The following is a 144,179-nucleotide window of genomic DNA, read 5'->3' on the forward strand; positions in this document are numbered from 1 at the left end:
TGCCTGTGTTCTGGTGGATGAGGTTGGATCTTGTCTTTCTGGTGGGCACATCCACATCTGGTGGTGTGTTTTGGGGTGTCTGTGGCCTTATTATGATTTTAGGCAGCCTCTCTGCTAATGGATGGGGCTGTGTTCCTGTCTTGCTAGTTGTTTGGCAGAGGGTATCCAGCACTGTAGCTTGCTGGTCGTTGAGTGAAGCTGGGTCTTGATGCTGAGATGGAGATCTCTGAGAGATTTTTGCCATTTGGTATTACGTGGAGCTGGGAGGTCTCTTGTGGACCAGTGTCCTGAAGTTGGCTCTCCCACCTCAGAGGCACAGCCCTGATGCCTGGCTGGAGCACCAAGAGCCTTTCATCCACACGGCTCAGAATAAAAGGGAGGAAAAAAATAGAAAGAAAGAAAGAAAGAAAGAGGATAAAATAAAATAAAATAAAGCTATTATAATAAAAAATAAGAAAAAAATTATTAAGAATAAATGTATTCAGAAAAAAAATTTTTTTTAATTTTTAAAAATAGATTTATTAATTTTTATAGTAAAAAATAAGAAAAAAATTTTTAATTTTTTAAAATAAAAAATATGAAAAACTTATTAAATTTTTTTTAATTTCTAAAAATAGAAAATAAGGAAAAAATTATTAAGAAAACATTTATTAGGAAAAAAAATTTTTTTAAGTAAAAAAAAAAAAACAAAAAAAAACGGACGCACCTAACCCTAGGACTAATGGTGAAAGCAAAGCTGTACAGACAAAATCTCACCCAGAAGCATACACATACACACCCACAAAAAAAGGAAAAGGGGAAAAATTAATATATCCTGCTCCCAAAGTCCACTTCTTGAATTTGGGATGATTCGTTGTCTATTCAGGTATTCAACAGATGCAGGCACATCAAGTTGTTTGTGGAGCTTTAATCCGCTGCTTCTGAGGCTGCTGGGAGAGATTTCCCTTTCTCTTCTTTGTTCGCACAGCTCCCGGGGTTCAGCTTTGGATTTGAACCCGCCTCTGCGTGTAGGTCGCCTGAGGGCATCTGTTCCCCGCCCAGACAGAACGGGGTTAAAGGAGCAGCTGCTTCGGGGGCTCTGGCTCACTCAGGCCGGGGGAGGGAGCGGTACGGAGGAGGCGGGGCGAGCCTGCGGCGGCAGAGGCGTCGTGACGTTGCAGCAGCCTGAGGCGCGCCGTGCGTTCTCCTGGTGAAGTTGTTCCTGGATCATGGGAGCCTGGCAGTGGCGAGCTGTACCGGCTCCCGGGAGGGGCTGTGTTGAGAGTGACCTGTGTTCACTCACAGGTTCTTGGTGGCGGCAGCAGCAGCCTTAGCGTCTCCTGCCTGTCTCTGGGGTCCGCGCTGTTAGCCGCGGCTCGCGCCCGTCTCTGGAGCTCATTTAGGCGGCGCTCTGAATCCCCTCTCCTCGCGCACCAGGAAACAAAGAGGTAAGACAAAGTCTCTTGCCTCTTCGGCAGCTGCAGACCTTTTCCCGGACTCCCTCCCGGCTAGCACCGAAGCCCGAGCCTCAGCTCCCAGCCCCGCCCGCCCCGGCGGGGGAGCAGACAAGCCTCTCGGGCTGGTGAGTGCTGCTCGGCACCGAGCCTCCGTGCGGGAGTCTCTCCGATTTGCCCTCCGCACCCCTGTGGCTGTGCTCTCCTCCGTGGCTCCGAAGCTTCCCCCTCTGCCACCCGCAGTCTCCGCCCACGAAGGGGCTTCCTAGTGTGTGGAAACCTTTCCTCCTTCACGGCTCCCTCCCACGGGTGCAGGTCCCGTCCCTATTCTTTTGTCTCTGTTGTTTCTTTTTTCTTTTGCCCTACCCAAGTACGTGGGGATTTTCTTGCGTTTTGGGAGGTCTGACGTCTTCTGCCAGCGTTCAGTGGGTGTTCTGTAGGAGCAGTTCCACGTGTAGATGTATTTCTACTGTATCTGTGGGAAGGAAGGTGATCTCCGCGTCTTACTCTTCTGCCATCTTGCCCCTCCCCCAGCCTAGCCTACTTTAAATGGGCTCAGAACACTTACATTAGCCTACAGTTGGGCAAAATCATCTAATACAAAGCTTATTTTATAATGTTGAATATCTCACATAATTCATTGAATACTGCACTGAGAACGAAAAATGGAATGGTTGTCTGGGTACAGAATGGTTGTTCGCCCTTGTGATGGTGTGACTGATTGGGAGCTGTGTCTCATCGCCACCACTGCCCAGCGTCACGAGAGTATCCAGCAGCATGTCACTAGCCCGGGAAAAGATCAAAATTCAAAACTAGAAGTACAGTTCCTACTAAATGTGTATTGCTCTGTCTCATCTCTACACGTGCTTGAGTCCTTTTATCCTTAATCCTATTTCAAAATCAAATTTATAACCACTGACTGGAAAAGATTCAGAGTCACCTTTCCTTTTACTGTTTAGCATGTAATGTGAGGATTTCATCCCTGATTCAGTTGAAAGTGACTTTTAATAGAAAGAGGAACATCACAGAAATAGACAAAAAGGAGAAACATCTCCACCTACAGGAACTAATGAGCGCTCAGAATGAAACATAAGTTTGATATATGTTTTCCCCAGAGAGAAAGCTCAGAGGCTTAGCTGAGAGGAAGGGGAGGTCCCATGCAGAACATGAGGGGGCTGTCTCACTGGGACCACATTTGTGTATGATGTCTCAAACTATCTAATGCATGGACTGTGGACCTGACTAGAGCTGCCAGCTTATGGGCAGAAAAATCCAAAGGTGAAGGGTAGAGAATAAGAGAGGTGAACAGAGGTAAACAGGTAAACATGATAGGTAAAGCTGAGGGAGAATTATGTGTAGGAACTTACATGAAAAGAAAACCTGATGTGGGAGAGGAGCGATAAAAATTAGTTTCACTTGATAATAAAGAAGAAATGTTCGGGGGCCGTGAAGCTTTGGGTAGAAAAAGAAAATCTATAGAAATTCCTTCTTTGGGCATCTGTCTCTGTGAAACCATGTTCCACTCCAAGATGGGAGAGAAGCATGGCGCTGATATAAGAAAACAGTGCAATGTGGACAGAACATTTCAGAATGTTCAGATGAGTTTGCTACGTGAACATCTTAGATGGAGAGAGAAAAGTCTCAGCTATGGTCCTGGATTAAGTGACTGCTTAGTCTTATAAGCACCATGAGTTTTTCTTCCCCTGCAAGAATGACTATATATGTTGCTTTAGGAGAATAAGATAATGCAAGTCACTCGCCTAGGATTTCACCTGGAAATAGGAAATTCTCGTGAGATTTAAGTTGAGTAAAAGCAGTTGAGTGTAAGAAGGTATCAGTTCAACAAAAAATTCCTGGTAGCACAGAACTTCTCTGAGAGTCTCAAAATATTTATTATCTTTTTTTCCAGTATAAACACAGATAATGAGGGTCTCAGAAGACCTCCCCCATCTGAGATAGGATGTCACAGGACTCCTTGCAGGCTTAGCCACTCTCAAACTGATGGTCCAGGGGCACAGATCTCAGCCTCAGAATCCCTGGGCCCTCTTGCTACCCTCACGAATAGTGGGGGATCTTCTCTCATCTCATCTTCCTGCCCTCCAAGAACTTCTCTCCTTGGTGACTCCAGGGGACAGCCTGAAACAAGAAGAAAAGTGTTTGATTCTACCTGTGACCCAGAAGAATGATAACATTCATTTTAGAGAACAGGAGCAATGGAAGAGATGCAGACTGTAAAAATTTCTTTACATCATCAGACACTTAGAACCATCCTGTCACGACAGGACTTTATGACTCTTGGCCCATAGTCTGGGGAAAACTTGTAACAAGAGATTACTATTTCTCAAGGTGAATATACAAGAAATGGGAAGGAGGAAAGCACAGCTCCAAAACAGTCAGTCCTCAGTGACAGACCGACCTTTTCTTTGTGACTTGTCCTGATTTCTGAAATATCTATGCAGATAATCCCAAACTTTATAATAATTGTTATATAATGGGAGTTGCTACATGAGCTATAAAGAAAGTCAGCCTTCACCAGAAGGCTTACAACTTTTCACCTTACACAGAAAAAAGAAAACAACAGCTTTCTAATCTGCTAATTAAAAAATATTATGGCTGATATTTTCTACACGAGCTCTCATGCTTCTATCTCTAAGGTCCTATGAGTTTCTAAAGAAATCTGGATTAATGTTCTCCCCCATCTAACCCAAGAAACTATATATCTGTAAGGAAGGTCAATCTAGTATATTAGGGGCAATGGCACTCATAATGTAAGAAATGTCACAAAATGTTCATATTCTGGCATTTCACCAGACACTCTATACTTTGGTTCACATGCAGAATTAGTGCAAAAATCATTTGACCGTGCATGGAACTAATATTCAAGTTTGAGAAATATGGTCATAGAAGCACAGCATCAGTGACCGAGAACAGGGGTGGAAGGGAGATGTAACCACAGAAACCGAGATCTAGCCAGCTTCTGTGAGGACACAGAAATGACAGAAATGCCTTGAAAAGGGCAAAGTCGATGTATGAGAGAGATAGGAACCCACTCAGATTTTCTACTCTCAGAAAGGATAGCTGTACTTTCCTTGGTCACTTAGAGAGGCCTAGGTGACAAACCTGTACCCCTCCACGAAGGAGAGACCCACTTCACTCATTGCTGGAAAAGGAACAGTTTCAGACAAAGCCACTAATTTGACTTCTTTGAAATCGTCACTTGGGGAATTGTGTTCTGACTTTGGACTCTAAGGCAGACAAGGGTCTCAAGGACAGTGGCAGAAGTGAAGTGCAACATGAAATAGGGAAATGGAGACATTTATACAGATGATTGTGAGTTACAGTGACTTCATGTGAAGTTTGGGGCAATTGACTTAAACTTTTCCAACTACAACAATAAAGTATATATTCTCATTTATGTAATGGCAGTGTTGGGTTAGACGTTCTGGTTGCTTACAATTAAAACCATGTTCTACTTTATTTTACCTCAGAGAAACCCAATAACCTTTTACAGACCAGGCATTTTAATTTTGTGTGAGGGAAACCTGGTCAGACTATCTGTAGGACATCTGAGGTTCATATTGAAGGAGTGATATGGTTGATTCAGAGAACCGAAGGAGTCCTCTCCCAGTGATGTCACAAGGGAGCCATAGAACAGCACGAAGAAGAAAGGAACGGCCCTTACCTGGAGAGGCAAGTCACCTGACATACACAATCTGCAGGAATTATGGTCAGCAGGTGGTCAGAATGTCCCCTAGAAAAATGGACTTTCGGTCTCCCCAGGGTGTTTGTATGATGATCTATCCCATCGCTTATCCCTATCACAATGACAACTTTATAACAAGTGCCTGGAGAAGAGGCACTTTGTTTTCCACTGTCTAGCATGAAAAAAAAAAAGGTAGCTTAATCACTGAGTCACTTGAGAGAGAACCTTGATAAGAAGAGGAACATCACAAGTATAGATGAGAAAGAGAAACCTTTCCACATACAGGAGTCCCTAAATAATAAACCTATGTTTATTATGAAGTTAATGAGGAGTTAGTGAGAGCTCAGAACCAGACATCTGCTTGAAAAATGTTCTCCCTAGAGAGAAGACTCAGAAGTCTTAGGCTAAACAGAACATGAGGGGGATGTCTCACTGAGACCAGATTTGAGTTTGGGATTCTCAGATATCTAGCATGTGAACTGTGAGAGTAACTAGAGCTGTCAGCTTATGGCCATATGAACCCAAAGGTGAAGGGCAAAGAATACTCACCTGGTCTTCCCAGATGATCCATCTTTATGTCATTGTTTTCTTTATCCTTATGGACAGCATTATGCAGAGAATACCTGCATCTGAGCAAGACTAAGACAAAGCACACTGGGTCAGAGATCATCATCTGGAAACTCCATATATCCCCAGGTTCCACAGGGTTCCTTATATCCTTAAGTCTGGGCATTATGTAGGCTCAGGGAGGGCCCCTGATACTTCCTCATACTCCACAGGTACACCAGGAATGGACTTCTTAGCCCAGTCCTGACCTGTGTTACCCAAGTACTTCTATCACATATAAGATTATAATTCTAAGACCTTTAGCCCTGGGTCATTGAGACCTTGGAGATCAGAGAAGAGTAGACATTTTTCCTCGTGTTCCCTGCATTATAACATATTATATATAACATATATAATATAATATATTATACATATACAATATAACATATATATATAACATATATAATATATAATATAACATATATATAACATATTATATATGTTATATATTATATAAAATATAACATATAATAATAACACCTTCTCCTCACTCCATACACACATTCCCTCATTATAGTTGGCCTGTGTCCTAAAGCCCACCATGGCACTTACATTTCTTTACATGTTGGTCTATCTCAAGTAAAAAGGGAGAAAACATGACAAAGAGAAAAAATACAAAGAGCATAGCAAACAAGGCATAGAGCCAAGGAACACCATTTGGGAATAAACTGGCCCCTGGTACAACTTCTGCCATTGAGATCTGAGGACATGGAATTCTCTGCCCCAGCTCTCTCACCTCCTAGGTGATAAGGGTGATGAAGTCACAGCTTCAGGCACAATAGGAATCATGAAGATCTGGATGGGGATTGGCCAAGCCTCATCCTATAACTGCTAGATAGAAACAAGTAATCTCTGGGAACTTCACTTCCACCACAGCTCCACTGAACCAAAAATATTAGACAATCAGATTAGCTTGCCCAAGGTCAAACAGCTTGTGAGCAGCTGATCTGGCACTGAAAGCTGGCCTGCTGAGTCCCAGTTCCAGGCCCTTTCCAGTGCCCACAGGGCTGCCTGCCTTGCTGCCTTCCCTGGCCTGTGTTCTTGCCTGGCACTGATCTCCTCATTCTCTCCCTCACCCATGCCCAGCTCATTTGTCACCCAGCCTTTCTGTTTCTAGTTTTCATTTTTTCATTCTTTCAAGGAGAACTGTTTCTCTCTCCTGGGTCTGAGGTCAGGGCTCTCCTAGGGCTGGTGGTGAGAGGCTGGCAGGCCTGCTAGCTGGCCGCTCAGTGGTTACTTCCACTGCTGGGGCCCATATTTGGATACCTCAGCACTGACCCCAGATAAGCCACATGCTGCTTTCACCCTGTGCCTCGCTATCCTCAAGCCCACCCTTAAGTAGAGGACTCGCGTTCCTCTGCTTAGCTGGGCAGCAGGGGCTGCTGGGACAGCAACAGTAGACCTAAGAGTTAGAGGAGCCCTGGGTCTCCTGTCTCTGCACTCCCAGGAGAGCCCGTCTCTTACCCTAAAGCTTCCTGATTTAGGGCTCTCTGTGAAGGCCCAAAACGTAATGTGAGCTCCAGCCCCAGGCCCTCTGAGGGTAGATTTTACTACACATATTCAGAATGTCCCTCTCTCTGCATCGGAGCCATATCCATTCACAAAATGAAGAAACTATTTCCCTAGACTTCACAGCCCTAGAGCCAGCCTTATTCAGCAGAACAATGTCTAAATTGAAAAACCAAAAAAACGGACAGATTTCCCCTGCCACAGGGAACACTCTGTCCCACCACCACGCCCCCGTACACACAATGATCTCAATTCCTGGTCTGAACTCAACCTTCTCTAAGGTGACTGACCAGTGCAGACCCACTGACAAGATGCTAATGTGGTTCCACAGTCTTTGCCAGCTCCCAAGACTTCTTGTACCATCTCCAGGAGCCTTCATGCCTCATCTCCATCTGCCATGAGTGTGTGTTTCCTCTCAAGGTCCACAAACCCCCTATTTCTCAATCAGAACAGCAAAGAGAAATCGCTGATACCAGGACACTGCCTAAGAACAAAAAATGTGCCCAGTGCAGGATTGGATAAGAAATATGAGGTCTAAATTCTGCTTCTCATCCAATTGAGGAAATAAAATCCCAGGTGGAAAAGGCAAGGGTCATTATAGACTGTGATCATCGGGGAATACTTTACGGAACATTAGAGAAGAAAAATAACTTTTCAGCAAATGCAACTGAAAGGAAATTACCTGTTGAGAATCAGAATGACTTCCTGATTCTAAGGGGTGTAAACAGGAAACCAAGATGCCTATGTGCCTTTATTGGCTTTATTTTTGGCTGAGTCTCAGATATTATAATTCTCCAAGTTTTTTTTTTTAACTTATCAAGATAAGAACTAAAGTTAGGGGCTTCCCTGGTGGTGCAGTGGTTGAGAATCTGCCTGCCTATGCAGGGGACACAGGTTCAAGCCCTGGTCTGGGAAGATCCCACATGCCGCGGAGCAACTGGGCCCGTGAGCCACAACTACTGAGCCTGCGCGTCTGGAGCCTGTGCTCCGCAACAAGAGAGGCCGCGATAGTGAGAGGCCCGCGCACTGCGATGAGGAGTGGCCCCCGCTCGCCGCAACTAGAGAAAGCCCTCGCACAGAAACGAAGACCCAACACAGCCATAAATAAATAAATTAATTAATTAATTAATTTTTAAAAAAGTATTTAAAAAAAATAAAATTAAAAAAAGAACTAATGTTTAAAAGCTGAAACAAAAAAAAAAGTGTTCAGACTATTTTACTCTTATCATTGCTAAAAACTACACTATAATAAAATCTACATGATTGTGTTGTTTTGTTTTGTGTTGACATCTTCACCCAGAAATGTTCACGTTTTGGGTTAAAACAATACTCATTGACTCCAGCACATCTTTCTCCTCCTAATAAAGCTCTTTCCTCCTTATGCAGAACTCTGTTCAATTTTCTATTCTTTTTCATATAAAGTCTGTTTATAACCCCTTGTGTAGGAAAAAAAAATCAGGAAAAATGCAATTTAAATAATCCTAAGTGAGGAGGCTTTAAAAAAAACAACATAGCATTTGCCTTATTCTTTTAACAAACCGGGGAATTTAAATCTCAAGTTTCATTTAATGATTCAAAATATAAATATAAGTAATTAAGGAGAACAAAGAACAAATAAGAACAAATAAGAACAAAGAACAAATACAGGAACAAAGAGGTTAAAGTAGTATAGGAAATGGTATAGGACATATATGCACTACCAAATGTAAATCAATAGCTAGTGGGATGCAGCCGCATAGCACAGGGAGATCAGCTCGGTGCTTTGTGACCACCTAGAGGGGAGGGATAGGGAGGGTGGGAGGGAGACGCAAGAGGGAGGAGATATGGGGATATATGTATATGTATAGCTGATTCACTTTGTTATAAAGCAGAAACTAACACACCATTGTAAAGCAATTATACTCCAATAAAGATGTTAAAAAATAATAAAAAATAAAAGGTTTTTAAAAAATAGAATCTCTTTACATTTTATTTTCTTTAGAATTTTTTTCCAGATTTGTTGAGATATAATTAACATATAGCATTGTGTAAATTTAAGGTATACAACATAATGCTTTGATACATGTATATATTTTGAAATGATTACAATAAGTTTAGTAAAGGCTTCCACCACCTCACATAATTACCTTTTCTTTCTTCTTGTGTTGAGAACATTTAAGATCTACTGTGTAAGAGTAACTTTCAAGTACATAATATAGTATTGTTAACTATAGTCCATGTTGACATTAAATTCCCAGAACTTATTTATCTTATAGCTGGGGGTTTGTACCCTTTCACCACCATTTCTCCATTCTTCCACTCCCCCAGCCCCTGGGAACCATCATTAACTCTATTTTTAAGAGTTTAACTTTTTTTAGATTCCACAAATAAGAGATATCATAAAGTAGTTGTCTTTCTCTGTCTGGCTTATTTCAATTACCATAATGCCCTCAAGGTCCTTTCATGTTGTCACAAATGGCAGCATTTCCATCTTTTTTATGGCTGAATTATATTCCATTATATACAGGTACATCACATTTTCTTTATCCATTCACCTGTTGATGAACACTTTAATTGTAGTTTCCATATCTTGGCCATTGTGAATAATGCTGCAATTAACATAGGAGTGAAGACATCTCTTTGAGATACTGATTTCATTTCCTTTGGATATATACCCAGAAGTTGGATTGCTGAATCATATGGTGGTTCTATTTTTAATTTTTTGAGGAACCTCTATACTCTTTCCATAATGGCTGCACCAATGTGCATTCCGACCAACAGTGCACAAGGGCTCCCTTTTCTTCTCAGCCTCCACTAAAACTTGTTGTCTCTTGTCTTTTTGATGATAGCCACTCTAGCAAGTGTGAGGTGATGTCTCATTGTGGTTTTGATTTGAATCTCCCTGATGATTAGTGATAGTATCTTTTCATGTACTGTGTTGGCCAAAAAGTTCATTTGGGTTTTTGTAATGTCTTATGGAAAAACCCAGACGAACGTTTTGGCCAACCCAATATCTCTTGGCCAGTTGTATGTCTTCTTTGGAAAAATGACTATTCAAGTCCTTTGCCCATTTTTTAATTGGATTTTTTTTTTTTTGGCTATTAAATTGTATGAGTTTTTAGTATAATTTAGATTCTAACCCCTTATCAGATAGATGATTTGCAAATATTTTCTCCCACTCCATAGGTTGCCTTTTCATTTTGTTGATTGTTTCCTTTGTTGTGCAGAAACATTTTAGTGTCATACAGTTCACTTGTTTATCTTTGCTTTTTGTTGCTTGTGCATTTAGTGTCACATCCAAAAATTGGTGTCAAGACCAGAGTCTATGAGCATTTTCACTATGTTTTCCTCAAGGATTTTTACAGTTTCAGGTCTTATATTTAAGCCTTTAATCCATTTGTAGTTAATTTTAGTATAAGGATATAATAAAGGGGTCCTGTTTTATTCATTTGCTTATGAATATCAAGTTTTACCAACAGCATTTATTGAAGAGACAATTGCTTCCTAATTGAGTGTTCGTGGCACCCTTGTCAAAGATTAGTTGGACACTTGTAAGAGAACAATTTCCAATAGAATGAACATAAATGACCCAACAATAGCATGCCAGTAGCTGTAGAAATTGGTAAGCCACTTTAAAAAATCATTTGTTGAAATCTACAAAATATACACATATTATACCCTATAACCCAGAATATTCCAAAGAGTATATTCCTGAGTATATTCCTAAGAAAAACTTTCATCAATTTTGGGTAATAGTGGCTGATATGAATATCTTTTTATATGTGTTTCAGTAGATAAACTCATTTTTTCTTTCCTATTATATAGCTCTGACACCAGTTCTACTTATAATAGCCAAAAACTAGAAATAATTCAATGTCCAAAATGCAAATAAATAGTGATAGTGACTTGCATTAGAATACTAGATAGCAATTTAAAAAAATACTGCTACATGTAGTAACTTATTTGAATTTCGCAGACATACTATTTTGTAAAAGAAGCCAGGCCAAAAGAAATTCTCACTGTTCAAACTGCTCAACCACAGGAAGAACTAATCTATGGTGATAAAAGGTCGGTACATATAGTGGTAGGCAGGGAAAGCAGGCATGAGAGTGCCTTCTCTGGCATAGAAAATATTCTTTATCTAGCAAATACATATATGGGTATATAGTTATGTATCAGTTCTTTAGCTGTACACTTAACATTTGTGAAATTTACTCTATGTAAGTTTATAACTCCATATAAAAGTAAAATTAATATTGTACTAGCCTTTTAAAATGAGCTGGGGATTTTTTCCCTCTATTTACTGCTGCTTCTATTTTTTAAATTTAAATATTAATTATTGCTTGAGAGTTTGATGAAACTTACCAATAAAACCATCTAGGACTTGAGGACACGGGGAGGGGGAAGGGTAAGCTGGGACAAAGTGAGAGAATGGCATGGACTTATATATACTACCAAATGTAAAATAGATAGCTAGTGGGAAGCAGCCGCATAGCACAGGGAGATCAGCTCAGTGCTTTGTGACCACCTAGAGGGGTGGGATAGGGAGGGTGGGAGGGAGATGCAAGAGGGAGGAGATATGGGGATATATGTATATGTATAGTTGATTCACTTTGTTATAAAGCAGAAACTAACACACCATTGTAAAGCAATTATACTCCAACAAAGATATTAAAAAAAAACAAAAAACCATCTAGGCCTGTGTTTTACTGTCGAATTCAATTTCACAGTTTCTTCCTGTGTTAATAGCAGAATTGTATGTATTCAATAAAATTGTGGACTTAACATATTTCTCTCTCACTTAGGAATGATACTTTTGCTGTGCATACAATTCCAAATTGAATGTTCTTATTCTTTTTAAGATATTACTTTATTGTCTTCTTGTAAGTAATATTGCTACTGATCATTTTAGAGTCAATCTGATTCTTGTTTCTTGGCAGATGATGTGTTCTTTTTTCTGAAAAATTTTACTTTGACATTTTAAAAAATTTTCTATATAGTTTGGGTGTGAATGTTTTTCCTTATCTTATTTCACTGGCAATCTACAAATCCTTTCGAAATGAGACCTTACATATTTTTTAAAATTCTGTGAAATTTATATCTATTGGTTTTTCAAGCTCTTTTCTTCTCTCTAGTTTTATGTTTTTCTTTTTTTTTCTGGGACCCTCTCAAGTCTATGATAATGCTTTTCTCCTGTCCTCTGTATCCCTTACCATTTTAGTTATATTTTCTCTGTCTTTACTTTTTTCTCTTGCCTTCTTGGAAAATGACTCAAAGTGATTTTCCAACTTACCCACTTGCTCTTATCCACATTCATCATACTATTTATTGGTTGATTGTTTTCTTTAACTTTCCAGCTTAGAAGCACTTTTGTACTTGCCTGATATTAGTCATGGACACAGTGAGTAGCTTAGGTTGCTGCCACAGATTTCTGTGGCTATGAAACAAGCGATAAAATGAATTGGGGGAAATGCAAGATCAGAACTTTCCTCTGGTGTCCACATACAGCTTTCTTCCCAGGTTGCAGCCACTCACCAGCCTCTGCCCTGCCCTCCTGTCTCCAAGCACCATTTCAATCTGAGTTCAATGTACACAGGGGATGGTCTCACTCTGATGTGGTTAATTCTTTGGATACTTACTTCCCTTTTAGCTCTGTTATTTCTCCAGAGCTGATTTTGGGAATTAGCAGCCTTTCTCCGTTCAGCGTTTTGTCAGGAATAGGGTATTGTGGCATAAAAAAGAAATTATCCCGTTAAAGAAGAAAGATTTTGAGAGCACAGTACACATATGTGTCTTTTTTGGACCAAACTATACAAGATATGATCAATAAAACATAGAGTTCAAATTTGTAAAATTATAATTACCCTTTTATCTCTATGATTGATCAATGGTGAGTCTTCCAGTTGAGGAAATTCTGTAGATACTGTAGATCTTTCAGAGCAATATAAGATATACAAATTACACCACAAATTTCTGCCAAGTTGAGATCAGCAGGGTCTCTTACATTACTGTTAATCAGATATTACTAAAGGTGCAGGATGTTTTTCTGTTCATCATTAGGCCCGTTTGCAATTATAACCACAGTGGTATGTAACAGGAAGGAAAATTCTGCTGTATCAAAAGAAAAAACAGCAGTTGCTTTTGCATTCCGGAGAAGAGGGTGGGTTGTGGGTAATACTAAAAGTTAACACCCAACGTGTATATTTTATTATAGGAGGTCGGCCAATGCCCAAATATTATGATTGAATGTACATTCCTTATAGCAAGTCTGCTATGTGGACAAGGTAGCTGGGTGAACCTCCTAACTAGACTAATCTGTTTATATGCTAAAGTTCTGCCATGTTCCTGTACAGAAATTCAGGCAGTCCCTGCCAAACCAAAGCACAAAGCTGGCCTAACCTCCAAACAGGCAGAAAGTGCAAATCCTATTTAGTGGGATCAACTTGTGCTCAAAGATACCTTAAATATGAGAATTAGGAAACCAAAAAGCTGGCCAGGCAGTGACTGTTGAAAGGATAAGCCTTTTCTCTGATTTCCTGTCCATGAATCAAGCATACAATCTGAAGTGGACAAAATTCTTCTTCTTTGTCTTTGTTGGAGAAAGGTTGTTTTTTTGGTCTACTCTCCCTATACCTCCCTATACCTCAGGCAGGAGGGTCGATTTCAAAATTACTTATGGGAGGCATTGCAAAACTTATAAGAAAAAGAAATTAGGAAAAGTCAATAAAAGGGAGAGTGTTTAAGCAATGGTGATAGGGTGAAAAACAAAGAGAAATTCCCTCGTGCAGGGGGTATGGGAGAGAACAACGGTGGGATATTAAGATTAGGTCAAATTTGCTAACTATTTACATTTTGCACCAGGCTATAGCCCCTCCTCTCCCTCCTTTAACACTAAACTTTAGTAAATGTTGATTACATTTACTAAAATAAAGCTTTTTTTTTTTGGCTGCGCCTCACGGCTTACAGGATCTCAGTTCCCCGACCAGAGATTGAACCTGAGCCACGGCAGTGAAAGCCCGGAATCCTAACCACTAAGCCACCAGGGAACTCTAAAATAAGCTTTTGATAGTAATATTTTGGAGGAGGAAGAAACAGCAAAATGTCTACACATTAGCTGAGATGAGGCAGAGAGAGGCATAGGGAAAAAAAAAAGGAAGAAAAAAGAGATTGAGATTTTAACAAAAACACACTTTCAGGAAGTAGTAGTTAGACATATGATAGCCCAAACACACTCAAGAACTATTAGAAATACTAGGTAGAGTGTACAAAGCTAATGATTGAAACCACTTTATTTCTTTTCTTTTTTATTTAACATCTTTATTGGAGTATAATTGCTTTACAATGTTGTATCAGTTTCTGCTGTATAACAAAGTAAATCAGCTATATGTATACATATATCCCCATATCTCCTCCCTCTTGCACCTCCCTCCCACCCTCCCTATCCCACCCCTCTAGGTGGTCACAAAGCACTGAGCTGATCTCCCTGTGCTATGCAGCTGCTTCCCACTATCTATTTTACATTTGGTGTTAGTCAAAGGACTTGAGAACTTGAACATGTTATATGTAGACAGTATATTTGTCCTCAGCAGATGTGTGAACTCTAATGACTTTCCCAGGAAGTTCAGAAGATTAGCAAGTCTAATCTTACTCTGTATAATACGTAATCCTACTGATCCTAAGACAGCAGGTGAGAAAGTAAGGACCTCATTCTCTTCCCTTTCCACTGATAGGTACACATTAGGTTGGAATTTGGGGATGAAAAAGTAGACACTTTTTTCTTGTAAGGGCTTATCATTTGACTTTTCTGTACTCCTAGCTTGAATCTAAGGGGTTACTTTATTTCTTCAAAACAAGTAATTCAGAGAAAGTAGAATAGAGAGTAATTTTACAGAGAGAGTACAGCTGCTTATAATAGAACTATTTTCCAAAATGTCATGCACGAGTGTCTTCTAGGATATGAGTTGAAAGGACTATCCACATTCACCACAGTTATAACATGCTGAGAGAACAAGAATGGTCCAACTCCTAATGAATCATCACTAACCCTGGCCCTAATCCAGCTCCCAGCTCTTCTCTTATCCACCAAGAGACTCGTAGTTTCTGATCTTTTCTACAGCCAGAGGAAGTGAGAATAGGGAACGGAAACTTGTTTTCCCAACTAAAATCTAACCATACTCTGGGGTAACTTGAATTGATCTACTTTAAAGGGTCACTGAACTCAAGGACATAAGAAATAATCTTCATTTAAATTAACCAGGTTGCACACATTATATGCTATACCTAGTAACTCAATCATGAAAAGACAAAATTGCATTTGAAAAAAAGTTGAAGCCTAAGAATCTCTGCAACCAAAGCTACAAAGTTAACATAAAAACATTCTGCTTCCAAGCGACTTCTGTACTTTCCTATTTCAATTATGCCTCTGAGAAGTTTTTAGATTTATTTATTTACTAAGAAAGTTTTGCCACACCTACAGCTACCTCCGCGAAATCAAATTCCCGGGTCTATAGGGGGAGGAGGCGCCAAAATTACGTGAGGAGAGATGATGTAATTAGGATAGAACATTTCTGGAATATTCAAGTGCTGTTACTATGAGGTCATCTTGGGAGGAGATGAACCTCAACTCTGGATTCAGCATCTCCCTCAGTTTGACCACAGGTCTCTCACCTAGGGTTTCACTCAGGAGAAGAAAATATATATCTGGATGAAAGTGACTAGGGGATGAATACTATAAAAGTAGTTTGGGTTAAAGTGTCTAGATGTTCACAAAAATTTCTGAACAACAAAGAACTTATATGAAAGGACCAAAGTATTTATTATTGGACAATTTACATAAAAATGGAACACAAGTCAGCATTATCCTATATGGACACAAGCAGTGATATTTTCTGAACCTCAAGTTTGGACCGGAATGTAACAGGAGTTTCAATAGACGTGTATTTGTTCTTCAGATGGAATTCCACTGCTTCCAAATGCAGCATCCTCATTTCCAAGCTCATATTCTTCGGTCAGGAGTTTCTCCTTTCCCAGATCTTCTTTCCTGGAGGAACGTGAAAAAAACCTGCAATAGCAAATTTAGGCCCTGGTTATGATTATGACTCAGACTAAACACAGCCCTCTAGAGGCATCAGAATCAGGGGCAAAGCGAAAACACAGCACTCCTGGCGAATCAGATTGAGATCATTTCTGCACAATATAAAACACATCAGGGGGCTTCCCTGGTGGCGCAGTGGTTGAGAATCTGCCTGCCAATTCAGGGGACACGGGTTCGAGCCCTGGTCTGGGAAGATCCCACATGTCGTGGAGCAACTAGGCCCGTGAGCTACAATTACTGGGGCTGCGCATCTGGAGCCTGTGCTCCGCAACAAGAGAGGCCGCGATAGTGAGAGGCCCGCGCACCGCGATGAAGAGTGGCCCCCGCTTGCCGCAACTGGAGAAAGCCCTTGCACGGAAACGAAGACCCAACACAGCCACAAATAAACAAATAAATAAATTTTTAAAAAACCACACACATCAGGAAAAGCATATTAGATACAAACTTTTTTTTTTAACATCTTTATTGGAGTATAATTGCTTTACAATGGTGTGTTAGTTTCTGCTTTATAACAAAGCGAATCAGTTTTACATATACATATGTTCCCATATCTCTTCCCTCTTGCATCTCCCTCCCTCCCACCCTCCCTATCCCACCCCTCTAGGTGGTCACAAAGCACCGAGCTGATCTCCCTGTGTTATGCGGCTGCTTCCCACTAGCTATCTATTTTACGTTTGGTAGTGTATATATGTCCATGCCACTCTCTCACTTTGTCATGGCTTACCCTTCCCCCTCCCCATATCCTCAAGTCCATTCTCTAGTAGGTCTGTGTCTTTATTCCCATCTTGCCACTAGGTTCTTCATGACTTTTTTTTTTTCTCCTTAGATTCTATATATATGTGTTAGCATACTGTATTTGTTTTTCTCTTTCTGACTTACTTCACTCTGTATGACAGCCTCTAACTCCATCCACCTCACTACAAATAGCTCAATTTCATTTCTTTTTATGGCTGAGTAATATTCCATTGTATATATGTGCCACATCTTCTTTATCTATTCATCTGTTGATGGACACTTCAGTTGCTTCCATGTCCTGGCTATTGTAAATAGAGCTGCAATGAACATTTTGGTACATGACTCTTTTTGAATTATGGTTTTCTCAGGGTATATGCCCAGTAGTGGGATTGCTGGGTCATATGGTAGTTCTATTTTTAGTTTTTTAAGGAACCTCCATACTGTTCTCCATAGTGGCTGTATCAATTTACATTCCCACCAACAGTGCAAGAGTGTTCCCTTTTCTCCACACCCTCTCCAGCATTTATTGTTTCTAGGTTTTTTGATGATGGACATTCTGACTGGTGTGAGATGATATGTCATTGTAGTTTTGATCTGCATTTCTTTAATGGTTAATGATGTTGAGCATTCTTTCATGTGTTTGTTGGCAATCTGTATATCTTCTTTGGAGAAATGTCTATTTAGGTCTTCTGCCCATTTTTGGATTGGGTTGTTTGTTTTTTTCTTATTGAGCTGCATGAGCTGCTTGTAAATTTTGGAGATGAATCCTTTGTCAGTTGCTTCATATGCAAATATTTTCTCCCATTCTGAGGGTTGTCTTTTGGTCTTGTTTATGGTTTCCTTTGCTGTGCAAAAGCTTTTAAGTTTCATTAGGTCCCATTTGTTTATTTTTGCTTTTATTTCCATTTCCCTAGGAGCTGGGTCAAAAAGGATCTTGCTGTGATTTATGTCATAGAGTGTTCTGCCTATGTTTTCCTCTAAGAGTTTTATAGTGTCTGGCCTTACATTTAGGTGTTTAATCCATTTTGAGTTTATTTTTGTGTATGGTGTTAGGGAGTGTTCTAATTTCATTCTTTCACATGTAGCTGTCCAGTTTTCCCAGCACCACTTATTGAAGAGGCTGTCTTATCTCCATTCTATATTCTTGCCTCCTTTATCAAAGATAAGGTGACCATATGTCCATGGGTTTATTGCTGGGCTTTCTATCCTGTTTCATTGATGTATATTTCTATTTTTGTGCTAGTACCATACTGTCTTGATTACTGTAGCTTTGTAGTATAGTCTGAAGTCTGGGATCCTGATTCCTCTAGCTCCATTTTTCTTTCCCAAGATTGCTTTGGCTATTCTGGGTCTTTTGTGTTTCCATGCAAACTGTGAAATTTTTGTTCTACTTCTGTGGAAAATGCCATTGATATTTGACAGGGATTGCATTGAATCTGTAGATGACTTTCAGTAGTATAGTCATTTTCACAATGTTGATTCTTCCAATCCAAGAACATGGTATATCTCTCCATCTATTTCTAACATCTTTACTTTCTTTCATCAGTGTCTTATAGTTTTCTGCATACAGGACTTCTGGCTCCTTAGGTAGGTTTATTCCTAGGTATTTTATTCTTTTTGTTGCAGTGGTAAATGAGAGTGTTTACTGAATTTGTCTCTCAGATTTCATCATCAGTGTATAGGAATGCAAGAGACTTCTGTGCATTAATTTTGCATCCTGCTACATTACCAAATTCACTGATTAGCTCTAGTAGTTTTCTGGTAGCATCTTTAGGATTCTCTATGTATAGTATCATGTCATCTGCAAACAGTGACAGCTTCACTTATTCTTTTCTGATTTGGATTCCTTTTATTTCTTTTTCTTCTCTGATTGCTGTGGTTAAAATTTCCAAAACAATGTTGAAAAATAGTGGTGAGAATGGGCAACCTTGTCTTGTTCCTGATATTAGTGGAAATGGTTTCAGTTTTTCCCCATTGAGAATGATGTTGGCTGTGGGTTTGTCATATATGGCCTTTATTATGTTGAGGTAAGTTCCCTTTATGTCTACTTTCTGGAGAGTTTTTATCATAAATGGGTGTTGAATTTTGTTGAAAGTTTGTTCTGCATCTATTGAGATGATCATATGGTTTTTATCCTTCAATTTGTTAATGTGGTGTATCACATTGATTGATTTGTGTATATTGAAGATTCCTTGCATTCCTGGGATAAACCCCATTTGATCATGGTGTATGATCCTTTTAATGTACTGCTGGATTCTGTTTGCTAGTATTTTGTTGAGGATTTCTGCATCTATGTTCATCAGTGATATTGGTCTGGTGTTTTCTTTTTTTGTAACATCTTTGTCTGATTTTGGTATCAGGGTGATAGTGGCCTTGTAGAATGAGTTTGGGAATGTTCCTCCTTCTGCTATATTTTGGAAGAGTTTGAGAAGGATAGGTGTTAGCTCTTCTCTAAATGTTTGATAGAATTCGCCTGTGAAGCCTCTGGTCCTGGGCTTTTGTTTGTTGGAAGATTTTTAATCACAGTTTCAATTTCAGTGCTTGTGATTGGTCTGTTTATATTTTCTATTTCTTCCTGGTTCCGTCTTAGAAGGTTGTGTTTTTCTAAGAATTTGTCCATTTCTTCCAAGTTGTCCATTTTATTGGCATAGAGTTGCTTGTAGTAATCTCTCATGATCCTTTGTATTTCTGCAGTGTCAGTTGTTACTTCTCCTTTTTCATTTCCAATTCTATTGATCTGAGTCTTCTCCCTTTTCTTGATGAGTCTAGCTAATGGTGTATCAATTTTGTTTATCTTCTCAAAGAACCAGTTTTTAGTTTTATTGATCTTTGCTATTGTTTCCCTCATTTCTTTTACATTTATTTCTGATCTGATCTTTATGATTTCTTTCCTTCTGGTAACTTTGGGATTTTTTGTTGTGCTTTCTCTAATTGCTTTAGGTGTAAAGTTAGGTTGTTTATTTGAGATTTTCCTTGTTTCTTGAGGTAGGATTGTACTGCTGTAAACTTCCCTCAAGAACTGCTTTTGCTGCATCCCATAGGTTTTGGGCTGTCGTGTTCATCGTCATTTGTTTCTAGGTACTTTTTGATTTTCTCTTTAATTTCTTCAGTGATCTCTTGGTTATTTAGTAGCATATTATTTAGCCTCTATGTGTTTGCATGTTTTACAGTTTTTTTCTTGTAATTGATATCTAGTCTCATAGTGTTGTGGTAGGAAAAGATACTTGATAGGGTTTCAATTTTCTTAAATTTACCAAGGCTTGATTTGTGACCCAAGATATGATCTATCCTGGAGAATGTTCCATGAGCACCTGAGAAGTGTATTCTGTTGTTTTTGGATGGATTGTCCTATAAATATCTATTAAGTCCATTTTGTTTAATGTTTCATTTAAAGCTTGTGTTTCCTTATTTATTTTCATTTTGGGTGATTTGTCCATTGGTGAAAGTGGGGTGTTAAAGTCCCCTACTATGGTTGTGTTACTGTCATTTTCCCCTTTATGGCTGTTAGCATTTGCCTTATGTATTGAGGTGCTCCAATGTTGGGTGCGTAGATATTTACAATTGTTATATCTTCTTCTTGGATTGATCCCTTGATCATCATGTAGTGTCCTTTTTTGTCTCTTGTAATAGTCTTTATTTTAAAGTCTATTTTGCCTGATATGAGAATTGCTACTCCAGCTTTCTTTTGATTTCCATTTGCATGGAATATCTTTTCCCATCCCCTCACTTTCAGTCTGTATGTGTCCCTAGGTCTGAAGTGTGTCTCTTGTAGACAGCATATACATGGGTCTTTTTGTATCCATTCAGCCAGTCTATGTCTTTTGGTTGGAGCATTTCATCCATTTACATTTAAGGTAATTATCGATATGTATGTTCCTATTACCATTTTCTTAATTGTTTTGGGTTTGTTATTGTAGGTCTTTTCCTTCTCTTGTGTTTCCTGCCTAGAGAAGTTCCTTTAGCTGGTTTGGTGGTGCTGAATTCTCTTAGCTTTTGCTTGTCTATAAAGGTTTTAATTTCTCCGTCGAATCTGAATGAGGTCCTTGCTGGGTAGAATAATCTTGGTTGTAGGTTTTTCCCTTTCATGACTTTAAATATGTCCTGCTACTCCCTTCTGGCTTGCAGAGTTTCTGCTGAAAGATAAGCTGTTAACCTTCTGAAGATTCCCTTGTATGTTTTTTGTTGCTTTTCCCTTGCTGCTTTTAATATTTTTTCTTAGTATTTAATTTTTGATAGTTTGAGGATTATGTGTCTTGGCATGTTTCTCCTTGGATTTATCCTGTATGGGACTCTCTGCACTTTCTGGACTTGATTGACTATCTCCTTTCCCATATTAGGGAAATTTTCAACTATAATGTCTTCAAATATTTTCTCAGTACCTTTTTTTTTTTTCTCTTCTTCTTCTGGGACCCCTATAATTCAAATGTTGGTGTGTTTAATGTTCTCCCAGAGGTCTCTGAGACTGTCCTCAATTCTTTTCATTCTTTTTTCTTTATTCTGCTCTGCAGTAGTTATTTCCACTCTTTTATTTTCCAGGTCACTTATCAGTCCTTCTGCCTCAGTTATTCTGCTACTGATTCTTTCTAGAGAATTTTTAATTTCATTTATTGTGTTGTTCATCATTGTTTGTTTGCTCTTTAATTCTTCTAGGTCCTTGTTAATCATTTCTTGTATTTTCTCCATTCTATTTCCAAAATTTTGGATCATCTTTACTATCCTTACTCTGAATTCTTTTTCAGGTAGACTGCCTAGTACCTCTTCTTTTGTTTGGCCTGGTGGGTTTTGTTTTTATTATTATTCAAAGAGAAAGTCACAAAAATTATAATCATCCTCATCAGTTCACTCAGTCCCATGTAATTAATTTTTTTTTTTTCATCTTGATCTTTTGGTGGTCTGGTGGGTTTTTACCTTGCTCCTTCATCTGCTGCATACTTCTCTGTCTTCTCATTTTGTTTAACTTACTGTGTTTGGGGTCTCCTTTTTGCTGGCTGCAGGTTCGTAGTTCCCGTTGTTTTTGGTGTCTACCCCCGGTGGGTAAGGTTGCTTCAGTGGCTTGTGTAGGCTTCCTGGTGGAGTGTACTGGTGTCTGTGTTCTGGTGGATGAGGCTCAAACTTGTCTTTCTGGTGGGCAGGACCCCGTCCAGTGGTGTGTTTTGGGGTGTCTGTGACCTTATTTTGATTTTAGGCAGCCTCTCTGCTAATGGGTGGGGTTGTGTTCCTGTCTTGTTTGTTAGTTGTTTGGCATGGGGTGTCCAGCACTGGAGCTTGCTGATCATTGGGTGGAGTTGGGTCTTAGCATTGAGATGGAGATCTCTGGGAGAGTGCTTGCCGATTGATATTATGTGGGGCTGGAAGGTCTCTGGTGGAGCTATGTCCTGAACTCGGCTATCCCACCTCAGAGCCTCAGGCCTGACACCCAGCCGGAGCACAAAGACCCTGTCAGCTACATGGCATAGTCAACTGTGGTAAAAGTCTGACTGGTGTCTTGGATTTTTCTTTGCTGGGTGATTTATCCGAGCCAGGTTCCCTTTGTCAGAAACACAGCAAGCTAAAACGCTGAGACATCCGAGGTTTGCAGCGAAGACAGGGCTTATTCACAAGGCAGCCAAAGAGAAGACAGGAGAATAAATCTCAAATCTGGCTCCCAGAAGACAAGGGGCTGGGGTATTTATGGGATGAAGAATAACACAGCAGAGCTGTCTGAGGCATAGGAATTGTGGGGCGCATGGGGATCTTGGGGAAAGGTGATTTGGGGAAAAGGTGTGGTAGGTGTGGTAATCACCCGTTCTGCGCAGGTGTAACTAAGCTACAGGCCTCTAGTTTCAAAAAACCACAGTGCATCTTAAATTATCAAAATGCTTCACAAATTCCAGTACTGCAATATCTTTTTTGAAATCTCTAACTACCTTTCATGTATGAGACAGCATGAAGATGTAGTCAAAACAGTTGTTCCATTTTTGGATTCAGTAAATATGCTCAATTAATCTATAAGCCTTTTTTTCTTTTTTGGCTGCACTGCACCACTTGCAGGATCTTAGTTCGCCTGCAGGGATTGAACCCAGGCCCCAGCAGTGAAAGAGCAGAGTCCTAACCACTGGACAGCCAGGAAATTCCCTAATCTGTAAGTCTTAATGCAAGCACATCACTCATAAAGTGAAAAATTTAGGTCGCACAATTTGGAGACATACATCCCAAGAACATAGAGTGATTCCTCCCTCCCAAGTAGTCTGACAGCATTAAAGATGACATATGTTAGTGGTGATCCTATCAAACACATGAACTCATCCAAATTTTGAATCTCCAGAAAGGATGGTCGTTGAGGAGCTCAAATTCACCCTTTCCAGGACAGAGACCAAAGATTACAGGAGATCAGCTAACCCCACTCACCTGTCTGAGAGGCCGTCACCCCATTCTCCTTCTCTGGGGGCACTTCCCCCTCACTCCTCGGAGAGGCAGGAGGAGCCCCAGGCACTGGTACCTCTTCAACATCATCATAACCCTCACCAGCGTCATCAGTCCTCTGCTCTGGGGGTTCTAAGGGCAGAAAAGGGGGTCAGATAAAACCACAGTAAAAGGGTTGGCCTGGGAAATACCTAAGATCCCTTCTGACCCAAAGTTTCTGAGCTGCAAAATAGAGGCACCAGTCACTCCTTGTTTCAACAGATTTTTCCTAAGGCCATATTTCATTTTGATGTGCCCATAAACCAAAACAATGACATTCAAAATCTCAATATTTCTTGTTTAAAACTACATATCTCAAAGCAACTTTACACCAATGAGCGTTACTAAAATAGTCCAACAAATTATGCTTTCCAGATATTAATTTTTAAAACAATGTGTGCCTGTTGTGACTGAATGAGTGTGATTCTGGACACAGAGAGCCCAGCCCCAATCTGAGACATGGCAGAACAGCCAGGGAAGGGGGAGGATGGGCCCCATCTGGACCCAAGGGATCCCTCTAATCCCAGTCAAAGGAAGACTGTTCCCTTTGCATCTCGTCTCTATAAGGGAAATTCTCCCTCCCCCCAACACCCAGCCGAGGCAGGTCCACCTCTACTACCTGGAGTGGACTTATAGTCACTATTGCCCTCACCATCCACAGAGTCATATGGCAGTTTGGTCAAAGAGTCATCTGACAGGAACCCTAATGTGGAGAAAAACATCACACAACAAACAGAACGACCCTCCCCACACCCATGGGACCTGTGTGAGGCTGAGAAGAAATGCAGGGACAGGCTTGGCTTCTGCAGTTTAGAGGGAGGCTGGGACCTCACAGGGGCTCTGTAGCGGCCAGCCTGCTGCCTTTGGAGGGGCTGCCTCTGTGAGCCTGGGGCAGATGTGGGGTCTGTGGTTGCTGAGAAGATGGCTCACAGCCAGTGGGGGGCTGACAGCCAGAGGTCCCAGGAGGACAAGGCAGAGGTACCCACCTGGCCTGCCCAGAAGATCCTCCTTCGGTGTCACAAGGTAATCAAGCTCCTCGTACATGGCCTCAGCAAGAGCATCTTCAAAACCGGATACGGCTGAGAAAACCACCAGCAGATCAGAGATTGCCACCCTAGACACCATGAACCCCCAAGCTAACCCTTCATTTCCCCTATGCTCACAGGTGGAAAAACCCTCAGGGCTGCCGGGACCTCCGCAGAGTCTCCCACGCCATGTACCATGCCTGTACCTTCTGCCTTTGTCCGACCCTGAATCCACAGCTCAGCCCCAACTCTTTCTGGTCTCACAGAAGAGGCCATGACTTATGAGTGTTCACACCTCAGTCCTAAGAACCTCTGTGTATTCAGCCCTTAGAGTTTAACGTGAAGCAGATGGAGTTCTGCAGACTAAAGGGGGAAAGAACAAAGACCTGGCCCAAGTTTCCCCTCCTCACACCTGGCCCCATTTCCTGCCTCCACATGCTTTCCGTGGTACCCAGTACCCCCTGCAGCCCACCTCTGCGCTCTGCTCTCCATCTGAGCAGCTGAGTCACCAGGATGACGAGGACCAGGAAGAGAAGGGCCCCCAAGATGAGGCAGAGGATCCCAGGCAGGGAGAAGATGCCAGGGATAGGATATGAGCCTGGTCTGGTCCCTAAGGGTAACAAGGCAAGAGGGTTTGGAGAAGGTCATGGGCACAGAGAAACTTCCTATGCCAACCTTTCCAGGGAGCACTGGACAGTAAAGTCCCAGCCTGAGACACAACTGGACTGACAATGATTGGGCTCCCCTAGGTCTTGCCCTGGGGTAATTCAATACCACTCCAGCCAGTGTGGCCCAAGGGAGAGCTGGGGATTATTAGGGAGCGTCCCTGCTGAGGACCCAGCCTCTGAGTACCCAGCTTACAATTGCATCCCTTCCCCTTGGGCTTCATGAGACCAGAGCATCACACAAGTCCTGGGACTGGCACCTAGCTGATGAGGAGCAACACGCAAGGGCAGGTAGGAAAACGCTAGATTCTGCAACACAAGAACCAGCCTCCCTTGGGCCTAGGGCATGAGAAACTTCTGGCACCCTGAACCAAGGCACGGGATGTTTCCCAAGGAAAATGCTCTGGTTCCTCCCCACCAGCCAGTGGCTTCTCAGGATCTTTCCTCTCCTGAGTTGGCTAATTCTGCCAGAGAGTCCACAGAACAGGTCCCAAGACTCTGAATATTCTCCCCTACCCAGGGATTGTAGCACAGTACCTGCTGTAGTGGGGGGTAATGTTGTTCTTCCACCTAAAGAGAAAAACAGGAGTTTGGAGCACAGGAATTGGCCAGAATGCATGGGAGCCCATTTCTCCCTCCTGAGCCCTGAAATCACCCCTCAGTCACCACAGCATCAGTGCTGAATCTTCCCAGCTCCCCCTTCCTAGATCATAGCTACAGTACCTGGATGCTTTCTGAATACAAAAATTCCCCAGCCCAGCCCACTGCTCCAGCACTGCCCCAGCTCAACCAGCGTGGAACCCAAGCCCCTCCACTGACCCGAGCACCTCACTCCAGCATCCTCCTCGTGCTTGCAGTCGTTCTGCCCCCAGGGCTCCGCAGCACAGTCCCACAAGGAGGACTCCCGGCCCCCGCACCGCACCTCGTCCAGCCAGATGCTCCCATTTCCGGGGCCAAATGCTGCGTCCCTCACGGCTTCCAGGGCATGGCCACAGCCCAGCTGCTGACACACCACCTCGGCCTCTGCCAGGCTCCAGGAGTCATCACACACTGTGCCCCAGGAGCCACTGTGCCAGACCTCCACCCGCCCTGAGCACACGGTGTCTCCTCCCCTGAGCTGGAGCTTCTCTTTGTCTGAAAAGACAGCAGCCCCTCCTGTTACTGCCCCTGGTGGGAAGGAAGGAGCCCCTGGGAGCCACAGGGGAGGAGGGAGGGGCTGACGTACCTGTGCAGGGGGCAGCAGTTGGACAGCTCTTAGGTCTCCTTCCTGCAGAAACAAACAATGGGAAGTGCTGAATCAGGGACAGCTGGGGGTGGTCTTGTCCCCACGCAAAATTATCTAAGGTCCTTGGCTCAGTCCAAATGACAAGTGAAAACACATGCTTCATAATCTAATGGGATGAGGCATTCACTGGATCTTATCACCAGCTGAAATAACTTTACGTTTTTGCCTGTTTATCACTCTCCACATCCCACAACAAATACATACACAGACATCTACAAATACACACAAACACACACACAAACACACTCCTGAATGAAAGCTCCACTAGAGGAAAGACCCTGCATATACTACTCATCTTTTGGCTATTAAGACAGTACCTTGCACATTGTATGCATTCATTCAACAAGGATGTATGGAGAACTTTCTCTGAATACTATGATAAGGGCTTGATATTTAATGAGTGAATGAATAGATGAATAAAACCCAGTGAAATACAATTTTTTTGAATTCTTGCTAATTAGTAAAACAATAAAGCATATACAAATTAATATTAATGATTTACGGTAATAGAGAAGAGATATTTCAAAAATAATAAGTCCAGAATCACAGAAGTAATTTGTATTCAATATTACATTTATACTTTTTAAAAGGAAATTATAAAACAGATTCTAAACTTTTCTTATCCATTTTTCAGTATGACATATGGACAAGCAAAGAGATTACTATAAGAAGAGGACATTTTTTTAAAGGAATAGAACAAGTAGAATTTAGAGAAAGATAAGTAGAAAAACAGCTGGGTAGTAAGTGTCCAGGAGGCACAAATAAATATACTGAGAAAAACTATATTAAGAGGACGCAGAGATAAAAAACACAGAACCAAAAAACAAAAGCACATAAAAGTATTGAAGACAAAGAAAATAGACATACACGCCAAGACACATCTTAATCAAACTATCAAAAATTAAATACAAAGAAAAAATATTAAAAGCAGCAAAGGAAAAGCAACAGATAACATACAAGGGAATTCCCAGAAGGTTAACAGCTGATCTTTCAGCAGAAACTCTGCAAGCCAGAAGGGAGTGGCAGGACATATTTAAAGTGATAAAAGGGAAAAACATACAACCAAGATTACTCTACCCAGCAAGGATCTCATTCAGATTCGACAGAGAAATTAAAAGCTTCACAGACAAGCAAAAGCTAAGAGAATTCAGCACCACCAAACCAGCTTTACAACAAATGCTAAAGAAACTTCTCTAGGCAGCAAGTACAAGAGAAGGAAAAGGCCTACAATAACAAACCCACAACAATTAAGAAAATGGTAATAGGAACATAAATATTGATAACTACCTTAAATGTAAATGGATTAAATGCTCCAACCAAAGGACATAGTCGGGCTGAATGGATACAAAGAAAAGACCCATATATATGCTGTGTACAAGACACCCACTTCAGACATAGGGACACATACAGACTGAAAGTGAGGGGATGGAAAAAGATAGTCCATTCAAATGGAAATCAGAAGAAAGTTGGAGTAGCAATTCTTGTATCAGACAAAATAGACTTTAAAATAAAGACTATTACAAGAGACAAAGAAGGACATTACATAACGATCAAGGGATCAAACCAAGAAGAAAATCTAACAATTTTAAATATATATGCACCCAACATAGGAGCACAATACATAAGGCAAATGCTAACAGCTATAAAAGGGGAAATTGACAGTAACACAATCATAGTAGGGGGCTTTAACACCCCACTTTCACCAATGGACAGATCACCCAAAATGAAAATAAATAAGGAAACACAAGCTTTAAGTGATACATTAAACAAGATGGACTTAATTGATATTTATAGGACATTCCATCCAAAAACAACAGAATACACTTTCTTCTCAAGTGCTCATGGAACATTCTCCAGGATAGATCATATCTTGGGTCACAAATCAAGCTTTGGTAAATTTAAGAAAATTGAAGTCGTATCAAGTATCTTTTCCGACCACAATGCTATAAGACTAGATATCAATTACAGGAAAAAATCTGTAAAAAATACAATCACATGGAGGCTAAAAAATACATTACTAAATAACCAAGAGATCACTGTAGAAATCAAAGAGGAAAGCAAAAAATACCTGGAAACAAATGACAATGAACACACGATGACCCAAAACCTATGGGATGCAGCAAAAGCAGTTCTAAGAGGGAAGTTTATAGCAATACAGTCCTACCTCAAGAAACAAGAAACATCTCAAATAAACAACCTAACCTTACCCCTAAAGCAATTAGAGAAAGAAGAACAAAAAAACCCGAAGTTACCAGAAGGAAAGAAATCATAAAGATCAGATCAGAAATAAATGTAAAAGAAATGAGGGAAACAATAGCAAAGATCAATAAAACTAAAAACTGTTTCTTAGAGAAGATAAACAAAATTGATACACCATTAGCCAGACTCATCAAGAAAAAAAGGGAGAAGACTCAAATCAATAGAATTAGAAATGAAAAAGGAGAAGTAACAACTGACACTGCAGAAATACAAAGGATCATGAGAGATTACTACAAGCAACTATATGCCAATAAAATGGACAACCTGGAAGAAGTGGGCAAATTCTTAGAAAAGCACAACCTTCCGAGACGGAACCACGAAGAAATAGAAAATATAAACAGACCAATCACAAGCACTGAAATTGAGACTGTGATTAAATATCTTCCAAAGAAAAATAGCCCAGGACCAGAAGACTTCACAGGTGAATTCTATCAAATACTTACAGAAGAGCTAACACCTATCCTTCTCAAACTCTTCCAAAATATAGCAGATGGAGAAACACTCCCAAACTCATTCTATGAGGCCACCATCACCCTGATACCAAAACCAGACAAAGATGTCACAAAGGAAGAAAACTACAGGCCAATATCACTGATGAACATAGATGCAAAAATCCTCAACAAAACACTAGCAAACAGAATCCAACAGTAAATTAAAAGGATCATACACCATGATCAAATGGGGTTTATCCCAGGAATGCAAGGATTCTTCAATATATACAAATCAATCAATGTGATACACCATATTAACAAATTGAAGGATAAAAACCATATGATCATCTCAATAGATACAGAAAAAGCTTTCGACAAAATTCATCACCCATTTATGATAAAAACCCTCCAGAAAGTAGGCACAGAGGGAACTTACCACAACATAATAAAGGCCATATATGACAAACCCACAGCCAACATCATTCTCAATGGTGAAAAACTGAAACCATTTCCTCTAAGATCAGGAACAAGACAAGGTTGTCCACTCTCACCACTATTATCAACATAGTTTTGGAAGTTTTAGCCACAGCAATCAGAGAAAAAAAGAAATAAAAGGAACCCAAACTGGAAAAGAAGAAGTAAAACTGTCACTGCAGATGACATGATACTATACATAGAGAATCCTAAAGATGCTGCCAGAAAACTACTAGAGCTAATCAATGAATTTGGTAAAGTAGCAGGATACAAAATAATGCACAGAAATCTTGCATTCTTATACACTTATGATGAAAAGTCTGAAAGAGAAATTAAGGAAACACTCCCATGACCATTGCAACAAAAAGAATAAAATACCTAGGAATAAACCTACCTAGGGAGATGAAAGAAGTGTATGCAGAAAACAATAAGACACTGATGAAAGAAATTAAATATGATACAAACAGATGGAGAGACATACTATGTTCTTGGATTGGAAAAATCAATATTGTGAAAATGACTATACTACCCAAAGCAATCTACAGATTCAATATAATCCCTATCAAACTACCAATGGCATTTTTCACAGACCTAGAACAAAAAATTTCACCATTTTTATGGAAACACAAAAGACCCTGAACAGCCAAAGCAATCTTGAGAAAGAAAAACAGATCTGGAGGAATCAGGTTCCCTGACTTCAGACTGTACTACAAAGCTACAGTAATCAAGGCAATATGGTACTGGCACAAAAAACAGAAATATAAATCAATAGAACAGGATAGAAAGCCCAGAGGTAAACCCACACACATATGGTCAGCTTATCTTTGATAAAGGAGGCAAGAATATAGAATGGAGAAAAGACAGCATCTTCAATAAGTGGTGCTGGGAAAACTGGACAGCTACATGTAAAAGAATGAAATTTTAAAACTCCCTAGCACCATACACAAAAAAAACCTCAAAATGGATTAAAGACCTAAATATAAGGCCAGACACTATGAAACTCTTAGAGGAAAACATAGGCAGAACACTCTATGACATAAATCACAGCAAGTTCCTTTTTGACCCACCTCCTAGAGAAATGGAAATAAAAGCAAAAATAAACAAATGGGACCTAATGAAACTTAAAAGCTTTTGCACAGCAAAGGAAACCACAAACAAGACCAAAAGACAACCCTCAGAATGGGAGAAAATATTTGCAAGTAAAGCAACTGACAAAGGATTAATCTCCAAAATTTACAAGCAGCTCATGCAGCTCAATATCAAAAAAACAGACAACCCAGTCCAAAAATGGGCAGAAGACCTAAACAGACATTTCTCCAAAGAAGATATACAGATTGCCAACAAACACATGAAAGAATGCTCCACATCATTAATCATTAGAGAAATGCAGATCAAAACTACAATGAGATATCATCTCACACTGGTCAGAATGGCCATCATCAAAAAATCTAGAAACAATAAATGCTGGAGAGGGTGTGGAGAAAAGGGAACACTCTTGCACTGTTGGTGGGAATGTAAATTGATACAGCCACTATGGAGAACAGTATGGAGGTTCCTTGAAAAACTAAAAATAGAATTACCATATGACCCAGCAATCCCGTTACTGGGCATATACCCTGAGAAAACCATAATTCAAAGAGTCATGTACCACAGTGTTCATTGCAGCTCTATTTACAATAGCCAGGACATGGAAGCAACCTAAGTGTCCATTGACAGATGAATGGATAAAGAAGATGTGGCACATATATACAATGGAATATTACTCAGCCAAAAAAAAGAAGTGAAATTGAGTTATTTATAGTGAGGTAGATGGATCTAGAGACTGTCATACAGAGTAAAATAAGTCAGAAAGAGAAAAACAAATACCGTATGCTAACACATATATATGGAATCTAAAAAAAAGAAAAATAAAAAGAAATGGTTCTGAAGAACCTAGGTACAGGACAGAAATAAAGACACAGACGTAGAGAATGGACTTGAGGACACGGGGAGGGGGAAGGGTACGCTGGGACGAAGTGAGAGAGTGGCATGGACTTATATACACTACCAAATGTAAAATAGATAGCTAGTGGAAAGCAGCCGCATAGCACAGGGAGATCAGCTCGGTGCTTTGTGACCACCTAGAGGGGTGAGATAGGGAGGTTGGGAGGGAGACACAAGAGGGAGGAGATATGGGGATATATGTATATGTATAGCTGATTTGCTTTATTATAAAGCAGAAACTAACACACCATTGTAAAGCAATTATACTCCAATAAAGATGTTAAAAAAAAGAAAACATAAATTCAAAACAATGCAAGAAAACAGACATATACACAGTATTTGTCATAAAATATCAGAATTGGTATATCCTTTCTGTATTATACTATCAAACCTCCTACCCTAAGTAGTAAGACATCACTAAAAATGATGTAAGGAACTCTTTTGTATGGTTGCTCATGTTCAGGATTGGAGAACTCACTACTTCTCAATCCACTGTGTTTGATCATAGAAAGTTATCATCAAAATAAGGTCTTATTGTTTAATATCCCTTCAACCTTCCACAGGAACCAGAAAAAGATGTGGAGAGAGGCAAGGAAGGGAGTGAGCTTCTGCCTTTGCAATATCTATTGTCACACTCCCCCTCGGCTGTGGATTTCAGGCAACTCCTAGCACATCATCCGGGGTATACCAGAATGGTGTGTGCATGCGCGCGTGTGTGTGTGTGAGTGTGTATGAAATAGTGGGGGGGAAACAAAGGGGAATGAAAAAAAAAAAGGGTGAATGAAGGGAAGATCCTGTGAAACTGCAAAAGAAGGAAGTAAGGAAAGGATGGAGGGAAGGAAGGAAGTTGAAAGGAACCAGGAGTAAAGCGACTGTCATCCTTATTTCAGACTTCAAATGTTTTAGGATGAGACTTGTGAGCTCTTACAGTTTATTGGTCTTGGAGTTTCTCTATGATTTGGCTTTAGTTTAATAGTCAAGTTATTGAAAAATCCCAGCATTTTCTATCTAGATATGAAGACAATTGGAAATAATTAGTCCTAGAAAGTAATTTGACAATATCTATTAAAATTTGTGTGTGATTATCTATGTACATACAAATGTATATGTGTGATATATATATATATATACCCTTTTATCTAATAATGTCAACATTGGGAGTAATCCTAAGTAATAAACTCAGCAATATATAGAGATACATGTACAAAATGCTTACCACAAAATTGTTTGTCGAGGGGAAAAAAATTTAAAACAATTGACCTACCAGTAAACAGGCAAATGGTAATATGAACTGGAGTACCAACCTCTCATTAATGAAATATTATGCCATTGTTTTACAAAAGAGTTAGAGCTACCTGAAGGAATATCCATGATATATTATTAAGTGATAAAAAGCAAATTTAATGATAATGTGTATGATAGAATCCCAATCTTGTAAAAATAAATAACAATACACCATCAACATAAACTCTTTTATGGGTATATGTGTTTGGATATAAATATGATAATGGAGGAATGTGAAAAATAGCATATATCAGTCCATTAATCTTGTTTACATCAGGAGGATATGAGTGGACAAGAGGCCATGGGATGTGATTCATTTATCTTTTTACATTTTATATGTCTTCTCTGTTTACAGTAAGTAAGTAATGTCTTTGTAATGTAGATGAAAGAGAAGGGAACTGGTCTTTCTCTAGGCATAAAACAAACCAGTGGAAAGGACACAATTTCCCTAGTGCCAAGCATGCTACAAGTCCAGCAGTAGCAAATGTGGCTGATTCAGGGCAGAGACACAGAGACAGGCAAAAGGAGACATGAGGGAAGGAGGGCTGGCCATCCTTTGTGCCTCCAGTGTCTTTGACCTGGTAGTATTGTTCTTTCCCCGGGGTATCATCACAGGGGTGAGATTCCCCTACACTGCTTGTACTGAGGGCGAACCCAAACCTGCCTCCCTGAAATCTCCATCCATCATCAGTGTCCTGCCCCCTGGAGCAGCTCTGGTGAATCTCCTCCCTCTTCCACGGGAAAGTCCTTCAAAGTCTGAGGTCAACAATTAGGCTGCATCTACTCTGGCATTTCTGCTAATTAGCCTGATTATAGACTCCCTGTGACATGGTTTCCAGTTGTTTTTGCACTTGGAACACATGCACCTAATCTCCGTGGTATTTTTCACATAAACTGCTGTCAGCCCAGATTTCTTTACTTTTTCCTTTGAAACAATATTGGAACATGTGGATTAAATCATCTTGATCCAAAATTCATTTTGTAGACTCAGTTTAAACTCATCACTTAGATCTGAAAGTACAAAATCTCACTAACAACGACCTACAAGGTTGGCACAGACACACAGAAACAGACAGTAAGTCACCTGCACACGAGATATAGGCTTCCTCCTTTGGAAAGCATGAACCGTATTTCCAAGGGTCAGAAGGACATTGCCAGAGAGAGGTATCAGTTTTCCGACAGTAGATTTCATCTACCCACCGGGGTCTAGAACCTTCCCTAAGAGGAACAGAAGAGTTGAGAGTTCCACTGTCTCCACAGCCAAGCTGACTGCAGATGATGGACAAGGTGATGTCTCTCATGGGGCTGCGGCAGACACTGCCCCAGGTCCCGTTGTAGAAAACTTCCAGCCACCCAGCACACTCCTGGTCCTCGCTCACCATCCTGAGGGCCAGGAACTCTAAAATTGAAAGGGAGGAAACAGGACACAGTAAGCACCCCACTCAGTGCTCTGGGTTTTCCTCTCTTCCCAGAAGTAGTGAACAGTCATCCCTGACCCAGCTGAGGAAATACCCACCAGGTGACAAGACTGAAATCTTTCTCCTTTTTTGTCTATTTGTGTCTGTCTTTCTATTTCTACCACAATGATGTAGTGGATATGAACAGAGAGGAAGACCAACCTGGGCACCTGCAGCAGGGAGGGAGCTGAATCCTGCTTCCTGAAAAAACCTCTAAGACAGTATGTGAAAGGGACATGGAAGTGATAGACAGAATAATGGACCCCAGAGACGTCCACATCCTAATCTCTGAATACCTTATATTTCAAAAGGGACTTTATAGAAATTATTAAGACTAGGACCTTGGGATGGTGAGATTAACCTGCAATATTATGAATTAACAAAGTAAATCCAATCTAATCACATCCTAAGACCCACTATCCGTAAAACTGGAATACTCTTCCTGACTGGTTAGAAGGAGATGAGACATGGAAGAATGGTCAGAAGAGGGAATGTTGTCTGAAGAATAAGGGAGCTCCAAGCCAAGGAACGCAGGCCACCTTTAGAAATTAGAAAAGGCTGGGGAAAAGGAATCCTCCCCAGAGCCTCCAGGAAGAATGCAGCCCTGTGGACACCTGGATGTTAGCCCTCTGAGACCCTTGTCAGACTTCTAACATACAGAATTGTAAAATAATAAATTCGTGTTTTTGTAACTACTCAATATGTGGTTTCATTACAATAGCAACAGGATCTCGAGATTTTACTACCAAAGGTAACGGAAGAGTGAGCCCTGCTTTCAAGTGGAAACTGTAAGAAACAGCTCTGCCAGGAGCTATTGCTGAGAAGAAAGGACCAGAACCTCAGCAGCTGCAGGAGGAAGTGAAAGAACCTCTTCTTCACATCTGCTGGAAGGACAGGCTCCGTGGGAGGAAATTCCTGCTCTGGCCCTTTCAGGAACTCTTCCTCAGTGCTCAGACCCCCGTCCTCCAGGGTCCCCACCCCTCCTCCAGCCTGGGGACAATGTGCAGCGCAGACCTGAGCAGATGACCCCCGCATCCTCCTTGTGTCTGCAGTCGTGCCGCCCCCAGCCCCGGGAAGGGCACCTCCACACGTGGGACTCCTTTCCTGTGCAGTTCAGGTCGTCCAGCCAGATGGGCCCTGATCCCGCCCCGAAGCGAGCCGACACCGTGGCGTTGAGGGCTTCTCCACAGCCCAGCTGCCTGCACACCACGTGGGCATCGTTCAGGTCCCAGCCGTCATCACAGACGGTGCCCCAGGAGCCCTGGTGAAAGATCTCCACTCTCCCGGCGCAGCGACCGCCCCCGGCCACCAGGCGGAGCTGTCTGCTGTCTGAGGAGAGAGGAATGGGACAATGGGGCATTGACACAGGGACTAAGAAGGGTCTTCTGGTCTAGTGGGACCCCTCACCTGAGCAGTTGGCAGCAGCGCTCTCCTCTGGGGCTTCAGAGCCTGCTGCTTCAGGCACGGAGTCGTTGCACTGGGGCAGCACCTGGGTCTGGTTTCCTGCAGAAACAGTAATGATCAGAAGGTTGGTAGGGTTGGTGGTTTTTCAACATATCCACAGAATCTTTGACATTACCTCCACTGAGAAGTGAGGTCTATGCCTCCTTCCTTTGAATATCTGCTGACCTTCGTGAGTTCCAAGAAAGCAAGAGAAGGAAGTAAAGGTAGCACTGCTTGACTTTCAGCACTAGGTCTGAAAAGTCTTGCAGCCTCCTGTGAAATCATAGGCAAGTCTACCCTCTTGAGACTCTCGTCCTGCAGAGACTGTCATGTGCAGGTCTCTGGTCACTCAGTTCAACCCAGCTGAACTTCCACCTTGCCAGGCTTGTTCATGAACCATCCTGGATCCCCAACTCAGTTGGATCCTCAGATGACTTCAGCCCAAGCTGATATCTGACCGCAACCTGATGAGACCCCAAGACAGAACTGCCAATCTGAGCACTTCCCAAATTCCAGCAAATCACGGGCAAAAATAAAAAGGAGTTTTAAGGGAAATTTTGTTCTGCAGCAATAGTAACCAAACACTTATACTCACCATATTACTAAGTATTTACTGAAGACAAATGAAGTGTTTGTCTTCAAAAGGACTTGTATATGCATATAACATAGCATCTGTATCCATAATGGCTCAAATTTGGGATGCCACCTAAAACATGTGACATTGCTTTTGGAACAAAGTAAGAGGCAGAAGCTAAAAGGGGTGGAGGAGCTTATTAGCAGAAGCCTAATGGGCTTGGGCAATGCAGTCAATGAGGACTTAAAGCAAGTGAGGAAAATGTGATTGGGAGCTGGAGAAAAAACACGCAGTCATCTGTGTTATGCAAACTAAAAAGGTTGCTCTAAGTGACTAGATTTTGAAATAATTTGTTATGCAGCAGCAGTAACCAGAAACCACCTTCTATCAGCCTCAGTAACTGATAGAGCAAACCAGCAAAACCAGTCAGTAAATATTTTGAATATTTGAATGGTATCGCTTAACAAACATGCATCTCAAAACCACAGAACACACCTTATTCCGAGGGCTGATGGGTCTTTTACCAAGGCTGATCATGTTATACAAAAATGCGATCCAAAATTTTTCAAAGGGTTAAAATCATTAAAAATATGGTGTTTTACTGAAGTAGAATTAAGCTAAAAACAAAAGACAAATAGTAAACCATCTGTAGTGAGGTATAATTTTCATGCAATAAAATACACTTATTTTGAATATGTTTTCATAAGTTTTGACAATTGTCTGTGCCAGTGTACCTACTACCACAATTAAAATTCAGAATATATAAATTACCCCAAAAGTTCCTATATGCTTTTTGCAACCAATAAAAGCCCCACTAACCCAGACCCAGGATCTGTCTTCTATAACAATAGATTAGTTGTGTTTTTCTAGAATTTAATAAAATCATATAAAATATAATCCTTTTTTACATGGCTTCTTTCACTCAGCATGCTTTGAGATTTATCTGTGTAGTTGGATTTATGAGTAGTTTATTCTTTCTATTGTTAAAGGTTTACAGTGTATGAATATGCCATAATTTGTTTTCCATTCTTTTGCTAAAGAAAATTGGAGTGGTTTATAACTTTTTGCTCTTTTAAATAAAGATGCTATGACTTTGCTTGCCTAAAGTTTTTGTGGACAAATCTTTTCATTCCTCTTGTGTAACAGAAATTTTGGGTGACATGGTAAGTGTATGTCTACCTTTAAAAACTTGATTTTTCCGGAAGAGTTGTCTTCTTTCACATTATTATCAGTGTATGAGGGTTCTAGTGAATCAATATCCTTCCCCAAACTTGGAATTGTCAGTCTCTTTAACTCTAGCCATTCTAGCTTGTGAATTTATATCTCCTATACTTTAATTTGAATTTCCTTAATAACTAATGATATTGAGTATCTTTTCATTTACTTATTGGCCATTTGTATATCATATTTGGGGAACTGTCTTTCTTAATCTTTTGCCCATGTTTAAACTGGGTATTTCTTTTCTTATTTTTCTGTTATAAATTCTTCTCTTATTCTGGATACAAGTCCTTTGTTAGATATACGTATTGCAATTAATTTCTCCCTATCAGTTGAGTACCTTTTCATTTGCTTAATGTTTTCTTTCAAAAAGCAAATGTTTTAATTTTGATGAAAATCACTTCTCATTTTTTTAATGGTTAATGCCTTATGTGCCTTAGGAAACGTTTGCCTACTCCAGGGTCATGATAATTTTTCTTAGTTTTCTTCTTCAAGTTTTATAATTAAATTTTACATGAGATTGATCATTTATTTGAGATATTTTGATGGATTGAGGTGTTTTCTGCAGGGTGAGGTTGGGGGGAATGGGGCTTATGGTGTGAAGTAAGGATTGTGGTTCACTTTTTTCCCATGCAGATATTCAGTTAGCCAATCATTTTTTGAAGAGATTATATTTTCCCCTTTGAAATATCTTTATGCCTTTGCAGAAAATCAACTTATTATACATGGGTTTGGATCTATTACTGAACTTTATTACGTTCCATTGATCTATTAATCTATCCTTATTCAATGTCCACGTTGCTTTGGCTACTTTGTAGGGAACTTGAAGTTAGGTTACTTACATTTTTGTCCTTCTTTTTCAAAATTGTTTTGTCCATTCCATTTCCTTTCCATTTAAATATATAATTTATAATTGGCTTAGAAAGTTGTATAAAAATATTGCTGAGATTTTGATTAGGATTAGATTGATTGTGTTGATCAAGTGAAGAGAATTGACAACTCTATTGAGTTTTCTAATCCATTAACATGGTATATATATATATATATATATATATATATATATATATATATATATATATATATATATTTTTAGATGTTCTGTGACTTTCAATGTAAAGGCCTTTAAATATTTTGTTTAGTTTCTTCCTACATAGTTAACAGTCTTGATACTATAATAAATGGAATTTTTCCAATTTTTCCCTAGTTTTTGCTAGTAAAGAAATATCACTTATATTTGGTTTATGCCTCATTGATCATTAGAAAGACAATCTGCATACATGGACAAACCATATGTAAGTCATCAATCTGCAACCCTAAACAATGTGAACAAGCTGGTCCTGGATGTTACCAGTAGAGTTTCAAATTTTAAACAGCACATTATAATCATTTAGTTATTCCACTTTATTCAATATTTTTTCTGCTACTTTTATGATTCTTTCTTTGTCTTTGATTTTTACAGTTTAATTATAGTGTTTCTGGGAGAAGGTCTTTTTGCATCCAGATAATAAGGTGATCTATTAGCTTCATCAATGTGAATTTTCAAGCCTCTCCCCAAGTTTGAAAAGTTCACAGCTATTATTCATTTAAATAAACTTTCTCTCAGCATCTCCCTCTCTTCTCATAGAACCTTAATTACTCTAATATTTGTGTGTTAGTTGGAGACCCATAGATCACATAGGATATCTTTGTTCCTTTTTACTTATTCCTTTGGTTCTCCACTGACTGGTTATTTCAAAGATTGGATCCAGTAGTCACTGAATCTATCTTGAATTTGATCTACTCTGTTAGAGATGCTCTCTATTGTATTTTTTTTCATTTCATTTATTAAATTCTTCAGCAGAATTTCTGTTTGGTTCTTTTTATAACTTCTCTTTGTTAAATTTCTCATTTTGTTCATCTATTGTTTTCCTGATTTCATCGAATTGTCTTTCTGTGTTTTCTTGTATCTCATTCAGTTTCCTCAGAAGAGCTATGTTGGATCCTTTATAAGCTAGATCACAAAATTCCATGTCATCAACATGTGTCTTTGTCAGTTTTGGAAGGTTATTTTGACCCTTTGGTGATGACTACTTTCCTTGATTCTTCAAGTTCCTCGCAATTTTGCATTGCTGCTTTTGCTTTAGATGTAGCAGACACCCCATCAAATCTTTACTAATTACATTCAGGTGGTATATACTCTTCTCTGACCTTGTATAGACTCACTTGCTCCACATTTCTTGCTCCTTCTTGCAGCAGAAATCTTAAGCTTTTATGTCTCCTCTGGTTCTTACAACTCACCAGGCTGCTGGAAACCACTCTTCTGTTTTGCAGCATGTTGTGCTACAGCTCAAGTCTGTGGTTACCCCCTTGCCCACAGACCCTAGTCTGTTTTTTTGAGATCACTCCATTTACTGGAGTTTGCTTTCACCTCCACACTTGGGAACACACAAAAGCAGCTGTCAGGAGAGTGGCAGTAAGTGTGAGTTTAGTACTCAGGGAATTGGAGGTGCCCACAGGCCCAGGGAGGGAGATCTTTGGGTGACATTCTCCCAGAGGATTATGAATGGGCTTCCTGCTGAAGCCCTGAGCACAGTCAGCAGGAATTGCATCCCTTTTATGCCCTTTGACTTTCTTAATGATCTTTCATATCTCCTCTCTCCCCGCAGTCATGGAGGTCTGGCCCCAGAACTCTGGGTGCTGCTGGAGAGAAACTGGCTTCTCCAGCAGTACTGAGTGGACACTAGCTCACTGCTCTCCTTTTCCCCCATGGGAGACGCACCACTGGCTAGTTCAGTTTTATGCTGTGTCACCTTGGGGTGAGGGGCAGCACTAACAAAATTCTTTAATCCTCTCCAATCATTCAAACTTTTTTTTTTTTTTTTTTGGCTCCAACAGAGTACTGAAATCTCCTCTCAGGAATCCTGGACTTCTAACAATTTTCGTAAGTGTCTGACCAAATCAGCACTTGCCAACTTTCTCCAGGTTTTCCTTGACCATGGCTCAGGGGGCTGGGACAGGTTCGCTAGCTCCTGTTGGGTTCGCAGTCTGTACCAATGTCTATCTGCCTATTACTGGATGCCCAGGTGGGTGATCATCTTCCTGGTCCCTTGGTATAGGATATTGGATCCCACAACTTTCACAGAGGCACTTTTGATCATTAGTTGTTAAAAAGAGAGACAAAAAGGAGGGACATCTTACACCACCATGATGCTGGTGTCACTCCCCCTTTGCCAAGACTTTTAAACATTTAGCTAAAGTGGAGAAATTCTTTGAAAAGCACCAGTTGAAGTGACACAAGAACAAATAGAAAATCTGAAAAATCCTGATTTGTTAAAAATATTGAATTTGTAATTAAACTTTTCTACTATAACAACAAAACCAAATAAAAAGCAAACAACTTCAGATTCTGATGTATTTCAAATAAACAGTTAATAATATTGTGTGAAATTAAAATTTCCTGCATTTGAATGAATGTCTTTGCACTTAAGAAATACATGCTGAGATACCTAGTAAAGGAATCTGATGGGTATAGTAATTCTCACATGGTTCAGTGGGGAAAAACACTGACTGAGGTGTATACTTACTGCTTATACATTGTTCTCTATGATTATACTCAAATACCTATGTTTATTCTAAAAAATATTATTCTCCTTAATGCTTCTTGCCCTGCTCTGCAAAATGAACAATGACAAAAACGATATTTCACCATGCAATATCTAACTTTTGAGGTCAATTTTCCCTCAGTCTCTGCTCTTGGGGACGTTTCACTCAAGGAGCATCCTGAGTACCAGTTAGCCCTTCCCTCTCTCTTACCTGAGCAGATCACAGAGGCCGTGTTTCCATGGGTACAGTCAGGAACACCCAGGGCAGTCACAGGGCAATTCCACAAGAAAGGCTCAGCCCCCAAGCAGTGAAATCGGGCTTCCCAGATTTGATCACCTCCTTCTGCTCCTTTTGGAATGGAGATGGCAACTCCACAGCCGAGCTGACGACAGACAACATTGGCATTGGCCCTAGTCCAGTGGGAAGCACAGAGCGCTCTCCATCTTCCAGAAATATTCATCTCCACTTGCCCCTCACACTGAGAGGTGCCATTTTTCATGAGCCGGACTTCTGTGTATGCTGGTTGGAAAAGACAGAATTTTAGCAAAATCTCATGTTTTTCTGACCTGAACGGAGTATGCAGGGAGGTTCATTTCCTGATCTGCATCTCACCTGAGCAGACAACTTGAACAGCTCCACTGTGGTGACAAGTGCCCCCTGGACAGGGCACTCTGGGGCAGGACCAGAGCTCAGGCTCCTCCCCCTCACACCTGAACTCTTCAGCCCAGACCCGGCCATTTAATGCTCTGAAGGGCACATGTCCCAGGACAGACACAGCCTTGCCACATCCCATCTCTGCACAGATGACCTGGGCCGTGGGGAATGTAAAGTTCCCATCAGACACTGGGGTCCAGTCTTCTCCAGAATGCACTTCTACTCGCCCTGAGCAGGGTCCATCCCCTCCAACCAGACGCACAAATCCTAAAAGAAACAAACAAAGCCAGTGAGTGTTCATGATCTTGGCTTGACAATTGGAAACAATATGTAATAGGCAACGGTGTGAAAGCTTTTCTTTTCCAGGAGTGGGACATGGAGAGAGAATTTGACAGTGTCAGGGTTGCATTTTCATGAGCAAGTTTCTGAAGAGAAACCCAGAAGTATTTGCAGGGTCAGTTAGGAATGACTGAATCCCAGCAACAAATACTTTGAGATTGGTTAGAAATGTGAATTCTTTATCTAGGGGCCAGGAAACTACAGGGCCCAAGACAGATCATCAGGAATGGCTGAATACCAGGAACATATATTTTAGCATTTGTTGGAGAAGTAAATTTCTCTTTTAGGAGCCTGGGACTTCCAGAGCCCAAGGAAATAATGCATAATATGTGGGCACTCAAACTTGAGTATAGAGATATGAAGAACAGAACAAACCAGAGTGAAATGGCTATGAGAGAGCAGAGACCTATCATCCAGACAAAGTTATAAAGCTTTCCTGAGACTTGTGGGGTTCATAGTCTGATCAGTTTTATCCCCCACGAGCCAATCCTCAAGTGACTTGGGGTAGAGGAAATCATAAAGTCTGGATCCATGAGGGCATGCCAACTGTAGATGGATGATGGCTCAAGAGAAGAAATATAGACATTATAACTAATCCACTTTTATGGTACCAAATTTTATTTTTCTGACAATTTTTGATGGCAAAAAATTCCAAGAAATTCTTAGGTGACCTAAATGAGGAAAAAGATGAGTCTGTTACGTTAAGTAAGCTCAGAGAGTCACAGGAGGAAGAAGGGATGGTCCTAGACATTTCTCTTGAAAACTTAGGATTTGTCAATGAACCTGGTAGAGAGTGAGTTCTGAGTGGAAGTGTACAGACAGAGTTTGCCAAACAGTTCCTACAAGAGGTGTTTCTTCTGAGACATGAGTCACAGAAAACGCTCAGGGGTGATATTAATTGATTTTAATTCTACCATTGTGCTAATTCTGTATTCATAACTGATGTCAATGAGATGACAGAAAAGGAGGTTCTCCAACCCTCATTCTCCCACAGAAACAGTGTGCCCTCAGCAACATGCCTGCCATGTTGTTGTTCAGACACAACTGTGAACCCCAAAGCTGCTTCACGATGTGGCTCCAACCCTGCACCACCATGGTCCTAGAGGAAGTCCTGTCTGCCCAGAGATCCAGAAGGAGCCACACCATTTGGCATCCCTGGCAACAGGATTGCCAACTGTGGACATGAGAGTGAGTGCAGAGTCTAATGCAGCCCTGTGACATAGGTTCAGCTCCACTCTACCACAGTAGGGAGGCAATCCTGCCCACCTAGGCACCCAGAGGAAGTCACACCATCCATGTCCCTGCCAACAGGTCCACTGACCAGACACAAAAACCACCCAGCAGCAGCCACATAACCTGACTCCAGCTTTGCTAGACCAGAGGCTGTCCTACCAGTTCAGGGACCTGGCAGAAATGATCTTTATTTGTCAAAAACAGTCTGTAAAGTCTGGAAGCAGTGTCTGCTCTTTCAAATGCACATTCACCAATGCAAGCTTACACATATCATGAAGAATCTGGAAAATATGATACCACTTAAGGAAACCAATAAATCTCCAGTAACCTACCCTGAAGAAATGAAGATTTATGAATTGCTTGACAAAAAATTCAAGAAAATTGTTTTGAACTCAGTGACTATAAGAGAATACAAACAGACAACTGAACACAAACAGACAACTAAACACCATCAGGAACACAGTACATGAACAAAATGAGACGTTTATTTAAAAAATAGAAAACACAAAAAGAGACCAGACAAAATTCTGGAACTCAAGAATACAACAAATGAACTGAATAATTCAATAGTGCACTTCAAGCAAACTGTATCATGCAAAACAAAGAATCAGCAAACTTGAAGACAGATTATTTCAAATTATCTGATTACAGGAACAAAAAGAAAAAAAGAGTAAATTATACATACCTGATATATGGGAAACCATACAGCAAAATTATACATGCATTATGAAAGTCCCAGTAGGAAAAGACAAAGAGAAAAGGGCAGAAAGCTTATTTAAAGAAATAATGACTGAGAACTTCCCAAATCTAGGGAGACGAAAGGACATCTTGATTCATGAAGCCCAAAAGTTCATAAATAGGTAGAATCCATAGAGGTCTATGCCAAGACACACTATAATTAAAATATCAAAATTCAAAAACAAAGATAATTTTGAAACCATCAAGAGAAAAGTGACTTGTCACATACAAGGGAGCCCTTATAAGACTAATAGCAGATTTCTCAGCAGAAACCTTGCAGGCCAGAAGAGAGCAGGATAACATATCCAAAGTATTTAGAGAACAAAACCTGCCAATTATCAACACTTTACCTGGCAAACTGTCCTTTAAGAATGAAGGAGAGATTTTTAAATATTAAAAACAAACAAACAAACAAAAACTGAAGGGTTTCACCACAACTAGACCTGCCTTTCATTGGTAAAGATAAATATGAAGAGAAATACAGAATATTGAAATACTGTAATCATGGCACATAACTTGCTTTTAATCCTAGTTTACAAATCAAAAGTCAAACATAGTAAGAATAACTATAACCACAGCAATTTGCTGATGGAAATACAATATGTAAAGAAATAAAATCTGACAGCAATTACATAAAGTGTGGGGGAATAGTAAAATGTAGAGTTTCTGTGTTCTATTAAAGTTGTTACCTTAATTGTACTTAACTTCAGTTATAGACTGCTATAACTATCAAATGTTTGATGCAAGTTCCCAGGTAACCACAATTAAAGTATAGTACAGACACAAGGTAAGGAGAAAAGAGTCACTTCACAAAGACAGCAACAGAAGAGAAGAACAAGAGAACTACAAAATGACAGAAAACAATTAACATAATGGGCAACAGTAAGTCCTGACCTTTCAATAATGATTTTAAATGTAAATGTACTAAACTTTCCAATCAAAAAACATTGAGTGCCTGAATGGATTAAAAAACAAGACCCAACTATATAGTTTAGATTTCATGACACACATAGGCTGAAAGTGAAGAGGTGCAGAAAGAGATTCCATGCAAATAGTAAACAAAAGAGAGGAAAGTCAAGCAAAAGAGACTTTAAGTCAAAAACTGTCACAAGAGACATAATGATAAAATAGTTCAACCGGAAGATATAACACATATAATTACATATACATATATATACATATATACATATACACCCAACATTAAAGCACCTAAATATACAAAGCAAACATTGACAGAGCTTAAGGGAGAAACAGAAGCAATACAATAGTAGAAGACTTCGGCCTCTCATGGTGGCCTCAAGAGTCAATTATGTCAAAACTGAGTCTGATACTGCTAAATCATGATGGAGTTACAAGCGTAGGTTAGCTGATGATGCAAGAGTTCAGCAAAAATCAATGAAAGCATTAGCCACGTGGCTGAAAGGGTCTTGGTGCTCTGGCGTGGTGTCAGGCCTGAGCCTCTGAGGTGGGACCATAAGGTTAACAGCTGCTCTTTCAGCAGAAACTCTGCAAGCCAGAAGGGAGTGGCAGGACATATTTAAAGTGATAAAAGGGAAAAATCTACAACGAAGATCACTCTACACAGCAAAGATCTCATTCAGATTTGACAAAGAAATAAAAACCTTTACAGACACAAAAAAGTTAAGAGAATTCAGCACCAACAAACAAGCATTTCAACAAATGCTAAAGGAACTTCTCTAGGCAGAAAACAAAAGAGAAGGAAAAGACCTAAAATAACAAACCCAAAACAATTAAGAAAATGGTAATAAGAACATACATATCGATAATTGCCTTAAATGCAAATGGATTAAATGCCCCAACCAAAAGACATAGACTGGCTGAATGGACACAAAAACAAGACCCGTCTGTATGTTGTCTACAAGAGACCCACTTCAGACCTAGGGACACATACAGACTGAAAGTGAGGGGATGGAAAAAGATATTCCATGCAAATGGAGATCAAAAGAAAGCTGGAGTAACAGTATGCATATCAGGCAAAATAGACTTTAAAATAAAGACTATTACAAGAGACAAAGAAGGACACTACATAGTGATCAAGGGATCAATCCAAGAAGAAGATATAACAATTGTAAATATTTATGCATCCAACACAGGAGCACCACAATACATAAGGCAAATACTAACAGCCATAAAAGGGGAAATCAACACTAACACAATCATGGTAGGGAACTTTAACACCCCACATCCACCAATGGACAGATCATCCAAAATGAAAATAACTAAGGAAACACAAGCTTTAAATGACACTTAGACAAGATAGACTTAATTGATAATAATAGTACATTCCATACAAAAACAACAAAATACACTTTCTTCTCAAGTGCTAATGGAAAATTCTCCAAGATAGATCATATCTTGGGTCACAAATCAAGCCTTGGTAAATTTAAGAAAATTGAAAGCGTATCAAGTATCTTTTCCGACCACAACACTATGAGACTAGATATCAATTACAGGAAAAAAAAATGTAAAAACTAAAAACACATGGAGGCTAAACAATACACTACTAAATAACCAAGAGATCACTGAAGAAATCAAAGAGGAAATCAAAAAATACCTAGAAAAAAATGACAATGAAAACACGATGACCCAAAACCTGTGGAATGCAGCAAAATCAGTTCTAAGAGGAAAGCTTATAGCAATACAATCCTACCTCAAGAAACAACAAAATCTCAAATAAACAACCTAACCTTACACCTAAAGCAGTTAGAGAAAGAAAAACAAGAAAAAAATCCCAAAGTTAGCAGAAGGAAAGAAATCATAAGGATCAGATCAGAAATAAATGAAAAAGAAATGAAGGAAACGATAGCAAAGATCAATAAAACTAAAAGCTTGTTCTTGAGAAGATAAACAAAATTTATAAACCATTAACCAGACTCATCAAGAAAAAAAGGGAGAAGACTCAAATCAACAGAATTGCAGATGAAAAAGGAGAAGTAACAACTGACGCTGCAGAAATACAAAGGATCACGAGAGATTACTACAAGAAACTATATGCCAATAAAATGGACAACCTGGAAGAAATGAACAAACTCTTTGAAAAGCACAACCTTCTGAGACTGAACCAGGAAGAAATAGAAAATATAAACAGACCAATCACAAGCACTGAAATTAAGATTGTGATTAAAAATCTTCCAACAAACAAAAGCCCAGGACCAGATGGCTTCACAGGCGAATTCTATCAAATATTTAGAGAAGAGCTAACACCTACCCTTCTCAAACTCTTCCAAAATACAGCAGATGGAGGAACACTGTCTAACTCATTCTATGAGGCCACCATTACCCTGATACCAAAACCAGAAAAAGTTGTCACAAAGAAAGAAAACTACAGGCCAATATCACTGATGAACATAGATGCAAAAATCCTCAACAAAATACTAGCAAACAGAATCCAACAGCACACTAAAAGGATCACACACCATGATCAAGTGGGGTTTATTCCAGGAATACAAGGATTCTTCAATATATGCAAATCAATCAATGATACACCATATTAACAAACTGAAGGATGAAAACCATATGATCATCTCAATAGATGCAGAGAAAGCTTTCAACAAAATTCAACACCCACTTATGATAAAAACTCTCCAGAAAGCAGGCAAAGAGGGAACCTACCTCAACATAATAAAGGCCACATATGACAAACCCACAGCCAACATCATCCTCAATGGTGAAAAACTGAAACCATTTCCACTAAGATCAGCAACAAGACAACGTTGCCCACTCTCACCACTATTATTCAACATAGTTTTGGAAGTCCTAGCCACAACAATCAGAGAAGAAAAAGAAATAAAAAGAATCCAAATCAGAAAAGAAGAAGTAGAACGGTTACTGTTTGCAGATGACATGATACTATACATGGAGAATCCTAAAGATGCTACCACAAAACTACGAGAGCTAATCAATGAATTTGGTAAAGTAGCAGGATACAAAATTAATGCAAAGAAATCTCTTGCATTCCTATACACTAATGATGAAAATCTGAAAGAGAAATTCAGGAAACACTCCTATTTACCATTGCAACATAAAGAATAAAATACCTAGGAATAAACCTACCTAAGGAGACAAAAGACCTGTATGCAGAAAACTATAAGACACTGATGATGATTGGTTCAAGACGGTGGAGTAGAAGGACGGGCTCTCACTCCCTGTTGTGAGAGCACCAGAATCACAGCTAACTGCTGAACAACCAGCGACAGGAAGACAATGGAACTCACCAAAAAAGATACCCCACATCCAAAGACAAAAGAGAAGCCACAATGAGACGGCAGGAGGGGCACAATCACAATAAAATCAAATCCCAAAATTGCTGAGTGGGTGACTCACAAACTGGAGAACACTTATACCACAGTAGTCCACCCATTGAAGTGAAGGTTCTGAGCCCCAGGTCAGGCTTCCCAACCTGAGAGTCCGGCAATGGGAGGAGGAATTCCTAGAGAATCAGACTTTGAAGGCTAGCGGGATTTTATTGCAGGACCTCAACAGGACTGGGGGAAACAGACTCCACTCTCGGAGGGCACACACAAAGTAGTGTGCGCATTGGGACCAGAAGAAGGAGCAGTGACCCCATAGGAGACTGAACCAGACCTACCTGCTAGTACTGGAGGGTCTCCTGCAGAGGCAGGGGGTGGCTGTGTCTCACCGTGGGGACAAGGACACTGGCAGCAGAAGTTCTGGGAAGTGTTCCTTGGTATGAGCCCTGCCAGAATCTACCATTAGCCCCACCAAAGAGCCCAGGTAGGCTCCAGTGTTGGGTCGCCTCAGGCCAAATAACCAACAGGAAGAGAACCCAGCCCCACTCATCAACAGAGAAGCAGATTAAAGTTTTACTGTGCTCTGCACACCAAAGCAACAGCCAGCTCTACCCACCACCAGTCCCTCCCATCAGAAAACTAGCACGAGCCTCTTAGATAGCCTCATCCACCAGAGAGCAGAAGCAAGAAGAACTACAATCCTGCAGCCTGTGGAACACAAACCACATTCACAGAAAGACAGACAAGATGAAAAGGCAGAGGGCTATGTACCAGATGAAGGAACAAGATAAAACCCCAGAAAAACAACTAAATGAAGTGGAGATAGGCAACCTTCCAGAAAAAGAATTCAGAATAAAAATAGAGAAGATAATCCAGGACCTCGGGAAAAGAATGGAGGCAAAACTCGAGAAGATGCAAGAAATGTTTAACAAAGACCTAGAAGAATTAAAGAACAAACAAACAGAGATGAACAGTACAATAAATGAAATGAAAACTACACTAGAAGGAATCAATAGCAGAATAACTGAGGCAGAAGAACGGATAAGTGACCTGGAAGACAGAATGGTGAAATTCACTGCCGCAGAACAGAATAAAGAAAAAAGAATGAAAAGAAATGAAGACAGCCTAAGGGACCTCTGGGACAACATTAAACGCAAGAATATTCGCATTATAGGGGTTCCAGAAGGAGAAGACAGAGAGAAAGTATCCGAGAAAATATTTAAAGAGATTATACTCGAAAACTTCCCTAACATGGGAAAGGAAATAGCCACCCAAGTCCAGGAAGTGCAGAGAGTCCCATACAGGATAAACCAAAGGAGAAACACGCCAAGACACATAGTAATCAAACTAGCAAAAATTAAAGACAAAGAAAAATTATTGAAAGCAGCAAGGGAAAAACAACAAATAACATACAAGGGAACTCCCATAAGGTTAACAGCTGATTTCTCAGCAGAAACTCTACAAGCCAGAAGGGAGTGGCATGACATATTTAAAGTGAGGAAAGGGAAGAACCTACAACCAAGATTACTCTACCCAGCAAGGATCTCATTCAGATTCGATGGAGAAATCAAAAGCTTTAGAGACAAGCAAAAGCTAAGAGAATTCAGCACCACCAAACCAGCTCTACAACAAATGCTAAAGGAACTTCTCTAACTGGGAAACACAAGAGAAGAAAAGGACCTACAAAAACAAACACAAAACAATTAAGAAAGTCGTAATAGGAACATACATATCGATAACTACCTTAAACGTGAATGGATTAAAGGCTCCAACCAAAAGACACAGGCTCGCTGAATGGATACAAAAACAAGACCCGTCTATATGCTGCCTACAAGAGAACCAATTCAGACCTAGGGAAACATACAGACTGAAAGTGAGGGGATGGAAAAAGATATTCCATGCAAATGGAAATCAAAAGAAACCTGGAGAAGCAATACTCATATCACATAAAATACACTTTAAAATAAGGAATGTTACAAGAGACAAGGAAGGACACTACATAATGATCAAGGAATCAATCCAAGAAGAAGATATAACAAATATAAATATATATGCACCCAACATAGGAGCACCTCAATACATAAGGCAACTGCTAACAGCTATAAAAGAGGAAATCGACAGGAACACAATAACACTGGGGGACTTAAACCCCTCACTTACACCAATGGACCGGTCATCCAAACAGAAAGCTAATAAGGAAATGCAGCTTTAAATGACACAATAGACCAGATAGATTTAATTGATATTTATAGGACATTCCAACCAAAAACAGCAGATTACACTTTCTTTTCAAGTGCGCACAGAACATTCTCCAGTATAGATCACATCGTGGGTCACAAATCAAGCCTCAATAAATTTACGAAAATTGAAATCATATCAAGCATCTTTTCTGACCACAATGCTATGAGATTAGAAATCAAATACAGGGAAAAAATGTAAAAAACACAAACACATGGAGGTTAAACAATACGTTACTAAAAAACCAAGATATCACTGAAGAAATCAAAGAGGAAATCAAAAAACACCTAGAGACAAATGACAATGAAAACACGATGATCCAAAACCTATGGGATACAGCTAAAGCAGTTTGAAGACGGAAGTTTATAGCAATACAATACTACTTCAAGGAACAACAAACATCTCAAACAAACAATCTAAACTTACACCTAAAGGAACTAGAGAAAGAAGAACAAACAAAACCCAAAGTTAGTAGAAGGAAAGAAATCATAAAGATCAGAGCAGAAATAAATGAAATAGAAACAAAGAAAACACTAGCAAAGATGAATAAAACTAAAAGCTGGTTCTTTGAGAAGGTAAACAAAATTGATAAACCATTAGCCAGACTCATCAAAAAGCAGTGGGAGAGGACTCAAATCAATAAAATTAGAAATGAAAAAGGAGAAGTTACAACAGACACCACAGAAATGCAAAGCATCCTAAGAGACTACTACAAACAACTCTATGCCAATAAAATGGACAACCAGGAAGAAATAGAAAATATGAACAGACCAATCACAAGTAATGAAATTGAAACTGTGATTAAAAATCTTCCAACAAACAAAAGTCCAGGCCCAGATGGCTTTACAGGTGAATTCTATCAAACATTTAGAGAAGACCTAATACCCATCCTTCTCAAACTCTTCCAAAAAAAAATGCAGAGGAAGGAACACTCCCAAACTCATTCTATGAGGCCACCATCACACTATTACCAAAATCAAAGATACTACAAAAAAAGAAAATTACAGACCAATATCACTGATGAATATGGATGCAAAAATCCTCAACAAAATACTAGCAAACAGAATCCAACAACACATTAAAAGGATCATACACTATGATCAAGTGGGATTTATCCCAGGGATGCAAGGATTCTTCAATATACGCAAATCATTCAATGTGATACACCATATTAACAAATTGAATAAGAAAAACCATATGATCATCTCAATAGATGCAGAAAAAGCTTTTGACAAAATTCAACACCCATTTATGATAAAAAACTCTCCAGAAAGTAGGCATAGAGGGAACCTACCTCAACATAATAAAGGCCATATATGACAAACCCACAGCCAACATCATTCTCAATGGTGAGAAACTGAAAGCATTTCCTCTAAGATCAGGCACAAGACAAGGATGTCCACTCTCACCACTATTATTCAACATAGTTTGGAAGTCCTAGCCACAGCAATCAGAGAAGAAAAAGAAATAAAAGGAATACAAATTGGAAAAGAAGAAGTAAAACTGTCACTGTTTGCAGATGACATGATACTATACATAGAGAAACCTAAAGATGTTACCAGAAAACTACTAGAACTAAGCAATGAATCTGGTAAAGTTGCAGGATACAAAATTACTGCACAGAAATCTCTTGCATTCCTATACACTAATAATGAAAAATCTGAAAGAGAAACTAAGGAAACACTCCCTTTTGCCATTGCAACAAAAAGAATAAAATACCTAGGAATAAACCTACCTAGGGAGATGAAAGAACTGTATGCAGAAAACTATAAGACACTGATGAAAGAAATTAAATATGATACAAACAGATGGAGAGATACACCATGTTCTTGGATTGGAAGAATCAATATTGTGGAAATGACTATACTACCCAAAGCAATCTACAGATTCAATGTAACCCCTATCAAATTACCCAAAATTACCAAATTATCAAAAGGAGGCAAGGATATGCAATGGAGAAAAGAAAGCCTCTTCAATAAGTGGTGCTGGGAAAACTGGACAGCTACATGTAAAAGAATGAAATTAGAACACTCCCTAACACCATACACAAAAATAAATTCAAAATGGATTAAAGACCTAAATGTAAGGCCAGACACTATCAAACTCTTAGAGGAAAACATAGGCAGAACACTCTATGACATAAATCGCAGCAAGATCCTTTTTGAACCACCTCCTAGAGAAATGGAAATAAAAATAAACAAATGGGACCTAATGAAACTTAAAAGCTTTTGCACAGCAAAGGAAATCATAAACAAGACGAAAAGACAACCCTCAGAATGGGAGAAAATATTTGCAAACAAAGCAACTGGCAAAGGATTAATCTCCAAAATTTACAAGCAGCTCATGCAGCTCAATATCAAGGAAACAAACAACCCAATCCAAAAATGGGCAGAAGACCGAAATAGACATTTCTCCAAAGAAGATATACAGATTGCGGACAAACACATGAAAGGATGCTCAACATCACTAATTATTAGAGAAATGCAAATCAAAACTACAATGAGGTATCACCTCACACTTGTTAGAATGGGCATCATCAGAAAATCTACAAACAACAAATGCTGGAGAGGGTGTGGAGAAAAGGGAACCCTCTTGCACTGTTGGTAGGAATGTAAATTGATACAGCCACTATGGAGAACAGTATGGAGGTTCCTTAAAAAACTAAAAATAGAATTACCATATGACCCAGCAATCCCACTACTGGGCATATACCCTGAGAAAACCATAATTCAAAAAGAGTCATAGACCACAATGTTCATTGTAGCACTATTTACAATAGCCAGGATATGGAAGCAATCTAAGTGTCCATCCACAGATGAATGGATAAAGAAGATGTGGCACATATATACAATGGAATATTAGCCATAAAAAGAAACGAAATTGAGTTATTTGTAGTGAGGTGGATGGACCTAGAGTCTGTCATACAGAGTAAAAGTAAGTCAGAAAGAGAAAAACAAATACCGTATGCTAACACATATATATGGAATCTAAAAAACAAAAAAAAAAGGTTCTGAAGAACCTAGGGGCAGGACAGGAATAAAGACGCAGACGTAGACAATGGACTTGAGGACAAGGGGAAGGGGAAGGGTAAGCTGGAACGAAGTGAGAGAGTAGCATGGACATATATACACTACCAAATGTAAAATAGATAGCTAGTGGGAAGCAGCCACATAGCACAGGGAGATCAGCTCGGTGCTTTGTGACCACCTAAAGGGGTGGGATAGGGAGGGTGGGAGGGAGATGCAAGAGGGAGGAAATATGGGGATATATGTATATGTATAGCTGATTCACTTTGTTATAAAGCAGAAACTAACACACCATTGTAAAGCAATTATACTCCAATAAAGATGTTTAAAAAAAAAAGAATCCGCCTGCCAATGCAGGGGACACGTGTTCAAGCCCTGGTCTGGGAAGATCCCACATGCCGTGGAGCAACAAAGCCCATGTGCCACAACTACTGAGCGTGCGCTCTAGAGACCATGCGTCTAGAGCCCGCACTCCGCAACAAGCCACCACAATGAGAAGCCCGCGCACCACAATGAGGAGTAGCCCCTGCTCAACACAACTAGAGAAAGTTCGTGCGCAGCAATGAAGACCCAGTGCAGCCAAAAATAAATAAATAATAAATAAATAAATTTATTAAAAAAAGAAATACAATGAGGTATCACCTCACACCGGTCAGCATGACCATCATCAAAAAAATCTCCAAACAAGAAATGCTGGAGAGGGTGTGGAGAAAAGGGAACCCTCTTACACTGTTGGGAATGTAAATTGATACAGCCACTATGGAGAACAGTATGGAGGTTCCTTAAAAAACTAAAAATAGAATTACCATATGACCCAGCAATCACACTCCTGGGCATATACCTGGAGAAAACCATAATTCGAAAAGATACACGCACCCCAATGTTCATTGCAGCACTATTTACAACAGCCAGGACATGGAAGTAACCTAAGTGTCCATCGACAGATGAACAGAAAACAAAGATGTTGCACATATATACAATGGAATATTGCTCAACCTTAAGAAGGAACGAAATTGTGCCAGTTGCAGAGACATGGACGGACATAGAAACTGTCATACGGAGTGAAATAAGTCAGAAAGAGAAAAACAAATATCGTATTTTAATGCCTATATGTGGAATCTAGAAAAATGGTTCAGATGAACTTATTCGCAAAGCAGAAATAGAGACACAGATGTAGAGAACAAACGCATGGACACCAAGGGGAGAAGCGGGGGTGGGGGTGGGATGAATTGGGAGATTGGGATTGGCATATATGCACTACTATGTATAAAACAGATAACTAATGAGAACCTACTGTATAGCACAGTGAACTCTACTCAGTGCTCTGTGGTGACCTAAATGGGAAGGAAATCCAAAAAGGAGGGGATATATGTGTAAATATAGCTGATTCACTTTGCTGTACAGCAGAAACTAACACAACATTGTAAAGCAACTATCCTCCAATTTAAAAAAATAAAAGAATCAGGATAAGTTAACTGCTGCATCTGCTCAGTCATGACCACCACGCTAGCATGTTCACTGGAAGAGTTCATCTCTACCAAAACTGTTCTTGGACCCAAGAAGATGGGAGAGAAGAAATCCTCTTATTGATGATTCTGTTACATGAACATGGGTCCTTGCTGGAGAAGATCCAAGTCTGGGCAACCAGAAACTTATATAACGTAATATACAAAATGACAAATATAAAATTATGTACAAAAGTGAGCATTTCTTTAGACTAAGAAGAGAAATCATAACAAATTGCACATTTTTTAAAAGGTGATAAATATCACAAATATCGTAGAATCCAAAGCATCCAAGGGCCAGAGCAGCGAGCAGCTCTGGAGTTTGTTCCACCAGGGTAAGTAACTCTGACTTTAATCCTGGAGTTCTTTTTTCTTCTTTGTTTCCTGCCAACATTTTTTTGAAAGGTTGTCTGTCTTCCCCGCTTCCATTTCCTCACCAGTGAATCCCTCCCTAATCACAGGCACTTCATTCCAGTCCGCACCACTCCACTGAAACTATCTTCTCAAATGTCCCCAGTGGCTCCTCGTCACCAAATCAGACAGCTTTTGCTCAGCTTTTGTGCTCCTGGTCTCTTTTTGCTGGTAGACACTCATAACTGAAACCAAGTCCCCCTAAAACCGAGTTCCCTTACTGAGTTTATGATTAATTTTTCTATCAAACACTTTATTCCCTTTCTTATCCCCTCTGACCTCAACCCTGTGCTAACTGAACACTGATCAACCAGAGTCAGACAACTAAGACTGCTGTTGTCCCTAACATAATGCACTAAAGTTGCTGTTGCAGATTTCATCATTAACCTAGAAACTCAAGTTGCTTCTCTGGGATAAGGTGAGCTCACAGACCCCTAAGCCATGGGCTGCCTGGCCAGAGAATCATAAACTGGAGGCCTCCTGACTTCCAAAACCACAATTAAGAAATGTCACAGAAATGTCACAAAAGGACGATTAATCCCAGTTTCTTTGTTCTTTCCCTTTAAAACATCCCTAACTCAAAGACCAAGATGGAATGGATCTGAGACTTGTCTCCCACTCCCTTGCTTGGCACCATGCAAATAAACCCTTACTTTGCTGAAAAAAAAAAAAAAAGTTCAGCTTTTTGCATGTCAATTGTACCTCAATAAAGTAGCTTAAAAATGAAAACAATTATTTTCTTAGGGGCCTCCACTAGTATCATCAAAGATCTGCTGAGGGTGAGATTGGAAAAATCACTTTTCCTGTCATCTTCCCCAAAAGAGCTGATTGGCTATGGGTTGCCAGAACCCTACAGCAGGTGTTCTCAGGGCTCCCCCTGTCCCAGCATCAGATGGTTGACCATTTTCTCAGACTCAAACACCTACGTTAGGAACTCACTGTGATATCTGAATCTGCCTCCAATCCAGCTGTTCTGATGGGATTAACGTCCTGGGCATTTCATCCACCATTGTGATAACAACTGGAAACATCTCTGGCAGATCCTGTGACCACCACTCACACTCTAGTTTCACTGCTGTCTTTACAGTATCCACCTTGACACAGGTCGAATACACTTAGGCAGTATTGAGCACTTCTTATGAGTCACTTCAGGTTCTCTTAGCCTCATTGGCCTTTGTACTTGTTTTGCTCCAGTTACTGTGTTGTAAATGTTAAAACGTCACGTTTCCCTGCTGCGTGAATATCCCCACAAACAGGATGTGAGCACTCCATCAGGTGTCCACGTGCACCTGTGATGACAAACCCCAGCCACAAATCCCCCTTCTTGCCCTCCCCTGACTGTGACCTAGTGACATTCAAATGCATCAGTGAAATCCCCTCATGCTTTTTCCTTGTGTCACTCCACTCTTACCCTTAATATTGTCACTCGTCCACGATTCTTCACTCCCTCTTATGGCTCCCCATGTTTCGTTGAGCTTGCTCCCTTGGTGCCTCTCAGATGTGGCCCCCTTATGGTATGTGGTGGCCCTGTCTCTCTAGGACCTCTGAGTATAATAAACTATGTTTGCCTGTCCCTCTCTTATGTCCTCTCTTGTGGCCGAACCTGACTGAACAGCCCATGAAAGAATAAAAAGTATCTGCCATGATGAAGCGAATTCATAAAAGTACAACCCAGCGGTTGTACCTGTTGTAATATTTGACCTCACTTCCCTGCCTCTTATGAAACACCACAGAGATCTGAAGGGTCTGATTGTCCACAGGTCTGGAGACTTTAATGTCCAGGGCCAAGCAAGCCCTTACACCCCCTTGAGCACCTAATGCTCTAGGAATCACTGCGCGGCTGGAGTCTTCCGCCAAGGATGCTCTAAATTCTGTGGTCTGGTATTCCCATAGTTACTCTGGGAATGAGACTGAAGCTTTTCCTGCTGGGGATCCCCTCCCAGACCAGACAGGCCTTACCTGAGCAGACTACTCCAATACTCTGGTCATGAGAGAAGGTATGATTATAGTTTTTAAAATCATGATGAGCACAGTCTTTGATGCTGAAACTTGATTCTGTCTCTGCATTGTCGCAGTAAATATAGAAAAGCCAAGTGGAGCCAGTAAGTCTTGGTCCAAAATAAACCCCTCTGGGAGCATTGACAGCAGCTCCACATCCCAGCTGTCTGCACACCGCATCTGCACCGTCCAGGAACCAGAAATTAGTATACACCGTGCCCCATATTCCTTGACGCTTCACCTCCACCCTCCCCTCACAGCGGTGGCCTCCATCCTTCAGCCTCAGCTCCAGAGCTGCAAGAGAGACAGAGACACAAGACACAGAACACAGGAGAGATTTTAGGAGACCATGCAGTGGTGTGCTGGTAAGTATTAAAAACTGAGCTCTCTGAGGGGAAAAATTCCCTGTGTATAGCATTTGTTCATTTCTGAGGTCTAAATATTCCCATTGTGGCCAACTCTCAGCTACCAATGTGGCATCACTGAACGTGGAGCTGGGGAGGGATGCACCCAGGTATTTCTCACAAGCCTGTAGATCCCACCTCCAGGGACACCACCAAGGACAGGCCTTCAGAGAACTCTGGATGCTGTCCAAAGCTACTAAGGGGTAGATGTGCCCAAAGCTACTAAGGGGCTCAGCTTCCCCATCTCAGTTACAGCTCATGGCCCAGGATGCCAGGGAGGAATCTTCCCTCTCCTTCTCTGTCCCATGGGGAGTACTCTCGGCTAGCTTAGGAACAGAGGACCATGGTAAGCAGATACTAAAAAGTCCCGATTATCCTGCCACCTGGTATTCGTGTCCTTGTATAATCCCCACACTTGAATGTATCTAGTAACATGCACATAACAACTGGAATTTGGCAAAAGTGATGAGATGTCACTTAAGAGATTAGGTTTCAAGACGACCCTGGTTTCTCCCTGGTGACCTGTCTTGCTCTCTCTCTTGCTCTGATGAAGCCAGCTACCAGGTTGTGAGCTGTTGATGGAGAGACCCTCATGACAAGGAATTGAGGAAGGCCTCTAGCCAACAGCCAGCAAGGAACTGGGGCTCTCAGTTAAACAGTCCACCAAGGCCTGAATGCTGCCAACATCCAGGTGAGTAAGTTTGAAAGATACCCACCCCTGGGTGAAACTTCAGACGACTGCACATTGTGAGACATCATGAGTCAGGTAAACCATGCCAATTCCTAGCCCACAGAAATTATGAGATGCTAGAAGTTTGTTTGTTGTTTTAAGCTGCCATGTTTGGCAGTAATTTGTAGCAGAGCAACATATAAGTAATGTAGGGCTTCCCTCCAGCGTCAGAAAACAGCAGGATGATCCAATGCTAGCAAGGCAGATTTCATTCTGAGACCTCTTCTTCTGGCTTGCAAGCCACTGCTGTCTCACTGGTGCTCACATGGCCTTTCCTTAGTGCATGTGCACAGGGAGAGAAAGAGAGAGAGATCTCCCTCTCTTCCTCTTCTTATAATGCTACCTACTGGATTAGGGCTCCACACTTGTGACCTTATTTAACCTTAATTACCGCCTAAAGACCCTATCTCCAAATGCAGTCACACTGGGGGTGAGGGCTTTAATATATGAATTTTGGAGGGACACAGTTCAGTCCATAGACCTGGGTTCATAATAGGAAGGAAATAAAGATAAATGAGAAGGAGGCAAAGGAGGTAGTAGAAGAAGGAAGACATCCTGTGAAGTTTATTTGGGTTTTTTTTAGAAGTCTGACATCGACCTTTTAGGATTGAAATGGGATCCTAAACGCACACAGGAAGCTACTTTCATTAATACTAAAATTATCTATTTTGAGACAGGTCCTGTACTTAGTGCTGTAAATGCAGAAAGCAGTAAGACAATATTCCTGCCTTCATGTACCTTTTACCTAGCTGATGGCACAAAACAAATAAGTACATGATTTCATTACTGTGAAAAGTTCCAAGAGATTATCTCAGTGATGGTAGGCTTGGTTATTGAGGCTATCTCGTCTGCTGAAAATAAAGTGGAATAAGTTTACTAAAAATTGTCTTAAAAGCATTAAAGACCTGATAAGATAGGAACAAAAAATAAGGCCAAATCTGAAGGGAAAATGGAAATTCACTAAGATACAAGAGCATGGAAAGTGCTTTTGCCTTGAGGGCATTAGCCTGTTTGGGGTTGGGGAGGAGTTTCTGCCCTTTGATGGTGAAGAGTCATAAATCAAATCCCAAACCCACACCCAGATGAGACATCCAAAAGAAGACATTCTCCACAGTAAGCCAGGACGCCACTTGAAATAGACATGCTCTTGCATAAAACTAGATTCAGAGTTTAAATGTACAGACTGTCCAGATAGTATCAATTTTTTGCACTTGTATTAAGGAGATCCACTACTGATAATAGCAGGAAATTATGAAAAAATAAAAATAAAACCCTTTCTAGAGCAAAGTACCTTGTTCAAATTACCTCTATTAATAATTTTTATAAATACAATGACCAGTATATTTTCAAAAAAAAAAAAGCAAGCACACAAAGAAACAAAGTTCCATTAACAAGAACCAAGAGAAACTACTGAAGCAGACACAGAAACTTCTCGTATTAGATATGTCAGATATCAGGCTATATAACTACCATATGTACTGTATTTGAAGAAATAAAAATACACTCTTAAAGAAACTGCAAGGAATTTTTTAAATGCATAGAAAAAATTTTAAAACCTAAAGCTAACTTCTATGAATGAAAAATACATTTGTTGAAATTTAAATTTTTACATAATATCAAATTCAGGTAAAGAGCGAATTAGTGAGGTGAATAATAATTAGAATAAATTACCTGGAATACTGCACAGAGAAACAAAATGATGAAAATTACAGAAGAGAAAATCAGAGATAGAAAATGGAATTATGAGGTTTTAATTAAGTTAAAATGAAACAAGGGAAAGAAGAGAGGGAGACAGACACAGAGAGATACAGAAAGAGAGAGTACTGAGCAGAGACAATATTTGAAAAATACTGCATGAGAATTTTCCAGAACTGATGAAAGACACCAATCCTTAGAGTGAATAAGCCCAACAAAACTCAGGCAAGACATATAAAAAGGAATCCATTTGTAGAAACATCATAGATGGAAACATTACTAGCGTTCAGTGACATTTAAAATTCTCTTTTTCTGAGCACATGGAAATATTAATACTTCTTTGCCTGTTTGAAGTGAAGCATAACCATGTGATCTGGCTCATCCAATGAAGTGTGAGAACAAATGATGTCACTTCCACATAGAAGCATTTAAGAGACAATATATTTTTTTAAAAAAGAGAGGCAATACATTTTTCTGCCACAGCAAATACTGCAGCCTTGTGTTGAAGTGGTAGCATAATAAGATGGTAGGGCATTCAACAACCTGAGTAGGTGAATAATTATGATAGCAGAAATCCTGCCAAAGTGAATAGAACATGTCATGTAAGAAAAACTTTTGGTTATTTGTTACTACAACATAATTTAGCTTATTATTACTAAAATGGTAAGAAACAGCAGAAACTGACAAAAAGAAAAATACCAAGATATAGACTAGGTATATAAAAATGAGAAACATCTATACCAACATCTAAGTCCCCAAGAACAAAGAGAGATGCCAGTATAGAGTAGACTGAAGCCCTTAGATGTGCCAAAAGAAAAAAAAAATTGCCAATCTAAAATTCTATACTCAAAACCATTCTCTCAAAGAATAATGTCCTCAAACATGATATCACCAAAATGCTGATGTAGGAGACAGCAGCCTCCATCCCCCTAACAAAGACCAAAAATTAGACAGCTATCAGGAACAAAAACAGCTCTGGAAAGATCTGGAGTCCTCTAAGAAGTTTGATCACACCAAGACACTGTCATTTGGTGGCATCATTCCATCCTCCAAACCAGCATTGTTCAATGCCAGGGGTGCCAAGAGCTCCTCTCACCAGAAAAGTGACAGCAGGCTGAGTAACCAGTGTCCCTAGCCTTTGGGGGGCACGATATGAAAGTCCTGCTTCACCGGTATGGTCCCTAGCCACTGGAACTAGAGGCACTGCTGAGGACAACAACAGCCATTCCAGTGACTCCAGACCCCCTGCAATCCTTGCCAAAGACCACACAGCTGTCAATGCTGTGGACGTCAGCAGCCTGAGCCAAACAGACATCATGCCCTCCCAGACCCAGTGCCACCATATGCCTCTGCACTTGGCACCCTGCAGTACAATCCAGTGTGCCCCTACCCAGAGGCGAAAGGCTTTCCCTACTGAAATCAGTACATAGCGTCTGGAAGAGGTGTCTGCTCCTTTAAACGTGCAGACATCTACAAGAGACTAAGATATCAAAAAGAATCAGGGGGGCTTCCCTGGTGGCGCAGTGGTTGAGAATCTGCCTGCCAATGCAGGGGACACGGGTTCAAGCCCTGGTCTGGGAAGATCCCACATGCCGCGGAGCAACTCGGCCCGTGAGCCACAACTACTGAGCCTGAGCGTCTGGAGCCTGTGCTCCGCAACAAGAGAGGCCGCGACAGTGAGAGGCCCGCGCACCGTGATGAAGAGTGGCCCCCGCTTGCCGCAACCAGAGAAAGCCCTCGCACAGAAACGAAGACCCAACACAGCCATAAATAAATTAATTAATTAAAAAATAAATAAATAAAACTGCTTTTTTTTTTCTGTGAAACTACAAGTGTACAAGTGAGGAGAGAACTGCCCCCGGCCCATGCTTCCCACCCCCACCCATCACACTCCCAACCTGCCCCCCAGTCCTGCCTGGATCTTTGATGGGAGAAGTTCCCCACTATTACAGTCTTGTAAAATCCTGAGGATATTTGAGGGGTTCAGATAGTAGGGTTCAGGGCCGAGGGTGGGACAGCGGTGATTTTACCTTCCCTCATACCTGGCTCTTTGCAGCCTCCCTCCTCTCTCTCCCCACCCTCTTGATTTTGGACTGAGAAAAAAAAAAGATACGTCATTTCTGGGGAAATTGAGGGAGATACATACACAGACACCCCAACCCATGTTTAACATATTTGGCAATAACCCACTCCCCATTCTTCCCCCTCCAATCTGCAAACGGTAGTTTAAAAAGAAGATTGTAGAAGTGTCACTCACAGGGGAAGGTGACATTTGCTCAAAATTACTGAGTGTAGCCCTGCCCAAGAGTGGTGGGAACAGGGGGAATAGGCTGGCTGAGCAAGCCCTGACTGCTTCCACACCAAATGCAGCAGGAAGCTGCCTGCACAAGCAAAGAACACCTCAGTGACTTCAGCAAAGGACAGCACCCAAGTGATTTTAGGGGGGGCAGGCGTGGGGCCCTGCTAAATGTACTTCCTGATGGACAGGACTGGACCCAAACAGGCCTCTACACCAGTTCTATTTGTTCCCCTTTCTCTTATCATGACCCCTTTGGCTATCACCCCTAATATAGGAAAAGCAAGAAATTTTTTAAAAAAATCAACATATTTATAAAAACATCTACTTCCCCAAACTAAATTAAAAATTAAGAACCACCACGAACAACAAAAAACCCCGAAAAAAAAAAAAATACAGATGGATCCCAGGGTTAATTTTTCTTTCCTTAAAAAAAAAAAAAGGTTCAACCCCAAAGCCCAGTCAACAATTCCCTAAAGTAGCAGAAACTCCCTCTGAGGTAGATATCTGAGTCAGACACTCTCGTCCACGGAACAATTCTATTGGTTTAAGATGAGCTGGTATGAAGTAATAAAGCCATGTGGAGGGGCAGCGGCTGGGGAGGCACAGGGTGCGTGGCCCATGTCCTCTGTTCAGAAGTCATGTCCCCATTTTTGGCATCTCTGGTTGGGCAGGGCTGGCATCTCCACAGATCCCAGAGCATATGGCGGGGGGGGGAGGGAGTGGGGGAGCCCAGAGAGAGACAGAGAGAGAGAAAGAGAGAGAAAGAAACAGAATAGCTATATGTGTGTGTATGAGAGAAAGAGAAGGAGAGGAGAGGAAGGATCTGAAAAATAGGATTCTGGATGTGTGTGTTTCTGTGTGAGAGAGAAAGGGGGAGAAAAAAAGGAAAAAAGGGGAGACAGACTTCACTCTCCCCTTAAGGGACCCCATCTTCCCTGCCATGTAGTCATCACCCCCCCCACACACCCAGCAATGAGAGAGTCTGGCCGGGGAGGGGATGACCGCATTTGCCCTTCTCTATCCTGTGCTTCCCCTGTCTGGGTTTTGTCCTCTGGATGCCTGCGTCCTCTTCAAGAGTTGCCTTGTGAGGCCCCCACCCCTGTGGCCCTGAGAGGCAAGATCAGTTGGAAGTGTCAGAATGAACGCTCCCTGGTCCCTCTGTCGGGGATGTCATTGAGGACGGGGTCACAGCCTCCTGCCAGCCACCGTTTGCCCTCATTTCCCGAGGGCTATACATCTGGCCTCCCCCAAGGTTATCCCCATAGCCCCCGGCCACAACAAGTGTCGGAGTGATTCCACGTGGGAGGCAGGGTAGGAATCTCCGTTGAGCCCGTCATCCCCAGAAACATGTCACCGGATCCTGAGAGATTGAAAGAGCCCCCAGAGCCTGCGGAGGAAGCGGGTGTCAGGGAGCTGGTGGGGCTGTGGCCTCCCTGGGTGACTGACACAGCAGTCTTGATGGCATAGATGTTTGCCTCCTCTTGGAACTTTCCAATATTTTTCTTATAGCGAATCCGCTTGTTGCCAAACCAGTTGGAGGCCTGAGAGACAGTGATTCTGCACTTCTTGGCGGCTCCTCCTTATCCTCCTCACTAGGATGTGGGTTACTCAGGTGGGAGTAGAAATACTCATTCAGCACCTCAGTGACCTGTTTGCTGAAATTACGGCTTTTTCGTCTGGCATCCAGGAAGCAGGAACGCAGGATCATGATGGCGTCACAGGCGCTCTGCTTCAGTTGCATCTGGATGGCGCTGAACTTCCAGTGGGTGACGCTCACCATGCGCTCCATCTCCTTGGGTGCCACGGGCCGCGTGCGGCTCTGCTCCCTCAGCAGGTTCATGACTTGGCTTGTGAATTCGTGACATGCCTGCTGATACTTCTCCAGTTCCGAGTGGCAAATGTGGCAAATCTGGGCAAGTTTGCTGCGACCATCGGAGTGTTCGATGGAGGTGTCAGGGGACACACCGTCCCTGGTGGCTGCAGCAGTGGCAGCTGCTGCCGCTGAGCCACCCCCTTTCTCAGGCCCTGTCTCACCCTCTGCCAGAAGCATGTTGTCCAAGCACATCAGCTGTGGGTCCACAGGCTCCTCCTCTTGGGAGCTTCGAGTGCTGAGGCCAGTTTTCTCCTTGATTTCACACAAGACGCTAAAGAGGGCAGGCTTCATTCACTGGTGGTTTAGGGCATGTTTCTTGGCCTGGGCCTCGTCCAGGCTCTGGTCGGTGATGGTCATTATCTGCTACAGAATGTCCCTGATGTCTTGCTTCCCTCAGCCTCCCGGGACCCCACCCCCACCCCCACCGGGGTCTCTGCCACTAGAAGGTTCAGCAGGGCCCCCAGGCTCCCCACCCACTAACCCAAGGCCCCCCTAGCCCCCACCTGGAGGGGGCGGCCCCAGCAGCCGCTTGTCCATAGGTGGGGGGAAGCCCTGAGGCCCCTCCCTGCTCGGCCCCTCCCCCCCCACCTGGTTACTCCTCCCCCAAACTCGCTGGGGCCGCTGCTCTCCCTGCCCCAACCCCTGCCCAGTCTCCTCCCCCTCCCGGCTCTCCCCGGCGTTCACCCCAGCCCTGAAGGGAGACCTGGGGTACCATCTGGGCCCCCCACAGGAGACCCCAGCCCCCCAGCAGTGGAGAGAGAGAGTGTGAACATTGCAAAATAATTTAAAAATATAATAAAGATTCTCAGAGAGCTACAAGAGAACATATATAGATATTTAATGATACCAAGAAAACAATACAAATAAAATGAGAACAATAAAGATATAGAAAATATTTTTTAAAAAAGAAGAAGAAGAAGAACTAACCAGAAATTTTGGAGCTGAATAATATGAGTGAACTGAAGAATTCAATACAGAGGTTCAACAACAGACTTGACCAAGCAAAAGAAAGAATCAATGAGTTAGAAGAAAGATCCATTGAAATTATCCAATCAGAGGAGCAAAAAGAGAAAAGAGAATGAAAAGGAACATAGAAAACCAGTGGGAATGATGGACACCATCAAGAGAAACAATGTATGCAATGGAGTCACAGAAGGAGATGTGAGGGAGAAAAGAAATAATGGCTGAGAATTTCCCAAACCTGGGGAAAGATTTGGACATTCAAGTTCATGAGGCTAATAAGTCATCCCAAAATTTCAATCCAAAACAGTCTTCTCCAAGACACACATAATAAACTGTCTAAAATCAAAGACAGAGAATTTTAAAAGTCCAAAGAGAAGAAAAAAATTCTGTCACATAAGAGAACTCACATAAGGAGATCAGCAGATTTGTCAAAAGAAATCTTGCAGACCAGGAGAGAAGGATTGATTACATATTCAAAGTGAAGAAAGAAAGGAAGGAAGAAAGGAAGGGAGAAAAGTAAAGAAAAAAATAAAGGAAACTGCCAACCAAGAATACCTTACTCAACAAAGTTGTCATTCAGAAATGATCGAGAGATAAAGAATTTCCCTAACAAACAAAATTTGATGGAGATCATTACCATTAGACCTGCTTTACAAAAACTTCTGATAAGAGGTCTCCAAGCCAAAATGAAAGGAAACTAATTGCTAACATAAAACATATGAAAATATAACACACACACTAGGTATAGGTAAAGTTAAGCATATAGCCAGATTCAGAAACCCCTAATACTATAATACGGTGGTGTGTTAACTACTTTACTCTAGTAAAAGGACGAAAGTATTAAAAATAGCTATAAGTACAATTGTCAATGAATACACAATACAAAAATAGGTAAATTGTGACATCAAACACATAAAATGTATGTGGGGAGGAGGATAAGGGTAGAGTTTTGTATGCAATCAAAGTTAATTAGTATTAGCATAAAATACACTGAGATATATATATATGATGTTTTATGTAAAACTCTGGGTAACCACAGAGCAAAAGCCTACAATAGATCCATAATAAATAAAAAGAAGGGAATCAGAGCATACCACAATGGAAAATATGCAATACGTAAAGACAGCAAGAGAGAAGAAAGGAGTAAGAGAAGTACAAAACAGCCAGAAAACAATTAATAAGATGGCATTAATAAGTCCTTCCTATCAATAATTACTCTAAAGGTAAATGGATTGAACTCTGTAATCAAAAAACATAGACTAACTGCATGGATAAATAAAACAAGACCCAAGTATAGCTGCCTACAAGAGACTCACTTCAGCTTTAAGGACACACATAGGCTCAAAGTGAAGGATGGAAAAAGATATTCCATGGAATATTGGAAACCAAAAGAGAGCAGAGGCTGCTATAATTATATTAGACAAAGTAGACTTTAAGTCAAAAGCTGTAGCAAGAGAGAAAAAAAGGTCATTAAATATTGATTAAGGGGTCAATTTATCAAGAGGATATAATACTCATAAATATATAAGTACCCAACATCAGAGCACCTAAATATATTAAGATCAATGGATTCATTATCCAGACAGGGAACCAGTAAGGAAACAGCAGATTTGAACAACATTGTAAACCAAATTGATCGCACAGACATATACAGAATTTTTCAACTAACAGCAACAGAGTAGCAAATTTTCTCAAATACACACAGAACATTTTCTAAAATAAACCATATATTAAACTACAAAACATATCAACAAATTCAAGAATATAGAAATAATGTAAAATATGTTTTGGACCACAATGACAGGAAAGTAGAAAACAACAGGAAAAAAACTGGAAAATTCACAAGTATGTGGAATCTAAACAACATGCTACTGAACAACCAATCAATCAACAGAGAAATCAAAAGAGAAATTTTAAAATATCTTCAGAGAAACTAAAGTGGAAACACATATACTAACAGTATGGAATGCAGCAAAAGCAGTTGTAAGAGGGAAATTTATAGTGATAAATGCATACATTAAGAAAAAAGAAACATCTCAAAGAAGCAACCTAATGTTACACTTCAAAGAACTAGAAGTGAAAAACAAACTAAACCTAAAGCTAGCAGAGAGAGGAAAAAACAAAGATTAGAGCAGAAATAAATGAAATAGAGAGTAGGAAAACAATAGAAAACATTAACAAAACTAAGAGTTGGTTCTTTGAAAAGATGAACAAAAATGATAAACAAACCTTCAACTAGACTAACCAAGAAAGAAAGAGGTAACACTCAAATAAATAAAATTAGACAGGAGAGAGGAGATATTCAAACTGATCCCACAAAATACAAAGGATCATAAGAGACCAGTATGAACCATTATGTGCCAAAGAAATTGGATGACCTAGGAGAAGTGGATAAATTCGTAGAAGCATACAAAGAAGAAATGGATAAATTCACAGAAGCATAAAACCTACCAAGACTGAATCATGAAAAAATAGTAAATTGGAAGAAATCAATAATGCATAAGGAGATTGAATCAGTAATTAAAAACATCCCCCCAAAAAAGGCCAAGAACAGATGTTTACAGTTTTTTTTGGCCATGCTGCGAAGCATGCAGGATCTTAGTTCCCTGACCAGGGATTGAACCCGTGCTCACTGCAGTGGAAGGGTGGAGTCCTAACCACTGGACCACCAGGGAATTTCCAACAGATGTTTTCAATGATGAATTCTACCAAATATTTAAAGAAGAAATAATGCCAATCCTTTTTATATTTTTTTATTTTTTTTTCCTGCTTGGATCTGCTTATCCTTTTTAAACTCTTCCAAAAAACTGAAGAAGGCACACTTTGAAAATAATTTTACATGGCCAGAATTAACCTGATACCAAAGCTATGTAAGGACACTACAAGAAAAAAAGTTACAAGCCAATGTCCCTTTGAATATAAATTAAAAATTCTCAATAAATTTAACCAACTGAATTCAACACCGCATTAAAAGGATTCAACACTATAATCAAGTGAGTTTAATCCCTAGGATGCAAGGATGGTTCAACATATGCAATCAATATTGTGATACACCACATAAATAGAATGAAAGATAAAAATCATATGATCATCTCAATAGATGCAGAAAAAGTGTCTGACAAAATTCAATATCCTTACATTTAAAAAACTCTCAAAAAATTGGGTATAGAAGGAACATTCCTCAACATAATGTAGACCATATATGAGAAGCCCATAGTTAACATCACACTCAATGGTGAAAGGTTGAAAGCTTTTCCTCTAAGATCAGGAGTGAGACAAGTGTGTCCACCCTTACCATTCTTATTCCACATAGTACTGGCAGTCCCATCCAGAGGAAGTAAGAAGAAAGAGAGAAAGAGAGAAAGAGGGAAAGAGAGAAAGAAAGAAAGAAAGAAAGGAAGAAAGAAAGAAAGAAAGAAAGAAAAAAAGAAAGAAAGAAAGGAAGGAAGGAAGGAAGGAAGGAAGGAAGGAAGGATGGAAGGATGGAAGGAAGGGAAGGAGGAGGAAATAAAGAAAGAGAGAGAGGGGAAGAAAAGCATCCAAATTAGAGAGGAAGAATTAAAATTGTTTCTGCAGATGACATGATGCTATATGTAGAAAACCCTAACACTCCACCAAGATAAAAACCATTAGAATTAATAAAAGAATTCAGTAAAGTTGCAGGAGACAAAATCAACATACAGAAATCATTTGCATTTCTATACATTAACAATGAAACATCTGGGGAAAAAATCAAGAACATAATCTCATTAAAATTGTATCAAGGACTTCCCTGGTGGTGCAGTGGTTAAGAATCTGCCTGCCAACACAGGGGACATGGGTTCGAGCCCTGGTCTGGGAAGATTCCACATGCTGCGGAGCAACTAAGCCCGTGTGCCACAACTACTGAGCCTACTCTCTAGAGCCCACGAGCCACAACTACTGAGCCTGCGTGCCACAACTACTGAAGCCCACGTACCTGGGGGCCCATGCTCCACAACAAGAGAAGCCACTGCAATGAGAAGCCCATGTACCGCAACAAAGAGCTAGCCCCCACTCACCTCAACTAGAGAAAAGCTCACGCGCAGCAAAGAAGACCCAATACAGCCAAAAATAAATAAATAAATTTATTTTTAAAAATTGTATCAAAAACAATAAAATACTTAAGAATAAATTTAACCAAAGAGGTGAAAGATCTTATAAAAAGTATAAGACTGATGAAAGAAATTGAAAAAGACACAAATAAATGGAAATCTATACAATGTTCATGAATTAGAAGAATTAATACTGTTAAAATTCCATACTACCCAAAGCCATCTATAGAGTCAAGGCAATTTCTATCAAGACCAATGGCATTTTTGACAGTAATGAAAAAAAAATACTAAAATTTGTGTCAAACCACAAAAGACCTCAAATAGCCAAAGCAATCTGGAAAAAACAGACAAACATAACCTGGATTTGTGATTTCTAAATATACTACATAGCTGTAGTAACCAAACAGTAGAGAAATGATATGAAAATAGACACATAGATCAATAAAACAGAATGAGAGCTCAGAAATAAACCCAAGCATATACAGTCAACTAATGTTTGACTAGGAAGCCAAGAATATTCAATGGGGAAAGACAGTCTTTCCAATAAATGGCGCTGGGAAAACTGGATATTTACATACAGTAGAATGAAACTAGACTCCTGTCTTACACCACTCACAAAAATTAACTCAAAATACACTAAAGACTTAAATTCCTTTAGGCTCTGAGACCATAAAACTTCTAGGAAAAAATATAGGAAAAAAGCTCCTTGACATAGGTATTGTCAATGAGTTTTTGGATATGACACCTAAAGCACAAGCAACAAAATCAAAATAAACAATGGGACTACATCAAACTAAAAAGCTCCTGTAGAGCAAAAGAAACAATTCACAAAATAAAAAGACAACCTACAGAATGGAAAAAATACTTGCAAATCATATACCTGACAAGTGGCTAATATCCAAAATATGTGAGAAACTCATGAATCAATGGCAAAAAAAAAACCCCACAAAAAACCCAAAAATAATATGATTGTAAAATGGGTAAAGGATGTAAATACACATTTTTCCAAAGAGTATATACAAATGACCAGTAGTTATATGAAAAGGTGTTCAACATCACTAACCATCAAGAAAATGCAAATCAAAACCATGAGCTATCACCTCACACCTCTTACAATGGCTATTTCAAAAAAAGACAAGAGATAAAAATTGTTGGCAAAGATGTGGACAAAAGGGAAACCTTGTACACTGTTGGTGAGAATTTAAATAGGTACAGCCTCTATGGAAAACAATATGGAGGTTCCTCAAAAAATTAAAAATAGAACTACTATGTAATCCAGAAATTCCACTTCAAGTATTTATCTTAAATAATGAAATCATGATCTTGAAGAGATATCTGCACTCCTATCATTTTGCAGCATTATTTACAATAGCCAAGACGTGGAAACAACCTAAGTGTTCATTGACAATTATAAGGATAAAGAAAATGTGATAAATATTTGATGTATAGATTTATAGATATATCTATAGATAAAGATGTAGGTTTAAGTCTATATACAGGCATAGATATTATAGATGTAGATATAGATACACACAATGGAATAATTATTCAGCCATAAAAATGTAGGAAATTCTGTCTCTAGGGACAACATGGATGGACCTTGAGGACATTATGCTCAATGAAATAAGTAAGACAGAGAAAAACAAATACTGTTTGATCTCATTATATGTGGAATCTAAAATACCAAACTCATAGAAACAGAGAGTAAATTGGTGGCTGCCTGGGCAGGGGTGGGGGTGGGAGGAATGCATGAAGGTGGTCAAAGGGTACAAACTTGTACTTATAATATGAATAAGCTCTGGGAATGGAATGTACATGTGACTGTAGTTGATAATACTGGATTGTGTACTTGATCATTACTAATAAAGTCGATCTTAAAAGTCCTCATAACACACATACGAAAAGTAACTATGTGATGTGATATATGTGTTAACTGACTTAATGATGGTAATCATTTCATAATACATATTTCTTTTTTTAATATTTTAATTTTGTTGGAGTATAGTTGATTTACAATGTTGTGTTAGCTTCAGGTGTACAGCAAAGTGATTCAGTTATACATATACATATACTCATTCTTTTTTAGATTCTTTTCTCATATAGGTTATCACAGAATATTGAGTAGAGTTCCCTGTGCTATACAGTAGGTCTGTGTTGATTATCCATCTTATATATAGCAGTGTGTGTGTGTGTTAATCCCAAGCTCCTGATTTATCCCTCCCTCCCAACATTTTCCCTTTGGTAACCATAAGTTTGTTTTTGATATCTGTAAGTCTGTTTCTGTTTTGTAAATAAGTTCATTTTTATCTTTTTTTTAAGAATTAGATTCTACATATGAGTGATATCACATGATATTTGTCTATATCTGTCTGATTTACTGCACTTAGTATGATAATCTCTAGGTCCATCCATGTTGTTGCAGATGGCATTATTTCATTCTTTTTTATGGCTGAGTAATATTCCATTGTATATATGTACCATATCTTCTTTATCCTTTCCTCTGTCAGTGGACATTAAGGTTGTTTCCATGTCTTGGCTATTGTAAATAGTGCTGAAATGAACATTGGGGTACATGTATACTTTCAGATTATGGTTCTCTCCAGATATATGCCCAGGAGTGGGATTGTTGGATCATTTGGTAGTTCTAATTTTAGTTTTTAAAGGAACCTCCATACTGTTCTCCATAGTGGTTGCACTAATTTACATTCCCACCAACAGTATAGGAGGGTTCTATTTTCTCTGCACCCTCTCCAGCATTTATTGTTTGTAGACTTTTTGATGATGGCTATTCTTACTGATGTGTGGTGACACCTCATTGTAGTTTTGATTTGCGTTTCTCTGATAATTAGTGATGTTGATAATTAGATTTTTTCATGTGCTTTTTGGCCATCTGTACGACTTCCTCAGAGAATATATATATGCATTTCAAAGCATCACATTGTACACCTTACACTTATACCATATCTTATGGCAATTATACCCAATAAAGCTAGAAAAAAATAGAAAAAACTATGTATATAGACTAAAACTTTTGCAAACGCAAGGAAAAACTGACAGAGGAATAATAGTAATGGGAGCTTGGAATATATTTCTCAGCCTTTAATACTTGAAATAAACAATTTAAATAAATTACATTACATAAAAGTGACATATACTAGATATGTATGCATACAAGAGTTTATATATTAGGCTTTACTGTCAATACTATAAATTCTAAACTTTAAATAACTTCATTTCTAGAACACATGGTCTCAGCTTAAAATTTATTTCTTTAGGGACACGTTTTCTGCTTCTCCCAGCTCGATTAAGTAACCCTACTGGTGTCCCGATTGACGGCACTTACCAGAGTTTATTATAAATTCTTGTTCTGGTGCCCAGCTTCACTAGACTATAAGCTTTATGGGCCAGGGAACTTCATTCATCACCATTAGTGCCTCAGCATCTGGTGAACTGCAAAGGGTATGGATTTAATACCCCACAAGACCCTCTTTAAATCAATAAATATTGTGGAATGAAAGTCTAAATAAATTCCAAAAAGAAGGTATGGAAATGATGTAATTTAGCATGTTTTTTTATGTGGCATTCAAATCAGTGAGAAAAGAAAAAGACATACTGCAAGAATGATATATGAAAAAATAAAATTAGAATTTCATATTGGATATAAAATAACTTACACAGTTATTTAGTATTGACATATATTTAAATATATTCATAAAATTATTAAAGATTAAATAATTTATTTAAACTTGAAGTGGAGAAGAACATTCTTAATAAGGCTCTGAAAGCAAAAACCAAAAAAAAGGGAAATTTTAATAGACAATTAATATTATTAGAAACTTGCATGAAACTAAAAACAAAGGAAATACAATTAAAATAATAAACTGAAGGACATCTCTTCGGCTTATAGATGGAATAATTCAATAAGGACAAGGACTTGCACCCAAACTGCTTGGGTTCAATTCTTGCCTCTACTTCTTATACCTGTCTCACCTTGGGCAAGTGACTTAACTTTGCTTTGCCTCAGTGATCTGTTTTGGGAGGTAAAAAGGATATTCTTCCTTATAGGATTGCTGTGCACTCAAATGAGTTCATATAAGTGAATGCAGTATAGGTATCTGGTGGTGTACTTGTAGTAGATAGTAGTAGTAATAGTACAAAGAGCTTCAATATAAATCATGACAAAAATGACAAACATCACAAGTTTAAAAGGACAAATGTCATGAGCAAGTAATTCACAAATGAAGGATTAAATTGGCTAATATACGCCAGTTTTTGCCTACAAAACAGGCTAAGATTTTAAAACTTCATAAGAAGACAAAGTTGGTGAGGGTATGTGGAAACTAACATTCTCGTACAACATTTGTGGAACTAAAATGCATTGCAAACGTTTCTGGCAGGCATTAATCTCTATGTATCAAAAGCCTTAAAGGTACTCATAGCCTATAAAGCAGCAACTCCACATAAAATGTGATTAAGAGAAACAATCATGGATGGTCCTTACATTTAAATACAGGGAAGTTCAGAGCAACTTTTTTCAAAATAGCAAAAACGTTGAAAACAACTAAATGCCCAATACAGATGGTTAGGTGAGTATATTGCATTTCATTCATATAGTGAAATAACTGAAGACAATTAAAAATTTCAATACTATCCCTGTGATAGCCTGTGTTTCTTAATTCTACAATAAAACATTTTAGTGTGTTAAAGCATAGTTAATGATATAGAAAAATGTCCAAAATATATTATTGATTGTAAAAACAGGTTACAAAATCATATATACCAAATTATCTAATCTTGAGGGTCTACATTTTTGTGTATAATGGCATAAATTGCATCTGAGGGATAATTTGATGTCAATGCCCATCATGAATTTCAAGGTGGAGACCCCTGTAATGTGTGCCCAGCTCAGAAATCATCAGATGCTCACAAAGGCCAAGACCACTGTTTTACAAGGAGCAAGTGTCCGACGTCGTATGAAGTAGAAGAATAAAATTTTAGTAGGATAACTCTGAACGGTGTTGTTTCATGGAAAATGAAAATAGTGCTTGCTTTGGTGAAAAGTTCTTGCTTCTTATAAAACTACTGAGGAAATTTCCTCCAGTTTTCCTAGTAAGAGGAGGGGGCCTTGTATCAGAACATCCATTATCTCTCCCCCTCATAGGACCAAAACCCACGTCTGCACTTCAGAGCCGCCAGGAGGAGAATCTTCACTAGCATCTGCCCAGCACTGGAGGAGCAGAGATTGGGAGGGAGGGGGCTTCCCACGGAGAGCTGTGGGACCAGAAGCTGAGGTCTAGGGGGCGACAGTGAGCACTGAGAGGAGACAGGGCTGTACTGAGTCTCAGCCAGACCAACACCCAAATCTGAAAGAGCCGCCTCCTCCAGGCTGAGGACTAGGTTTTCTGCATCCCATCCCTGATGCCTGTCATCCTCTCACTCAGTGGAAACCAGCCCCCAGGGAGGGACAGAAGATGGCATGAGAGAGAGAAAATGCACCCTACAGAATTCACAGCAGATCCTAGGGAGGGGAAAGGACCATCCCAGGACCCCAGCACAGCAGGAGACAATTCACAGGGACTGGGGCAGGGACTCGGAAACATTATATAACTGGTGCTGTGCATCAACTAATCTCTATAAACAAGAGGTACCCGCTCCTGGCTGCAGGTTCCTCTTCTCCACAAGGGACACCTGGTGGGAACAGGGGAGGCCAGGAGGCAAAGCCTCTCACAGAGCCCGGTGCTGGGCAAGCACTGCAACGAGCAGAGGGGAGGCCCTGGGGTTGGAGGAGAGGAGCCAGAGAGAAGCAGGCAGGTGCACGAGTATCTGTGATCTGGTTACATGCAGCTGACAGAACACCCAGCCGTGTGGGCACCCTGTGTGTTTCACAGACCAACTGACTCAGTCCCTCCTCTGCAGCCCTGTTCCTCTCACACAGACAGGCTTCACGCTCTCCACACACACACACACACACACACACACACACACACACACACACACACACAAGCACAGAGCCTAAAGGGGCATAAACGCATACAACATGGGAATCCCAGGGGCAGTGTCTACACAGCAGGCAAATGGAGTGTATGGGGAACAGCCCAGAGTTCCAGCTGAGGTCAATCGCTGGATCTTCCACACACTGGGAGCCCCTGGGACTCATAGAGGCTCCCTGAAAACAAGGGAGACAGTGGAGAGGACCGAAGCTGACCCACCTCAGTCCAGATCAAGCATCATTTCTCTGTAAAACCTGTCGCTACGGTCAGCCGACGCTCCCCAGGAGAGGAACCAATAGTCACAGTCAGTGTGGTTCCTTTTTGGTCAGAAACACAGGGTCTACACCGAGGCTTCGGCTCCAGAACTCCAGAGACCTTTCCCTTTCCCAAGGCGTCCACTCCCTTGCTGTTAACCCCAGGAAAGAGGGGCAGCTCTTACCTTGCCCACTCAACAGAGTGCTGAGAAGGAGGAAACTGAGCCCCTGAAGGGAGAGGCGTCCGTTCAGAGCCATCCTGACGCCCAAGTCATCAAGGTCACAATCCCAGCTGCAAAATCACCCTGTGACGAGGCACCAGGGCACCGACACAGGTCTCTATAGACCCGTCCCATGACATCCTCCCTACTGAGAGCCAATAGCGACACCTTTTACCATTTCAGACGCTATCGGAGCCTTCATCTGCCACTCTCTGAAGCTCAAACACCAATTAGCTTCTGAATTTTCAACATCTCCTTATATAAGCAACACGGTCCTTTGACCTCCAGCTTCCGTGGGCCCCTGAGAACCAGGCCCCCATGACTGGGGCTGGCGTAGAAAAGTTGCAACAAAAAGCATGAATGGCTTTCTCTCCCCCAGTCATCCTGGCTGATCTCTGCAGACTGTGAGGTCTCGCAGGGTCAGGGTGCTGGGATCGGTTGGCCCGTGGAGAGTATTGTTGGTGCAATCACGCATTGTTCTTCCCTGTGACAGAGCTCAGGGCCAAAGCAGAGAAGCAAAAGAAGGCTTGAAATTCAAGAATAATTATCAGGCCAGCAGAAAATGAGGACCAGGAGCACAGGACTTCACAGGTGAACGTGGAAGGCAGGAGGTGGGAACCATCAAGCTGGGGGGGTGAGATTGTTGGTCTTCCCCCCTTCTCAGAATGATCTGGAGACTGGGTCCTGGAGCACCGAGGGGCTCACAGTGACATGGGGCTTTGACAGACCCTAACGTTTCCCCATCAGGGATCTCTCTTAGCCCCTAAGACCACTCTGTCCAGCAGGCACAGGTCACCTGGGGCTAAATTCCCCTTCTCCAGGATGAGAGGGGGATGTAGTCTGCAGGATATTTACAGACCCGATCTCCTCCACTCTAGGCAGCTGCCCAGGGCCAGCAGTCCTGCCCTGAGAGCCGGGTGGGGCTCAGGGCTCAGAGCCACCTGGCTGGTGCACTTTACCATTTTTCTTCCTGCAAAACACAGGCTCAGTGCAGTGATTAGAGTGTGTCCAGGCAGAACCCCCCTTAGACTCAGTCCAGAGAGGCCCCGCCCTGGATGCTGCACTTTACAGGACACTGCCCCGGCTGCCCCCCAGCCAGCCCCCCAAGAGGGAGAGGAGTCTGTGAGCAGAGTGGACATGCGCAGCCAGATGGAGTCTATGCCATCCCCCTTCTAGACCAATCTGGGTTCTCAGAACCAGGAATTCCCTGCCCAGATGGTGCCCCGCCTGCTGCAAAACCAACACGGGTCTCTTCCCAACACGTGCTCCCAAGAGCGGAAAACGAGTGGTCAACCCTGGTCCTGAGGGTGACCAGGGGCCTGCTGTTTGCTGTGGAGATGGGGGTGCAGTTTAGACCAGGGCTTCTCAAAGCGTGGTCCACCTGCAGGCAGCACCAGCAAGACCTGGGAGCTTGTTAGAAAGTTCTCAGGCTACACCCCAGGCCTAGCAAATAGACTCTGTGTGTCACAAGCTTTCCAGGGTATTCTTCTGCACATCAAGATTTGAAGGTACTGGTTTATAGGGAACAAAGACACCCAGACTGGGGTGCAGCACCTGTACACAGGCCAGGCCCCTGGCTGTGTGGGAGGTGAGGAAATGGGAAGAGGAGGAGGGCAGGCCTCAGGCTGGCTCTCCCCGCGAGGCCACATTCTAACCTCGCCTTCCAGCCTCAGATTTCTCTGAGGGGACAGTTTGAAGATGCTTTGGTCACATTTAGGTAATATCCAGCCCACCTGACAGCTGCAGTTCCCAGAGTATATTAATAAACATGTTCCTATGATGTAAGTTTAAATTGTTTTATGAAAAGTGGCAGTAGGTAGACATCTCATATCCTTTTGAAAATAAGAACATATTAACAGTTAGCTACCTTAATGGTAATAACTTATCAATCATTATCAGAGAGAAATTTTTTACCATATTGCTATATAGTACCTGGAAATCTATCTATTCCCCTCTGAATCACTCAACCTTCTTGAAAAAGGAAAAGGAAAAAATAAACCTCTCTCTCTCATTCCACTCCAGGTCTAGGTCACCGTCTCTTCCAGGAGTGGCTGGGATGGGGAGGTTTCCAGGCAATGGAGACTTTGGTGTTGATGACTCCTTCCAGTCTTTAGCCCTGCTCTTTCCCAGGTCTTACTGCCGGCCCTCGGCTCAAGTAGACATGGAATATTTACAAAGTCCTGATGGGTTCTAGACTTCTGAGTTCCAAATATTGAAATGATTAATCTTTACAATGAAAGTCCAAGGTCAAATTGTAATCCACTCACCGTATCTGTGCACTTGTCCAACGCATGAAGGTTTCAGCTTCTACGTAGATGCTGCTTGGCTAATAGTATCAGGTTCCACTTTGCAAGTGTGCAGTTTATAGGATCGCCACGAGGTGGCAGGGCTGGGAATGACAAATTCCTGGAAGCCAAAGTCAAGTAAAATTTAAGTGCTTGGTTTTTTTTAAAAGATCACAATTAATGTTATTTTCATATTTAAACATCTTAGAATAGTCTATTGTTGACGACACCAGAGTGTCATTGTTTGAACTATAAAGAAATTAATTAAAATAGCAATATAAATAGACACTAAAAAATAGATTAGATAGATGGGATAATGGATTGATGATGATGGTGATGGTGATAGGTAGATAGGTAGATACAGAGACACAATAGCTATATATAAGGGGCTTTTTAGACATGCTAAATGCCTTTTCCTTTATTGCATTTCATTTTATGTGAAATATCCCTTTCAGCTAGTCACCAAATGAGGCTTCAGGAGAGAAAGAGATTGCCGTTACAGGAAATAAAGAGAAAGAGGAAGTCATCAGTCAACTATAGCCCTCCAAAATAGGATTTTCGGGTCCCAAGAAGAAAATAAATAGTTTTGAAAGACTAAGCTTTTCTAAACTTCAAATTTTTCCCCTTTATATATTGAAAGTTTGGTTTGGTAGGACTTAGAACACAATTGTATTATAAATCATAACTAAAGAAGATGCAAAATATAATTTAAGGAAACTGCCCAAGACAGAAAGGGGAAATAGAAGGTCTTCTGCTAGAGGGTGGATGCAGGCAAGGGGACAAAGAAGAGGCATGAGAAACAGAAAAGAGATGGGGGTACATGCTGCCTGAAACCATCAGTGACCCCACCTCCTTCGTTCTGCATTTAAGAGGAAAGGTGGCAGCAGGAATGGAAGCCCAGGTGGGTTGAGGGGAAAGATCAAAGCAGAAGGGACTTATGCCCAGTTTAGCCATTGCTGCCTTGTTCTGGTTTCCACTGATCACAGAAGCTCCCCAGAAAGTAGCCCTGGGATGAGTAGAGAGACTGAGAGGGGCCGTAGGGGAGGCAAGATTGAGCCCTCACCTCAAAATTCAAGGTCACTAACATGCTACCCTCACTCTTCACACCCCCTCAGGCTCAGGGTTCCCGTGATGCACCCCTGCGGTTCACACAAGCCCACCCTGTGGCCCCCCTCACTCTAACTCTCTACATTTCAGCACACAGACATGGGAAGGAAGCTTTCTGCAACACACATGCCCCTGAGTCCCCACCAGAGCTCAGAGACATGTTCACGCCCTCCCCATCCCACACCTGATGCTCTCAGTGGGACCAACCCTGAGGGCAGCTGCGGGTCAGTCCACAGCCCCGTCACGTTACCCACCAGAGGACCCCGTCATCAAGGTGAGCAGACACAGCTTCTCTGCTCCTGCCATGCCCATTCTTTCTCCTTGAGACTCAGGTACATGAAAAGGGAGAAAAAGCAACTGAACACATACATTTCTCTCACTAAATATACTTATTATTAATAATTAATAGATAATTAAGTATATATTACCCTTATACTATAATTAAGTATATATTATAGTATAAGGGTAATATATACTTACTATTACTTATATATAATCTAATACCCATTCATTTTACAAGAATAACTTACTTGTCATCTGTTCCTCTCACTCCGAAGCCCCATGGATGTACACGAGCTCCATCTCCTTCTATATCTGTACTCTTAACACATTAATGATAATCACTGATTATAAACATCAGGACTGGAATTTAAACTCAGGTACTAGAGTAGGACCAGGGTCTGGTCAGTCACTTAGAGTTGACGCTGTACTCCCTCTGCGGCCCTGATTTAATATTCCTTACCCATTGTGGATTCCACACCATCACCAGAAGCCATTCAGCCAGACACCTAGAACACAGGAGGTGCTTCCTGGACTCCAGTCATCCCCTCCCACAGGATGACATAGGGATGCATTTACAGAACCAGGTAAACATGGTCTCACTTACCTCGGGATTGAGATCTCACAGATAAGACACTGTTAGGGGTTCCAGACCCTGTTCTAGGGAGGGATGGGCTGGGAAGAGGGGCTAACTCAGAGCTGACATGCTGTCCCCAAGCAGCACCCTATACCCCAGAGCTTGGGGTGCAGTATCAACATGGACCAACTCATCCTCTGATGAAGGTAAGTCTTCTTTGTCACATAAGGAAATATCAGTGTACAATCTCAACAAAGATTTGAAAAGGAAGAAAGTTTTAGAGAGGACACCAACCCAGCTGGGTCCCACAGTGAACTTGAGAGAGTGCAGTGCAGTGGTCAAGAGAACAGACTCGGGAGCCAGACGGCCCTGTCTTGACTCACAGCTCAGCCACATGCCACGTGTGCGACCTTGAACAGGGTTCTTAAACTCTCTGGGTCTTGGTTACCTCGTCTATAAAAGGAGGGTTATGATCGGGCCTAGATGACAGAGTTTTGGTGAGGATTAAGTGAGTTGGCATTAGTAAGTGATAAGTGCTGGCTACTGGCAATACTTAGTGGTAGTAGAGAAGTAGTATTAGGGCATCTTTCTCCATCCCATCCCAGGAATCACAGGACTCTAGAATGTGAAATTAAACTCTGTTACATCAAGCCTTGACTGGAGCCTGTCAAATTCTACTGGGAAAGCACAGTTGTGTGATGATAATTTGTATCAGTCAGAATTGTGAGCCTTCTACAACTGACCCCTCTCTCTTTGGGGGCGCTCATGAAGCTCTGCCTTACCATCTATAACCCTTTCATGAATTAAGTTGTTTACTTCCTAATTCTACTTTATAAGTGAGAATGTTCTTGGTAGAAGTTCTGTGTTTAATTTGCCTCCAGATTCCCAATGCCTGGCTAATTAAAAATCCCAAACTATGTCTATTGAATACATGAATGAATGAATGGCACTCTGCTAGGTGTTTTACACAAATCATTCAAATCAAAAAGAACTGTTTTGAAAACATAATTCAATTTGTTGTGAGGACTTAAGAGCACAACGCAAGTTGTATCATTTGTTGTAATGATAGTTCAGTACTATTAAATGGTACAAGCTACGCATGGTTCATTACAGCACAATTCTGCAATGAATGCAGTAAATTCCAGTGTCCAGAAACAAATGCAGCCCCATTCCCAGAGCAGTGCTGAGACAGCCAGTTCTAAAAATTTATAGATGCTGCAAGTTTCTTTGTGTATCCAAAGATACAGAAGACAAACCACAATATACTGACAGGAGAAGATCATGAAGCCTCGTGCTCTAGTCCTAATCAGATACGGCCAAGTGGGCAGGATGTTTATATATTTATCATTTGGCACATTTTCAATTACAGCCACACATGACTGTAACAGGAACAAAATTTTGCTCTAAAAATTTAGTTCAACAGCTTCTATATTGAATTAGAAGTGCAGAAGGAAAGAGCAGGAAGAATTCTGTTCTTTTACTTAGGATAACTGTTTGATTGGCCTTATGTATTGTAAAACAATACAGTATGCTGCAACAATATTGTAATGTGGCATTATTATTCCCAATTTACACATGAGAAAATGGAGGTTTAAGAGGTTAAGTAATCCCTTTGCTAGGGCAGTTAATAATTAAACATCTGTGCTTGAGGTACATTTCCTTAGGACCAATCAGAAACAGAGTGACTAAAATACAAAATACTCTTTTTGAATTAAAAAAGATCTATATAACATTAAAAGGAAATTGTTAATTGAGTTGTTTCACCAAAGTATTGGAGACCAACCTCACCATCTGTATTCCTTGCATGGATGGTACAGGGTTAGGAAAGGCTCCTTTACCAAAGACCACTTCATCACAAAGGCATAAAAGAAAGAGCAAGGTCATGAGCTGCCTGAGGTCCAGCCCATTGACTCTGTTCAGTTCTTTGCAGTCCATGACCAGAAACATCTAGCAAAGAGCTTGGCACTGAATTGACCACATTCATTTCTCCAGAGGTCCAGCACCAGATGCCCAGAGACCAGACCAGCTCAAAGCTACTAAATCAAAGGCAAGCAAATAAAAGTGGAGAGCGTGCAGACCTAGGACCCTTCACCACTGCCACTGGATTGTAAGAAACCACCTCGTCCCAGACACCATCTTTGGGAGGAGAAACAGAGAAGACGCCTCCTAAAAAGAGGAAAACCAATCTCAACAGGGAGTTTGAACCTAGAATTGACAAGATAATTATTACTGAGCTAAGTCGAAGGACACATTTTAAATGGGAGAGTCTGTGTTAACTTTATGGAAACTTTTAATCCACACAAACACCCCTTGCTAGTGAGCAAGATGAAATCAGTTACAGAAAAACAGAAAATACTGCGCTTATGCATACCTTGAATTCTAGAGGACACATTTTCAAGCCCACTACAGATAGATCATTCATAAATCTTCCCATGTTTATAAATGCACAGAGCTGTCACCTCTGTGACTCTCTTTTTGATCCTTCCAGCTCAAAATTACTGCTGTGTCTATTTAGTCTATAAAAACTTGCTTACCGTCTCCAAAGTGGGAGCTTCTTGAGAGCAAGTATTGTGTCTTATTCTTCAATACCTCTTTAGGACCAAGTAAAGGCACATAGTAAGAGCTTAAGCAATATTGGATAATTAAAAAATGAATGCATGAACAAAGGCTGAAAATAACCCTGCAGTTAGTGACTACAGGGGTGGGGAGAGGGAGGTGGGGATGGGGGACACACAAATCTGACTAATCACACTCCGCACAGACTAAAGTGAATGTAAGGAGTCAGAGACACAGCAGCCAAAGGAATCAAATAGAAAATGCCTTCAAATTCCACTCTGGGGAGGGTCAGATCACATTTAATTTCTGCACAAAGCTGTAACTCAGAAGCTTCTCCAAGGCAAGAAAAAACTGACAACACTGCTATCAACAATTTTATTGAAGGATGTGGCATAGACAGCAATACTCATCAAATATTTGTTTTTCTAGTCCCCAGTGACTAGTTCTGGCCAATGAAATGTGGGTGGGTGTCACCTCTGTCACTTCCAAGTGGGGGCAGTGAAAATCCCAAGTGTGATTCTCTAGTCTCTCTCTTTCCTGTCCCTGAAACTGCATGTTCCAAATAGTGCATGCACAAGCTGGTGGAGCCCCAGTCAGCCTGGGTCCTGAGTTACTATGTGGAGCAGAGCCCTCCACTGACCACAGTACATTTGTAGGTTAATGATAAATGCTTGTGTGTGTGTGTGTGTGTGTGTGTGTGTGTGTGTGTGTGTGTGTGACCACTGAGATTTGGGGATTCACCTGTTCCAGCAGCAGAACAAAGTCTATTCTGACTGATACAAAGGAGAAAGAAGACTTGAAAAGAAGACAGAATCTGTCACATGAAGAAAGTGCTTCTCAGTATTTTCCTGGATCTCATCTTCCTTCTGTGTCTTCATCCCAAGCTGCTCCCTCAGATCTCACCTTGTTTCCTCTGTTGCGCTTGGCTGGTTCCCAGTCACCATTTCTGATTTACCAACAACTAGATCCAGAGCCCTGTTTAAGAACACCTGCACCTGGTGCATCTCCTTTTCCCTTTATGTCCATCTGTGCTGACAGTCAAGCTCCCATTTACCCGCTTTTGTCTCTTAGCATCTTGACCTTCATCCTTAAACAGCTCTCCTTTCCTCTGGGTTAGTCAGTCCATCATGTTTGATTTTATTTTTATCCTTCCACCAACCCTGTACTTATGAAAAGGCAGCATGTGCTTTCTAAACCTCTTCAGATTCTTGCTGATTTCCAGAACAAATCTGATTCCTGGATTTAGTGCTCCATGCACTTAATTAACTTCTTGGCCATTGGATAAGAAATAATTTCACTGAATTGCTTCTTTTCTTCAATACAAGACAGTGACACATTCAAAACCTATGCTCTTGTGAGCACAGCGCTAGGCTCTCAGGCCTTGGAAGGGGCTGGTGCGATGAGAGGCCACGAAGATGACGCTTCATTCGTTTCCTGATTCATCCACCTCTGCCCAGAGTTCATGTAATTAACAACTCCAGAGCTACTGAGTTCTGGTAGGTGGTGATTCTTAAACCATTTAAACTCAACGTTAGTGACACTCAGAGTTCAAAGCCTGACGCGCCCACATTGGTGTGTGTTGCACATGGAACTTTGTAGCAGCTGAGTCCTGCCTGCAGACCAGCCTAAAGAGCACTGATAATACAGATAAATTTGTTCTTGCCTCTAACAGTTAAAAAATCTGTGAACAGATTCTCTTTTCCTTATCAGTGAATCCTTCCCCATCTGGGTACGCTAACTAAGGCCGCTGCAGGCTGCAGGCATCTGCTGAGGCCCTGCTAGGGCCCAAGATTGGCATAATGCCTATACTTACATAACTCCTTTAATACCCCATTTTATCTCCCAGGTACTGCTACCAGAGTGCCTGAAATTGTAAACTCATTTCTCTATATGCCACACGATCTCCTAAACTACGTTTTGAGGATACTGTCTCTATTTCCACTGTCTATAACTTAATAGATGCCCAACTAATGTTTATTGAATGACTGAGTAGTACTGAACTAGACATTTAAGAGAAATTCTCTTAAGTAAGAAGAAATATTTTTGAGAACATTATTTAGGTAATTGATATTTTCATTTCAAAGGCAGAAGAGTTCAGCAATTAATAAGGCAATGTTGATTCTCAAAAACAAGCAGCTTATCACCAACAAATGTGTCACAGCAAACACGACAAATCTCTGTCTCAATAGATACAGAAGACAAACCACAACATACTAACAGGTGGAGGCCACGAGGCTTCTTATTAAGTCTTAATCAGACCTGACAGAGGAGACAGGATATTTATATACGATTTATCATTTGGCAGCTTTTCAATTACAACCACACAGGAATATAACAGGAAGAAAATTTGCGATTAAAAAAGTACAGCTGCACCGTCGCTATGACATAAGGAGATGAGGAGCAGAAAGAGTTCTTTTGCTTAAAAAAAAAAAAAAAAAGCTTAATTTGTCTTTCACTTTATGAAAGGAGAGTCCTCTCAAGCTGATCTTGAAGGATGCCGTAGAACCCGGGCAACTCAACGGTTCTGCACAACAGTTAGAAGAAAAGCAGGAGGGTCAGGATGCAGAGGCAGGGTATGTTTGTCCTAACAGATTGCTAGGAGGATTTTCCCAGGAGACTCAGTGACCCAAGAAGTCTGGTCCTCCCTGATTTGTAACTTATAGCTGCTGTCCCAAAGTAGAAAGAAATTAGTCATTAAAAATGACATTAAATTGTCATCCACAAACATGTTACTACATTAGCTCAGGTAGTGTAGCAGGATGTAGCCTTAACTGTGAGAAGGGAAGAAAAGAAATCAAAAGAAAGGGGCTTCCCTGGTGGCGCAGTGGTTGAGGGTCTGCCTGCCAATGCAGGGGACACGGGTTCGAGCCCTGGTCTGGGAGGATCCCACATGCCGCGGAGCAACTAGGCCCGCAAACCACAACTACTGAGCCTGTGCATCTGGAGCCTGTGCTCCGCAACAAGAGAGGCCGCGATAGTGAGAGGCCCGCGCACCGCGATGAAGAGTGGCCCCCGCTCGCCGCAACTAGAGAAAGCCCTCACACAGAAACGAAGACCCAACACAGTCAAAAATAAATAAATAAATAAATTTATTAAAAAAAAACAAATCAAAAGAAAGTATGAAAGAGGACCAAGAAACAGGGGCTTTTAGGCATCCATCCAAGTAAGACTGCAGAGACAAAGGCAACCTTATAGAAAAGTTAATAATTGATTTGCTCCATCCTCTGGATTTCACAGATGCTTATGATCAAATATAGGAAGTTTGGGTTCTTTTTGACAATGAATTTGCATGGCTTTCCAAATTTTAGAATGCAGAGCGGCTTTTAAGTCTTTTCTATGTAGACTTTTCCAAGATTGGTAAACTGTAATATATATATAGTAACAAGAAACCAGCTTAGCTTAGCCAAAGCATTCAGTAAAAATTACCAAGAATATACCACCATGCCGTCCACACTGTTAGCAGAACGGTACTTGAGAGGGTTGGGGAGGGCAGTCAGGAAGATGCAGCACAAAAAATTATGGTGCTAAATATAACTTCTCAGAGTGAAGGAATGCATGGAGGAAGAAAGGATTCAGATATTGAAACCCGGGCTTCCCTGGTGGCGCAGTGGTTGAGAATCTGCCTGCCAATGCAGGGGACACAGGTTCGAGCCCCGGTCTGGGAAGATCCCACATGCCGCGGAGCAACTAGGCCCATGAGCCACAACTACTGAGCCTGTGCATCTGGAGCCTGTGCCCCGCAACAAGAGAGGCCGCGACAGTGAAAGGCCTGCGCGCTGCGATGAAGAGTGGCCCCCGCTTGCCACAACTAGAGAGAGCCCTCGCATAGAAACGAAGACCCAGCACAGCCCAAAAAATTAATAAATACATAAATAAATAAATAAATAAGTCAGGAGCTCTTAAATAAATAAATAAATAAAAAGATATCGAAACCCAGAGGAGAGTCGTTTGTAGAATCCAACTAGAAATCTAGAACCATTCTTTATTATATGAATTTACCAGAATGATTCCTTCAAGAATTTTTCCCATAAGAAAGAGTGGAGGAGAAAGCCCATGGAAATCCTCACATCACACAACATACATTTTTTTTTAAAGAAAGTGGTATTCCTCAAGTAGAAGGAAGGCAGATCCATGGATGGTTTGGTTAATATCATGGACAGACTATAGCTAAAACTGAACCTACTCCTTCCCACCACGGGATGATCGGCTGCAGCCTGGGTAAACAACACAACCAAGTGTCAAGTGAGAAGTAAGAAGAATATAAACTGTGTGTTACAGAAATGGAGTGTTTCCGTCCCTGGAACACAAGTTAATTGTGAAGAATAGAGAGCTCTGCCCTAAGAGTACTTCACTGGATGAAAGTGAGGAAGTTTGGGGGAGGCTAGGGTGAGGAATCTAAGCTGTAGCTTTCTGAAACCTTCATGGCTTTGGACCAAATCCATTTCCTGATGCCCCAAGGATTTCTGAATTTTTTTCTGGTGAGATTTCCAGGAAGCAGTCCACCCTGGTCCCCATGCTAAGAAGATTTACAATTTTAATACCTTTAAGGAGAAGGGCAACACCTCACCTTACAGTTTTTCAATGACTTTGTCTCGCCCACGAAGAGAGGGTCTCTGACCCTAGATGTCCCTTCAGCCACTGTCTCTATTCCCTGATTCTTTTATTTTAATTGAAATACAATTGGCATATAACATTATATTAGTTTCAGGTGTACAACATAATAATTCAGTATACAGTAGTCTCCCCTTATTCTCAGGAGATACATTCTAAGACCCCCAGAGAATACCTGACACCATGGATAGTACCAAATCCTAAATAAACTGTTTTTTCCTACACTGTTTTTTCCTATACATACGTACCTATGATAAAGTTTAATTTACAAATTAGGCAGAGTAAGAGAATATCTGAATTGCAAGCATCATTACTCTTGTGCTTTGGAGCCATTATTAAGTAACATAAGCATTACTTAAACACATGCACGGTAATGCCAGGACAATCCATTTGATACCTGAGATGGCTACTAAGTGACTAATGGGTGGGTAGCACATACAGCTGGATACACTGCACACAGGGTTGATTCACATCCCAGGGTTGGATGAAGCAGGAAGGTGCAAGATTTCATCACCCTACTCAGGATGGCACACAATCTGGGAATCCCCTGGCGGTCCAGTGGTTGAGGCTCCACGCTTCCACTGCAGGGGGCGCAGGTTCCATCCTTGGTAGGGGAACTAAGATCTCGCAAGACGTGTAGCATGGCCAAAAAAAAAAAAAAAAGAATGGCACACAATTTAAAACTTATGAATTATTTATTTATGGAATTTTCCATTTAGTATTTTCAGACCAAAGTTGACCATGGGTAACTGAAACTCGGGAAAGTGAGACTGCAGATAACAGGGGACTACTGAATGTATATGTTGCAAAAGGATCACCATGAGTCTAATTAACATCCATCACACTATAGTTACAATTTTTTTTCTTGTTTGTTTATTTAATTCGTTGGCCCAACTGCGAGGAATGTGGGATCTTAGTTCCCCTACCAGGGATTGAACCATCGTCCCCTGCATTGGAAGTGCCGAGTCCTAAACACTGGATCGCCAGGGAAGTCCCCAGTTTTTTTTTCTTGTGATGAGAACTTTTAAGATCTACTCTCTTAGCAACTTTCCAAATACACAATACACAATACAGTATCATTAACTATAGTCACCATCCAAATCCATGGGGTCCTCAGCCCTCCTGAGCAGCCTGACTTAGCCCTGCGAAGCCTCAATACCCAGGCTCTCCATACCCAGAAGCTTCTGCCCCTCCCAATATAACATTTCCCCATCCTAAAACAAAACAGGAACTCTTTTTTTCCAGCTTTTTAGACATATAATTGACATATTTGTAAGTTTAAGGTATAAAATATGATAACTTGATATGTGTAAATATTGCAAAACGATTAGTACAATAACTACCATTTTTCATTTTGTGGTTATAACTTTCAAGATCTACTCTATTAGAGCAGCTTTCAAGTGTATAATACAGTATTGTTACTATAGTCACCATACTGTCCATTAGATTCCCAGAACTTATTCATCTTATAAATGGAAGTTTCTATCCTTTTACCAACATCTCCACATTTCCCCCAACCCCAGCTCCTGTCAGCTAATATTCTACTCTCTGTTTCTACAAGTTTGGCTTTTTTAGAGTCCACATATAAGTGAGATCATACAGTATTTGTCTTTCTCTATCTGACTTATTGTATTAGCATAATGCCCTCAAAGTCCCACCATGTTGTCTCAAATAGCAGGATTTCCTTTTTCATGGCTGAGTAATATTCCATTCGGTGTGTGTATACACATATACATATATATACACATATATGTATATATAGTCCTTACAGTTCTGCCAATGATGGACACTCAGGTTGTTTCCATGTCTTGGCTATTATGAATTATGCTGCAATGAACATGGAGTTGCAGATGTTGCTGCAAAATAATAATTTCGTTTCCTTTGAACGTATACCCAGAAGTGAGATTGCTGGATATGATAATTCTATTTTTATTTTTTTGAGGAACCCCCATACTGTTTTCCACAGTGACTGCAACAGATTACTTTCCCACCAAAAGTGCTCAAGGGTTCCCTTGTCTCCAAATCCTCACCAATACTTATCTTTTATCTTTTTTTTTCTGTCTTTTTGATGATAGCTAGTCTAACAATGTGAGATGATATCTCACTGTGATTTAATTTACATTTCCCTGATGATTAGTGATGTTGAGCATCTTTTCATGTACCTGTTGGTTATTTGTACGTCTTTTTCTGGAAAAATGTCTATTCAGGTCCTCTGACTCGGTTTTGTTTTTTGTTTTTTGTTTTTTGGTTTTTTTTTTGGCTATGTTGGGTCTTCATTGCTGCGCACAGGCTTTCTCTAGTTGTGGTGAACGGGAGCTACTCTTCGTTGCAGTGTGCGGGCTTCCCATTGTGGTGGCTTCTCTTGTTGTGGAGCACAGGCTCTAGGTGCACAGGGTTCAGTAGTTGTGGCTCGCGGGTTCTAGAGTGCAGGCTCAGTAGTTGTAGTGCACGGGCTTAGTTGCTCCGTGGCATGTGGGATCTTCCAGGACCAGGGCTCGAACCCGTGTCCCCTGCATTGGCAGGCAGATTCCCAACCACTGTGCCACTAGGGAAGCCCTTTGCCTGGTTTTTAATCAGGTTATTTGTTTTTGTTTTTGCCATTCAGTTGTATTAGCTCCTTATATATTTTGGATATTAACCTGTTGTCAGATATATGGTCTGAAAATATACTCCTCCATCCCAAAAGTTGCCTTTTCATTTTGTTAATAGCTGTTCTGTTGTGCAGAAGCTTTTTAGTTGGATGCAGTCCCACTTGATTTATGCTTTTGTGCTTCTGCTTTTGTATCATTTCCAGAAAATCATTGCCAAGACCAATGTTATGGAGTTTTCCCCTATGTTTACTTTTAGGATTTTACAGTTCCAGGTCTTACATTTAAGTCTTTAATACATTTCAAGTCAATGTGTGTGGACTGAGTAAGATAGGGGTGCAATTTCATTCTTTTACATGTGATTATCCAGTTTTCCCAACGACATTTGTTGAAGAGACTATCCTTTCCCCATTGACTATTCTTGGCCTCCTGATTATAGTGTAATCTATTTCTCCCTTTAGAGATGGGAGTACTTGCTTTTATATTTAGGTGCTCTGATGTTGGGTGCATATATATTGATTATTGTTACATCCTCTTGATAAACTGAACCCTTTATCATTATATAATGACCATCTCTGTCTCTTTTTACAGCTTTTGAATTAAAGCCTATTTTGTCTGATATAAATATAAGACCCCTGCTCTCTTTTGGTTTCTATTTCCACAAATATCATTTTCCATCTATTTAATGAGCCTATATGTATCCTTAAAGCTGAAGTGAATCTCTTGTAGCCAACATATAGCTGGGTTTTATTTTTTTTATTCATTCAGCCACTCTGATTTTTTTGTTGAAGAATTGAATCCATTCACATTTAAAATAATTATTGATAGGTAAGGAATTACTAATGCCATCCTATTGGTTTCTTGCCTTTTTCTTTTTTTCTAGTTCCCTTGTTTCTTTCTTCCTCTGTGAATTGATAATTTTGGATAATGGTGTGCTTTGATTTCCTTCTCATTACCTTTTGTGTATCTACTGTAGGTTGTTACTTTTTGGTTATCATGAGGCTTACAAAAGACATCTTATAACTAACAGTCAATTTTATTCTGATAACAACTTAATTTCAATCCTATACAAAAGCTTAACCATTTGCTCTCCCTCCTAAATATTATGCTTTTGATGTCACAGCAGTACTTCTTTTTATATTATGTATTCACTAACAAATAACACTTTGAAAGATTATCATGTACAAGAAACTATGGCCTGTGATTACATGTAAGAATTCATGTAATCTTCACAACAATCCTGTGAGATAGAGTTTTTATTAACATCCTTATTCTACAAAGAGGAAAACCAAGTTCAAAACTCATTCAGGGTCACCCAGCGAGCAAATGCAGTATTGTGAAGACAGGCAGTCTGACTCTGGAGTCTGTGCTCTTAACCTCCACTCCTTAGCAATCCTGGGTGAATGGTGTGGGAAGCAGAAGGCAATCTTGGAGCTGGTAGCAGAGCTGTTACTAAGGTTCTTTGGCGCCATCTGCTGTTGATCCAGGGCTGGCAGTAGCAAACGGTCTGGATTCTCTCTAGCTGTTTTTTATTCCTCTTACTGGATCATCTGCATATGATGTTTTCTTCTTCTGTTGGATCATTTATTCAAACAAAGAGACTGAGATTATTTGGTTCTCACGTAAACTATCATCCTTTGAACTGGTTGATTAAACTGGGAAGAATTAAAAGGCAGAGGATGATGACTTCAAAATGAGTTCACCTTTCTTTGAGGTTTGGAGCTGGTCTGACTTGTGCTTACCTTTAACCTGATCCAAAAAACTTGGAATTACTTTGGCTTTGAGAACCATCAGCAAATCAGAGAACTTCAAATATATAACAGTGCTGGTAGTCATAGTTTTTTCTGCACAGTGGCGGTTCCCAGATGTTGTCAGTGGCATCAGCACATAAATTTTTTGAACCGATGAAGACTGGGTAGTCAAATTTAGAGGAAAAGTGATCTAAGCTCTGTCGTCTTCAAATTTTTCAAAATTCTTTGAAAATTTTATCAAGTTAGATACACATTAATTCAACGTGAAACAAACAGTTTCTTTCTTTGTGACATTTGAGATTAAGCCAGCCAGCAGGCATCAGGCGTAGGTGTTCCCAAACTGCTAGGAAACTTTTACTAGAATAGAACTTAGAGGAGAACAAAAGATACAGCCCTAGGTGGCAGCCTTTCCTCAAGACAAGGGGCCCACTGCCTTAAAGTGTAGGATAAATGTGTGATTTGCTAGAAATCCTAGGACAAGCTGTTTAAGTGTTTTATCCTGAGATTGCGGGTGGGGATTTTTCCCCTGATGGAACTATTTCTTTTCTTTTCTTTGAAACACAAGGCTGCCTGTAATGGCTAATGTGACCAAACTTTAATTATTTTCATCTATTGTTTGAACAACTGGGATTTTGTTTCCCTATATGAGGGCCCAAGAACATTGAAAGACAGTGAGTAGAGAATCTATGATTTCAGGACCCCAAGGGAACTCCAGCCTTTGGATTCAGAAGCAGCATCTGCAGCGACTATATATTTCTGGAGAAAAGAAATGGGTAAATTGAAAATAGAAACTGAATCACAGGTATCAAAAACAAGATAAGGGTACCAGATTAAGAGATAAAACTACTAGGTATAAAATAGATAAGCAACAAGGATATATTGTACACCACAGGGAAATATAGCTATTATTTTGTAATAACTTTAAATGGAGTATAATTTATAAAAATATTGAATCACTATGTTGTACACCTGAAACTAATATAATATTGTAAAGCAACTACACTTCAATTTAAATTTTGTTTCTAATTTTAAAAAAAGAAATGATAAATTAAACAAAACCCATTTGTGCATTTACCACTAGAGGAAACTTTGATCTAGATTAGTTTGCCTGTCTCTAGAATATTCTTAAATTTAAAGGCCAGAAAGTGTCTCAATTGCTATGGACTCCTATTTAAGTTGATGTAAGAAAGACCATTAAGCAGTCTACATAAATCCTGGAAGAAATCTCAAAGGCTACTGTGGTAGATCACTGTAATACTGTCCTCAAAGAAATCATACTTCCTATATCCACATCTCTGTAATATGTCACTTCTTCTCTTCTCATCAAGAGACAAAGTCTATTTCTTCATACGCTTGAATCTGCATTTAACTTATAAGTTTGTAAAATAAATGATTTGCCTTGACCAATAAAATGTGGCAGAAGTGAGATTGTGTGAGCCCCAGAGACTTGGTCATAAAAGGTCCTATAACTCCTGTTGGTTCTCTTTTGACACCCTGACACCACCAAGCTGTGAAGAAGCCCAGTCTAGTCTACTGGAGAACACGAGACCACCTGGAGGAGAATTGAGGACGTGTAGCCAACAGCCAGACATGTTATGGAGACATCTGGGACACCGCAGTCCTAGATGGACCATCAGATGACAGCTGGCAGTCCCATGAGGGGGCCCAGGTAAGTACAGCAGAATCACTCAGACTGCCAACTCACAGAATCATGAGGAATAATCAAGCATTGTTGTTGTTTTAAGCCACTGAGTTTTGGGGTGATTTTTTGCAGCAAGAGAAAATTAATATATCTCCCAAGAAAATCCAAATATCCGACCAAACTCTGAATGCTTTAAGTACACTAGCTCTTTAAGAAAAACTTTCCTATTTGGAAAATGAAAGTATAATCTTCATTGTCACCACTCTAATTTGCCCAAATATATTAAATAATCTCCTATGAACTAATAGTTCATAGGACTAAATCTTAAAATGATGAGATTTTCTACTTGGAAAAGGATTTTTCAAATGAAACATTGAATTGCTTTGAATTACAAATCCCTTGGTTAAAAGTAAATGCCACACGTGGACATATATACACTACTAAATGTAAAATAGATAGCTAGTGGGAAGCAGTTGCATAGCACAGGGAGATCAGCTCGGTGCTTTGTGACCACCTAGAGGGGTGGGATAGGGAGGGTGGGAGGGAGGGAGACGCAAGAGGGAAGAGATATGGGAACATATGTATATGTATAACTGATTCACTTTGTTATAAAGCAGAAACTAATGCACCATTGTAAAGCAATTATACTACAATAAAGATGTTAAAAAAAAAAAATAGTAAATGCCACACGGACAAAAAGGAAAAAAAATTAAATACATATGGATGAGTGTGTGTAAAATAATAAATTCTTAATAAAAAATTAAACATTCTTATTCTCTAAAAAAAATTTATCTACTTTAAAGTGTTCTTGGATGAGAATAAAAGAAATATTACTTTGGTTTAATAACCTCAGGGTCCCTGCACTGTTACCAGAAAAACTACAAAAGAAATACAAATGGACAATGAGCTAATGATTAGGGATCATGAAAAGGTTGAAGAGAAACTAAAAATAAATACAAAAGATTCCAGGTCTAAATTCCTTTCAAATATATTGTTGCAAATTGAAAGATATTTTAAAACCTTCTTGTCTTAAAATTTTAAAACCAAAAAAATAGAAGTTATGATGGTAAAAATAAATATGAGAATTAAATTTTAATCCAAGTTCACTCTAATCAAAGTAAATTGATATGTGAATTTTAGACATACAGGATTTCTATATATTTTCTTTCTGATTTTTCCCACGTTGTAAAATAAAAATGCAAATGTGGCATTATAGCCTATGCAAGACTTTGGACTTTTCTTTCTAAAAGCCTAGATCAGGGACTTCCCTGGCAGTCCAGTGGTTAAGACTCCGTGCTTCCAAATCAGAGGGTACAGGTGCGATCCCTGCTCGGGGAACTAAGATCGCACATGTGGCGCAGCATGACCAAAAATAATAATAATAATAAAATAAAATAAACGCCTAGGGACTTGCGCTCGTGGTCCAATGCAGGGGGCCCAGGCTCCATCCCTGGTCAGTGAACTAGATCCCGCATGCCACAACTAAAGATCCCGCGTGCTGCAACTAAGAGCCGGCACAGCCAGCTAAATAAATAAATAATATTTTTTAAACATTTTGTTAAAAGCCTAGATTAAATGAAACCTCCTAAATTACTTATAGTTGCCTTAATGATAAAATAAGTTATTACCTTTGCTATTATTAAGAGTATATAAATGTATGTAGGTGTGCACATTGGTGTTAAAAATTTTTTAATTAATATTTAAATTTATTAATTTAAATAATTAATGTCTTTATAAAATGGTTTTCTTAATCTTAGTCATCAGTACAAATTATGTAGACTACAAAGTTAGCCCATTTACACAGTCCGAGTAAAACCTTAAGATGCCACATTTCTCTGATAAGTTTGGACAATCAACAGTAATTGCATGGACTTCCCTGGTCATGTAGTGGTTGGGAATCTGCCTGCCAGTGCAGGGGATATGGGTTCAATCCCTGGTCCGGGAAGATCCCACATGCCGTAGAGCAACTAAGCCTGTGAGCCACAACTACTGAGCCTGCGCTCTAGAGCCCACGAGCCGCAACTACTCATCCCGCGCGCCACAACTACTGAAGCACTTGCGCCTAGAGCCTGTGCTCCGCAACAAGAGAAGACACCGCAGTGAGAAGCACGCCCACTGCAACAAAGAGTAGCCCCCGCTCGCCACAACTAGAGAAAGCCCACGCACAGCAACAAAGACACAATGCAGCCAAAAATAAGTAAATTTAGGGGCTTTCCTGGTGGCACAGTGGTTAACAATCTGCCTGCCAATGCAGGGGACACAGGTTCAAGCCCTGCTCCGGGAAGATCCCACATTCTGCGGAGCAACTAAGCCCGTGCACCACAACTACTGAGCCTGTGCTCTAGAGCCCACAAGCCACAACTACTGAAGCCCACGTGCCTAGAGCCCATGCTCCGCAACAAGAGAAACCACCGCAATGAGAAACCCGCGCACCGCAACGAGGAGTAGCCCCCGCTCACCGCAACTAGAGAAAGCCCACACGCAGCAACGAAGACACAAGGCAGCCAAAAATAAATAAATAAATAAATTTATTTTTAAAAAAAAAACAGTAATTGCATTGTTCATTGATGTTAGCTTCAATATAATTTCTAAATTTTCAAAATGACTTTAGAGGGACTTCCCTGGTGGTCCAGTGGTTAAGAATCCGCCTTTTAATGCAGGTGACACAGGTTCAATCCCTGGTTGAGGAACTAAGATCCCACATGCAGTGGGGCAACTAAGCCCGCATGCCGCAACTACTGAGCCCATGCACTACCAGAGAGCCTGCACGCTGCAACGAAAGGTCCCGTGTGTGGCAACTAAAACCCGACGCAGCCAAATATATAAATAAATAAATAAATATTCTTTTTTAAAATGACTTTAGAACTTTTGAATAATACAATATTGTAATAATTAGTTACTAGTTTGTATTTATCTGAAGATTTCTAAAGAAATTAAATTAAACACATGCTCATGTTTTTAATGTAATATTCACAATTTTCTGAAAAGAAAACTCTTAATAGGAAAAACAAAAGCCTTTGTAAAGTGATAAATTGCTTTTACCAAAAAATTAGAGTAAGACATTCTAACTAGTGAAAAGTTAGAAGTATTTTATGTACAAGCAAGAACAAACTCTTTTATTCAATATAGGTTCTAGATAGTACAGTATGATAAGAAAAAGATACAATAAAAGTTATAAGTACTGGAGAGAAAGAAATAAAAAGATAATTGATTTTGTATGGTATAATTAACTATGATTGTAGAAAATCTGAAAGAATCTATTTCCAGGTTAACTAAACCTACTGAATTTGTAAGAGAATTTGGCAGTTGGATATAAAATCATTATACAAAAAAAAAATCCGCATTTTCCTATACAAGAAATAAAATGTTAACATATAATTTAATAAATACATGTATTATAATAGCAAGTAAGTACCTAGAAGTGAATCTAACAATTATACAACTTTACATTAAAACAATAACAAAGATCGAAATAAATTGAAAGATACTTATACAAGTTTCAATGAAGAGAATAATCATTGTAAAGGTGTTACCTCTCTCCAAATTGATCTACAGATTAAATGCAATCCCAATTAATATCTCAATAGGCTTTCTCATGGAATTTTTTTTAACATCTTTATTGGAGTATAACTGCTTTACAATGGTGTGTTAGTTTCTGTTTTATAACAAAGTGAATCAGCTATACATATACATATATCCCCATATCTCTTCCCTCTTGTATCTCCCTCCTTCCCACCCTCCCTATCCCACCTCTCTAGGTGGTCACAAAGCACCGAGCTGATCTCCCTGTTCTATGCGGCTGCTTCCCACTAGCTACCAGTTTTATATTTGGTAGTGTATATATGTCCATGCCACTCTCTGACTTTGTCCCAGCTTACCCTTCCCCCTCCCCGTGTCCTCAAGTCCATTCTCTAGTAGGTCTGCGTGGTTATTCCTGTCCTGCCCCTAGGTTCTTCATGCCCCTTTTTTTTTTTTTTTTTTAGATTCCATATATATGTGTTACCATACAGTATTTGTTTTTCTCTTTCTGACTTACTTCACTCTATATGACAGACTCTAGGTCCATCCACCTCACTACAAATAACTCAATTTCGTTTCTTTTTATGCTGAGTAATATTCCATTGTATATATATATGCCACATCTTCTTTACGCATTCATCTGTCGATGGACACTTAGGTTGCTTGAACTTAGGTTTCTCGTGGGAGAAATTATTTGTAATACATATAGATTAGTCTCAGACTATATAAAGATCTTCTGAAAAATCAGTAATAAAAAGACAACCCAATGGAAAAATATGAAGTAGACATAAATTAGGCAATTCACAGGTGGGGAAATATGAATGGGAATAAGCATGGAAGGATGCTCAGTCTGTTTATTAAGGAAATGCAAATGAAAATCACAAAGAAGGAATTCCCTGGAGGTCCAGTGGTTAGGACTCGGCGCTTTCACTGTGGCCGGGGTTCAGTCCCTGGTCGGGGAACTAGGATCCCACAAGCCGCGTGGCATGGCCAATAAATAAATAAATAAATAAAATCACAGTGAGATACCATTTTAAAGTCACTGGAATGTAAAAATCAGTAAGTCGAACAATACCAAGTTAGAGAACAGGTTGGAATCCAACAATACTGAGTATGGGAGTGATACAGATCAGTGGGGAATTCTTACACACTGCTGGTGGTAATGGAAATTGGCACACTCAATTTTGAAACAATTAAGCATTATCTTATAAATTAAACATTCACAATTCTACTCCTTGTTATATACCCAACCAATGGGTATATATCCTACACCCAGCGATTCTACTCCTTGGTATATACCCAAAAATCTCTTGCTCATGTGCACCAGGAGACGGCAACAAGAATATTTATGGTAATGATTCATTCATTATAGCCCAAAGTGGAAACAACCTAAATATTAATCAACAGAAGAATGAATAACTTGTGAAATATTTGTGAACTGCAGCTGTGCACTGAAACATGAATGTTTTCAAAATATGTTAAATGAATACAAGCAAATCTCAGAAAACTACAACAGAACAATACCATTTTTAGAAAATTCAAAAATAAACATGCTATTGTTTAGAGAAGCATAAATGTGTGATAAAAGTATTTTGTAAAAAGCAGGATAGTGGTTACTTCTGAGGAAAAGACAGGGAGATAAAACAGAGGGAAGCACAGAGTTTCAATGTCATTGATGACATTCTTGTGAAGTTGAAAGGAATTTCATGATTGTGCTTCATAAATTATGTGTTAAGTTAAATGGAGTCTTTGTAGCAAGTGTTACATAATTAATCATTTTAAACAATGAATAAGAAAGGCTCAGTTACAATTTAGCAACTGATGGTATGTGAAAGTGAGGGAGAGTTGGGAAGGAAGGTTTCCAGTCTGAGAAACTAAAGGGGATGATGGTTTTAGTAATGATAATGAATTGCACTAGTCAGGAAAAGCTAAATGATAAAAGAGACATCACGTTAGGCCCACTTTGAGAAGGACTTGGGCCAGGACTCCATATACTCCTGGCTTCCATTCACTCCCCAGTATATCAAGCAAGGTCATGATGGCATTTTAGGTCCCTTAAAAATCTGGGTATTCTCGTTTCCCTTAGTATACGAGTACTCTGATATATAGCCATACGTCTCTTTAGAGAAGATTTGGAGAATATTCATTGAATATATTTGTGGTAGCATTGCAGGATTCCTTTTCAAGAGGACCTAGCCTCCCTTTCAATCAATAACTGACAAAGACCTTGAACCTGGGCACGGGATCATGATTTTCCTCCGTAGCGACTAACATCAGCCTGTTACATTACTTTCATTGGCTACCTACCAATGGCTCTTAGGAACACCATGGTCTATTAGTCTTCACCCTAATTTCCTATGGGTCAGGGTCCCCTGGTTTCCACCCCAACCTTACCACCTATTACAGTAATTATGGCCACCTTGCTCCTGTGGCTAAGTGTTTCCACACAGCCTCTGCTATTCCAGAATCCTGTCATCCCAATTGACACTAGGGACAACAGTTTTTAAATTAATCTTATATGGGGCTCAGTATATCTTTTTAATTGAGCCTTGAGCCCCAGGACAATTTCCATTATTCGTTTAATTTACTTATTCATTTGTTCTTCTTTTGTAATTTCTAAGTTTGATACGTTAGGTTTCCTAGATCTGTCCCCCTAAGTCCTTTGGCTTTCCCCTCATTATTATGTCTATGCTCTTATAACTTTCTATTGTTTTTGCTTGCTTTTCAGAGCATCAATTCGGTTCTCAGCAGTGATCATCCTTCTTTTGTTTCTCGATTGCATTTTTACTTAGAAAATCATGTTTATTAATCTTACGGTTACCAGGGGGAAAGGGAGGGAGGGATAAATTGGGAGATTGGGATTGACATATACACACTACTTTATATAAAATATATAACTAATAAGGACCTACTGTATAGCACAGGGAACTATACTCAATACTCTGTAATGACCTATATGGGAAAAGAATCTAAAAAAGAGTGGATATATGTATATGTATAACTGATTCACTTTGCTGTACACCTGAAACTAACACAACATTGTAAATCAACTACACTCCAATAAAAATTTAAAAAAAAAAAAGAAAATCATGTTTATTAGTCCAAAGAAGTCTTTTTGTGCTCTATTGGCATTTTCTTGAGAATCCGTGTGTGTGTGTGTGTGTGTGTGTGTGTGTGTGTGTGTGTGTGTGTGTGTGTGTTTTGCGGAGTTCTCTTCTGATTCTCTTATCAATTGGCCATGGTTGAGTTCTGCTCCAATACTCTCCTCCTTCCTCCTGCCCGTGTAAATGAAAGCAGGACCAACAAAGGTGCAGCCCCCCAGGCACCAGAAAGCAGTTCGTCAGCTGTCAGTCGCCTCTGCAATGTCACTGGTGGTCAAGGCAATCACTGCTCCATCATACTCAGTGCGGTCCCCTGCCTCTGTTGCTGTCTCTGTCACACTGCTCTCCTCTGATTCCTGGCACCGGGGTCCCTCACAAATCACTCATAAGCTCTGTAGCCAAGCTGCAGTCCCCAAAGCCACAGCCGCAGGGAGCTCCTTCCCACACCACATGACCGCTGACACGTGAGCCCTGGGCCCCCAGGAGCCTCTGTGCAGGACGGCTGCCCCACCCCCGCAGAGCTCCCTCTCCAGGAGCTGTGTTCTCCCTTCCGTGGTACCAAAAGTAGTTAAAGAAGGTCTTTGGCTCGTCCCATGGCTTTGTTCTGAAGGAGAGTGTACCCTGTGTGTCTGTCCTTTAGCAGAGCCCTCCAGAAAAGTACCTGTCCTACAGGTTTGTCTCAGGGCACTTTCTTTTGGAGAGGAAGGCAGAGTGACAAAGGATTTCAGTCCATCTTCTCCAAATAGGGAAGGATCAAAACATTATCTCCACATGCGAATCAGCTCTTTGGGCATTTCTCGATTCTCTGCCCACATTTCTAGTACATACATTAAGTCCCCTACATATGAACTTTCAAGATGCGAACTTTCAAAGATGCGAACTGCATTCACATGTCCAATCACGTATGTTAGTTCACGTGTCTGGTGTACATTGTCACGTGCACGCATCCTCCACAAGTGGTTGTGCTTTTGTGTACTTTACCATACAGTACTGTATAGAGTACAGTAGTACGGTATCTTTATTTCAAGCCCAGGATGTCCAGAAGCAAGAGGTTAGCTAGAATTGAATACAGCAAGGAACCAGAACCTGTGCCATCAACGTCAGGCGTGAGTGAAACTGCAGCTTGCCCTCCGTCTCCTACTGCTGACGATCCTTCAGCTCTACCATCTCCCACTTCCTCTCCCTCCTCCAGTCAGTAACTCTTCCTGCCTGTTCACTCGACGCCAGCCCCTGGATACCAGCTGTCGTGCTGTACTACTGTACTTTTCAAGGTATTGTACTGTAAGATTAAAATTGCTTATTTTTTGTTTGTTTTTTATGTATTATTTGTGTGAAAACTATTAAAACCTATTACAGTACAGTACTATATAGCCGACTGTGTTAGCTGGGTACCTAGGCTAACTTTGTTGGACTTAACGAACACATTGGACTTAGGAACACGCTCTCAGAATGGAACTCGTTCATATGTAGGGGACTTACTGTATTTGGTTCATTCAACAGGCATTGATTGAACTTTCATCTGTTGTGCAAACTGTGAGAAGTCAGAGGGAAGAGACAGCATGTCATGTCTAAGGAAGCATATCAGTTTCATGATGAGGAGTTGGGGGTAAATGAAATGAGAAAAAAACAGGAAGCTATCACAGTAATTCACGAGAGAGGATGAACCCCTAAACAGAATAGCAAAAGTACAAAAAACAGAAGACACTTGTGGGCTTTACTGAGGGGGTAGACCCTGAAGAACTGGGTGACTAAGGAGTGTTACAGGAAAATAAGGAGGAGGAATCCAGGTCCACTCACAGTTTCCTCCTAATAAGCCTCCAGGAGTGTACAAAGTGAGGAGCCATGTCGGGGATGAAATTCCTGTTTTGAATTTGTTGAATTTAGGGTAGCAGGGAAACATCCAAGCAGAGGAGACAGAAGGTAAGTGTGCGATGCATCCAAAGCTGGGGCAGAGATCTAGGCTGGTCTGTTATCACCATTTAAATGGCAGTTACAGCCACAGGTGTGGATCAGGTCGTCAAAGAACCCTGCAAAGCAAGGAAAGGCCGAGAACAGAGCCCTGGGGAACATCAGCACTTAAGGAGCAGGTAAACAAAGAGACACTTAAAGGAGACTGAGAAGAAGCAGCTTAGGAGAGAAAAAATAACAGAAGCAGGGGAGAGGATTTAAAGAAGAGAGTGGGGGACTTCCCTGGTGACGCAGTGGTTAAGAATCCGCCTGCCAATGCAGGGGACATGGGTTCGAGCCCTGCTCCGGGAAGATCCCACATGCCGTGGAGCAACTAAGCCCGTGAGCCACAACTACTGAGCCTGCGCTCTAGAGCCCGTGAGCCACAACTACTGAGCCTGCGCTCTAGAGCCCGCGAGCCACAACTACTGAGCCTGTGCTCTAGAGCCCATGAGCCACAACTACTGAACCCACGTGCCGCAACCACTGAAGCCCATGTGCCTAGAGCCCGTGCTCTGCAACAGGAGAAGCCACCGCACCACAATGAAGAGAAGCCCCCGCTGGCCACAACTAGAGAAAGCCCGCGTGCAGCCAAAATAAATACAGCAAAATTTATTTTAAAAAACAAATTAATTAATTAAAATAAAGGAGAGAGTGGTCGTCAGTGCAAGGCCGCTGAGCGCAGCCACACAGTTGTGATGCGCAACACTGGGGAGCATCATTCACCTGGACCGCGTTAATGGTGCCCCCCCCCCCAGAATTGTGCAGTGCACCATCTGCACAACCAGGTGTGGCAGACCTGCCTCAGGATCAAACACCACATTTATGGAAGGGAAGATGAGAAATAAGTGTGTCCACCAGCTTTGGCAATATATGGAAGTCAGTGGTGACCTCAGCAAAGCAGATTCAGTGGTTGGTGAGGGCAGGAAACAGCACAGTGGGTGCTGTGGACAGAATGGACTTGAGTGGAGGCAGCGAGCATGGCCCACTTCCCTGAAGGAGCTTGGCTTCCTGAGACAGGGGCCAGGCTGGGGGTGGGGCATTCACAGCTGAGGAAAAGTTATTTCGTTTGGTTGACTGATGAGGGGACCGGTTCGATTTTTGTTTGGTTTAGCATGGGAAATAGTTGAGCATGCTTATTTAATGAAGGGAAAGAGCCAGTCAGGAGGGAGAAATTAAAGATGAAGTCTAGTAAAGTGAAGTCTTGGGAAGAAAGTTGAGAAGCAGAATACAGGGATTATCCTCGCAGAGGAGGAATACTTGTTCCTCTGAGACACAGGGAAGGAAGAAGAAGGCAACAGATGCGTGTAGAGGTAAATTTATAGGGGGCAGTTCTTTCCTGATGACCCTGATTCTCAGCAAGTTCAGATGCAGGACCATATGCTGAGACAAAAGAGAGGGAGCTGCCAAGTAGAGACAAGCCAAGTAGGGCCTCTAAGTACAAAGAGGAACTTAATAGCTCCTGGGAAAAAAACATAACCTAAAACCAGGTTTAATGTTTTAAAGAAAGTGTCTAAAGAAAGGATATGAGCATTAGGAAGGGACTTGGTCATCAAGAAAGCATAGAGCAGACCTCACCAAAGAAGATGCACAGATGGCAAATAAGCATATGAAGACATACTCCACATCTCATGCCATCAGGGAAATGCATAGTAAAAGGAGATACCACCACACAGCTATTCAAGAGGCCAAATTCCAAAACTCTGACAACACCAAATGCTGACGAGGATGTAGAGCAATAGGAACTCTCATTCACTGCTGGAGGGAATGCAAAATGGTACAACCACTTTGGAAGACAGTCTGGAAGTTCCTTACAAAACTAATATACGTACTCTTAGCATACGATCCAGCAACCACAGTCCTTGGAATTTACTCAAAGGAGATGAAAACTTATGTCCACACAAAAACTTCCATGAGCATGTTTATAGTAGTTTTATTCATAACTGCCAAAACTTGGAAGCAACCAAGATGTTCTTCAGTAGGTAAATAAACTGTGACATCCGGACAATGGGATATTATTCAGCGTTAAAAAGAAATGAGCTATCAAGCCATGAAAAGACATGGAGGAACCTTAAATGCACATTACTAAGTGAAACAGGTAATCTGAAAAGGCTACATACTGTATGATTCCAACTATATGACGTTCTGCAAAAGGCAAAACTATGGAGAGAGTAAAAAGATCACTGATCGGTTCAGGGAAGGGGGAATAGACAAAGCAGAGGATTTTTAAAGCAATTAAAATATAATAATGGATACATATCATTATACATTTGTCCAAACACATAGAATGTGTAACACCAAATGTGAACCCTAATGTAAAGTACGGACTTCGGGGGACTATGACGTGTCAATGTAGGTTCATCCTTGGTAAACGATGTACCACTTTGGTAAGTGATGTTGATAATGGGGGAGGCATGCATGTCTGCAGGCAGAAGGTAAATATATAGGAAATCTCTGTACCTCCCTCTCAATTTTGTTGTAAACCTAAAACTGCTCTAAAATTTTTTCAATCTAAAATTTTTTAAATATTTTTTTAAAAAGAAAATAAGTATAGAAGAGCCTCAAGGAGACAATGCCCATGAAGCACTACTTGGAGAAGAAGATGCCCCGGGATGCTTACGTGCTGGTCGGCTTGACAGCATCGTGGAGATGGCCCATCAGCAACCAGAGTTTGTGGGCATTAGGATGTCCTTATCAAGCTAATTGCCCTCATTCACAAAGCAGCCTTTTAATTATTTCACCTCTTATCAGTTTACCTAGAAAGGGAGAATGCTCTGGCCATACTCAAGTAAGCACACACACCATCTGCCAGTTACATTTCTTCCTATAAACAGAAAAACCTGAATTAAAAGTTGCTTGTTTCTTTTTTGTCAGAAGACCTAAAACTCAGAAAAAAAAAAAAAAAAGTCATTCTTTATAGATTCGTATCTTTCAGGAACAAACAACTGCCTCAATAGATCCTGTATACCTGGTAATCAGTGTGTTTTACAGCCTTACACCCTCTTCATTTCCATTCTCTCTTTAGGCAAACATATCCAGTCTCGTGGCTTTAAACACCATCTATATAAACAAGACTCTCAAGTTTATATACCAAGCCCTGACTCCTCCCCCGAGATTTATATATCCAATTCATCTACTTGATATCTATACTTGGAGAGGTCTCTACCTCTGATCTAATGTGTTCAGTATAGAACTTTGTATTTTCCTTCCCAAACCTGCTCCGTCCAGTTTCCGCTTTCTCAGTTGAGGGCAACACCACTCTTGCAGTTGTTCAGGCCAAAAGCCTAGGAGTCAGCCTTAATTTCCTTCCCTCACCCTCTACATCCAATCCAGCAGCAAGTTCTAACAGTTGCACCTACAAACTCTGTCCGGCTTCCTCCATCTCTGTGCTACCATCCCTGTCCTCACTCCATCTCCAACTTAGACCAACCAAGCACTACCGTCTCTCTCCTGGCTTGCTTACTTGCTAACTGGTCCACCCGCTTCAGCTCCAATCACTCCAGCTCCCCACTCCCCATTCTTTACACTGCAGCCAGAGTGATCTTTGAAAACTAAATCACACCATGTCACTTTTCTACTTAAAACTCTCTAGTGATTTCCTGTGGAACTTAGAATAAAATGGAAACTCTCCACCATAATCAAAATGAGTCCAGTGGTAAAGAATCCGCTTTCCAATGCAGTGGACGTGGGTTCGATCCCTGGTTGGGGAACTAAGATCCCACATGTCGCCAGGCAACTAAGCCCGCGCGCCTCAACTACCGAGAGAGCCCTCATGCCGCAAACTACAGAGCCCATGCGTTCCGGAGCCCACGTACCACAACTAGAGAGAGAAAACCCACATGCCACAACGAAAGATCCCACATGCCTCAACGAAGACTCCGCGTGCTGCAACTAAGACCCAACGCAGCCAAAAAAATAAAGAAAATTTTAAAAAAACAGAGCCCAGCTGCCACGCTGCCACGCTCCTGACCACCTCCACCCTGTCTCCTGTTGCTCCTTCTCTCCCTGCGCTCTGGGCCCCTTCCCGTTGGACTGCACAGGGCTCTTCTAAGCTTGGATCAGAGCGTTTGCTTTCCCCGCTGGGACCTGGTCCAGGCTCCCACCAGAACAGCCCACCCCCATGCCCCGCTGGCTCCTCCCACCCAGACCAGCTCACGACAAAGGCCTTTCCTGACCACACTAACTGAAGTTTCTTATTTACTTATTTATTCCGTTGCTCCTTCAACTAGTACATCAGCCGTGAGAGCAGGGACCTTGTCTGCCTTGTGAACTGCATCCCTGGTACCCGACAGCACCTGGCACGTGAGAGGGGCTCAATAAATATTGGCTGAATTTGATTTGGATTCAAGAGGCGCTCGGACCTGACCATGCAAGGAAAGCATCCTCTTGGACACCTTCACGCCACCAAACACAGACAAAGCAGATCAACCTGGAGATTTTGCTTAAACCAGAAGTTAGCTCAACTCCTAAGCCATTTACCCAGCCAGACTTTTTTCCTTCTTGTATCTCCACTCCAGAAACCGCTGCGTCAGCCTGCCCAGCCCACTCCCAGGCCCGTGGGCCCTGCACCACTGGCCTTCAGAGCCCCAGGTGGCGGCAACGGATGCCCTCCTCCCCGTGATGTTTTCTTTTCTTTTCTATGAAAGTATTACACACAAAGAAAATTTGTAAATTACAGAGAAGTATGACAAAGAAGAGGGAAAATCGCTCATAATCCTGATACGTTTAACATACTGGGAATTTCCTTACTCTCTTTTCAAGGCACTTTCTTCTTGAGATAAAAACTGTAAAAAGTTTGCTAAACTTTTCTTCTCATTATATTGTTAGCATTTATTGTCACTGGAAATTGTTCCATAAATATAATTAAATAGCTTAATAATATTTCACTGTCTGGATAATTACTGAACCAGCTCTCCTTTAGACATTTTAAAGTCTAACATGGACATGGACATTTATCTCCAAACATAAATAGTCATATTTTTAAAATTTTCCCCAGGGTAGAGACCCATCTTGACACGTCTCTTGAGAGCTCCTGATAAAACCAGGTAGAGCCAGCACTGAAATGCTGGCATCTCAATGCCCTAAGCATTGAAGAAACTACAAAAGTCCTCCCATGTAATAATTCATAATAAAAAATACCAATTACATCACACCCCATATTTTCCTGTATAGAAGTAACACAAATGTAAAAAATGTATGACTGTCAAACATCCGTCTCCTGCTAACCCATCAGCCCCATGAACACAGGGACCTTGACCACCTTATTCATGTACCTCGCATAGAGTAGGTGCTGAGTAATTCCTTGGTAGACAGATGGGTAATCAATGTACCAATGAGAATTTGAAAGATAAATCGAGAAAAACTGTTGAACACCAACCTCCAAACAGCAACTCCCCTCCCACCATCCCAACTGCACACCCAGTAGCAGGACTCAAAGCCATGTCTGTTCCATTTATTCCTCATACAAATATTTTACAGTTTTATTTTTTAAATCATTTACACATATTCATACAAAGAAAAATAAATTTTAGAATGGAACCTTGGGACCACGGTAGTTTTAAAAAAAATCTCTCTGACCATTAGCTACTGAAGACAAGGCAAGAGGCTTCGCGGCCACTTCAGTCATTTCTGGGCTTGGTGCATCTCCCCAGCAGAACCCAAGCTGCGCACTCACTTTCCCTCAGCCTTCACCTTGTGGAGGTGATATGGGGGAAGGGGATTTTTCGACCCTCCCCCCCAGAAACATCTCAAGGACAGCAAAGGCTCAGGGTAACACTGAACCCTCTCTTTGTCAGGAATTTGGCAAGACTGCACTTTCTGAACCAACTTTTCCAGAAGAGCTAGCTCAATTCCTACTCGCAGGTCTTTCTAAGAGGAGGGGGATGGCTGCACTCGGGACACTCCTCGCCCCACCTGCTCTGCCCTCCCTCCGCAGGCCCCCAAGCCAGAGCCCTTGCCCTGAGCCCATGCGGTCCCTTCAAGGCTCATTCCACAACGAGGTTTCCTCTCCCCACACCCAAACGCTCGGCAGCAACGTGACCCCGGCAGCCCCTGAGGACCGCTACGGTGACGATGCCAATTACCGCGTGCGGCGTTATCCAGGGACGCTGAGCTACAGCCAGGAGGCGTCCCAGGATGACAGAACTACAAGCACCCCTAAAAGCTCAGCTCTGCTGAGCCACATCAACACTTAAATCAAAGAGGCCAACTCCTAACACACCCCACCCTAGACACAGCCATCACAGAGGTGCTTGCTAGAACCTGCCACACACCGCTGCCCGAGGAGGCTGTACTACTATCAAGGCCCAGTAAAAGGAGAAAGGGAGGGGGGGGGGGGGGAGGACAGACGCTACAAATGTGGTAGGCCCGATCAGAAATGGCAGCAGATGACAACCTGTATCTTTGGGTCCTACCCAAAAAGCAGCACCAAGAAAGGGCGTGATGAGCAGAGACCCGGAGCTGGATGGACAGCCCTTGAATTACCAAGCGACTCCGACAAGACAGCTCACTTTCCTACAACTATGCAGGAACTAGAACCCAGACTGCCCACCCCTACACTGAGGCAGCTCCTGAGAGGCAGTACCGCGTGTGGTCATCAGCCCGCCCCCTGGGCAGGCCCATCTGGGGAGAGGGGATCACATCCAGAGCAGGCACCCCTCCAGACAAACACTCGCAGGGCAGCCCATCCCACTGTCACTGGGGCAGGCCGAACAGCGCTAGGAGGGTGGACAGATCCCGGGCATCAGCCGCCCCATAGGCGTCGCTCTGGCCTAACATAGACAAGGCTAAACGGAGGCTGCTCCAGATGTTCTCCGACATGGCACCCCCTTCGCCCCGAGGACCCCGGCTTTTCCTCTGCATGTTCAGGGCCTCCAAAAAGTGTTCCACAGCCTCACTGCAAGGAAGCAGAATGAGAGCTGGTGAGCAGAACACCAGTGGAAGGAGGTAGGTCAGCTGGCATGGGGAAAAAGAAAGCTGGAGCTCGTAGTCAAACAACAGGATCGGAGACTGAGGAGCCAGGGCCAAAGGCAGGGAGAAGGCGTTCGTTCATTCATTCATTCATTCATTCATTCATTCCTCAATAGATACTCTCACCGGTGGGCCCCAAGGTTGATGCAGCTGATGCCCAGGTTGTAGCGGGACCGTATATAGCCAGGCTGGAGCTCGAGGGCCCGACGGTATGCAGCTACTGCTTCTTCACTCTGGTTTCCATTGGCCAGGGTGGCCCCTAGCTTATTCCACAGCAAATAGTCCTAAGATAGGGAGGGACAAGGGTTAGAAACATGAGCCAGGCTCCGATCAAATCCTGCCCGCTCTCCCCCGGCTCCCCACTCTGATTCTCTAACGTATATTACGATTCCATTCCTGTCTCCACGGGTCACTGTGTGGCCACGACGTAAGCACTCAGCCCCCGCAGACTCCCCTAAGTCCGGATGACCCTAGGCTCCCGCTCTTCTTTCCCCAATTCTCCCAAGGCAACCTGTACATGGAACACTGGGATGAAATATCCCACGACTCCGAAGGTCCCAACAACGCTTCCTCCATAAGGTACAGAGTCCCCTCCTCCCCCTTCCTCCCCTGAGGCTCACATTGGGACGAACGCTGAGGGCGGCTGTGAAGCAGTCCACCGCCTTGTCATACTCCCCACTCAGGTTGAAGAGGACCCCCAAGCCACACTGCACATCGGGGTCAATGGATGTCGGGTCCAGGCGCACAGCCGCCAGGAAGAGCTCTTTCACTTCGAGAAACAGAGAGCTGGACAAGGAAGAAAAAAAATGCAAAAAAGCAGGTGGATGGATACGTCTATATTCCTACCCCTCCCAAATAATCCTTTCACTAACCAATCATACCCCCAAGATGCGTCCATCTCTCCTCCTTCCAATCCTGAGTCTTCCATCCCACTCTTAGACCCTGAGCCTCAATCTATCCAACACTGCACAAGCCAGGTACCCCTTCTACTCGGGTTGCCACTCGTCATCCCAGGAGCTCCCCACACTCACTCGGACAACAGAGAGCCCAGGATGCGCTTGCTGGGGCCCAGTCCCGCCCCGCTGGCCCCTTCTTCCCCGGCTGCCACCAGGTGGGCATAGGCCGGTGTGTAGCGCAGCCAGTCTCGCAGGGTCTCACAGGCCTGCCGCTGCAGGGACTCGTTGGTGAAGCTTACAGCCAGCGCCATCAGTGCCGTCCGGTTGTCTGGCTTTAGCTCTAGGCACCTGTTCGGACAGAGATGGACAGAGCTGGGCTCTGCAGTGGACACTGCGCCTATCAGCACCCTGGGAGCCGAGCCAAGCTTCAGCACGCAGAGTTACCTGCCAACTCCCTCAGTTAGGGTGTAGAGGGATCCTCTACGGGTGGGTTATTAATAAAGTTACAGACCTGAGAAAGGCAACATTTCAGCAGCCAAGGAACCAGCCAGGGAGGGTCCCACAAATAAAACCAAAAGCTGAGGAACGAATGGAGCCAGTTATCTCCAGACTCACCCCAAACCTTAGAGTTTCATCATGAGAAAACACTCGCGTTAGTAGCCAGGAAGAAGAGAAGGATCTGTCATTCTAAAGGTTATTTGTAGAGCCCTGGGACCACCTCGCCCCCCACTACCCTTTCAGTGTACTCACTTCCGCAGCGCGCTGATGGCTAAGAGTTCTTGCTCATTCTCTGCCTGGGTGGTCCCCAGATACTGCCAAGCCTAGAGGGAAGTTGCCAGATTTCATCACCCCGGTATTCATCTTCCCACCATTGCTTCCTCTGCCCCCCCACACTCACCATCGCACTCTCAGAACCCGACCCCAGGCTGTCACCCAGGCCCTAATCCATCTGCACTACCCTTAGGGGCCCCCCTCAAAACTGGAGGGAGCGTCTCTAATCTGAAGTCAGAAGAACGAGCTGCTCACTTCCATGTGCTTGGGGTCTTGCTGCACAGCCGCCTCGAAGAGCAGGACGGCGTTCGGCAGGTCCCCCTCCTCAAGTCGCCGCAGCCCTTCCTCAAAAGGCTGGGGGTGGTCACGCAGGGGGTTCTCCTCCTCAAAGTGGTACCCCTACAAGGAAGGGAAGCCAAGTGAGACCCCATCTCCGAGGGAGCCATCACAGAGCAGCAGGAATGGGAGCTGACAACCAAGACTGAGGCGGAGAAGAAGCTGAAGGCCTCCAAAAAGGTATCCGGATAAATGCCGGCAAATTCTCCGTATCATAAAGGAGATCACCTAGGACCACAGTGAAGAAATTCCGTGTCATGCCCACAGCAACTGGAAAGCCAGGCAAACTCGGATCCACGCTGGGATTAAGCTTATTTTCGGAAGTTTTTATCAGCCAGTGTTTCCACATCCTTGACTTCTCATTACTGGACAGAGCACATTTCTTAACAGGATCTGCTTACAGTAATAAGTTCTCCTTAGCTATTCAAAGGGCATTTCTTGTTATCCTGCAAGAGTGTGATAATGTATAAAGGAAATGCAATTTGGAGTCAGAGGTCCTGCTATTCAAATGCAACTCTTACCCAGCTCACGGAGTCCTGTGCACACTGACTGGATAGCATGTGTTCAAGCACTTTGAAAATTTTAATTTATTCCCCAATTTCATTCTTAAAAGTTATTAATATTAATCTGTATCTGATAGTAAATGAAAGCTGGATTCCAAAATCCTGAGGGCAGAAAACGCTTCAGAAAGACAAGTCCTCTTCTAGCTGAGGCTTTCCCGTCTGAGGGAAGTTACGATGCTCTGTGCAGAGTTCTGTCCCCAGGTCTTCCACGTAGGCAGAGAGGTGTTAAGATAAAATGGGTCCCTAGTAAGCGTGTGACTTGGGACAAGGGAATAAAATGCTCCTTTTTGGATAGTAGTGGTTACCATCACAAAACAATACCCCAGAATGAAAACAAGATGCAAAATACAGGGCAGGGCCCTTTCTAAATGTGGTTAAGGACAAATCAGAATGAAACTGTACGAAATAAAGACATGAGTGAGGTCCTTCTTCACTATCATTGTGAAACTGCTCAAGAACCAGAAATGCTTAAATCTTGCCAGCAAAGTTCTAAACCATTATTAAGTAATCTGCAAATTATTTGTGACAAATAAAAATTAAATAATTACAATGGGGATTTAAGAAGCGAGACATACAGGAGATGGATTTGGGATAAATGTATAAAAAGTATATTCACGTTGAGAATAGGTAATGTTCCTGGGACACCTCTGTGCAACAGGAAAACTCAGAAGATAGAAAAGGACCCTAGAACAAGGATCAGCAAGGGGCAGAGGATAAATATTTTGTCACAACTACTCATCTCCACCAGAGCAGTGAGAACGTAGCCACAGATGATATGTAAACAAGCATGGCTGTGTTCCAATAAAACTCTATTTATGGACACTGAAGTTTGAATTTTATCAATATATAATTTTCACATTTCACAAATTATTACTTTTCATTTTTTTTAAACCATTTAAAAATGTTAAAACCATTCTCAGCTCACAGGCCATTAAAAAAAAAAAAATGTGGAAGGATAGATTTCCCGTGGGCCATAGTTTGCCAGCCCCACCTAGACTATTAGAGTTCCACAAGATAAAGCCTTCTGCATTCACCCTCGACTATTGCCCATCCTCAATCCATGTTTTAAGCCACCCCGTAGGAAACAGATCATTGTCACCTATAACACAATTTCCTAATGAAAGTAATTCCTGCCTCTCAGAGCTACTGAGAGCATCAAATGAGAATATCTGCCACAGCCTTAACAAAAAGCTTAAAATACTATGCGTTAATAGGTATTATCCTCAGCAGACAATGCAACAAATCAATTCCATCATGTTGCAACCACAGGGTTCTCTAAGTATGCTCTTGTCCGTGTTATCTATCCTCCTGGAGGTTTTATCAATTGCTGATCAGAGAGGAATTTTTCAAAAGTAGAATATTTGTATAGATGAAAAAAAAAAGAGTCCTCTGGAGGAAACTTTAACAACCCACAGGATGCAGGATAAGCTTGGGATCACTGTTGCATCTTAAAAAGTCTAATCCAAGCCAATCATTAGTCTAATCCAAGCCAATCATGATCCTATGATTTCATAGTATCGTACTGCAAAAATAGGATCACTACTAAGTAGAGTGTGTCCCATCACAGAAATTTCTCCTTCACGCTAACAGTATACAGTATCATATCTGCTCCAGCTGTAGGTGTAGCCTTGAAAATTTAAGGATCATGAATAAAAAATACGACATTCAGATACCCATGAATTTACCTGATAGAGTCAGATCCACATTTGAAAAAAAAAACAAGTACTATTGACATATAATTTATTAACAGTTTAACAAAAGGCAGACAAAATCTGGGACATTAATGCAAATGTTTCTAATCCTAATTTTGCAATATCCCAAGGTATCAATGATATCAAAATAGGGTTCAAAGATCTAAAAACATAATTATGTTTTTAAGTTTTGAATTAAAGAATTTATTCCAACTATCATGTCATTGATACAGAAGTAAAAAATGCTAAGAGGAGAGCTATGTCTATATTTATCAAAAACCAGGAAATTTGTTTAAAAATTTATTTTATTTTTATTTATTTTTTGGCTGTGTTGCATCTTCATTGCTGTGCACGGGCTTTCTCTATTTGTAGCGAGCGGGGCTACTGCTCATTGCAATGCACGGGCTTCTCATTGCGATGGCTTCTCTTTTCGCGGAGCACGGGCTCCAGGTGCATGGGCTTCAGTAGTTGTGGCACGTGGGCCCTAGAGCACGCAGGCTTCAGTAGTTGTGGCACATAGGTCAGTAGTTATGGCTCACAGGCTCTAGAGTGCAGGCTCAGTAGTTGTGGTGCACGGGCATAGTTGCTCCGTGGCATGTGGGATCTTCCCGGACCAGGGATCGAACCCGTGGCCCCTGCATTGGCAGGCAGAGTCTTAACCACTGTGCCACCAGGCAAGTCCCAGGAAATTTTTATCTGAACTTTATACCTTGCCATTTATAAGTCGACAGGGCCTGTGCAACTTATCAAGTGTCTATTACAAATTAATAAAAGTACTATCTCCAGGTATTTCCTTCAGTTCTTCCTCATCACAAGTCTATAGAAGAAACTCTTACTATGGAAAAACCAGAGGACGGGGTCCCAAAAGGTAAGCTCCCTTTTCTATTATATCACAGAACAACTCTCAGAAAGTCAGGCTGGGATAATAAACAAAATCATCCTTGGGCTTCCCTGGTGGCACAGTGGTTAAGAATCCGCCTGCCAATGCAGGGCACACGGGTTCGAGCCCTGCTCCAGGAAGATCCCACATGCCGCGGAGCAACTAAGCCCGTGCGCCATAACTACTGAGCCTGCGCTCTAGAGCCCACGAGCCACAACTACTGAAGCCCGCGCACCGAGAGCCCGTGCTCTGCAACAAGAGACGCCACTGCAATGAGAAGCCTGCGCACTGCAACAAAGAGTAGCCCCCGCTCGCTGCAACTAGAGAAAAGCCCACGCGCAGCAACAAAGACTCAACTCAGCCAAAAATAAATAAATAAATAAATTTATTTAAAAAAAAAAAAAAAAAATCATCCTTTTCCTAGTACTAAGATTTTCATTGGCTTTTAAATCCTAGCCTTTTCTAACTTATCTTGAACTCTGTTCTTCTCTATCTTTGCAAGATCTACCTCCAGAATCCTGGCCCTCTAGTTCTAGCCCCAACCAGGTCTGAGCTGAGAAAAAGACACCACTGATCACCTCCCCAGTTCCTGTTTTGCCATTTTCAAAACCAAGCAATTCTCTCCCTCCCCAATCATGCTTCAACTCACAGCTCAATTATTACCCACATGTCCAAATACCCCACAACCCACAAGCAGATTTTTTTCACAGTGATACCCCGATACATCATATGCTTCTAAGGCAACAGTATATACTACATGCAAAATTCAATCATTCTTCACCACCAACTTCTGGGAAATTTTCCTAGCATTTGAATTATTTAATATAATTGTTTGAAAATACCCTAAATTGGGGGCAAGTGGTTAGTACCTACAGGAAGAGATCAGAATTTAAAATAAACTTGTGAGTTAAAAAGTTAATAGATACTAAGGTGGAGGGCAGAGATATGGCCTACCACCTACCACTCTCTACCAAAGGAGCTATCAATCTTCTTAAAATGTTTTCAACCAACCTCCAAAGCAGAGCTCCTTCCTCCGTGCTCTTATTGCATCGTGTGCAAACCTCTACTCTAGGTATTCTGTCGCTTATTGTTATTTGACAAGGGTGGTCTATTATCATTAACTTTTATATCCCAAGAATAAAGCATACTCTCAATAACTGGAGGAGAGCAGGGGCAAGGGAATAATTCAGGCTGCCTTTCACGGAAAGGGGCTCAAGAAAATAATTACTTAAAAGTGGGTACCCTTCAGATTCAGGATTAAAGGAGAGACAATAAAACAAGGAAATCCTGCAGTCTGAAAAACTAGTTCTCACCTTATCATAGGAAGCAGACGTGAGGTCGTCATAGTCAGAAAGCCAGGGGTGGGCCTCAGCATCCCGTTTTGCCATCTCCTCCAACTCCGCCTGCAACTTGTCCCAGAAATCGACATCAGACTGTAAGGAAGGGAAGGCAGGTAGAAAAAGAAGATTCATCGTGACCACCCCGCCCCACCCTTAGTTCCACTAAGATGGAGTCCCTGTGGCAGTAGTTCTTTAACTTCAATGTGTTTAAGATCATCTGAAGAGCTTTTTTTTCATGCAGGTTCCTAGGTCCTACCCCCAGATTCTGACTCAGTAGTCTGTGATGCCCAGGAATTTGCATTTTTGATGGCAACCACCCCATCCCAAGCAATTCCGACAAAGATAACCCAAGAACATTATGAAATACAATGTTCACCCATCTTTGATGTTAAGACACCCACTCTCTCCAAAGAAGTGTTTTCTCTTGGACTGGTTATACCTGTACTAGCTGCTCTCACCTCTATAGCTGACTTGGCTCGTTCAAACTCCATATCAAGAGCAGATGTGTTTACTGGTCGTGTGAACTGGTCAACCCAGGCCTCTGAAGTACCCTGTGACAAAGAAGGATGGTCATACCACCACCACCAACTTTCTACCCACTAAATATCAACTAAATACCCATTAGACACCACCAACCTGGGCACTTCTGAGAAGAACATTCTCAGAATCTCTTTCCCACCCACTCAGGACCTGGATGCTACCAAACGAGCTGGCAATAAGATCCCTTCCCCATCTGGGACCACTGAACACTGAACCCACGGCCGGGGGCACCAGCTGGCTCTGAGGTAGGACTGGGAGGTGACAGTGTCCTACCTGCTGCTGAATAAACTCTGCTGCCCACTGCTCTGCCTGAGCTCGGCCCAACCCTGCGCCGGACTCCAGGGACACCTGCCCCTCGCCAATCTGCCGCACGAATTTCAGGAACTGGGGCACAGAGACACACACAGGCCACTTGGGAGAGGACTTCCGGGTGTGCCCTCTCAACCATGCCCAGAGAAGCCTGCACTTACCCCTCCCCTTGACCATCTCTAGCTACAGACAAGACAGGCTAAAGACCCTGGAAAAAGCAGAGAGCAAAAAGAAAGGGATTTCTGGCTCGAGAGATCTGAGAAGGCACAGAAAAGACAAAGGGTTAGTAGGCAAGGAAATGAGGGCAAGAATACTGGAAGAAGAGGCAGGGTCGTAAGTCTCTGTTCTCCAGACAGGAAGGAGTGGACCTCGGATCTCATCTCTTTCGCCTTAAACTAAACTGGGGTTAAGAGAAGCAGGACTCCTGGCTTCTCAGACCAGCTCTGCTGGGCAAAGCAGCAGCAGCACGTGGCTCACCTCAGAGTTAGCCAACTTGGGGTCGTCCACCTTGGCCACAAAGTCGCTGGCCATGTGCTGCAGGTCCTCCTCGGGCTGGTATTCATCACACCTGGGACAGGCGAGGACTCGCTCATTTTACACATTAGTCTGCCACATCCCTCCCCACTCCCAGCCCATGGCAATTACAGTTCTCATCGGGGAACAGAGAGGGTGACACTACTCCTCTCTCTGGTTGAGGACCTACTAATTCCAATTTACATTAAAGAAGGACATTTGGGCAGGAGTGGCAAAGCACTAGCTACATGCTTTCACCTCTCTCTGTCCCAAACGCGTCTTTCCAGAGAGAAGGAATAGACAGTTGCAGGCTCCAAATTAAAAGGGGAACAGGGTGCATAAGATAAAGTTACAAAGTTTTGGTAGGATAGTTAGGATTCTCGACTCGATTATATTTGAGACGTAAATGAATCGGGGTAATAATACAAGTGGAAACGTTAGAGTAGAAAATGAAGGGATTGCAACTTGGTTTAAGAATGTGGATAGAGGAGCTTGGTGGAGGGGAGCAGGAAAACCGCCCAACACTCCTTCCACAGGGATCCATCCCGAGAGAAGGGGCTGGGCTCACCAGCGATCAGTGGCAGCTGTTCCCTCTGGCTCTCCCAGCCACAGCTTCTCCTCCGACTGCTCCAGATATTCCTCAGCCCAGCGGGCCGGGGACACAGACAAAGGGTCTGCAAGGAGCAGAGAGGTGGGGAAATCAGTGAGGGATCAGGAAAGGGAGAATACTAATTTAACCAAGTCAAAGCAGAATCCCTCAGAGACCACTGGTCAAAAGAAAAAACTACTAAATTTTCAACACCCAACCTGCTCCCAAGGGGCCTAGGGCAGAAGGTTACTGAACTGGGGACAGGAGACCAAATAAGGAGGCTCAGGAGAGAAGTAGGGACCAAACCCTTTTGTTTGAAGTGCAAGAGTCCTCACTAAGAAATAGCGGGCCCTGGGCTCCACCTTCCTCAAAGGTACTGCAGGCACCTGGCAGGGAACCAGGGGAGAACACAGGAGCTCCCATTCCTTAACCAAACCTTGGTCTGTCCTCCATCTACAGAGTTCACACCCTCCCAACAAAAGGAGCCTCATAACTGGGAGACTGGGATCGACATATATACACTATTGATACTATGTATAAAATAGATAACTAATGAGAACCTACTGTATTGCACAGGGAACTCAATGCTCTGTGGTGACCTAAATGGGAAGGAAATCCAAAAAAGAGGGGATATATGTATAGGTATTGCTGGTTCACTTTGCTGTACAGTAGAAACTAACACAATATTGTAAAGCAACTATACTCCAATAAAAATTAAAAAAAAAAAAAAAAAAGGAACCTCATATTTCAACCTAATATACCTACCAAGAGAATCTGAGAAGCAGAATGCTGGGCTAGAACTAAAGATACATGGGTCCGCTCTTCCCACTGGATTTTTTTTCATTTTTTGAGATGTAACATACAAACATGAAGGTACGTAAAGTGTACCAAACTTAGGTGTGCTGCTTCATTAATTTCTACCCGTGAACACACTCAAGCCACCACCACCCGGATCACGACATGGACCGTCTACAGTTCCCTCACAGGCTCCCGCAGGCCCGCACCCCCCGGGATAAACATTATTCTGAACTCTGTCACTTTTGACTGCTTTTGAGAGCTATGTTTTTAAGTCTAATTCCAGAAATCACCTTAGCAACTCTCATGAAAAAGGGCACTGCTGCAAGATCAGAATAAACATATCACATGAGGGCGCTGAACTTTTCTCAACCTCCAGGACTTCGCTCTTTACTATTCTAGGGCCAGGAAAACAAAAAAGTAATGACACAGATTAGTTAAAGGATTTAAAGGGCCCCTAAAGAGTGAGTGCACGTAGAGAAGGATGGGCCGGCGTGTTCTTTCCTTCTGCTCTGCACCCATATCCTTACAAATGGCCACCCTGTCTTTGTCCCTAATTTGAAGATCTGTTACTGCTTTTAACACCAAGAAGGCAGGTTTACCTCCTCGGGATTCATATACAACAGAACTTTCTATTCCATTTAGCTGAGACTCTGCCTGAATAATTTCAACAAACTAATCTCAACATCTGAGAAAATAATGTCAAAATCTGAAAAAGAAAGAAAAAAAATCAAGACTCACAGATTTCACCTAATCATAAATAATAAGTGATTTATTACTAATAAAATAAAAGATATGGTTGACAATTTTTTTGATCACAGACTTGGTCTCTTAATTTCGAGAACTCTTAACATTTATATCAAGATTTCCCTCACTAGCTTTCACAGGCAACATTTCTCTTTCCTTTGCCCCGACTAGACTGCTAGCTCAAGTCTGGAGACCTAATAAGGAAATGCTTAATACCCCGTCCCATTCTGCTGAAAAATAACCAGTCCTTCCTCCTCACTCTCCAGCCACTCCCTCTCAACTAGAGTGTTTCACAAAAGCATATTCTGGCCAAAAGTACTCCTCAAATTACACAGAACACCATTTCTATGAAATGCTCTTCTAAAGGACGAGCACCAACAGAAAAAGTACAAAGCACCTGGACTTTAAAACAGACAAGAGGTAGTTTAGAAAAAAGAATCCCAGAGATGAGACAACCTCAAATAGCTGTAATTTGGTATTTAGCCATATTGGCCACAAGACTCAGGATTTTCTGGCATTGGGAACCTGCTCCAACAAAGAAGTCAAAATAAAATAACCAAAAGAATACTACCTGGCCTTCATAATATTTTTTGAGAAATTCTTACAGAAAATCAGATTCATCTGGATACCTGTGAGATGGAAGCAACTAAGTCCTGCTGAGTGGGAGGGACTATCCTAGGTCACAGAAATCATAGAGTGACAACCAACAACCTAGGTACCAAACCTCTGATTCAGGGCGTTCACCTGGCCTAGGTTCTCACTGTGTGTTCATTTCATCTAGGCACATCTACCCCAAGCTCAACAGTCAAAAACTCAGAACTTCCCACCTTTACCCATGAAAGTTTCCACATCCACTAAGTAACACAGTGACCAAGAATGCAGGTTCTAGGGTCAGGCTACCTGCACTCACATCCCAACTCCACCACTTATTCACTGTGAGTCTCCAGACAAGTTATCAACCCTCTAAGTTTCCAATTCCTTATCTACGAAGTAGATATAATAATAGCTACCTCACAGGGATTCTTGTGAAGACCAGATGAGATAATGCCTATGCAAAGCACAGAGTAACAAATATTAGCTATTATTATCATTACTGTCTGCTCAAGGCAAATCCCTACAAAAGTGGAAAACATCACAATGAGATTATTATTCCTTTTATTCCATAGCCTCTTCCTCTGCCATCCAGGGGAGAGCTACTGCCAATCATCATCTGCTACTGCTGGCCACTGCCTTTCCTATGAAAGTGCAGGTTTATCTCTCATAACTGTCATATGAACCTCACACACCATTTTAGCTGAGGCTGTCTAAACTCAAAACCCCTTAAAGATGCATTTCTTCCCTACAGCTGAGCAATCACAAGATGGACGATTATTTGGCCCAGAACATTGGGGTGAGAGGTAGGAGTGGAATTCCATCAAGAACCATTTCAGACTAAAAAATGAGCTTCATGTGGTAATGGAATAATTCCATATCTTGATTGCAGTAATGGTTATGCAAATCTACATATGTGATAAAACTATAAACATACAAATAAAGGCATGTAAAACTTGTGAAATCTAATAAGATCTGTGGATTGTACCAGTGGCAATTTTCTGTTGATACTGTACATAACTAACAAATGCAAAATGTCACCACCGGCAAAAACAGAGGGAAAGACACACAGAACCTTTCTGTACATTATTTTGCAACTTCCAGTGAAACTATATTTCCAAATACAACATTCAAACAAGAAAAAAACTAAGCTTCAAGGTTTCTTTTAAACTAGATTCTAGAATCCTAACAATGGGGAGTTAAGAATAATAAAGATTTAAAGAATATAACCTTCTCTCAACTTGCAGTCTACTTATCCACAAAGAAATAGGTAACCTATATCATTACTGTAATAATATCAGCCATAAATGTTATGAGGCTAGTATCCACGGGTTCCACATCCACGGATTCAACCAACTGTGGATGGAAAATATTCAGAGGGAGAGGGGCAGGGGATTTCTAGAAAGTTCCAAAAAGCAAAACTTTGAATTTGCCCCATGCTGGCGACTATTTACAAAGCATTTACATTGTATTAGATATTATAATAATCTAGAGATTTAAAGCATACGGGAGGGTAGGTTATATGCAAATACTATGCAATTTTATATAAAGGACTTGAGCAATTTTATACATAAAATAGCAATTTTATATAAAGGACTTGAGCATCCAGGATTTTGGTAACCACAGGGGTCCTGGAACCAATCCCCTGCAGATACCAAGGGATAACTGTACTAGAAAATCAATCCCCGTTAGCTCTTTCTCCCAGATCTCAATTCTCTCATTCAATAAATTCTGAAGGGCCGCTACATACAAAGCAATATACTACTGCAATAGGACATTTATATGAAGGCAGAGCCCACATAGCTCAATATCCCTTTCCAGCTTTCCATATCCCTGCCTCTGTGAAGCAGGCACAGTTCCAAAAACATGTACAAAACAGAGGAAGAGAGAGATCTCCCAAAGACAATTTAACAGGTAAGACAGGTCCAACATGTTTTTCTAAAGTAGTTTTTCATTTAAGGAAGGAAGATTTCAGGTTAAGGAAGATTTCAATGGCTCCAAGTATTCAACTAATTTTAACAAAAATCTCATCAATCTCAATGCTTATAGTAGTGATGATTTTTTTCCTGAATTATCAAAAATGACTGATGCCCATACATTTTAACAGAAGTCTCTCTGCGATAAGAAACAGCACTTAAATCTAAGGTTTGTACAAAAAGCTGAGTTTCAGTCTGGTGGCGGGTCTTTATTACAGCTCAGATTTTCCAACTGGGGCAATTCCACACATTAGATTCTCAATGATAGTGTAATGATTCTAAGTATGGAGCCTGGAGTCAGACAGACATGAGTTTGCATATAATCTTTGTTACTGAATGATTTCAGACAAAAGTATTAACCCTTCCAGATCTCAGTTTCCTTGTCTATAAAATGGGGGAGGAATACCTACCTTGTATTTCTGTGAAGCTCAACTGGCTCTGAGAATATAAAGTGCATGGAAACCAAGAACACCCATTGTTCCTTAAACTCTAACTTAAAGGAGGGAAAGGGAGTCATGATAAAAGAGACCAACAGCTTTTATTAAAGGTGAGTTTTAGTTGTTAGATTTGGGGGTTTTTCTCTTGTGTGTGGAGGAAGCCCTGTCTTTAGGAGAATAAAAATGATTGGGGGCAGGGGGTACCAATTAGGTCCCATCAATCATGTCATGAAAATTCAGGAACTATGATGATGTGAGCACCCTGAGAGGCCAGAATCTTTGCAACTTTCTCCCTTTATCTCTTTTGTGATTCTTGATTTCTTAAATTGGAAACAGGCTAACAGTGCTCTCTTTGAGAGCAATCAGGAAGAGCAAAGAGGAGGAGAATGCCCTTGCCCAGGCCTGTAATCAGAAAGGCTAGGGGGAGAAGAATCAGTCCCCCAGGATGCAGTGAGCACAGACAACTCAAAGAGGGAAAATTAGGCTGGGACCCTGAAGAGCTTCAGTTGCAGGCCTGGCAGTAGAGCATAATGAATGGGTAAGCCCACAGACTCTGGAATCATTCAAACCCAGAATCAAATCCCATTTCCACCACTTACAAAGCTGTGACTCCTTGGGCAAATTATTTAAGCTCTCAGTCTCAGTTTTCTTATCTATATACTAGGAATAATAACTACCTCAAGGGTTCTCAGGGGCATTAAACAGACAATGAATTTAAAGCACTAAAACAAAGCCTAGAATATGGTTAAGTAAACATTAGCTCTTGTTATTAATTTTTATTATTATCATCAAGACCATATACTTCAGGCCTTTGAACTCCACAATTCCACTTTCCAAGGCTCTAACCCTGTTCAAGATGACTTAATGCCAGAATCCCAAGGGAGGTGTTAAACATTTCTCTCTTCCTGGGCAACACTGCCATCCATCCAATCTGCGGATCCTCTCCACCAAACTACAGTACTAAAGTTCCAGATAACAAAGAAAACCTAACTCCTCGTGTTCTCTCTCTCCTCAAATCTCTTATCCAGTTCAAACTCACGCCTCTGTTTAATATAAGTTTCAATTCCCTGTTACCACCTAAGAGAAATCAGGTTCAGTGCCCTATAGGAAAGAGTCAAGAGTCCAGAAAGGTCATAAGCAGCTAAAATCACTCTATACCCTAAAATGAATGAGGGTAACAGTGTAGAACTTTGCATCACAGGAACCATTGTAGATCTTCCCATAAGAAGCCTCACCTGTAACTTCAGAGATGAACTCTTGGGACCAGTCAGTCTCATTGTAATCCTGAGTTACATCCACAGCATCTCCAGCTGCAAGAAACTCCTGGGCCCAGTTCTCCGACAAGGCCAAGTCTGCCACACCAGGGGCTTAAGAGAGAGATAGAGAGAGAACTAAGGAAAATACCTATCATTCTATCATGCCTAAGGAACCCTGAGTGCACATGAAAACACTCTGTTCCTTTTGTCTCCTTCTGCATCTCAGTTCTGCAATACCAGCAGCATCTAAATACGGAATCCCCTTGTCCCTACCTGCACAGAAAATAGTGACGCCCGCCCCCCACACCCAGAACCAGACGCTGGACCCACCTCTCTGGGGTGCCTGGCGGAAGTTTGACTGTTCAATCTCCTGCATCTCTGCCAGGAGGTCATCCATCTTGAACGTCTGAGGGGCACGGGATACAAGTGGTGCATTCTGGTCCTGGAGGAATTCGGCCACCAACTGTCAGAAGAGAGATGGTGAAATGAACCCAGCAAGAGACAGGGGCCCATTGGATGCGGGATACTAACATCAAACACAAGGAAAGCGAAACACAGAAACTATAGATTTGGAAACACTCGAAGAGTACTTAAAACAAAAACAAGCAGGCGAGCTGAGGCAAATCTCATTTGATCAGGGAAGTCCACAGATTGAAATATGGATGAGCCAAGTTTAAAGTAAAAAATACAATGGACGAACGAAAAATGCGACAGAAAAGACTGGCATTATTTACCTCGTCTTCAGAGGCTACCCCCAAAGGCTTAGAGACCTAAGACAAAAGAAAGGGAGGCAATATGGTACAGTGGTGAAGACCACAGCCACACAACTCAGTTAACCCTGGGTTAAAATTCCATCTCTTCCATTCATAAGGCAAGTCACAAAACTTCTCAAAGCCTCAGTTTCCTCATCTATAACATGGTTGCCTTCGTCTATATAAAGACGTTCAATGTTTAATATAGTAAACACCCATTGCCTGGCAACTATTATCATTTGCAACACAATAGAGACAGCAGTTATCCCAAAGTGTGCATCCGGACCCTCCATCCCAGGTCACAACTCGGGCTTTCCGCCTGAAGAACACTCACCGCCTCCGAGGCTGGGGCTCCTGGGGGCCAGGGGCCAGGCCTCAACCCCTCCTGCCGAAAGGCCTTGTCCTGGGTGAAGTGCCCGGCCAGCTTCATGAGCGGGTTCGCACCCCCGCATTCCGCCTCCACCAGCTCCCGCATCGCCATGGTGACCGCCGGCTCTCTGATGGGCAGAGGTTTGGAACTGAGGTTCCCGGAGCCAAACCCTTCCCCAACCCACAACTCAGCCCGTATCTGGGGGAGGCGGTTGTTGGCCGCTGGCCACTCTCCACCCCTGCGCCTTCTGCTACGGCCCCCACCTCTGCCAGGAGTCGGGGGGTCGGTGCCCTCCTGCCGCCCCCCTCAAAGGCCACCGCTCTCCGCCTGGGCCTCTCCAGCGGCCTCCACGACTGCGGTCTCAGGCGGCGGGACAGGCGGCAGCCGCCCCCCACAGACGGGCCTGAACCCCAGGGGACCGGGAGGACAATTCCGCAACTGAGCTGTACGGGGGCATTGGCCGGGCAAGGGAGAGGGGACACGCCGCGGGACCGTAAGCCCAGTCCCCTACACCCGCAGTCACCGGGCGAACACTGCTGGGGGCCATTCCCTCTCCGTAAGTCACCTGAGCCCCTCCCGCTGCTCGGCCGGTCCCGGCCCACCCCTCCCGCGCTCAGAGCACCCAGTCTCCCCCACCCGGGTCGCTGCTCAAGCTCCGCCCCCCGCGACCCGCGAGGACACCGCGAGGGCTGCGGGAAGACCAGGAAGGTGTCCTCGCGCCCCCTCGGGGCCCCGCACTCACCACTGCGCGCGAAGCCGCACGACCAGCCGGGGTACCTGGTGCGGGCTGGAGGGGGAGGGGAGAGAAGGGGTTGGGGAGCCGGGGAGGGGACTCGGGCATAAAGGGGCCGTGACCGCCGCGCGACGGTCGCGGACCTGCGGAAGCTGTTTGGAGGGGCGGGGCCTTAAGTCTGCGACGCAGCGTGATGGGAGGAGCCATGGGTCTTAAAGGAGAAGTCTTGGAGCCTCGACTCTGCGAGTACTCGAAAGGATCGCGGACGCTGGGAATTGTTTGATGGAAAGCTCAAAGAAGAATGGAGCTAGGAGGGGCTTCCTGACCTTTGGGGGAAAGCCGAACACGCAGATCCTGGACTCAGATCATTCTGCCTCTTCCCGGGGGCGTATGGTGACCCAAGGGGATTCCCTCCCTTTCTGGGCCTCGGTTTTAGAGAAAGGCCCTAATGCGGGAGTGGTGGGGGTCAAATCCGGGGCCTTCCCCAGCCTTCTAGGCCTAACCCCTTCCAAACTGCCCCTAGCAGGACAGCGTCACAGTCTCCATGGTGACAGAGGCCTGCCCCCAATCCCTCTGCCGCATCTGCGTATTGGGGGAAATAGCACTGGATGACGACAAATTCCGGTGACTAAAGTAGGGTCAACGCATCCTGAGACCTCAAGCCGATAACCTACTGGGAAGGTGCACAGTGAGTCACTCCTCTCCCCTCCTTCCTCCCTCACCGCTGGTCAAGGTCACCGTGGTGGCCTTATTCCCACTGCCCCAGACAGGGAATGCACAAATATGATGCAAGAAGTGATCTTTAATCACGAAATAAGCCTCAGGCCCCACCATCTGCCACAGAATTGGCTCTGGTGTCAAACCTCAAGGACACTGGGAAACAAACCCTGAAATCTCACCTGCCTCCAAGTCCAAGGGTGTCCCGATGTCATGAAGAAGGAAGGGCAGGAGGTGCTCAGGGCTGCTGGTAGATGGGCAAGGACAGGTCCGTGCCAAAAGGACAAAAGTACCGTCCCAGCCTAGGGTACAGGAGAGGAGGCAGGTAGTCAGCAGGTGGCACCCAGGGCCAGGCTGGCTTCCTGGCTGTCCTGCAGATTTCACAGGTGGAGGCCCCAGGGGACCAGAGGGGCATGGCTGTGTAAACTCGTCCCTGAGATGGTAGAGAAGCTGTTCTGACACCTCAGGGGAACAGAACAGCAGGGAAAACCTGAGACTGTGCAAAATTTCTCTTTTTCCTTACCTTTTCACCATGGATCCCAGCCCTTGCCTGTTTTCTGGTCTCAGGCTGACATTGTAAAGCAAATACCTAGTACCTAATAAACTAAACCATGCCAGTGAGGAAGGGACGCCCTCTGGAAAGTGCATACTTTAGAAAAGAGGATCCCTGGAGAGAGCAATGTTTAACTGAAAGCATATGATACAGTAGAATGTCAGAAAATCAAGGCAACCAGATCCCAGTACCATTCAAACCATAACACACACATAACTTTCAGCTCTGCTAGGCGTGTAGTAACCGATTAACAATAACTCACTATGTATGCCGCTTGTAGGAGAATCCTAACAATGATAATAACAGATGTTTATTGAATGCTTACTTAAATCCAGGCATTGTACTAAACCTTTTATGTGCATTAACACTTTTAATCTTCATAATACCCCTGTGAAATAGGTATTACTAATCCCACTTCACAATTAAGACTTAGCCAAAAGTCACACAGCTAGGAAGTCAAAGTTCAATCCAGACATAACTCCAAATACCTATCCATTATACAACACTGCCTCGCAGTCGTGCTTGTAAGTCCTGGAGAGCTTTGGTCTCCTAGGCCGTAGCTCTTCACAGAACCTGGCTCACCAGCCCAAGAGGGACTCTGGCACTGGGAAAGGACTACCAGATTTACTTGGGTATTTAATATTTATTGAAGTTCCAGATTTAAAACCTTAGATTTTGTTATTCCAGATTCAACTTTAAAGTCTTAATTCTATTCATAACAAATATCTTTATTAAATGGATATAATTATTTTTTACCTATTCTTTAATTAATATTTTATTTTACTTATTCTTTAATTAATGTTTGATAAGTTCAAGCTTAATAATTTAAATTCCTCCAATTTTTAAACACTTCTACTGTATATACTATGTGCCAGGCATTGTTCTAAAGCATTTTTCAAATGCTGATTAATTCTCACAATAACTTGATAACAACTATTATCATCCCCATTTTATGGATGGGGAAACTGAGGCACAGAGAGATTTAAGTGACTTGCCCAAGCTTATACTAGTAAGTTGCAAAGCTGTGACTTGAACCTACACCAGGGGCATCAAATTTTATCTGTAAAGGGCCAAGCAGAAAATAGTTTTGTCTTTGCAGGCATACGTCTCTGTCACAACTACTCAACTCTGCCATTGTAGCATGAAAGCAACCATGGATGGTATGTAAAGGAATGACTGTGCCTGTGATTCAATAAAACTTTTTATGGACACTGAAGTTTGAATTTTGTATTTTTTTTCATGTCACAAAATATTTTACTTCTTTTGATTTTTTTCAACCATTTAAAAAGGTCAAAACCATTCTCAGCTTACGGACTGTACAAAAACAGGCAGCTGGACATAGTTTGATGATGCCTAACCTACACAACCTGCTCCCAGAGTCCCTGCCCTTAAGCATTATGCTAGACTTACCCTTTTGAAAAATAAAATTTAAAGATCTCCTGAAATATTTTAAACTACATGGCATTTAATATACGTATTTTTAAATACTTTAAATGCCTGACAGGGCACACCACCCCATCAGGCAAAATCTTTCTAAACCCTTATTCAACCCTATAGGTCTAATAAATCAAACTTATAAACATTTATGAAATTATCTTAGTCCTCTTAAAATCTCAAGTCTAAAACTTTACTTCCCAAATTGAAGGCTCATACATTAGATTCTCTTAAAGATCAAACGTTTTAATTCATAACGTCACTTACACACATCTGGATAGCAAATTTACTGGCTCAGGTAGGTCAAAATTACTGGGTTAAATTTTTAACCACAGTACAGGTACTTAAAGGTCAGAGATTTGAGACCAAGACACAACACCTAGGACCTACATACTCCCAAGACAATGCTGTCTGAATCACAAGTGAACACTCTCAACCCATTTTTAGAGATGAGTTCTGTCTCCTGTGTCATGAATCCCCAAGGCCATCTCCTTCAACTGATAATGATACACAACTCACAGGTTACAATCTTATCTAGTTTTTATTGTCTCATTTAGGTGCAACTAATTTCTTTCACAGCTTCACTTGGGTAAATGAATGTCTTTACTTCCTAAGTGTTAAGTTACTTTGTAGCTTTTTGTTGGAAGAAAAGTTGGAAATGAGGAATCGCCTCATCTGATTTGATTCTTTAGGGTTTTTTGATGACGTCAAGATGCAGTGTAATGGAAATATCCATGCTCTGGAAATTGCAAATCAAGGTACAGTCTTCACACATGTACACTTAGAGGGGCTTGTTGGTTATGACTGCCCATCCTCCTTTCACCCTCAGTTGACATCATTGGCAGAGACAGCTTGACAGGGGAGGAAAACTGTACGTGAAGTGAGACGCAGCAAATCCCAAAGCTAGGCTCATCTAAATACACGTGGACAAAACTCACTTTGCTTTAAAAGTGTTCAGAGTAGTGAAATCTAGATTTACCCAGGTGTATCCAGAGCTACCAACGTAGGTTTGGGTAAAACCCAACATAGGTTTGGGTACCTAACTCCATCCCCTGGACACATAGCAGGGAATTCCCCCCAGACAGCAACAAGGACCATCATGTATATTCCCTTTATCCCTGCTTGGAGCGGAATCTTACCACTTTTAGCAGTACAGGGGAGATTCAGTCTATGTCACCTTTACCAAAATCCAACCGGGAAACCTTTGATCCTTTCTCCCCCCAAAGGATGGACGGAAGGAAGGAAAAAAGAAATCAAGTTTTTTGACTTGGGAGTATTTCCCCCAATGAATGGGTTTGCTCCCTTTTCAGGATTTTTCACAAAACATCTATAGCATACACAGATATACAATGTGTTTGTATGTTGATTTGTTTGTTGCGGGAAGACTTCTGCTTTGGGAAAGATGGCGTAGACTTGCTTTTCTCTATTGCTCCCATTAAATACAACTGAAAACCCTGGACATTATATGTAAAACAAACATAAGAAGATTCTGAAAGGTGGAAAAAAGAAAGCGGACTGACTAGGACCTTAGGACCCAGGACACAACTTGGTAGTGAGTTCTGTGGGTTTCTTTTTCCCTCATACATCCCAGACTGGATGCTAGAGAGGTCAGCAACCTGGAAATACCAGCATGCACAGACCAAAAGAAAGCTCCAATAAAAGTCGGCTCTCTAGGGACTTCCCTGATGGTGCAGTGGTTAAAAATCCACCGGCCAATGCAGGGGACACGGGTTCGAGCCCTGGTCTGGGTAGATCCCACATGCCACAGAACAACTAAGCCCGTACACCACAACTACTGAGCCTGTGCTCTAGAGCCCATGAGCCACAACTACTGAGCCTGCGTGCCACAACTACTGAAGCCCGCGCGCCTAGAGCCCGTGCTCCACAGCAAGAGAAGCCACCGCAATGAGAAGCTCGTGCACCGCAAAGAAGAGTAGCCCCCGCTCACCGCAACTAGAGAAAGTCCGCGCACAGCAATGAAGACCCAACACAACCAAAAATAAATAATAAATAAATAAATTTATTTTTTTAAAAAGTCTGCTCTCTAGCCAAAAGACCAGGATAGGGGTAGCCTACAAAAACAGAAACTTCCAGACAATAACCACTCTTCTCCAGCCAAACACCAACCCCCCCAACCAGCAAAGGCCAAGAAGGGAGCCTAGACTACCAACCTCATGAAGCTGTAATGAGACACCCCACCCTGGGGTGGTGTCAGAGAAGGCCAGGTAAGGAGCCCATCCCCACAGACCAGTAATGAGGCTCTCCCCCATTCCTGGCAGTGTTAGTGGAGACCACGTGGGATGCTGAAACTAACCCCCCTGCCCAGCCCAGCAGTAAGGAGAAGTCCCAGCCCCTCAAGTGTCAGTGGAGGCCAAATGGGGAACCTGGACTTCTACCTCCACATGGTGGTAATGAGGTAGTGCCCCTTCTTTCTCTGCAGGACTGGTGTACAAAATAAGCCATTCAAAATGGAAGGCTTAAATAAGAGCCAGAGTCTATAACAAAATGCAAAAATGTCCAGGTTTCAATAAGAAATCACTCATCATACCCAGAACCAGGAAGATCTCAAACTGAATAAAAAAATGTCAACCAATAATCTCCAAAATTTACAAACAGTTCATGCAGCTCAATATCAAAAAAACAAACAACCCAATCAAAGAATGGGCAGAAGACCTAAATAGACATCTCTCCAAAGAAGACATACCAATGGCCAAGAGGCACATGAAAAGATGCTCAACACTGCTAATTATTAGAGAAATGCAAATCAAAACTACAGTGAGGTATCACCTCACACAGTCAGAATGACCATCATCAAAAAATCCACAAACAACAAATGCCAAAGAGGGTGTGTAGAAAAGGGAATCCTCCTTCACTGTTGGTGGGAATGTAAATTGGTACAGTCACTAGGGAGAACAGTATGGAGGTTCCTTAAAAAAACTAAAAATGGAGCTACCATATTATCCAGCAATCCCACTCCTGGGCATATATCAGGAGAAAACCTTGGTTCGAAAGGATACATGTTCATTGCAGCACTGTTTACAATAACCAATAAATGGAAGCAACCTAAATGTCCATCGACAGATGAATGGATAAAGAAGATGTGGTACATATATACAATGGAATATTACTCAGCCATTAAAAAGAATGAAATAATGCCATTTGCAGCAACAGGGATGGACCTGGAGATTATCATACTAAGTGAAGTAAGACAGACAGAGAAGGACAAATATCAAATGATATTGCTTATATGTGGAAGTTTTTTAAGAATGATACCCATGAACTTATTTACAAAACAAACTCAAAGACTGTGGGAGGCATGCAGTCTTAGCCGGAGGTAACTCCTGGAGGAGACAGTATGTCTCTCACAAAAAGCAAAGCCCTTACCCTTGACTTGGAATGCACTCTTTTTCCCAGGCCTGAGGAATGTAAAAGAGATTAGCAAAGCTATCTCAAGGCAGGAGACCTCAGGGAACTGAGAGTCCTGGTTGTTCCTTATGGCTGGGGGCTGTGTGTGTGCCTGGTTAAGGGAAGATAATGTTCTAGGATGGTCTTTGTAAACTTGTTGACATCCATGGTGGTGAACTGAGATGATAAGCAATTCTATGGGTTCATTGTCTAATAATGAGTTCCTCTTCTGTCTGTATAAGATTCAGTAGATTCTAAATAAAGCACCTTGCAACCATCAGTTGTCTTGGTCCTTCTGATCCCATATTCCCGGTGCTATTCAGTCCCTTACCCTTCTCCGTTGGGACCTGGAAGACCCCCTGCGGTGGCTGGACCGTCACAAAAGACTTAGAAAAAAAGTTATGGTTACCAAAGGGAAAAGGTTGTGGGGGGGGGGATAAACTAGGAGTTTGGGATTGACACGTACACACGGCTATATTTAAAATAGAGAACCCACAAGGACCTACTGTATAGCACAGGGAACTCTGCTCAATATTCTGTAATAACCCAAACGGGAAAAGAATTTTAAAAAGAATAGATACATGTATATGTGTAACTGAATCACTTTGCTGTACACCTGAAACTAACACAACATTTTTAATCAACTATACTCCAATATAAAATAAAAATATTTTTTAAATGTCAACCAATAGATGCCAACACCAAGATGATAGAGATATTAGAATTATTTTCAGGTAGCCATGATAAATATGCTTCAAGAAGCAATTACAAACCCACTGAAACAAATGACATAGAGAACCTCAGCAAACAGATAGAAGCTATCAAGAAGAACCAAATGAAAACTCTAGAACTGAAAAATGCAATAACCAAATTAAAAGCTCAGTGGATGAGCTCAAAGGTAGAATGGATAGGACAGAGGGAAAAAAAAATCTGTGATCTGGAAGATAGGACAATAGAAATTACCCAATCTGAACAACGGAGAAAAATTAGACCAAAAGAAAAAAAAAAGAAGAAGAAGAAGAAGAAGAAGACAGAAGGAAAAAACAAAACCAAAAAAACCCAGAGGCTCAGGAATCTGTGGGCCTGTAACAAAAGATGTAACATTTGTATCATAACAGTCCCAGAAGGAGAGGATAAAGAGGGCAGGGCTGAAAAAAATAGTCAAAGCAACAATGGCTGAAAACTTCTCAGATTTGGCAAGATACAGTACATAATCCTACAGACTCAAGAAACTGACCAAAGCCCAAACAGGATTAACCCAAAGGAATATATAACAAGATATATCATAATTAAACTTCTGAAAACCAAAGACAAAGAAAAATTCTTGAAAGCAACCAGAGGAAAATGACACCTTGCCTATAGGGCAAAAACCAGTTCAAACAGCAGCAGATTTCTCATCAGAAACCATGGAGAGAGGCTTCCCTGGTAGCGCAGTGATTAAGAATCTGCCTGCCAATGCAGGGGACGTGGGTTCAAGCCCTGGTCTGGGAAGATCCCGCATGGCGAGGAGCAACTAAGCCCGTGTGCCACAACTACTGAGCCTGCGCTCTAGAGCCCGCGAGCCACAACTACTGAGCCCGCGTGCCACATCTACTGAAGCCACCTCAATGAGAAGCTCGTGCACCACAACGAAGAGTAGCCACCACTCGCCTCAACTAGAGAAAGCCCACGCACAGCAACAAAGACCCAACGCAGCCAAAAATAAATAAATAAATCTATTTTTTTTAAAAAAAGAGAAAGAAAAAGAAACCATGGAGACCAGAAAGAAGTGGCACAGTGTTTATCAAGTGTTCAAAGAAAAGAACCATTAACCCAGAATCCTATGTTATTAGGATACATTAACCCTGTAATACTAGTTTTCTATTGCTGCTGTAACAAATTAACACAAATTTAGGCTTAAAACAACACAGATTTATTAGCTACAATCCTGGAGTTCAGAAGTCTGAAATGGGTCTCTCTAGGCTAAAATTAAGGTGATCAGCAGAGCTATATTCCTTCTGGAGTCTCTAGGGGAAAATCTATTTCCTTGTCTTTCAAGATTCTAGAGGCTACCCATATTCTTTGGCTCATGGCCTCCTCCTTCCATCCTCCCTCCATTCAGTCAGCAAGGTTGGGCCAAGTTCTCACACTACCATCCCTCTGGTTCTCTCCTTTCTGCCTCCTTCTTCTCATTATAAAGACCTTTGTTATTACACTGGGCCCACTTGAATAATCCAGGATAATCTCCCCATATTAGGGTCGGCTGATTAGCAACCTTAATTCATCTGCAAACTTAATTCCCCTTTGCCTAAAATATTCACAGGTTCTAGGGATTATGATATGGACCTCTTTCAGGGGACATTATTCTGCACCACACTTAATGAAAATATCCTTCAGAATTGAAGGGAAAATCAAGACAATCTCAATAAAGGAAAACCAAAGAGAATCTGTCACCAGCAGACTGAACTTAAATGAATTGCTAAAGGGAGTTCTTTTAGAAAAACTCTTGGAACATCATAAAAGAAGAAAGAATACAGTAAGCAAAATTATGGATCAGTACAATAGGCTTGAGTTTTCTGAAATATGTTTGCCAGTTGAAACAAAATTATACCCACTGTTGTTTGGAATAAACAGTAGCTAAAGGCATGAAACCTGGATTTGAATCACAATTCTCCCACTGGTTAGTTATATTCACTGTCTATGAGTTGCAGTAACTTTGGCCTGACACCTCATTTTCTCGTTTACAACCTGGGGCACAGAACTCAGTAGATCTCTAAAAGGCCTCCATTTATAAAATCCGTGATGTTAGGCTGTGACTGCCATGCAGAGAATAATGTCAAATGCCCTGTATAAAAGCCAGTGTGATAATCCATTTTAATTCAGTAATTCAGCAAGTATGTATTGAACACAAACCTCTATGCTAACTCCCTAGTTCCTTATTATTTACACTGGTAATAGGCACTTACCCCATACTAACATAACCTTTAAATCCCCCTCCCAGGGCTTAACCTCATATCCCTCCACCAGCACCACACACATACACTTCCTGCCCTTAGAAGCATTCTAAAAAAGGCTGCTCCCACCCACCTTCCCAATCTGACTTCCACTGAGACCCCTACTGCATTTACTGATTCTAAAAAGTATTGCTTCAAGAAAATGAGAAGACAAGCCACAGACTGGAACAAAAAATTTGCAAAACACATGTCTCTCAAAGGACTGGTATCCAAAATATAAGAGAACAGTTAAAACTCAATGAGAAAAAAAATCCAATTTTAAAACGGGCAAAAGATCTGAACAGACACCTAGCCAAAGACCATATACAGATTGCAAATAAGCATGTGAAAAGATGCTCGAGGTCGTATGTCATTAGGGAAATGCAAATTGAAACAACAATGATACACTACTACACATCGATTAGAATGGCCAAAATCTAAAATTATGAGAACACCAAATGCTGGTGAGGATTTTTTGCTGGTGAGCAAAAAGAACTCTCATTCACTGCTGGTGGGAATGCAAAATGGTATAGCCACTTTGGAAGACAAAACTAAGCATACTCTAACCATACGATTCAGTAATCATGCTCCTTAGTATTTACCCAAAGGATTTGAAAAATTTGTCCACACGCAACCCTGCACATAAATGTTTACAGCAGCCTCATTCATAATTGCCAAAACTTGGAAGCAACCAAGATATCTTTCATTAGGTGAATGGATAAACAAATTGTGATACATTCATACAATGGAATATTGTTCAGTAATAAAAAGAAGTGAGGAGAAAGAAAGAAAGGGAAAGAAAGAAAGAGAGAGAGGGAGAGAGAGAGAGGGAGGGAGGAAGGAAAGAAGGAAGGAAGGAAAGAAGGAAGGAAGGAAGGAAGGAAGGAAGAAAGAGAAAGAAAGAAAAAGAGAAGAAAGAAAGAAAGAAAGAAAGAAAGAAAGAAAGAAAGAAAGAAAGAAAAGAAAGAAAGAAAAAGAAAGAGAAAGAAAGAAAGAGAAAGAAAGAAAAAGAATGAAAGAAAGAAATAAAGAAAGAAAGAAAGAAAGAAAGAGGGAGGGAGGGAGGAAAGAAAGAAGGAAAGAAAAGCTATCAAGCTATGAAAAGAAATGGAGGAACCTCAAAATGAATATTGCTAAGAGAAAGCCAGTCTGAAAAGGTGACAAACTCTATGATTCCAACCATATGACATTCTGGAAAAGGCAAAACTATGGAGACAGTAAAAAGATCAGTGGTTGGGAGGATGGGGAGGGGGATGAAGAGGTGGAGCACAGGGGATTTTTAGGGCAGTTAAACTATTCTATATGATACTGTAATGATGGATACATGTCATTATACATTTTTCAAAACCTATAGAATGGACAACATCAAGAGTGAACCCTAATGTAAGCTATGGACTTTTGTTAATAATAATGTATCAGTATTGATTAACAACTGTGCCAAATGTACCACGCTAAAACAAGATGTAGATAATAGGGGAAATGGGGAGAGGGGAGGGGTATATGAAAACTCTGTAGTTTCTGCTTATTTTTCTGTAAACCCCAAACTACTCTTTTTTAAAAAGTCTTTTAATTTTAAAAAATTAGTAAATAGCAAAACAAACAAATATATCAAAAATGTTGTTCTTTGAAAACTTAAGAAAATAAATAAACTACTATCAAACCTAGTCAAGGGGGAAAATATGAACACAAAAAATAAGAAATAACAAGGAAGAAATAATCATAAAAACAGAACTTTTTTGAAAAAAATTGTGAGACTACTTCACATAACTCTTTTGTCACAGGTTGGGTTCCATGGGAAGCAGACACTGATATGGAAATTTGCATGCACGTTTATCAGGGAATGCCTTCAGGATCCACAACTGGGGAGAACAAAGAAAGCAAGATTAGGCAAAGAAAGAATTTGAACTCAAGAATTAAACTTCACAGGGACTTCCCTGGGGGTCCAATGGTTAAGACTCTGTGGTCCCAATGCAGGGGGCACGGGTTCAGTCCCTGGTCGGGGAACTAATATCCCGCATGCCACATGGTACGGCCAAAAAAAAAAAGAATTAAACTTCACAAAAATTCAAAAAGAAAAAACTCATATTCGTGGATGAGTTATTGTCTATGTGCCCCTATGCCCCTTTTCACCTCCTCAAAGAATATATAGGTAAATTAGTAGAAATAACAAGAGTTTAACGAGTTTGGGGGGAAAAATATCAATAAATAAAAATCAGTTGTATTTCTATACACCAGCAAAAATCAAAAGCTATAGTTTAAAAAAAAGGAACAGTTATAATAGCAACCAAAAAATATAAAATGCTAAAATTAATCCCAACAGAAGATTGGCAAGACTTTTACAGAGAAAATTAAAACTTTATTAGAAGGCATTAAAGAAAATCTAGTAAATATAGAAAAAATATTCGTGGATTGGAAATTCCCCAGATTGATTGTTGATCCTTAGTAAGAACTTGTAATTTATTAAACAAGTTGATTCTAAAATTCACTTGCTAGAGCAAGGAGCCAATAATAAAGACACACATGAGGAAGAACAAGGTGAGAGCATTTGCTTTACCGGATACCAAGACTTAGAAACAATATGGTATTTGGTACAAGAATAGATAAATTGATGTATTGACAAATAGATAAATTGATTTATTGAGCAGAAATCAGTTTGTCATTACATAGTAAAGGTGTACATGACCAAACCTCTATCATTCTTACCTAGGAAAACTCATGGGTCTGCTGGTGCACAGGTACAAGAATGTCCACAGCAGCATTGCCTATAATATTCCCAAACTGGAAACCTAAAAAAAAAAAAGTTGAACTCCAATGTAGTCATAGCAAAGGTTGTGGGGAGGAGGCAATGTTCAGATAACTTGTGTCTTTAGCTCATAGGTCACCAGATGATGAGGAGTCGTGTAGGGAGGACTATACACCACCCAGAAATCCTGGATGGGACTTGGATGTGTCTCTCAGGAAGGTGGCAGGGAGGGTATTCTCCGTGTGGGAAGAAGGGTGAAATGGATATTGCACCAAAAATACCAGAAGGACGGACTGTTGCAGAGACTGCCAGCTGATTACGAAACCTCATTCCTCCTCATCTGGGGCACACAGCTGAACTACATTTCCCAGCCTCCCCAGCTGTTAAGGTGGCCAAATGACTGGATATTAGCTAATGGAACTTGAGCAGAATGAAAATCACTCCTTCCAGGTCTGGCCTGTGAAATCCCCCCATGTGCCATCTTCTGATTCTTGCTCTTTCCAGCTTGGTGCAGCCGGCCATACACAGTGACCCTGGGAATTCTGTGTTGAAAATGGCAGAGGCACTAGATGGACGGAGCCTGGGTCTCTAATTCAAAAGTGATCGTCCCGAGCAAACTAGTGTTCCCAGAATCTGGAACAATGCATTATACAACCCAAACCCATATTTGCTCAGGTCCGTATTCCCTCATCTTAAACTTTTGGGACCAGTTATGTTTCAGTATCCAGAACTCTGGGGATTTTACTGAGGTAAATATAGTATATGCATTACAGCAGTGTATACAGATTACGTACCTTCCCCAGCCAGGTCTGGGGCAGCCCCCCTAGAATCAAGCACATTAATACTTCTTCTGAAAAAATAAGAATATTTACTTTGAGATAAAGTCTATAAACAGTTTCACCTGTTCAGGGCAGGATGAATTTTGGCATCAGACTAATTAAAAACACTTTTGGTTTTCAAAATGTTGTGGACTTCAGGATGGCTGGTGAGAGATTGTGTGACTATGCAGCCAAAGCCCATAGTAAAGACTTGGAAGTAACTAGAGAAAATGAATAATAGGAGAAATATTGGTTTCAGGGTCAGGCTATGCCAGTGACTATGAAATTAAACTCTTTTGAAGGGATTCTCCAATCAGGAGACTGATGTGGTGTAATGCTCACGTTCCATTGGCTCAGCCTTTCGGCCACCTTAATAGAGAAGGAACCTGAGAAATGTAGTTTAGACTAATGCCCAGAATGGGCTGGACTAAGGTTTGGTGAGCCGCTGGCGATCTCTACAACAGTCCACCCTTCTGGTCACCAGTGTCAGGCTATACCAGAGACTATGATATTAAACTCCATAGAAAGGATTTTCCAACACAGAAGTTGGTGTAGCTGTTTCAATCTTCCAGGTTTTAGTTGTTCCCTCATGGACTCTACTGTAGCTGACTCCAGGCTCCATACTTAGAATCATTACACTATCATTGAGAATCCTCTCTGTGGAATTGCCCCAGTTGGAAAAATCTGAGCTGTAATAAAGACCCGCCACCAGACTGAAACTCAGCTTTTTGTATAAACCTTACATTTAAGTGCTATCTCTTATCACAGAGAGACTTCTGTTATAATGTATGGGTGTTGCCAAATCTGGCTCCCTATGCATCAATGCCGAATAAAAATACGGAGACAGAGAACTGGAAGATAAGAAATAGAGAGGCTTTTTATTTTCTTTGCCAGGCAAAGGGAAGACACAGTAGGCTAATGCCTCAAGAACTGTGCCACACTCCTAGGGGGATCAGGGAAGAATTTATACGTGGGGCTCTCAGTCCGGGGTATGTAATAAGGATCAAAAGTGGTGAAGGCCTTGCATTTCTTTTCTCCTGCAAACTCATGGCCAAAGCTGGCATCAGGTGGCTCAGCAACCCGGTCTGGTGTCCCTGAAGTTATCGGCCCGTGACCTTCTTTCTGAAATGAAGAGTGCTACAAGGGAGTGTAGGGGGAGAAGAAATACCAGGTGCAAAGGGTAATTTGTAGGGAGTCAGAGAGTAATCAGCTTGGTGAAGGACAAGTCTAGCTACAAGTGTTTGTTAGTAGTAACAGCTAAAGAATAACCAAGATTAATTAACTCTTTCAGGCCTGTTTACATTGTTTCCCCAGACTGTTCATTGTTTCCTTATTTTCCTTGTTTATCAGAAAAGTCTCATTTCTATTTTTGCTGCAACATGGGCATCAGTCATTTTTGATAATTCAGGGAAAAAATCATCACTACTATAAGCATTGAGATTGATGAGATTTTTGTTAAAATTACTTGAATACTTGGAGCCATTGAAATCTTCCTTAACTTGTAAATGAAAAACTACTCTAGAAAAACATGTTGGACCTGTCTTACCTGTTAAATTCTCTTTGGGAGATCTCTCTATTCATCTCGGTTGTGTCCTGGACAGGAGCTTCCTCTTGGCATCCCCTGTCTTGTCTGGGCCATGCCTTCTCCATCTCGGATTTCTTTAGATCCTGTCACTCTTTCAGATACAACAACTGATACCAGCTCCACAAACACCCCATCATTGTGAATATTCGCGATGTCTAATGCGCGTAGAAAAGACTATTTCCAGTTACCTGGGGTTTAACTTAATATTTAATTTATTAAAATTGTAAGTATAAAACATGGTTTTGCTTAAACCTTGAAATTCAACTTGCAAATCCTGAAATTCTATTTATAAATGTACTACATTTTTAAAAATTGCTTCCATTTGTTCTTTGATGTTTAACTCAACTTGAACAGATTTAAATTTCCTTAGCAATTAGTCTCATCTACAAAGTTGGTAAAATTTCCATAACTGTTTTACACCATATTCATACACGTAATATATCTGATTTTTTCCCCCTCGTGTACTTCAGTTGCCTGACAAGGTAGTATTTAAAATACTCACAAAATCTTTCTTATAACATAAGCAACTCTTGTAAATCTAATTACTTAATTTACCATGTTCTGCTGTTTGATTTCTCTTGAATGTTCTAATACTGTTTATAAGCTTTTGACTAAAAATCATAACTCTAAAATCAACATATATTTCAAGTTGGAAACAATAAAGTTTAACTTAAATTCATACAGATTTTTTTAAATAAATTTATTTATTTCATTTATTTATTTTTGGCTGTGCTGGGTCTTCGTTGCTGAGAGTGGGCTTTCTCTAGTTGTGGCGAACGGGGGTTACTCTTCGTTGCAGCGTGCAGGCTTCTCTTTGTGGTGGCTTCTCTTGCTGCGGAGCACGGGCTCTAGGCGCGCGGGCTTCAGTAGTTGCAGCACGTGGGCTCAGTAGTTGTGGTGTACGGGCTTAGTTGCTCTGCAGCATGTGGGGTCTTCCCGGACCAGGGCTCGAACCACATGTCCCATGCATTGGCAGGTGGATGCTCAACCGTTGTGCCACCAGGGAAGCCCCATACAGATTTTTAAACTTATCTTAAAGTTAACATCAAAATATTATGATTTACTTCACTGTCTCTCTTCTAAATTCTACCCTTTCCCAGGAGAGTCAGTTTGACCATCGGGAAGGCTGAGGTTATTAGGTCAAAAAATTAGTGCCGTAGACCAGTTAGGTGTCAGATTGAAGGGCAGAACGGGAGAGCTCAGGGCTTCAGGGCTGCATGCTGCAAAGTAATCCTCCTGTGAACTCACTGAGCGCTCCCCAGGTGGAGTTACCTCTGCTGACCGCAGGGCGGGTTTTCAGCTGGACCGGCTCACAATTCACATGAGCAGGGCATCTTTTGCATTGCACCTTATTCCGCCTTGGGTAGATGATCAGCAAATTTCCTTCACTTATTAAGTCATTTTGCATTTTTCTTTCTTACCTGATCCTCTAGCCCTGTCGATGGCCTCTTTTTTCTAAGCCTCTAATTGTCATCAGACCCACATAAACCTGCTTTTCCCTTTCATATCTGGCTGGCCTCCCAGACCTTGCACTCCTTCCACGTGTATCTAGCCTGTCTTCAAAGACCATAGACTTTTCTTCCAGTGAAATCTACCTCTTCCTCCAGCTTAATCAGCCTTGTACTATTCCTTCAATTTTCACCTCTTTTATTCCAGAAGAAAGACCAAACGTTATGTCGTTATTTTGTTGTTGTTGTTGTTTTTAAGCAGTTCTTTCTTGACTCCTTGAACAAACATGCTTGTTAGAATCAGAATGTTCCAGACACTGGCCTTCTGAATTGCCCTGTTGAGCCCTTGGGTTTGCAGTAAGTTCAATTTTTTCTCTATCTTCACAGGAAAATGATACATCCCCTGTTAAATAAGGGATCCTCACTCCTTTTGACCTCTTCACTGGAAAAAATATACCACCCTTGGTAGCTAAAACCACAGTCCAAAATTCAAGTTCTTGGCCAAGGATTGTGTAATTGACTAAAGGATTATAAAGGTTCCAATTCCAGAGCCACCTTGAGATGGTTGTTGGTAACTCTTGGGAGCTTGTGGCTAAGCCTAAGGAGCTGAGAGGTTGGCCTTTCCACGCTTCATCCCCTTGTCCCTGACACAGTTCACAAGGACAGGTAGAGACTGGTCACGCATGGCCTACTTGGGCCTACACAAAGTTCACGGACACATGCTCAGGAGTGAAACTCAGCTCCTTTAGAGGTTTGAGGGTCAGCCTAAAAATCTGGCTGAAAAACATGGCAGAACAAAAAGTTATTCCATCCACCAGGGCCTTACCTGGAAAGCCTTTGTAGCTAATATTCTGCCCATTTTGAGGTAAGACCAAAAGACCATCTATTTGGTGAACTAACCTCTATTTTTGCCTTACCTGTAGTGCCAGGTCACCTTTGCCCATGAAATCGGCACCCGAAAGCCTGTGAGCTCTTGTTACCAAGACCCTGTGGTGCTCCAAGGACAAAGGACGACCCTGCCTGAAAATGTTTCAGCGTTACACCCCCTACCGGACTCTTACTCGCCCTCCCACCACGTTGCAATGGTTACAAAATTCCTGAGCCCACCTGGGCGACGCCCACCTGGGCAACAGGACCTGTCTCAAGTAAGGAAAAGCATCTGCCCTGTCCCACTCCAACCCTATAGAAGGAAGGTATATGTGCCTCGACCAATCAGTAAATGAAATTTTCACCTCGGACCATTCCTTTGTTTTCTGGCTATAAAAACTGATCAATAGCACATGTTTGGGCTCGACTCTCCCAGACTACTAGGAAGTCGGCCTGCTGTTCTGGCAGCGACCCTTTCCTCTAATAAATTCTATCTTCTTTACATTCTGCCTTATATCTGGAAATTCTTTTCCAACCCACGTTCAGACCACGACAGACCCTAGCAGCTCCTGTTGGTAAGGCCCCCACTTACTAAAAAAATAACCTGTGCTTGTCTAAATCAGCCTGGTAACTGTAAAAATAGCCAATCTCCTATGGGCATTAGCCACAATAAGCTTCTGTAAGCTGTCAAGGTAAAGAAAAACCCAGGCATGTCTGGCTCCAAAGCATGTGTTCAAAACCACAAGCCTGTGCTGCCTGGGCTTCAGGGGGAAGGAGCTTTAGGGATCCTGCTGTCCCCGAGACTCCATGCTTTTCAAGACCCCATTGTCACCAGGCTAGGGATGGCTCTGTCCATCTCCCAAGAATTAATGATAATGATAGCTCACGTGTAATAAGCCGATTCTGAGTTGCTTCAGAAAAAGTGATCTTATTGACGCCTCACTCAACCCCTGGAGTAAACAATTCCTTTTGATACCTGGTGAGCCAACACTTAGAGAAGCTAAAGACCAAGGCCGAACACTAAGTGGCTGGGATTTGAAGGCAGGCGGAACTGAGAGCAAAGGCCACCTCAACCCCTCCTCCCTCCTCCCCACCACCTCACAGTAGCTGGTGCCCTCTGTGCTTTGGGATTTCCTCAAAGCAGCAAGATGGTGTAGGAAGAGTAGGGCCCCGAGGTGGCCTGGTGGCCTGTGGGGGGACAAGGCAGCAGAGCAGCTAAGTCACCTGGGCCTGGTACCTTGGGGCTTCGCTCTGTGGTCGTCTGCAAATTGTATCACCCTCTCTTCACCGCTCCTCGCCCTTTGGACTTATTCTCCCTCTCTGTGGCGCCCTGGAGCGCAGAAAGACTCGTCTCCCTTCAGCAGCCTAACTGTAAATCAGGGGTTTTCTCAACTGCTGCTTTTGCCCTTTGACAGCCTCTCCGCAGCCAATGGAGAAAGGGCAGGATAATCCAAACTCACCTGTTTAAGGGAAAAGACCACATCTCACGGGGATAGGGGAAGGGCTGCAGAGTGGGGATGAGAACTTCAGACATTTGGGTCAGGTCTTTGAGAATGGATGTTCGGGGTGGACATTCCTTCATCCTGTGGATTAGAATCCTCGTCGAGGTGATAAATGGAATATTTATAAGTGGAATGGAATATGTATAAATGGAATATTTCCTGCCATATCAACAAACAAAGGATGTCACAGTCACCGATGATTGCAGCCCTCCAGCGTGAGCTGGTGAGCCCTGAGGAAACTCAGGGTGTGAAAATACGGGCCCCAGAGAGCTAAGGTGCCTATCAAAGGAATGATTTCAGTGAGCCCAGACTCGTGCATCTTCCCATCCATAGAAAAGCGCTAAATTCCTTAACTTGAGATACCTGGTTTTCTTTAACAATCTTTTGACGTTCCCAATTACCTGCTCTTTGTTGCAAAACTCCTATATATCCTGGCTCCCCCCTCGCCTCCCCGGAGCAGTTTTTGAGAGTTACCTGAAACGCTGTCTCCCCGGCTACAGTCCTCATTTTGCCCCAAATAAAACTTAACTCGCAACTCTCACGTTGTGCCTTTTTTTAAGTCAACAGAGGCATCATGGGGTTCCAATTCCGTTTCTGACAAAGCCAGCTCCATCACATCCCTGAGTCCCCATGCCCCACCCCCTCCCACCCACTGTTGCTAAATTTAAACCCTCATCTGTCCTTTTCCTGTAGGACGGGGGTATTTTGGGGAGCGACAGCGTGGTGCCGCAGGAGATGCCGTGACACCAGCGCTGTGAAAATAAGCGTGCCAGCTGCCCCCGTGGGTCAGAGGCGCCCGCCCGCCCCGGACTCGCCGATCTCCTTCCGCACCGTCTCCCTTCCTCCTGTTCCTCGTCTCTCCGGGAGGGGGCGCCCTGTGAGGGAAGCCTCGGCAGGACGGTGGGCGAGGATAGGACTCGCAGGGAGGCGAGGTCCAGGACCCCAGAACCCACAGCGCACCGAGGAACACTGTGGATGCAATCTCAGTTCATTCTGCAGATACCCGGGAACATCCCAGGGTCT

General features: G+C 41.6%; 2 protein-coding genes, 1 long non-coding RNA gene and 1 pseudogene across 10 annotated transcripts; 1 reads left to right on the top strand and 3 right to left on the bottom strand.

Moving 5' to 3' along the window:
• Nucleotides 1-16,021: 16,021 nt before the first annotated feature.
• LOC309640523 (antigen WC1.1-like) lies at nucleotides 16,022-79,467 on the bottom strand (the record flags this gene model as incomplete). Its single annotated transcript, XM_082419276.1, has 16 exons — nucleotides 16,022-16,291; nucleotides 23,447-23,593; nucleotides 24,120-24,203; nucleotides 24,487-24,579; nucleotides 24,998-25,135; nucleotides 25,728-25,760; nucleotides 26,010-26,324; nucleotides 26,416-26,457; nucleotides 33,991-34,305; nucleotides 35,378-35,692; nucleotides 35,771-35,866; nucleotides 41,391-41,699; nucleotides 41,793-42,101; nucleotides 57,555-57,887; nucleotides 78,363-78,402; nucleotides 79,444-79,467. 16 exons carry the CDS (start codon nucleotides 79,465-79,467, stop codon nucleotides 16,239-16,241), a joined length of 2,646 nt encoding a protein of 881 aa, XP_082275402.1. The 3' UTR covers nucleotides 16,022-16,238.
• LOC309640864 (pre-B-cell leukemia transcription factor 2 pseudogene) lies at nucleotides 61,611-65,024 on the bottom strand (annotated as a pseudogene). The gene has a single exon. The product of its transcript is annotated as a pre-B-cell leukemia transcription factor 2 pseudogene (transcript).
• A 13,161-nt stretch (nucleotides 79,468-92,628) lies between the features above and the next one.
• Nucleotides 92,629-101,108, top strand: LOC309640945. The gene is made up of 2 exons (XR_014252450.1): nucleotides 92,629-93,518; nucleotides 99,739-101,108. It is a non-coding gene; the product is annotated as an uncharacterized lncRNA (long non-coding RNA).
• A 6,381-nt stretch (nucleotides 101,109-107,489) lies between these two features.
• PEX5 (peroxisomal biogenesis factor 5) lies at nucleotides 107,490-125,457 on the bottom strand. Of its 7 annotated transcripts, none has more exons than XM_082420218.1 (16): nucleotides 125,439-125,457; nucleotides 124,344-124,506; nucleotides 123,992-124,027; nucleotides 123,588-123,720; nucleotides 123,237-123,368; nucleotides 117,435-117,540; nucleotides 116,831-116,921; nucleotides 116,318-116,428; nucleotides 115,963-116,055; nucleotides 115,478-115,597; nucleotides 110,950-111,093; nucleotides 110,674-110,744; nucleotides 110,059-110,271; nucleotides 109,648-109,813; nucleotides 109,154-109,311; nucleotides 107,490-108,953 (listed from the first exon to the last, which is right to left on the bottom strand). In XM_082420218.1, exons 2-16 carry the CDS (start codon nucleotides 124,488-124,490, stop codon nucleotides 108,752-108,754), a joined length of 1,923 nt encoding a protein of 640 aa, XP_082276344.1. In that variant the 5' UTR covers nucleotides 124,491-124,506; nucleotides 125,439-125,457; the 3' UTR covers nucleotides 107,490-108,751. The 7 variants fall into 7 exon arrangements, with proteins under 7 accessions (XP_082276344.1, XP_082276346.1, XP_082276345.1 ...); XM_082420220.1 differs by lacking the exon at nucleotides 125,439-125,457 and adding an exon at nucleotides 125,122-125,291 and having other exon boundaries at nucleotides 115,478-115,567; XM_082420219.1 differs by lacking the exon at nucleotides 125,439-125,457 and adding an exon at nucleotides 125,122-125,291 and having other exon boundaries at nucleotides 115,478-115,573.
• Nucleotides 125,458-144,179: the final 18,722 nt, after the last annotated feature.

This window comes from Balaenoptera physalus (assembly GCF_965194825.1).
Source record: "Balaenoptera physalus genome assembly, chromosome: 13".
NCBI classification, from domain to species: Eukaryota; Metazoa; Chordata; class Mammalia; order Artiodactyla; family Balaenopteridae; genus Balaenoptera; species Balaenoptera physalus.

Excerpts from the sequence above, each read along its gene's own strand:
- PEX5 (XM_082420218.1), bottom strand. The coding sequence starts at position 124,490 with ATGGCGATGCGGGAGCTGGTGGAGGCGGAATGCGGGGGTGCGAACCCG. Across the intron at positions 117,541-123,236 it reads GTTCATCTCTGAAGTTACAG|ACCCTTTGTCTGTGTCCCCG; the intron begins GTGAGGCTTCTT and ends TGCTCCTTGCAG. Across the intron at positions 109,312-109,647 it reads CCCTCAGCGTTCGTCCCAAT|GACTATTTGCTGTGGAATAA; the intron begins GTGAGCCTCAGG and ends TCCCTATCTTAG.